The 144179-nt window shown below is 31.7% G+C and overlaps 1 protein-coding gene across 7 annotated transcripts; it reads right to left on the reverse strand.

The window, feature by feature from the left end:
* Positions 1 to 19390: 19390 nt before the first annotated feature.
* Positions 19391 to 83479, reverse strand: LOC134708494 (homeobox protein php-3-like). 7 transcript variants are annotated; one of them, XM_063569080.1, is made up of 3 exons: positions 83241 to 83479; positions 28088 to 28601; positions 19391 to 21477 (listed from the first exon to the last, which is right to left on the reverse strand). In XM_063569080.1, the coding sequence occupies exons 2-3, from the start codon at positions 28584 to 28586 to the stop codon at positions 21215 to 21217; spliced, it is 762 nt and encodes a 253-aa protein (XP_063425150.1). In that variant the 5' UTR covers positions 28587 to 28601; positions 83241 to 83479; the 3' UTR covers positions 19391 to 21214. The 7 variants fall into 7 exon arrangements, with proteins under 7 accessions (XP_063425150.1, XP_063425151.1, XP_063425148.1 ...); XM_063569081.1 differs by lacking the exon at positions 83241 to 83479 and adding an exon at positions 50295 to 50539; XM_063569078.1 differs by lacking the exon at positions 83241 to 83479 and adding an exon at positions 35946 to 36086.
* Positions 83480 to 144179: the final 60700 nt, after the last annotated feature.

Consider the following 144179-nt stretch of genomic DNA (forward strand, 5'->3'; position numbering starts at 1 on the left):
CACAAGATGTAACAAAATGGATCTTAAAATAAATTTAATACTAAACAGAAAAACTTTTTAAACTTGTGGCCGCGATGTTATGCCACAAACATACGGTGTCAATATATTTTAGTACACCATATCCGGATTTCGACAATAAATGTCTCTTCAGTGATGTTAGGGATCGAAACGGTATTTGGAAGGCCATATAAAAAGTACCCTCATTTTTAGATTAACTCTTGAATTTTAAGATTAACTCTTGAATTTTAAGAGTCAATATATAGGATGAACGGATCATATAAACCGGAGGGAAAATATGATACATGCCCAAACAAAAAATATAAACGAGTCTAAATTGAAAACTACGTTCAAACCTATGACTGCGTTGGATAAAAACCGCAATTTTTATACGTGTGCATGTCAAACAAATTTCGTTGTAGAAGGGTCTAAAAACAGCACAAACAACATTTTCCAAAAGACCAAAAGAGTGAAAAAGTATATTTAAACAAAACGCATTTGACTAACAGGTCGAACAACTGATGTTCTTTAACCCTGCTGACTGCCATTGGCGATTGCCAAATAAAATTGATCACAAGATGTAACAAAATGGATCTTAAAATAAATTTAATACTAAACAGAAAAACTTTTTAAACTTGTGGCCGCGATGTTATGCCACAAACATACGGTGTCAATATATTTTAGTACACCATATCCGGATTTCGACAATAAATGTCTCTTCAGTGATGTTAGGGATCGAAACGGTATTTGGAAGGCCATATAAAAAGTACCCTCATTTTTAGAGAAAGTACCCTCATTTTATATATATATATATATATATGTCCAGTTTGTTATTAATTCAACTTAAAACGTACATTATCGTACAGATTACGTTGAACAAATTTAACCTAATAAATGAAGCGGTGATTAATTTTTCTATCCATAACACATAAACATAATAAAAAAGACGTCAACACATTTGAGTAAATCCGATGAAAAATACAAATATAACATAAAACATTTAAACTAAATACATGAATTTGGGATAGACAAGTACCGTAACACGTCTTATAGTAATGCGAATTCAGCAAAACAGTCACAATCGGGAATAAGTCACGTTTGGTAATTAAAAGATTAGACGACATAATGACAAACCACAATCTACCATGTGGTAAAAATGTCCTTAGCTAGTTTGGTTAAAGACACATCGTATGGATCCACCAATTCGTGATGGTGTCCATAAAATTTACGGAGTGTCAATTTTAATCTGTCTTTATATGCCTTATAGTTTGTTTGTAAAATATTTGTTTGATTTTATTCTGATTAAGATTATAACACAATGTTGACTGCTGTACCCCTATTTTTTACTTTTTTATTTATTATGTGAGTTTGTGTTCAATATAATGGAATTTGATGCCACTGTCATACAAGTTAGAGGTGTACCAGCTATCAACCAGGTTCTTTCTTCCATTTTCAACATAAGAAAATGCCTGTACCAAGTCAGGAATATGACAGTTGTTATCCATTCGTTTAACTTGTTTGAGCTTTTGATTTTGCCGTTTGATTGGGGACTTTCCGTTTTGGGTTTTCCTCGAGGTTTGGTGTTTTTTGTGATTTTACTTATACTACTGTTGCTTTTATTTAGAGAGATAAAGGATACAACAGATACAGTTAAGTCTGCGTCATATCTTGACATGCATCTAAAAATCGACAATGAGAGTTTGTTGAAAACAAAACGTAACGACAATAAAGATGATTTCAGCTTTCTATTTTTATGTAGCAACATCCCAGCAGCGCCTGTGTATTGAGTATATATATATCTTCGAATTGATACGATATTCCCGGGCTTTTATTTCCCTTAGTGATTTCCTTGATAGAAGGTTGCTGCTAGGACATTTTTACCTATTGATATCTGTTTCTTTTGTTCACACATCGTTGTCAATATAATGGAATTTGAAGCGACTTTCATACACGTGAGAGGTTTGGCTAGCTTAAAAACCAGATTTAAACCACTATTTTCTACATCAAAAATGTCTGTATCAAGTCAGAAAAATGACAGTTGTTATCTACTGTAATTCAGAAACTAATGCGAATTATGCGACCAGGTGAGCATCGCAATAATAAAAACTCGAATTTTGATAACTATAACATAATTCTGTATGTAGAAGTTTTGGAAATCGTAATAAGTAAACTCGCATTCTTGTCCATTTGTTGAAAAAGTCGCCATTATAAATGCACACAATAATATCTGAATATGCAGTATTCGTTTGATGTGTTTCAGGTTTTGATTTTGCCATTTGATAAGGGACTTTACTTTTTGAATTTCATAGTGTAGTATTTTTGTGATTTAATTCCTCCTATTCAAATGGCAAAATCAATAGCAAAAATACATCGATTTAAAGGATAACAACTGTCACAAAAAGCAAACGGGATGTTATATTAATTTGTTACTGTATCGGTGTTTATAGAGTTCGTAAATTTTAATGCGATACGTGTTAACTCATCAATCACATTTGAATACACCTAATTCTACATTCTATGTATTCCCAAAAAATAATATTGTTTTTCCGTACAGCGCCTTAAAGGTAGCTATTGGAAAGCTAAGTAATGAAATAATGAAAACTGCTCAAAATCCTAAACTCTACGAATTAAACCGTGTAAGTTTAACTATAATATAGATCAAATTAATTATCATTTACATTATTTATGTTATCGCGAAATTTTTTGAAAATATCAATTCAATAAATAAACAGTTATTTTTGCATTTCTGACATCGTATGCATGCAAAAGATTGACAATCAAAACATAAAAATAATATCTATATTTATATCGATCAAGTTGATTAATTAGAACTGATTACCTATCAATTGTGTTTGACATATGTACTAACGAGACATAGGTACAGTGGTCAATCATACAGTCACCTTCAGTGGTCATCTATTATCCTGTTTGACAATTATATACACGATGCTATCAATTTGTTTGTTTCTGCATTTGAACACCTGTACTGTGTAACTACGTTTTTTCTATCTTTAAGACGTTATTACTCAACAGCATATACATTCGGTTATTTAGCACTATGTAGATACAACTGCTGTCGGAATGTATGTATCCGCATGTATCAACGGCTCAAAAGTCAGTTTTTCGATACTGAATTGAATTTTTAATGCAATTTAAAACAAATCTCCATTGATAGATATAATTTTAAGAAAATAAGATTCCAACTCTCTCAGATGAAGTTACATGAAAAAGCAGCTTTTAGTTTTGTTTTCCTTTTGGTATTTGCTCCTTACATTTCTACGTTTTTATACTAGTAGATCCCTCACTTTCGAATGTTAAGTGCTGAGATTTCATGCTGAAGGTAAATCCAGAAACGCGCATTAGAATTTTCTAATATGGTTTGTCTGCATAAAAAGAAATATGATGCGATTTACAAACGTCGATATTTCATTTTAACTTCAATCATAGTTTAGTTTAAACATATTTTTACAATGGATTGGGAAACACGTTATTGCAATTTATATTAATCCATCTCCACTTTTCGGGTGCTGCATTGTAGCAACATAAGCCTACTCTATTTTAAATCTAAATAGTCAGGATTCTACTTCGTCAAAATTATCTCCCCATTACGCAAGTTCATTTTTACAATCGTAGAAATGTGAGCCATTGTAGGGATGACGCGCTCCCAATTTTGCTCCTGAAAACCGATAAAACTTATCCACATAGCACCATTACGATCCTTATATGTCAGTTGTATTTTCAAAGTCAAATGTATCTACTATCTAATGAGCATCAGTTAAGGATCATGTCTGCATTGCTTCAACTTAAAACTATTGTCTGATCAGATGTGAGGTAGAATTTTCGAAAATTCTTAAACGTTTAAAAAATTTCGTGAAAGGGCAGACTAAAAATTTCAGTGGTCGAAGATTATAAACTCTAGTAATCACACACAAATTATTTTTTTTTTTCGAAGATATGCATTTTCATTATCCAACTTAAAAGATTGTCGTCCAGTACTTTTACTAAAAAAAAAAGCTATTCGAACACATCTACTCTGGTTTTTTTTATTCATTAGATAGGTATTTCATTTGACACATATATTTCATCTTTTCGTACTGTCATTTTATTATGTAATAAAGTCAACCAGTAGCTTAGATATATAAGAATGATAGAATCTGAAGCGAGATGATATATCAAATACTCTTGCTTTGTACGTTTTTAAGACAAAAAATACACCTCAAACGTTTCTTCACATAATTTTTACCCATTTTTTTTCTTTTTCTTGAGTCACATAATGGAAGGACAGACACGAATACTGAACAAATAAATTGATATGTTCTCCGTCCGTGTTAATTTTTTTTTGAAATCGGAGGTTATGCATTTTCTTCATCCATTTTGATTGATACCCATGTCGTCGACTTGATATCTAATTGTTCTGCATTAATATGTAATAGATAAATTGAAAATGTATGCAAATGGTGTTTTATAAATAAAACACTTCGTCATTGAGAAGAAAATTGCCGTTTTATTTGTTTCTATGAACTTTAAAAACAAAATCTATAGTAAACATGGCAATAAGCATTTATCGCCTTCTCTATCAAAGAACTTCGATTCGTTTGTTCTATTTCAACTCGGTTTCTGCCTGTAAAAGGGTGTCTTTTACACAGCTATACCGACAGTGCACAAAGATAAAAAGTAAACACACAGTACCTGTTCCATGCGCGACTCTTAAAATCATAGGTTCTTCGTCGGTCTGTTAGGGCGTTTCAAGAAAAATCAATACTTTCTGGCGTATCTCATGTTCAATCCCGTTAAGGCAAAGCAGAAAAAATAAATTTTTACTCAAGTCAAGGGTAATGTCTTGTAATCGGTACTAAATCCTAAATGATAAGCAATTGTTTCGTTTTTATTCCAAATATTTACTGCAATGCAATGATATTAAAACTACCATTTATCCAAAGAAATATTTCCGATAAATGTGTGGTTCACTTTTTTTGATTTTTTTTTTATATTTTTTGCAATTTGTCAAAGTAAATATTTTGTCCATATTTTATAAAAATTAAACGAGCTAAATGAAGTAAACAGTAGTATACCGCTGTTCGATTAAGGTGGAACAAAATAATTTTAGTCAAAATGTTTTGTTCCACCTTAATGTGAGGTTCGTTACGCAGTACTATCTCATCTAATACCGAAAGTGTTATGACGTAATAAAATCACATGCATACAACCTTTACAAGTTTTGTTAAAAAGTTGTCAACAGGTAAGTTTAAAAAGAGAGGTGGAATATACAAAAGTATGATGACCGGTTAAGACCATTCGTGTTGTCGCGATTTCGCCATTCATATTCCAGAAATTGTCGAAAAAGGCGAAAAGGCAGCGTCAAAAAAGCGAAAACGCGAAAGCGAAGTCAAAAACGTAAAATGCAAAATATTTTTTCTTTCCAATTTTGCGTTGTCTACCTCGCATTTTTTAAGTTCTCGACTTTGCCTTTTCGCGTTTTGTATTTAACAAATTCATATCAACATTAGCGTTTTTGCTTTATAGAATCTGAAGGGCGACAATGCGAAAACGCGAAGTGACATGAACTGGCCACCATACAAAAGGGATATACATCCTCAAAAGTAGACGACAGACTGACAAAATCCTGACAAAAATTTAAAATGACTAACAGTACACAAAACGCAACAAAGAAAAACTTATGACTGATCTATCTAAAAAACAAGAGGGATATAGGTGCTCAGGCCTAAGCAGATCCTGCATTAAACAAAAATAAGTATTGGGTATTGTCTTAATTTCTGGGTATAAATAATGTTATCTGATCCTTAAAATTGCAAATAATTTTGTATCTCGCGTTGTCTTGTTCTTGCTTAATTGTGCTCAACTTTAGATAAATATTGACTTTGATTGATTAGTGCTTTGTTTGAAATGCAAATTCAAGAGATAATATGCTAATAAATAATGAGTATATCCTGCTAAGCATTGCATTGACCAACAAGATCAATCAGCATTGCAAGTGCTAGGTCAGACACAGCATTCAACTACAGCTCGACCAGTCTTTGTTCCTATTGAATTTGAGGCGACTGTCATACAAGTGAGAGGTCTAGTTGGCTATACAAACAGGTTTAATCCATCATTTTCTACATTAGAAAATACCTGTACCGAGTCAAGAATATGACAGTTGTCATCCATTCATTTGATGTGTTTGAGCTTTAGATTTTTCATTTAATTAGAAACTTTCCGTTTTGAGTTTTCCTCGAAATTCAGTAAAATATAAATAACTGTCGTTTTTTTAAGTTCTTTTTCTTGGATATCGGAACTGGAAAGTCGACTCCAAACTAGATTTGATGACAAAAGTGATTATTTCACCTTTCCAATTGTCAAAAGTAACACATCCTTTTCATCGTTTTGTGTTGGTTATCTTGATTTGTCTCTCCCTAATTAATTAACTAGATTTGAACATCGATAAAAGATTGTCGCATTACTTTAAAATGTTTTGTTTGGGACAGTCGACGGACAAACCGAACCCAATATCTCTCGTTTCAAGAACATAACATGCAAACTGGTCTGCGAGCTGGTTGCGGTAGGTAACAGAAAATAGTAGAACATATCACAAATAGGAACATCAAAGTATTCATGTCAATATATTATCTTGACTCGCCATTTGGAGCAATATGCGTAATTTATTTTACATAGGCGATAACTTTTTCCAATGCAGCACAGTCCATATGTGACATACGTGATGGCTCATTTTAGAGCTGGGACATTTCACATATATGCTTAAAAAAATCAAATAAGTTCTTTGAAAAAAATTGAATACTTTACATAAATTTAATAACTTCAGTGTTTCTCCACATTTATTGATGAGTCTTGTGTAGACGAAACGCGCGTCTGGCGTACTAAATTATAATCCTGGTACCTTTGATAACTATTTACACCACTGAGTCGATGTCAACGATAGTGGACGTTTCGTCCCCGAGGGTATCACCAGCCCAGTAGTCAACATTTGGGGTCTTGACATGAATATCAATTATGTTGGCATTTTTTAAAATTTCCTGCTTACAAAACTTTGAATTTTACGAAAACTTAGGATTTTCTTATCCCAGGCATAGATTACTTCAGCCGCATTTGGCACATTTTTTTGGAATTTTGGATCCTCAATGCTCTTCAATTTTGTACTTGTTTGGCTAAATAAAAAATTTGATATGACCGTCACTGGTGAGTCTTATGTAGACGAAACGCGCGTTTGGCGTACTAAATTATAATCCTGGTATCTTTGATAATTATTTACACCACTGGGTCGATGCCACTGCTAGTGGACATTTCGTCCTTAAGGGTATCACCAGCCAAGTAGTCAAATTTTCGGTGTTGACATGAATAGCAATAATGTGGTCAATTTTATAAATGTCCTGCTTACAAAACTTTGAATTTTTCGAAAAACTAAGAACTTTCTTATTCCAGGAATAGATTACCTTGGCCGTATTTGGCACATTGTTTTGGAATTTTTGGATTCTCAATGCTCTTCAACGTTGTACTTGTTTGGCTTAATAAATAATTTGATATGAGCGTAAGTGAGTCTTATGTAGACGAAACGCGCGTCTGGCTTACTAAATTATAATCATGGTACCTTTTATAACTATTGTTCTATGTTCCTCTATTTTTCTAATTAACAAAAATGATTGAGCTCAGTCACTTGTGTTCGTTATGTCAATACAAATACAAAGACTCAAATGGAATATCTTTTAAAAGAGAACAGTAAAGGTTCGTTTTGTTTATTCTTCAGTTTTCTATGTTGTGCCATATCGCCCATATGTACTATTGTTTGTCTGTTTGTATTTTTCATGTTTAGCCATGGCGTTGTGTCAGTTTATTTTTGATTATGAGTTTGAATGTCCCTCTGTTATCTCTCGTCCCTCTTTTAAGACCACGGTTTCAGACTCTTGAATAAGATCAGACTTTAAATTAGAAATTAGTTTGTTACAGAAGCCAAGACTGATATTTTGTACGCCAGACACGCATAAAACCGTAGCCGTATTTAGTACAACATTTGGGTCATCAATGTTCTTCAACTTCGTACTTATTTCGCTTTCTAACCATTTTTATCTGGGCGTCACTGATAAGTCGTATGTAGACGTAACGCGCTTCTGGTGTCTTGCGGTACCTTTGATAACTTTTATAATTATCAATGATAATTCATGGCAATACATAACAATCGTAGAAATTAAAAACAGTAAATATAAGCAAAACTAAAACAAACAGACGTAATACATAATTGTGACGACTATTAGAATTCAGCAGCTAAAACTGTTGAAATTAAAATTCGACAAAAACAAAATCGAACAAAACTAACTTATAACAATAAATTTTTAAACTAATGAAGCATGCCACAAAAGAAAACTTTCTGTATAGAAGCAGCACAAAAATGTAAAATCTTTGTTTCCATCTGAGACAATACTGGACTCAAATAAATTTTGAAACAGGCACTATAAAAACATTGCAATAAAGGTATATTAATGCATAACCAGTAAGTATACCTTCATTTGCCAGACTGGGGAACAAGATAGACTCCACTTTTCAAAATATAATACCATTGATTTCTACGATGGCCGAAGTAAGCCGACAAAAGTACTATTTAAACGTTGTATAGTACAGTACAGAAAATTTGTTCATAGCTCTTTCTTGTTGTTTTACTTCCTGGTTAAAAGATAGTACTCTGTACAGAAAGTTGGTACATAGTACTATCTTCTTGTTTTACTTCCGGATTAAAAGATAGTACTCTGTACAGAAAGTTGGTTGGTACATAGTACTATCTTGTTGTTTTACTTCCTGGTTAAAATATAGTACTATTCACAGAAAGTTGGTACATAGTACTATCTTCTACGCTCGGCATAACAATGTTTGGCAATAGTTTTAAAAGCCAAAATTTGAAACCATGATTTATAAATGGTAAATGCAGTTAGGAATTCAGAAGATTAATTTCTGCAGAGGATGATGATACATCTGATTAAATGGTATATAATGACTCGCCTATACATGTATTACTTAATTGTATGTTTTCATATAACATAAATATAGTTTTGAAGATGAATAAGCAGTCCCTTGTTTTAATGATAATGAAAATTTTGCTTCAATTTTCAGAAAATAATTAATCTGCCCTCTTAGTTTTTAATTCTTAGTTTTTAAAGATAAATAACCGATCCAAAACAAATCATCCTGCCAAAGCTCCCCCCCCCCCCCCCCCATTTTATCAAACTGTCGTCCCCTATATCAATACTTGAATGTGGTCAGTACATATCCCTTGGTATATCATTGTGTTTGGTCTTGTAAACTGCCTTTTGACTTTCCTGCCACTGTATAACTGTGTTGCTTTAATACTCTATCCCAGCTTTAATTTTGTCGCTTCGGTAATCTTTTGAACATTTCAGCGAATTGAAATCACCCTTAGTGTTGTTAAAAGTGTGTCATGTACTTTTAAATATGAACACATTGTAACGATGTCATTTTAAGGTAATTGTGAAAGCTCTACGCCTTAACAAACATGAATGGCAAAACACATGCCTTTAACCTAAGCCATTCGGTACAATTTAAAAGTAATTGATGTTAAAGTGATCATTTTCATATTACATTATACTATATGTGTAAAATATGTTATCAAACTGTATATTATACCCATAATGTTTTGAAAATGGCGATTAAGGTCTTTTCGTCTAATAGTTTGAAATTTAAAATCATCATTGATAGATTTTTGTATCTCAATCTGTTACAGCACTGAACAAGGTGTTGTTTTTGTGTAATAACTATAAAAAATGAACTAGTGCAGCTTTGTGAACGGCTATTGGAAGAGGCATCAATATCTCAACGTGTGAATGGGTGTGAGTTGTAATGAAAACGCAATATGACAATTCTTTCATGTTTCATACCATTAGCAATTTGTGATCATTGTCGTATGGACCGAACCATCTGCGTCAGGTCTTAATATACGCAAGTGATAGAAAAATGAATGTGTTTTGGGATACATCGTTTACATTGATAGAGATCATCTCTGATTTTTTTGTGGGGTTTGTTTTGCTTATTCTTTAGTTTTCTATTTTGTGTCTTGTATACTGTTGTTTGTCTTTTCGGGGTTTTTTTCCATTGACAGTATGTTTTCGAACTTTTGAATATCCCTATGGTATTTTTTCAATCTTTTTAGAAACACAGTTGAGGAGTTTTAATTTTCTAAATCGACATTAGATGGATTCGTCTGAGTACATGTACCATAAAGTCGTAATAAATTGCCAGTATATTCTTTATTTTATTTTTGTTTCGTGAAGGTTAATCCAGAAAAGGTCTACTGCATACATTTATATAAACCATTTACTATTTTGAAAATAAGCAGGTATATATAGGACAGTCAAAGGTGGAAAAATCAATGCGAATAGCGCCTTTTTCTACGATAAGTATGCCAATGAATTAAATTATGAATAATCATGGTTTTAAAATTTCGAAATATCAGAAAAAGCAACAATATACTTATTCACGCTTTTCACTTTCTATGATGTTTTGAAAGTGGAATCAAATAAAAAATTGATAATCGAACTTGTCTGTGAAAGTGGTTTTGGGACAACCCAAAAGATAAAAAAAAACATTATTTTGAATCTGAGGTCACAACGTAACATACGAAAATTGAAAATGGATGTGTGAGCTTTTACGAAAGCTTTACTGAGTTGACAGCAAATTGAAAGATGAAATGTTGACAAAAATCAACAAAAACAGTGAAAAGCGAGCTAGAAGAGGTACACTGGTCGTGACCTAACATAATGCAGTTTCATATATTGCTCAAGAGTGTCTACTCTTACGTTTAAGACAAAGGATATACAAATACCACAATCTTAATTGAGATTGAAATTTTATAAAGTGTACACTAAGACAATAGATGACATGAATACCACCATTCAATAAACTTCAATTACGGCATGGATTTTGTAATAATAGTTTTTTGCTAATATAAACAAATTCGCATTTGTCAACGACATAAGCACTAATGTGTTTGTTGTTCGTATTTTGATTTCCCGATAGTTCATAAGTAAATGTGTTCATTAAATAAACTAGAGGCTCTAAAGAGTCTGTGTCGCTCACCTTGGTCTATGTGAATATTAAACAAAGGAAGCAGATGGATTCATGACAAAATTGTGTTTTGGTGATGGTGATGTTTGTTCATCTTACATTACTGAACATTCTTGCTGCTTACAATTATCTTTATCTATAATGAACTTGGCCCAGTAATTTCAGTTGAAAATGATAGTAAAAATTTACAAATTTGATGAAAATTGTTAAAAATTTATAAAGGACAATTACTCCTTAGGGGTTCAATTGATCATGCTGGTCATTTGACTTAATTTTAGGTCTTACTTTGCTGTACATTTTTGCTGTTTGCAGTTTATCTCTATCTATAAAAATATTCAAGATAATAACAAAAACAGCAAAAATTTCCTTAAAATTACCAATGCTGGGCCGTCAACCCAACAACGGATTGTCCGATTCATCTGAAAATTTATGGGCAGATAGATCTGGACCTGATAAACATTTGTACATCATGTCAGATTTGCTCTAAATGCTTTGGTTTTTGAGTAATAAGCCAAAAACTGCATTTTACCTTTATGTTATATTTTTAGCCATGGCGGCCATCTTGGTTAGTTGCCCGGGTCACCGGACACATTTTTTAAACTAGATACCCCTATAGACGGTGCCAAGTTTGGTTTAATTTGGCCCAGTAGTTTCAGAGAAGAGGAGTTTTTTAAAAAGATTTGTAAGACTCACGAAAAGTGACTATAAAGGACAATAACTCCTAAAGGAGTCAACTGATCATTTCGGTCATGTTAACTAGTTTGTAAATCTTACTTTGCTGAACATTATTGCTGTTTACAGTTTATCTCTATCTATAAAAATATTCAAGATAATAACCAAAAACATCACAATTTCATTAAAATGACCAATTCAGGGGCAGCAACCTTACAACGGCTTGTCCGATTCATCTGAAAATTTCAGGGCAGATAGATATTGACCTGATAAACATTTGTATTCATGTCAGATTTGTCTTTAATGCTTTGGTTTTTGAGTTATAAGCCAAAAACTGCATTTTACCCCTTACTTTGCTGAACATTATTGCAGTTTACAGTTTATCTCTATCTATTATAATATTCCAGATATCCAAAAACAGCAAAATTTCCTTAAAATAACCAATTCAGGGGCAGCAACCTAACAACGGGTTGTCCGATTCATCTGAAAATTTCAGGGCAGGTGAGCTAAAAATAAAAAAAAAATGTTGATAGTAATGCATAATTGTTTTTTGTCAACTCTTAAGGCGTAGTTTTTTATATCTTTGTTTTAAGTGTCTCATTTTTAATGACATTTCAATCTTTTCTTATAGATTCAACATGTATATTACTAAGTGTGCAGAAACAGAAAGGATAAACATGGGCGTTTTAATCAATATTAACAGAATCGGAATTACATCAGTAGTATACTTTATACTTTACAACTAGTATATATATTTTTAAGGGGCCAGCTGAAGGACGCCTGCGGGTGCGGGAATTTCCCTTGGCATTGAAGACCTATTGGTGATCTTCTGCGGTTGTCTGTTTTATGGTCGGGTGGTTGTCTCTTTGACACATTCCCCATTTCCATACTCAGAAATAGAATATATGAACATATCGACATTATACTTTGCAGGATCTGCTTACCCTTCCGGTGCATCTGATATCACCCGACTGTTTAGTGGGGTTCGTGTTGCTAATTCTTTAGATTTATATATTGTGTCATGTGTACTATTGTTTGTCTGTTTGTCTTGGTCATGTTTAGCCATGGCGTTGTCAGTTTAATTTCGATTGATGAGTTTGACTGTCCCTCTGGTATCTTTCGTCCCTCTTGAATGTCCAAAATCAGAATTATTGAACACCAGTATTGTTCATTCTATGTACAGAATTTGAATTATTGAACAAACCGGTAATATACTTCTATGTACAAAATCATAACACATTAGTATTGTCCTTCTATGTACATAATCGTAATTATTTTATATCGATATTGTACTTCTATTTACAGAATCAAAATTATTGTACATCGGTGTTATAATTTGTATGTACAGAATCCGGCTTATTTAATATCGGTTTATTTATTTGATTATATATAATCCGAATTATTGAATATCAGTATTGTACTTTGCATCAACAGAATCTGACATGTTGAACATCGGCCTGTACTTGAATGTTCAGAAAACGAGTAAAGGTCGTTGCAAATGCTGGTGGAAGTTTTATCTGTGAGTGTAACACCAGTACAACTTTTGGAATTTTGGGACATCAAAGTTCTTCAAATTTGTACTTGTTTGGCTTACTAACTGTGTTTGTCTGAGCGTCATTGATGAGTCTTGTGTTGACGAAAACGCGTCTGACATATTAAATGATAAGCCTGGTACATTTAATAACTATACTGAACGACTTTAGAAACGCAACACTCATTTTGTTGATTTTTTTTAACAAATCTTGTTTGATTTTCTTACAACTACTTTGCATGCTTATCATACTTCTTTCTCCGTACAAAAAATCAAAATTTGACTTACCTGTGGTTATTGAACATACCGAATTTTTTAAGTCGCACGAATTTCTAAAAGCGAAATTTTGGACCCATGAAAGCTTGTTTCGGTTGTTTTGCTTTGTGAAACAGTTCCTTCAATCCTTTGCCTCACTTGAACCAGTTTTAAAATGTTGCATCTCCATTTTGCCAAGACTGAGAAACAAAAAACTGAAATACCCCTTAAGAATACTGCAAACATTAAAACATAAACGTGCTGTAACCATACTGTATGACTCCAGCAACTCGTCTTACTGTCCTTCCGACAACGATACAAGTAGACAAGTTTTGTTGCTGGCCATCAATGAACAGATAAACGTTTAGTGACAATGAAACGTCAACAAAATTTGATTACGCAACGTCATTTGCCAGACATGTTTACGGCCGCAACGTCAACTGCTAATCAATTTGCCGAGTGACATTGAGTACAGATTTATGCCATAATTGTTTCCAATCAACTGAATTGCCAAAGAATCGACTGAAGGAAAACCTTAAAAACCCTCAAGTTCCAACCGCATAAAAGCCAAAACCAATTAATGGGTTGAACAAATGCAAAACCAGAAGGTGTAAAACAGAACCCAAAACATGTCAGACAGAAATTGTTGACCTTTCTGACAATTATTTTGGCGTTTGTAACATGCAGTCATCGCTTTTGACGGGGACACATTCATTCAAAAATAACACAAAAATATAGACGGAATTTGAACAACAGTTGTCCACTTATTATATACAAAATCAGAATATTTAGACATCGATATCACATGTGTTCATTATCAGAATACTTGTACTTGAAAATCGGTACTGCTTTATATATGTTGATTATAAGAATAATGATCTTCGGTTTTGCACATTATGGATCCATTATTTGTGCGGAAGCAGAAAAAGGAAAAGGTTTTGATAGCTCAAAAATCAGGTTAAGTCAACCATTTTCTATATTAGTAAAATGTCTATATCAAGTCAGGAATATGATAGGGTTTTTTCCATTTGTTCGATGTGTTTGAGCTTTTGTTGTTACCAATCCGTTTTCAAGTTCTAAAGTTTTGTTATTTTACTTTTTTATACTTTATATTTACAAAATCAAAAAATAAATATCGGTATTGTACTTTATATGTGTAGTATCAAACATAAAAGAACGTCAGTATCCGTATATATATGTGCAGAGTTATTGAACATCGGTATCCTACTTTGTACAGTCAGGATAAAAAAATTGAACGTCTGTATTCAACTTCATGTACAGAAACAGAAAAGATAAAACAGAATCAGAATTATTGAACATCGGTAGGCAGTTTTACAGGTAAAGAATCATTTATGTCAAAGATATAACCTGAAAATGTTTAAATTATAATTCGCATTTGTTTTTCAATTAATAAAGCTTATCCCCACAGTTGGGTATGTTGGTAGAAACATTGTGATAATAAAAACAAAGCTTTGTCTGTCAACTTGGGAAGAACTGATAGCCCTTCCCTATGAATTTATTCCAAATTTTTGTCGGTTCGTGTTGTTGCATCTTAAGATAGTAAACATTGTTTTGTGGCGTGTTGTTACTGTTGTCTTTTTCTTTCTAGTCTTGATGTTGTCAGTCTTTCTGTGGATAATGTTCTGCGTTTCTTCTTTTTATTTAATCTCTGGTTACAATCAAGTGACAATAAGTCACAAATATAAAACTACTTTTTTGACGAAAGATGTAAAATATTGTAAATAAAAAAAATCCCACAAAAATGTGGATCTTTAATACTATCTAATGTGTTTCATTCTCAATCGAAATAACTACACAGGAGTATCTGGATTTACTGCCACTGTTTGTAGATTTCTTGTTGTTAAATCCAAGTATTCAGCCTTCTGTGAAGTCTTTTATCGACAGCAGTTTGTCTGTCTGTTGTATGTTCCCCACATTTAGTGGCTAATTTCTGTTTGGTATGGGTTTTTGTGAAAAGACGTATTTATCATGATTTCTTTTATATTCTGAGAAATAATAGTATGCATGTGTTTTAATTTAGTCATGATGTCAGTTACCAATGAAGTTTGAATAGTTTCCCTTTTTGTATAAAGTTGTATATTTTCTCTGTTCTAGACGGTCAATATTCCAGTCCTCTTGAAATGCCACGGCTGCAAATTACAGATACCAGATTTTTTTGGTAAATACCGTTATGCATTATCGCAAAAAGATCAATTGAAATCGTTTTGAATTTAATCCGTTTATTCTAACATCGAGCTGGCAATCGCACTATTACGCATTACACCAATTGCAAGTGATCACAATTGAATCTTACGTTCTCGTGATCAATACAAATCGATGAATTAAGATTATAACCGATTACGACTCTTTGGTGTGCATTAACCACAGCTATAAACATGCACTCAACGCATGAGTAGTCTGAACTGATCACTATCGTTTACACTCTTATAATTCCCGTCGAATTTCCTCTTCATGAGTCGATCACTTTCCTCGGAACTAATGCGTTTCTGGTTAGAACTCGAAATCCCAGTTACAATCGATTGTCGTAGGTCTTTGTTAGGTTATCAAAATCCAGATCGAGATGCGTTCAAGCTTAAGGTTAAGGACACGAAATCCAAAATTGCAATCGATTTTCAATGTTTTTTGTAGGGTATAAAGAATCAAATTCCAGATGCGTTCAAGGTTAAGGACAAGAAATCCCAATTGCAATCGATTTTCTCGTAGATCATTTTTATGTTATTAAGAATCTAAACTTCCAAAATGTATGATTGTCTGTGAGATGTTGAATAAAACATAGAATGTCATCAACACTATTTAGTGTTTACAAATTCATAATACCAGTATACGAAAGATAACAATTGATTTTGGTTACTAGTATTCCGTGTTTCTGATCCGCGGTGCAGAAATCAGTTAAGTGTAGCTTCGGGGTGTCCACTCTGTCACTGATAGATCTTATAGGAGTCTGGTCTAGTTTTTGTTTCCTGTTGATTTATTTGTGAAAAGTTTTTTTTCATTTCAGCTATGATAATTTACGGCATTAAGCTCCCTAGATATGTAAAAGTGTATCATTTTTTTATTACTTTTTTTACAACTTTCACATATCGATAGCTCTGATAATAATGTTGGATTGTGATTTGAAATACGACTTCTCAATGAAGTAACAATGCAACTAGTTGGTTAGACTGCATGTGGACCGCCAACAATCCTGAAGGACAATGTTGGCATCGGTACAACTGTAACAACGGATGCCCAAGCGATGTAGGCTAAAACTTTGGGAAGCATATTTTATCAAGCGTGCATTGTATATGTTCCTTCTTTACTGCAACAGGTCCGAACTCAAAATCGTCATACCATTTCAAGTAGATCAGTAGTCGGTACGGTAAAGACGTGATAATCAACAAATCTTTCTTCAATTGACCGTTTAAAAATTAAGAAATCGTTTAAAAACTTTGGTTTGGAATCCCTTAGGCACAGTTGATCTTAGATTAGTTTAAATATTATTTTATGCCCTTTTTAGTCATATATCTCTTTGTCTGTTTCGGGTCTTACGCATCGTCGTCAATATAATGGAATTTGATGCAACTGTCATACAAGTGAGAGGTTTAGCTAGCTATAAAACCAGGTCCAACCTACCATGTACCAAGTCATGAATATGCTCGCAGTTTCAAACTCAAATACTTAAACTTATTTTGTCATAAACTCTTATATTGATGTTTGTTTAAAAGTAAAATCACAAACAAACTGCACTCCGTGAAAACTTCAAAAGGGACAGTTTATAATCAAATTGCAAAATAAAAAGCTCAAAGACATCAAACAATTAGATAACCTGTTTGTTATTTCATGGTATGTTACACTGTTTGTACTGTTTCTACTGGAAATGGTATATTCTTTTTCATTGTTACTCTTATTGTTTTCAAATACAAGTTTTACATTCAACTATGTATTAGAGTTTAATACCAATAGTAAGTTATACATGAATGGTAATCATAAAATACCTAATAAGTCGCAAATGCACTATGCTTAACTATCCGTTGTAATGTATCGTCGAGATAATGAAACGACGGGGTCACTAGGTGAAGCATCAACTGCTATATCGTCTGTAACACAACTTTTGGTGCAGTATGTATTTAGCTCAATCTTCAAGTTTTCTCTTTAAATTGATTTATTTTCTTTATTTGACTTTCTTTTTTCTTTTCGTTTTGTTTGTTTTATTATTTTGTTATTTCGTCTGTCATTCTTAAGTCTACGATTTTGGTGTAACTTGTTATCTCCTTGGTTTCTTCCACGTGTTTTAACTTTTCAAAATTCACAAGCTTAGAGTTAGAACATTTACACGACCAATGGTTTACGAATATGGGAATATCTAAGGTTTAGATGAGAGTCAATAGCACAATTCTCTAATGTGTGACGCCTAATCACATTATATAATTTGTATCCATACATATATAGGAGTAACACGAATGGTTTCACATGTGGAGCAGAGTCTGCTGTAATACCTACGATTAATCCCGGTGTTTATGTGGTTCGTGCTGCTCATGCAGTCTCTATATTTCTATGTACTGTCGTGATGACGTTTTTGTCTTTTGGTTGTTTTGTGTGTGATTTGTCAATGGCATTGTCATTGTCTCTATGACTTTTGAATGCCCCCTTGGTGTCTTCCGCCTCTGATATGTGTGTGTTTTTCTCCATGGCATTGTCATTGTCTCTATGACTTTTGAATGCCCCCTTGGTGTCTTCCGCCTCTGATATGTGTGTGTTTTGTCCATGGCATTGCCATTGTCTCTATGACTTTTGAATGCCCCCTTGGTGTCTTCCGCCTCTGATATGTGTGTGTTTTTCTCCATGGCATTGTCATTGTCTCTATGACTTTTGAATGCCCCCTTGGTGTCTTCCGCCTCTGATATGTGTGTGTTTTTGTCAATGATATTGTCATTGTCTCTATGAATTTTGAATGCCCTCATGGTGTCTTCCGCCTCTGATTTGTGTGTGTTTTTCTCCATGGCATTGTCATTGTCTCTATGAATTTTGAATGCCCCCTTGGTGTCTTCCGCCTCTGATATGTGTGTGTTTTTGTCAATGATATTGTCATTGTCTCTATGAATTTTGAATGCCCTCATGGTGTCTTCCGCCTCTGATTTGTGTGTGTTTTTCTCCATGGCATTGTCATTGTCTCTTTGACTTTTAAATTCCCCCTTGGTGTCTTCCGCCTATGATTTGTGTGTGTTTCTGTTCATGACATTGCCATTGTCTCTATGAATTTTGAATGCCCTCATGGTGTCTTCCGCCTCTGATTTGTGTGTGTTTTTGTCCATGGCATTGCCATTGTCTCTATGACTTTTAAATGCCCCCTTGGTGTCTTCCGCCTCTGATTTGTGTGTGTTTCTGTTCATGACATTGCCATTGTCTCTATGAATTTTGAATGCCCTCATGGTGTCTTCCGCCTCTGATTTGTGTGTGTTTTTCTCCATGGCATTGTCATTGTCTCTTTGACTTTTAAATTCCCCCTTGGTGTCTTCCGCCTATGATTTGTGTGTGTTTCTGTTCATGACATTGCCATTGTCTCTATGACTTTTAAATGCCCCCTTGGTGTCTTCCGCCTCTGATTTGCGTGTGTTTCTGTTCATGACATTGCCATTGTCTCTATGAATTTTGAATGCCCTCATGGTGTCTTCCGCCTCTGATTTGTGTGTGTTTTTGTCCATGGCATTGCCATTGTCTCTATGACTTTTGAATGCCCCTTGGTGTCTTCCACCTCTGTTTTGCCAAATGGGAATATCATAAAATGGGTAACAGATACATTAATCCAGATTCACCATCATTGCTAAGTATGTAAATAAATCACACAACAACAAATATTTTACCTAATATTTTATTTCCATCGAACATGAAATAAATCTCTGTAAAGGAAGTTTCAGCATCCTTTCAAAGAATACACAAGTTCAATACCTGGGACATTTTAACATAATTTTATATAATATTCTGATATTGCAGAGGAAGATCTGTTCCCCTTATGGTAAACATGTAAATCTTGCAGGAGAATTTTCTTCCCATGATAAAAGTGAAAATATTGCGAGAGAAAGTTCTCCCTGTGATTTGTGTAAATAATGTTAAAAATGTGATTAATGGACTGCTAGAAATGACAATGTTCTATAAAGGCAAAAATAAAAAGTTTATGTGTTTCAGGTTTTCCCTATTGACCATAAGTTTTCATTAAAAAAAATGCAGAAAAGTTTCACAAAACTCCAAATAAAAAAAAATGATGTAGGATAAATGAGACAATGTTCACAACTAAATTAAGGTATATATTGAGTTAAAAAGCTAAACTATATTATTTTCGAATTTCATAAGAAAATATGAAAATGGGAAAAGGGGGAAGTGTTAACGGGAGAGAAAGAAAAAAACAACAAAGACATAGCAAAATATCATTCAAATATTGGGACGTATGAAAAGCTGTGTCCTATTTTTATACAAGAATACCTGAAACACAAATACTTTTTTGTCCTACTTTTATGATATGAAGAAGAAAAAACAGACTTGAGAAAAAAGCTGCTGCCTTAATATTTAGTATTCCCAAGTAGTACAGCAACATTTTCAGAATTACTGGAGTACCCAATTGTTTCAAGAGAATAAAGTCTTTTTCTTCTTTTGGCTCGATATTTCTAATTAAGAACAAAGATTAAATAATTTATATTTTGAGTCTATGAAATACACGTTTTATCAGAATTTTCAGCTTAATTAATTGCTGTTTGCTTCAAAAAGGTTTATCTGTTTTTTTCTATCAAAACCCCACTAATTTTTGTCATTATATTTAAAAAAAAAGATAGTTTTTGAAATTTTATTGAACGATTTGGATTTAGAAATTAAGAATTACTCTACACCCTTTTAGGATCTACTGTATAGAATATTTCGAATTTATTTCCCAATATTTTTTTTCTAATATGTGCTAGTGCTTAACAACATATTGCTCTGTAATACATAACTTAAAATCAGAGTAGAAATGTTCAACATCATAAGAAATTTAAAATATGAATTTATGATTTTTAATCAACTGAAGAGATTTTAGTTGGTTTTTTTTTATCTAAATAGTCAATACTATATTTTATTGTTCCGAAATTCCCGATATAAAGTTTTATTGTATTTTAAAAGAAAAGTGACGAGATCTTATAATGTGGATTTGAGCAAATAATAAATGGTGATAATTGTTTCAGAGTAAATTAGACAGTGAAAAATAATCATAACAACATCTCAAAACATTCATACAAATTAAATACCATCATATAATATATACATATACATTTGGACTCTATATGGCAAGAAACAAAACAAAAATAATCCCTGTCATTCGATCAAATATCTTAAATAAAAAATACACAACTTCTTATTTCAAAACATACATACAAACATATAATTGACATTAATGTCTAGCACTTGTCATAAATCAGCGTCCTCTTAATTGTGGCGCATTAGATTAGCGTTCTTTTCTTGTGCGTGTTCTGTTTGCGATCGGTTGTCGTTCTATTGTGTCTTTCTATTAAAAAGGCTGCAAGACACAGTGCCTCCTGATCACATCTACAAGGAACTTTCCTTGATAACTTTCGCTTCTTTCGCTGGATGAGACATTGCAAAATTTATGTGGTTTATGAATAAAAACGTTCATGAGATTCAATCAAGTCATCATTACGCTTGAATATGTGGTCCTTGCGGTAAAACGTCTTTTATATCGTCATCGCGTATTCTAGCTTTTGCACGTTCATTGAGTTTCTTTCTCTTCATCCGTCTATTTTGAAACCATACTTTAACTTGTCGTTCAGATAGCTGTAGTTTACATGAAATTTCCCACCGTTTTTGTCGGGTTATATAAGAACTGTTCAAAAATTCATTTTCCAATACCATACTTTGATACCGGGTATATGGTTTTCTTTTCTTTCTTCCTTTTGATTCTGAAAACAAACAAAATAAAACATTGAAATAAGTTAACTTTAAATTTCATTTAAATAATTGTATGATATATATTTATACTTTTTATGTATGTCCATGTAGCCACGTGTAAATATGATTAATTTTCTGATGATACATACTTAACAATAATTTTCTTGTCTTATTTTCAAACAACTTCTATGTGAACGGAAAGAGTTTAGTTAATGTATTTGTAAAACAATTTTGACCAGTGATGTCAAAATCAGATGGATCTTTTCCTTGACAAGAATCTGCATTTATCATGTGACAATACATTTAGGCTACACCGGAACGATGATCAAAGCGTCTAAATAACCTTGAATACGTTTTCACGCCATGTGCAAATCTCGGTATGTAACAAACTTGTAACACGTATGCGGACTTCCTTTCAGCAAAGGATTTCAAAAAGTTAACACTATGTTGTACAATAAATAATAGTTTTGCACTTGAAACAAAGAACACTTGTTTGATACGAAATAATGCTGATTTGTATATGTAAAAGAAGAAAATTTCTTCAAAATCTAGGGATGACGATTATAGAAAAAGTGCATTAATCATTTATGCATATTGAACTATTTGAAATCGATCTTATTTAAATCTGTCTTAAATTTGTCTCAATTGTCAGGTTAATATTCTTGAAATAGATTTAACCTGTCAAATGACAATTAAAATCTAAAATTAATTGGTCGTGTAAATCAATTGCAACCTTCTTACATAAATACTTAAAATTCTTATCTAAATGTAATGCAGCTTCGATATAAAGAAAATAAAAATATACATTAATGGCTTACTAGTATTTTGCTTTCTACATTAGTTCCTATATAAAGTCTTTCAAAAATAATTTATTTATACATATCCTATAAGCTGTACTTGCTTTTGGAATAAAAGGAATTATTACCAATGTCATAAACGAAGCACCAAACAGCACAATATTTGTTCGAAACGGTTTTTAAAGGTTTCATTGATAACATGCAGCGATTTTTTTCTCTCGTCATAAACAAATATTGTTCGTTTTGGTTCTTAAACCAAGAATTACAACCCACAGCTATACCGTTTATTATAGATCGTCAATAGCATAAAGACTTATCAAATTCCAAATGGCGTATTATATTCCACCTGTTAAGGATTAAAAGCAACTTTTTCATGTAACTAGTGGTTAAATTTTTTCACATCACTGCTCGATCTTTTCTATAATATCTGTATCAGTTTATTTAGCAGATGTTAATTTCAAAATTTCTTTAAGCTCGATTTCATAAAACGATGTAGAAAAGCGATTTATGTTTACTCAATTACTCTTACAGAAGGTTGGATCAATGGGTTTAGTTTGTGTTTATGTTGTATACAAGGACACAATTACTTTGAAAGGGGGAGTAATGTAATGTATGATCATTTTGCTGAACGATGCGTAAGGATTCGTAAGAATACATTTTCCGTGTTCCATCTTTTCTTTTTACATGCTAAAGTATTGTAGATTTACACTTAACTACCTCTTCAGATACAATTTAAAAAGTCCATTTTCATTTACAACAAGGATATGAAAACACATTTTAATCGAGACAAGATTATGACGGCTTTAATGCTTGACGTTCGTTTTTAAGTTATGGAGATGAGCTTTTCTTTTGACTTAAATTTAGTAAAATGAATGAGTGCAATTTTAACTGCTTTTTGCATGTCGACAAGTACAGTTTCATTTACTAAATAAAAATACAAGAAAAACTTTTTGATTTTCAAATAAATCGTACATAACGTGAAATGAATAGCCAAGACTGTTAAAAGTATCATTTGAAGGCTGTTAATTAAATATTAGAATCCACATTGATCACAGCTGGCCATTGGTGATTACGCTTTGATCTTTTAACAGGTATTTTTCGTGTGAAACATTTATATTTTAAGTTATGAAAGTAGCATACACTAGATACCGCTAATTCAAAGGCGACAATTACATGTAATATTTCCTAAATGTTTATCCAACATTCATTATTTATGCGTTCTTGATTTTCATTCCTTTTGAATTTGTCCCTAATGTGCGTCAAATAACAAAAGACAAACAAAATCATTTATTTGAGATGTAAGAATCGATGATTAACAAGTAAATATGGAAGCCTTAATGAAATTGACAAGTCACGTGCACTGTTGCAAACTCCTGAAACTCTGCTTTTCGCCGTGTTAATTAATCGAATAGTTACTTTTTTCTAGTTTTGTAATTTTTCTAAAGGTTTATTAAACAGGAAAACTAATTCCAGCATTAATGTTTTCTTGAATCGTTGTTGCTTGTCGGTTCATTTTGATCTACCCAAATATTCAAATTTTCAAGTTGATTTTTTTTTTTTACATTTTCACCAAAATGTACCATTTTTGAAGCAGTAACAAAATTATATATATGTTATCAACATACGTGCATTATTCCATTGCATGCATAAGCGATTCAATATGGTTTATCTAATAAAGTTGAAATTAATATTCAGCAATACACAGAGATCAATAGCTCAACATAATGTTTACTAAAGTAAAGCATTCTAACTACTCTTCAGGGTCGTAAGCCCACCTCGACGTCTGACTGATAAACAAACAGAAGCGGCCATATTTCATCATTACCTATCGCGTAAGAAGCATTTTGCTAAATTGAAACATGAGTTAATACTCGTAAATAACTCGACAGCGGCTTTTACAAAGCGCTGAAACTGTCTTGAAAGCGGTATCTCCCTCAATTCTGGCAAAGTGGGTGGCGAACGCGGTTTACATTTTACAAGTAGGCTTAGTGCTTATTAATTGAAACAAAGTTCTTTGTTGTTTCTTTCTACATTAAACAAACAGGCTCTGTATATTACCGTGATATAAGTGAAGTTTGATATATAGATTTACAAGTTTATTAGAAATAGGAGATATTTATTGAGTTGGGAAACTGTACCCCTTATATCAACTCGAATAAAAAAAAGTTGCATTGAGATATCTATTGTCAATGGTATGATATTGTCACAAATTTTTGACAAATTTCATAAGATAAATATTAGTTTCTACCTCCTTGATATAATATTTCAATAATTTTATTTCTAAATTCATCAATGGTAATATTTTCATTCGAAGTTAATTGCACATATATATGTATTGTGTAAAAATTGCTTTAAAAGATATGGTGTTGAAGTGTTCCGAATTGAACAAAACGGAATTGAATGTATATGTCGGGGGACCCGGGTATCTATCAGTGAGATAGAAACCCATCGGTACAAAAGACATCTGGAAATTTTAAGTTCAACATATACGTTGGCAAAAGACTGGATGACAGCAGTATAATTTTTTATGCGCGTGATGGTTTTTTTTACGTTATGTACAAACTTGGTCATTTTCTCCTCAGGACGAGTATAGTATCCGTGTAAATTACAAGTAGTGAACACTTTTGAAAGCTTCTTAAGACTAGAATTTCTTGTAGTGCTTTAATTGATATTTATGACCTATTTCCCCTTTCAATTCGTTATTTTGTTTACAACTTTATCCCAAAAGCTTTATAAACATCTGCACGAACAGTTGCATATAAAATCTGTGTAAGACGTTTTTATTTTTAAGTGCTTTTTCGTGAAAATTTATTGTCGTTATATATTTGCCAAAATGCATAGTGAAAGCTACCATAAGTGACATTCTTACGGTTTAAAATTTGAATTTTATGACTTGTTTTCTATCAGTGTACGATAGCATGTCACTTTCATTGTTTTAATTCAAGAAGTGTGCATTCATTTACTTAGCACTTCATATATGTCATAAATAATTTATCATATTTCTATAAAAATAGTGACAAACAATACAATTTCAATACATCAAAATGCGCATATTTAACAGAAGGTCATATGAATGAATTTTATAAGGTGTAAGATGTCACTTTATTTTAACTATGTGTATCATTTAAAAGAGTCAATAAGAACGAGAAATAGTTGTATTTACTATATGAAATTTACACATCTAAATATGATGGAATACGAACAGCTGTAATGGCGCTTCCGGCTAAACTGGAATATTTCTTGTTTACTCGTAAGCACGTAATTTTGGTTACCAAGAGTCCGGTTCAATTTTAAGAAATTGAGTTAACAATCTGGAAAAAGTTTTTTTTTAAATTAAAATTATCTTTAACGACTGTTCAACAATTCTTCTAATGAAGCAATGATCATAGCTCAGCTTTCCGTGACGTGCACTAGTAGTGCAAACTCGTGTCAAAAACTTATTCAAATGCAGTTTTCACAATTAAACGGAATTAAATAGAAAACAATACTAAGAAATAACGATAATTTAGGTCGATAAAGATGATTTTATCAATTATACGCTGTGTTGTGAAAGCTTATTCGTGTCCGTTGTTGATGTACGAGGTCGTTGTGGTAATTGGTGATGGTCGTAAGTGAGACGGTTCACATCCCAGCATTGATCTCATTTCGTACTTTATCGAATTATACCTCTGAGAATTACACGTAATAAAAGATAAATAGTTTATCGATCTCAGACACTTTCTTAGACTTTCATTTTCTTTCCTTGATGGACAAAATCCCGAAAATACTGAATGTTATGATTTTGAATTGATTCAAGAATAACCACTCATATATTGAAAGTTTGCTAGTCAGAACTAGGAAAGGGTAGATGAAAGTATTATGTCCCAGTCTGGAAGTACAATTTTTACTAACTGACGAACTAATACAAATTTTATATGAAATGTACATGTGTTTAAAACAATATGGTTTGAAACAAAATTCTAGCGTCATAATGTTTTATCAAGAACAAAGTCGTCAACTGTCATTGAGCAATGGAAAAGACTGATCTGTCATAGAAGGACTTACATAATATCAGAGGGACATAACAAAAGAATGATTGATAGTCCTGGTCACGGACGACATAGTAACAGGCTTTGTAAATCTGTCATTGTATACTTATTAATATTGTCCAGTACAGAATTAACAAATTATCTAATTTGCCTGACGGCGACAGTTGTCACCGTACGTGTTAGGATGATACCTGATTTCTACATAACAATTATGAGGACATATTTGCCCGGTGTTATGAATGAGTTCAATACTTCATCGTGGAAGACAAGATGAAATATCGGAAAGGATGAACGTCTCTTGTCCTGTCAGTACTCTGACATTTACTTTTGATCTATTCTTAGTCATCGTGGCGATTTTCCCACAGCTCTACTCTTATATTTTTTTGGTAGCGGAAACTAACTACTGGACACGTATAAATTTAAAATTTTTAGATTTACAAAATGATCTAGTGATCCTCATCTTTCGTCAAATTATAAATCACTTAAATTGTGAAGCTTTTTACCAGATTTTCTATACAACCTGGGAGATTTACCTATGAATTATCCGTCTGGCGTGAATTTTGGTGGAGACCCGTTTCCATTGTTATGCGGAAATGCACAGCAAGAGACGTGTGCATGCTGCACGTACACTGTCTATATTCCTAAATCTTATGAATCATGCACTTTTTCTTCAGTTTTAAGACTTTTATATGCCACATAAACTTCAAATTTAATACCTAAATCCGTTTTCTTTACACAACGCCTTGCGACACCGTCCTCATTAATAGTTTTTTTACACTTCAAATTTACAATGTTGATTTTTTTTAATATATCTATAGATATGAGATGGGTTTTTTTCTCCAACATAAGAAATTGAATATATTATACTTGACAGTTAAAAATAAGATGATTATTTTATTTGTTTATCGATAATTAATGTAATTCCGTCAATTTCAAATTAAATTCTCATTCGATATTTTCATCCGTGCCTTACAGTCATTCTAAAATGTCTTCAATGAAGACAAATGGATGTTTGGGAGGCCAAGACAGGTTAACAAATTAGAATTTGATAAAGTGATTCTAACTTTCGAGTCAATCACAAGTCCATTATAACATCCTTAGCAATACAGTGTCAAAACATTTTATATCAATTTATCAAATGGAAACGATTGCCATGTTTTCAAGCCAATATATTTTCTGTTGAAAACAAATAATTGTTACAAATTGGCTGAACGGTCTGATGACATGGATGATAAATGGAGACTATTGTGAGAAAAATTTGTCAAAATAGCAGATATACAAATAAATGTGTTGTATAATTAGGATAGATAGCTATCAATAGAATTAATAAATAATAACTAATAAAATAAAAGTAAAATATTGTTTAGGAAATGTTTGTAAATTATATATTTATAAATGATTAAAGTATCAATTTCAAAATGGAAAAGTTTTATTAATAGCAATGAAATAGAAAAGCAAAATTATGATTTAACATTTTGATTGAAAAATACACTAAACTCTGCACTTAACTAGTGTAGAAAACATATTTTCTAAGTAAGATATATTTCAGTGTTGCCGTAACAAGACAGGAAATTTGATACATAAAACAAAATAATGTTTAAATGCTTTTGTTGCTCATCTTGAATCTCTTTTTTTGACAAGTGATTACAGAGACGTACATGTAGATAATAATCACTCTAACGGGCGGATGGTAATCCCTCTTTGAAATATATAATTTACATTTTTGGTGTAAAGGATAAAATCCTCATTCCGTCTTTGTTTATTCATTAACTAAGAACATATAGAGAAATAAATACCTTGGTTAGGGGAATCTGACACCGAACTCCGACAATCTAAATCTCTACCCGGCAATGGAGGGATCCCGTGTGTCATATCCGGATAAAATCCACCATTTGTATACCCGGGTGGATGAGCTGCCTGGTACATATCTCCATATAATGAATAGTTTCTCATGGCAGGCATAGCATTCAAATGGTTCATTGGATTCAGAGGATTCATTTGCCTACAGTTCAAATAGTCAGCACTAGCCGATGAAAATGAATTATATGGAGATTTTCCATTCATTGGAAATGAAGCTCCTAGCTGAAGATTTCCGTAGGAAGCCATCGAACAAGAATTGCCTGTTTCACCTGTATAGTTAGATGGCCACCCGTTCTGGGTTGATAAAGCCGTACGGCTTAATGTATCTTGTGTACTCGGACTGGACGATAATAAACTTGATACTGTAGTACTAGAAAGTCCGTTTTGATAAAAAGGTAAACTCGAATGAGCTAATAAGTTACTCCCTGATTCCATAATGTATCATTCCACCTGGAGAGAAAGAAAAGAGAAAAATTACTATTGATTCAATCTAAATTAAGAATACAAAACATTACTGTTTACATTCAGAACCAGCCTAAAATGAAGAATAAATAAAATGTTACATATTCCTAGTGTGTTTTCAATTAGAATAATAATGATAACGGTTTGGATAAATGTTTTTTTTGCGTTTTAAATGTTGTTGTTCTTGGTAATAGAAGTTTCAGATTGCAAATTAATATACAAGAGAGTTGTTTGCTAATAAAGGGGGCAATGATGCTTAAGAAATCAAAAGGGGAATGTCAATTTCAAAGTGTGCAACTGAAAAGTTTAAACAATTTTGAACTACTGTAAGTGTTTAAAAAGGTATTCACATGTACTGTTTTCTTCGTCGGTCTTCTAAACAAGTAAATGAATAATTTTAACAGATTCTTGTTTATTGTATCCGATTCTTAATTTGTATCCCAATCCAAATGATCGAAACCGATTTTAATAAATTGAAACCGATTGTAAATGATCGAAAAGGATTTTTGAAAAATATCTAAGCTTTTTACTGATTTATTAAATTTGCTCAAGATTCTAACTTATATGTATAAAAACATTAAAACAAATGTGTTTTTTCTCTCTCTCTCACTTGATTGAATGCTGCACACCCACAGCATGTTAAATCAAATAAGACTATCATCAAATTAAAAACACCTTGTCAGCCCTGAAAAGGACACAACCCTGGATAAAATATTTTCTTGACTAGATGGGTCAGTAACTTACACGATGTAACTGTGTGTAAACAAACGTTTTACTATGTAATAATTACATGTAATGTCTTTTTAACTCCTCTATAATGTCTAACCCCAGCTTTCAATCACTACAAAAATTTTAATTTTCACGTTCTAATTTTCCTGTCAACTTGTAATGTTTTGAAATTAACATACTATTACATGTAAATATTGTTTTTGAACTTAAACGTTTCAATGTTGTATCAGTGCTTTGTACTTTGGTATTTTTTTTTATGAATTTCTTTTTCTTTGCCGCGTGAAGTTGAGAACGAAAAGGTTTTTTTTTCAATTGAACAGAAAAGCACCCGCGAAACATTCTATATATACGTGAGAGACATGCATTATTTTCCCGGACAAGATTTTTATATTTTCAAATGTGGAATTGTTAGTAGATATAAAACTGTTAGATTATCACATAATTCCACCTTTCAATTTAATAATTTTCCAAATTATGTTTATTTCATCCTTTTCTGACGATCATGGTATTAATCCACTCTACTTTGTATATTGACTGCATTTTTTGTAAATTTGAGTAAAGCATAAAACATGCAAAAGCAAACTTCAGTATCTCCATAAGTTCAGCTTCAATAACTATTTAAGTGAGACTGAGTCTAATTAAATAATTTTATTCTAAATGTCTCGGAAGAAATAAATAAAATGGGATTTTTACATGCAAAGTACGTCGTTTATAGTTCTTTTATGTTGCTGAATTAATTGTAATGAAATAATCTGATTAAACCGAAAAACACAATTGTGTGTAGAATTTTGTAGCACATTCACAATTCAGCTACTTTAAAAAAAAATTGAATATCTAAAAAAATATCCAAAACTAAATTTATTTCATTAACAAAGTATTAAATGATGCTGTTCTAATATGTGTAGATTTTTTTTAAATGATTACAATATGAGTAATTAAATAATAATTATTTACTATCAAAGTATAAACAATGAAAACCGAAACAAACAATAACATTGCAATACCATATAACATGTAATGAAACGTAGAAAATAAAAAGAATATAAAGTTTATCTAATATAGCACATAAAAATCATTTATTACACAAAAATATATAAAATTGAAATGTTCCAATGGGTTTTAATTATTAACTGTAGTTAAACTGTTTAATCATCTCAAAGGAGTATTAAAATTAATTAATTGCCGTGCTAAAACAACGATCTCATAAAATTGTCATAAATATAAAGCCATAACTATATGCAGTTACTTCCAATATTATGCACTTTTTATGCGCCATGAAAGAGAAATAAAAAGAGTTTAAACGTTCAATTTCAGAAATAATAACCATTTTAAAGTCCGGTTAGGGTTACATTTAATTGAGATGATATTTTTATGCAGTTTCCGATACGGCAGTAAAACGGTGCCATATTTAGGTCATAAACTGCCTTTAAGAAAGGCAAAAAGAGATATAAGATAAATTTATATACTATTCCTACCTTTGATATTTATAAAAAGTTCCTTCCATGAGAAAAATATATTCCTTATCGAAGATAAAACCCAGAAAACACAAAATATGTGTGTATGTTATCCATCGATAATAAAATGAAGTTATAAAAGCGGTACCTCTCTTACCAATGTAACCCCTGACCTCAGTAACGTTCTCATAAAATTCTATCTGTCACTAGTAATCACGTGATCTTCATCTTCCAATAGTAGGTGAATGATAGATAAACTCAAGTCCAATGGTGGAATATCTCCGAACAGAGAATTACTTTAAATTCACAAAAATAGCTTTTATATCGTAAAGTTTCATAGATTGCTAATGCATCTGAATATTTCTTTCTTCAATTAATCGAAATCTGGTTATTATGTATGATGTGGGATTATAAAATTGCATTTTATAGCTACTTGCATTCATGGGAACTATTTTTATGAATATTCATTAGTTAATAAATTAGCCAATCGCACATCAGTATTCAGTAGAGCATTGTAATCTTTCATTTTATAGTAATTTCATAGTAAAAGTTGTAATTACAAGATTTCAGTCAAATTGTTTACAACTTTATTACTCTATTCTTTATTCCAACGGTACATGTTTTAAACAATAATAGAAACCGGACTGTTATCTTTTTCATCAAACCGACATAATAATTATTAGCCTGCGTGATAATCCATGGCCGTGCAATATACATATCGCTATCCAATAAATTATATAAAAATAAAGGAAAAATAACATGTAAAAGCCTAAAGGTGTATTATAAAGAAATTCACTATTCAGTGAGAGAATATTTTTATTATACAGAGACAATCACTTACATAAAATTTCCCTCCAATTCCTCGATCTACCGCTTCAATTAAACTATTAAAAGTTTTAAAGTGTGTAATAAAAGTACTGGATCAAAGCTCTCATGAGTAATACAAATTTAATCTTATTAATGTTTAATTTATCTCACTACAGGGTTGAAATTGATATAAATGTAACATTTAAATTAGTTTTAGTGTATTGGAATGTATAAATCAATTACTACAGGACGTTTGTTTACTGATTGATATATGTATATTCTAATTTGTTCTTTTTACATACAACTGACTTTTTTTATACAGTTTTGCTTAAATGAAAAAATATGTTTCCAATGCCTATCACTTGAATGATATTGGAGCAATATTAAGGGAGACATACTTATAAAAGTTCTTCTTGTTTCAGAATTCCTGTATTCTATTGTATACTTGTAATTTGTGCACCTTTGAAAAATAAAATATTGTTTAATTTTATATTGAAAAAAATATATTTGCATATACCGATTATTCCGATATTATTTTATTTTATTACTTATTTAGTCGTTCGTAAACAATATATTTCCAATATTTTAACAATGATATATCAATTATTCTAGATTTTCCGAACATAGTAAAATGATAATAATAATCATATGATCAGTCATAATATTTAGCAACATTTCTTTGATTTTCAAAATGTTGTTATTTTTTGCACCACAGATCAATCAAAACTTACATATTGACAATAAAAAATATCAATTTCAAAAGATGAAAACGTCACAATTTATTAACATACATTGACGTATTATAACCTAATTTTATTTACCTCATATAAAATTGTAATAATAAATTATATATTTAAGTAAATCTTGTCAAATAATTATATTCCATTTTGATGTATAGTCAACAACTTCAAAGAAAACAAGTAGCTGCATTTGGTAGCTGGTCATTTTTCTATTTAAGTGGTCATTTTGACAAAAAAACAAAATATGTAAACAATAATTGAAATCAAAATACTTTAAAAAATCCTACATGTTTTCTATTAGGAGAGACGAGGAATAAAACAAAACAATATCGTCCATAATCACCTTGAACAAGAATTTGTATAGTACGTACTAAACAAATCCTCGCTTATGATTTTCCTAGTTTTTAAATAAAGGCAACAGTAGTATACCGCTGTTCAAAACTCATAAATCCATGGACAAAAAACAAAATCGGGGCAACAAACCAAAACCGAGGGAAACGCATTCGAAATTATTATGTATGATGTGGGAAAAATAACATGTTAAAAATTGTCACTGGACTTTAACAAAACTCTGGGACATGGTTGAAGACACATTTAGTACAAATAATATAATAATTTGTATTATGATGGTCACTGGCATTTGTTTGATGATTTTAGATGTTATTTTTTGTTTTGGGTTGATGTTGATGTTCACATAGTGGTGTGCTTACATTTTGATAATCGAACCTTCTAATTTAAATAAAAAGGGTGAATCACTGAGGTGATATAAATGCATGGTATTTGAAAAACTATCATAAGAACCTTTCCACAATTTACAAGACTGGAGTGGTCATCTGACATTGACACCATGTGTGTACATGTATACATGTGACACATACCTAACTGTCGTTTAAAAAATTAGTATTGCATATGTGTTTTACTGTTATTCAATCTTGACAATAAAATATATACACTATAAGGCATTTTGACAAACTTCAATTTGTATAGAAATGTCTGTCATCCTGCCATGAGAATATTTAACGAACTCTCTCACCCTATATAGTTTTGTGGTTGCACTCCTGTATCAAGAGGAGGCAACTGTTGTAAGTCGAAATGTATTCTTCAGCAAGGTGTCAAATTTTGATCTTCCCACATAAAAGTGGCACAAAATAAAAACAAATAAACTTCTTTCTCTATTTTGTGTAGGAAAGAAATAATACGAAAACACCTTCATATATAAGAGCTAGTTTGGTCAAACGAACTGAAGAACTTAGAATAGATTTTCGGTATAGATAGAGACAACCACCTATCTGTAAAAACCTGCATTTAAAACACGGAGAACTGTATATTTAATTCTGTTAAAATAATTTTCAAATATCTAGAATGAAATTCAAAACAGTGTGGCTGTGGCCATTGATTGACACATTAAATTCATCCATTGACAAGAACAATTTATATACATAAGGCTCTTGGTTCCGAATCTTTTTTTTTTGTGTTACTTGTTAGATTGTTTGTCTATACTTGCCTGTTTTATTATTTGTACATGATGGTTTCACAAATAAAGTTGAAATGTTACACAATCCATCATTCTTCATATAAATTCATTGTCAGTAATACTAACAAGTTTACTCTACTATGACTTAGTTACTATATACCATAATTCAAAAATCTGTAGAAGGTTTGATTAAAAAAAAAATAGATCTAAAAACAATTTAAACAACACTGTATGTTCCTCTAATGTTGTTGTTCGTATCTGATGATTTAACGATACTTTAGACCTTAATCTCAGACCGTACATATTTATAGTGCGGTATTTCTGACTTCTGTAAGTCTAGAGACACTTAAGACTAATGAAGTCAAATCTGATGCGCTGCAAGTAAATTGATTTTGATATGTCCAGTGAACAATTTCGTGATTAGGGAATAACATTTACAAATTAAAAGACAGTAGAAATTAGACTGGTATGACATAGTAGCGTGCTGAGGTCGTAATTTATTCTATTCCGAGACCGATATGGGAACAACAATACGCGAGAGACAGTCTGGAACTTAAGTTCAATTTTCTTCGCCAGTTTCTTAATTTTTATTTCTATTGGAATATAACTGATGTGTTATAAACTTGGTATGCCTGACAATTTCATCTGGTCCGAGCAATACATCATGCTTTTCACACTCCAAGAAGCATTCCTCAGAGCTTCCGAATGAAGATAAGCATTTCATTTACTTTATTTGAATTCTCGTCGTAAATATCGTGGCGTGCGTTATTCACGCTCGATATTTTTTTGTAAGATTATTATTTTTCCACATTATTAGAGTTAATATTTTTAATACAGTACTCAATGAGAATAACGAATTAAGTAGAGAAGTTAAACGTTGGAATAAAACAACTTCCGGAGCTACACGGATATGGATATCCGTAACTCAATGTTAGTACAGAAATTAGTGTTGGATCGTGTTAAAAATACATTACAAAGATTTTTAAATAAAAACATAAACAAAGAAGTTGTGTACAATATCGGAAATAAGTTACCTAATTAATTTTAGACATTAAGGAATATCGTAATCGCCGCTGTTAAAATGCTATGTCATAAAATCGTTGGCGCAAACTTGTGTTTTTCATTAAAACTATTCCGATTACATAATTAAAATCAATTCAAGAAAACAATCAAAATGCACTATTGACGAATGTAATATGTCTTTTTTAAAATTCATAATAAATTTAAGGTTTACATGATGTCCTTAAATACCAACGCTATTCTTAGTGTAGTTGAATGCAAGCAACCAAAAAATCTCTAGTATCAAGAACTTTATATTTGCGCGACTTGTCGTATAACATTTGCGCGTAAAAGTACCTTATCCCTAAATGCTCGCAAATGTATTGCGCCTATATACAGAACACGGAGAATATCGACTGTTACAAAACTGTCAAGTTTTTCAACATTTGCATTTTGAAAATTTTATTTATGAAATTGAGTTAATTCTAATCATTTAAATATAACAGTATATAACGTCTACCAGACAATGATTTGCATTGTTTAAAATTGAAATTATAAAATAAATGAAGTTAGTATAGTTACCTCGCACTGATTAAAATAATTGCGCCAATTTTAAATCGTGAGCAATACACACCATAAGTCCACAACTATGTATGGCGAATATTTTGGTGTATTAGAATGTCATACAAAAATTATCTGTTTTCGAATGACAAAGATATATCTGTCATTTTTTATATTCGACCTGTATTATAACTGTCAGATGCTAACGGACTAGAACTTTGATGTGGTGTAAAGGCGTTTGTATTGTCCTTTTTCCCATGTCTCTCATCAGAAATTTAGCGAACATTTATAACTCTTTTCTGTATAAATTTCCGTGTATTGCGATAGTCTTTCATTTATAATTAATTATGTTTCAATTTCTTCATATTTTTTCTCAAGATGACTAACTATTATTTATTACTATAATACAAAGTTATCAACTGTAAGAAAAGCAATACACATGTGCATATTCATAGAATTTATAAAAATATTAGTGTGATCAAGATAACAAAAGCTTATATAAACCCTCATTGAACTGCTTATTTATTTAATATACATTGTCCATGTTTTACTTGATATAGTTCCTTACCTGACTTTAAGAGAAAGTATATGTCCGTTTTATTGCTAGATTCTATTTTTGAAAGTGGTCAGAGAAAAGTCAAATCTTCTTTAAATTGAAATTTTTGCTTTTGAAGTAAGTTAGTTTTTCGATTACAGGTGATAGGTACTTAAATATGTAGCGGTTTTTCTTTTATTCAAAGTCAATTTATAAATTCAGTGTCCATTAAAAGAGCGTGCACACAATTACAAATTTCACGCGTAATTTTGAAATCCGGTCTTCCCTTTTAAGTCCCAACATGGCGATCAACTGACCAGAGGTTCACAACCTATTATAATAATTTCGTATCACTATAATTGAAACATTAACGAAGATTCCGTTAGTACAAATAACTATATTAGCGTTCACAAAAGAAGTACAAGATTTTGACCAAAGGGCGACATTTAGGTCTAGAAATGAATAATTATATGTTCGAACAAGTAGATTATCAAACGAAACTATTAGTGTGTTTATAACGAGACTTAAGACACATAATGTGTCTAGTATATGTGTTTTACTCTTACGTGCGAAAATAATGTCTAGAAAACGTCCGATTGTTTCGTTGTTACGGATATCTTCTTTAAATTCTAAAAGAAAAATTAAATTGACTTCGCTGTAATTTCCATTTAAAAGAAATGCTATTTAAAGTATATTTTAATAAAGGAACTACAAAACAACACGAAAAAATGAGACATATCGATTTTTTTAATTTGTTTATTTTTACTAGTATTGTCTTTCTCATCATCTTTTTTGTTTGTTCCATACCGAATATGTGCACCCTACGCGGTTCTATTTGTGTTTTTTCATTACTTTCGCAAGTGGTAAAATAAAAATCTTGTGATATTTTTTAGTCCCTGGAGCCAATAACCGAAACTACCGTTTCCAATATAGCACCACAAACCCTATATGTATATGAGTATTTCCCCCTAAAACACTACATTCTGCCTCATACTCCCGTCTTTCTCGTCTTATAGAAACTAATTCTACATTATACTGCCTCCTTTCTTGTCTTTATATGCCTTCGTTTTATTGAATACTAACTACTCTCATTATCTGACCATAAGTTACTAGTAGTTTGCAAGTTTTGGTTATAAAATCCAGCCTTTAAGACCGATTTATGCTTATTAAATAGTCTAAAAGCGATAAAGAAATACGTTAGCTAAATATGCCCGTTACTTTGTCTTATACATCTAACGAGCCTTCTCCACAAAATTGGAAATAAATGCCAAGAATATGGCTAAAATCTAGTGTTCCCTTATAAAACAACACATAAAAAAGACAATTTATTGTTCTTATATGACAAAATTTCTTCATAAAATGTAATATCTCTATAATCATGTGACTGAAGATTGAATCACGTGACCTTTGAGTTTATTATGTGTATCATATAATGGGTGTTTTGTTTAGATAAAGATTGATTGTCTTCTTGTATTGTTGAATCATTGTTTAGTAAATATAGAACGACGAATCGAGTAAATCAGGAGACAGAAAATGTGTAATGATGGTCTCGACTTCCTCTCTTTTATACAATGAACCATGTATGATTGGGTTCAAATTGAGAAGAGGAGGTTGATAGGTTATAGCAGGAACTTGTGTAGTCTAACTATACAATTCTTGGTTATAGTGATAAGGTTATACAGGATCAAACTGAAATACAAATGATACAACCAAATACCAAAAAGGCAGTTTTTAATTGAATGAAGAGAACGCATCAGATATTGCGTTTCATGAAAGAAAAGTTTAATCCTAAAACTAGTAAAAAAGAGGGAATTAAATAAATTATTGCACTGTCGCCATTAACCCTTCAGATAGCAACACAGCAATCCCACCATGGTCGATTCCGAATCTACAAAAACTGGACCCTTCGGGATTGATGCAATTTATTTGTTTCATTCATTTAAATATCTTATTGAAGAATTCTATATTTCCAAATGTATCCGATTATGTAGCTATACATTCGTGTACCGTACCTCACTAAGGCGCTTTCCTAAAATGACATCTAAACTGGAACCATGTAAATAAATTTCACTCCAAAATGGAAAAGGGAGAATAAAATTCGTCAAAATTAAAAATATTACGTAACGGTATTGATTGGCGTCCAGCGGCAAATATATGCCATGAGTATAAAATGTATACTGATAGCTGTAACAAAAATTGAATAGTGTTGAGTTATTCCAGAGATGTATTTTAAGATTTTGTCAAGTTAAAAAAAACCACGAAAACTTTTTATTTTTTTTCACATCTATAAGACCGATACAAATGGGAACGTTTAAAAGCATTAAGATTCTTTATATAGCAATGAAACTTGTATAAGCTCGTATATATGCAAACCCTACGAACCGGTATTGAAAGAAATCTAATTCCATATCTAACCTTTGACCACCCAAACAATGTTTTTTGAATTTATGTCTAAAACTCTTGAAAACTGTCGAATTCTTTGCATCTTATTTGAATTTCATTAAAATAAAATGTGTTCAGAGAAGAAATGGAACTCAGTCGGCTATTTACTGTTTTTCTTTGATGAAAATAAAATCATTTTCCCAATAATAAAACCAACTATCGTAAAGGTTGTAAAAATGTAGAAATTTTAAACTTCAAAGTATAACAATTGGTTATAAAAAGTATTCAAACAGAAGTAAACTGTACTATGCGTTTGATATACGGCCTACAAAATGGCAGGCGTATTATTGTCTCGCGTGCCTCGTAGGAAACCCCTGTTGTCGTCTGCTGATGTATGATGTCATTACAACAATGGCGGCATAGGTTGATTGCAGGTATTGGGATTAGCGGACAAGATTAAAATCATTCAGGTAACCCAGAAGCTATATTAGCGAAATCTAATGTACGGTCATAAAAATTTGTTCGGTCGTCAGTAAAAGAACCGCCCAATAATATGTTCGCGAGCATGTCTTTCAAAATAGCTTCCGGGCTGAAATCGATAGAGATGTATCGTATTTTCATGTTTTATGTAAAGTTTATTACATACAAAAGAAAGATTATTATCAAAATATTTAGGAACAAATAATTTGTCCATGTTGCTAATTTGTGTGATATATGGATTGTTTGAAACATTTTGACAAGAGTAAATCCATCTGAAAACATGCTTTGAGTATAAACAGCAGTGTTTCAAATTAATAAGTTTTGAAAGTCAATACCAATGCCTCTCTCCCCCCCTCCAAAACACATATCAAATAATGAATAAATAAAAATAATACGAAATTTAATGTAACGAACTAAATTTGTACAAAATAATTTCTTACTGATAGAAATTTCTAATAACCACAAAGTTTCTATAGTTGGAAACAAAATAGATCTTCATGAGAAGCTGAGAACAAAACAGTTTGAGACTGGGGAGAATATTTACCAAAGTGACTAAGCCTACTTTATCTAAACCCTGGCAGACACACACAAACAAATAATGACATGTGGATGAGAATATACCAAATATTATAATGTTTAATTTAATCTGAATATATTCTGATCACGGGCTTCAGACTGGTCGTAAATCCGCCACATATTTTCATCTTAATCCCTAGTTATGTACGTTCTCCGATACTTTTTATGGAAATTCATTATTATGGAATTAAAACGGACTGCTAAACGCTGATTTTTATTACCGAATTTCGAGTTTCCTTGTTATCACAAATAGAAACTTTCCCACTACTCATCTGTCTAATATGTACAGTATCCATTTTATGACCGCGGTCGGAGAAAAATCCGTTTTATGACCGTTGCAGAAGTTAGATTACTTTAATCAGCTGGAGCAATATACGGGAACATTTGTGTATCGCCGAATGTCTAGATCCTTGTCCTTAATTTGGATGATGAAAAAAATTGATTGGATTCTAGTTAAAAGCTTATTTATTACGGAAATTTTATTCATCATTCATAATAGCTTGCTTTCCTAGATCAGAAGCTTTTTGTTCAGAATCTCAAACCCATAAAATCATCCGCTATTCATTAAAGCAAAAAGGAGTATATGACTGAATTTAATCAAACGAAAAACTTCTTTTGAAATTCTTCAAAACAGCGTTCAGGTGTCGAAACCAAATACCATTGTCTTTTATGGACATAAAACTTATTATATTCTCTGAGAGGATATTAAATTTATTTAGATTCGGGGTATACCCTGCATTTGTAATTGTCCTACGACTTGTAACATGTTGTCGATATTTATAATCTTTTAATTTTTGAAATCAAATCACAGTAATTATGAGTAACCTCCTTATTAATTCCTACCTTTGCGATTAATTTGAAAACGACACCGACATGAAATTAATTGGATATTGCATAATAAGGGAGATAACTCAAATTCTCATTGTTTAAAACAAATCAAGTTAATATGTAATATTATACCAATTCCAATGATATTAAGTATCAGGATAAAAGAAACGTCAACTATTTTATCATGCGCATCTTCCGATATTTCATGTAAAAAATAACTTTAGCTTAGAGGCAGTCCGCGGATCGATCTATACTTTGGAATCAAAAATAGTAAGATCGCATAGCGAATAGTCAAAGAGTTGAAGACTTTACATTGACATATAGATGGATTTACAACTATATCTATCTCTGTTATTAATAATCATTTTCAGATAAAGACAATGTATCAAAACAAGGAGGACACACACAACTGTCAACACCGCCCTATGTCTTGTTGGTTCTGATATGTGTTCTAATATATTTACTAATAAATATAAACAAATATGTGTTTATAAAAATCACAAGAAATAAAAAGTATATTTTATTGTCTAATGGTTTGTTTTGATCTTTCACCTGTAAAGGTGTGAGGTAAAGATTGTGATATGGTATCGTTGACTTTTATAACATAGAAAATTACACACAAGGTAATAGGATCACACCTGTAGGTACTAAAACCCAACTAAAACTAAAATAAACGAAATATAAAATCAAAATCAATGCCGGTGCGGCCTTGTCGTTCACTTCATAATACTTGTGTTGTTACAAGTAATATATGTCTAAATAATTGGTGATACGTTAATGTAAAAAAAGCATTATTCGCCAAGCGCATAGTCATTTGTTTATTGACAAAAGAGGACCCTTGATAGTACTTAGGTAGTCATTTAACTGAATTGAAAAGAAAACAAATCAAACCAGAATTTTTTTTATAGCAATGCAATAGATATACTATGTATGTAAATTTATATTTGCATTACATGTTATCCTTCAATACGAGTGAATAATCGACTTAGAATAGGCGGAATTATAACTTTCCTTGGCGGATCCAAGGGGGTCTGAGGGTTGGAACACCCCCTTTTTGGACGATCAATGCATTTGAATGAGGACATATAGTTGGAACCCCCCTTTTGTCCTTGGTTGGGAACCCCCATTTTAAAATGGCTGGGTCCGCCCCTGACTTATGATTTGTCTCTGTCTTTTGTCTTTTTTTGAACTTTTGCGTTGTCAGTTTATTTTCGATCTATGAGTTTAAATGTCTTTCTGGTCTACGTATACATCAGACACTTGTATATATATCTGATGTACGTTTAAGAATGAATCGGTTTTATAATCGTGATCATCATTTTATATAAATTCTAAATTTCTGGGAGCTTGCTGTTTCATTACAACATAAATCTGTCAGTATACTGTGCGCATTAACATGAAATCCACTTAATGGTGAATTTGGATCATATATTAACGGAACATGTAAATTATAAATTGCTGCAATACCGCTACACCGGTAAAGCAATCATGGTTCGGAATGCGCTCCGTAATTTGACACCAATATCAACACCTACCCGTATTTCAGTAACAGGCAGGAAATTGAACCAGTTTTGTATCTGGGTGGTCATAAGATATTTAATTCAGAAAAGTGTGAAAATGATGATCTTGTTGAAAATTGCAGCTCTGTAGTTTTTGATATTTTATATCGAAGCCCAAATGAGAAATTCTCTAAACTGGTCTACCTTTTTTTAGTTTTTGCTCATGAGTTGCAAAAAATCTATACACAATAGAACACTTCAAATTTCAAACCTCCAGTTTATATTGATATCTAAACTAAACAATTCAGATTGTGTGCACAGTTTGCTCAAGTAAGATAACGATTTAAGACAAATTAATAAGACCTTAAATGTATGCTGTTCAAATGGGTATCATAAAAATGTTTCCATATTTCCTTACGGAAATCAGAGACATATAATATTATATGTCTCTGCGGAAATGCAAAGGTACTATATTAAGTTGTTTGTAAAATGCATGGACTAATGATCGTTTTTACCACATACGAAAAGTTCGAAACAGCAAAAGAATATTAAAAATGTTCAAATTATGATTTTATTTGTATACAATTTGTTGACAGTGTAAAGTATCCTTTAGTATTGCTAAAGTGAGGACCACATTGATCAATTTTACTTATACGTATGTATGTTTTCTGTTATGTGGTAATTTGTTTTGTATTGCTTATTGTATATACATAAAGAACACGTAAGATCCGTGACAAAATAACAAAGAACAACTAGAGATGGACAACCAGATATGAACAACCAGAGATGAACAACCAGAGATGAACAACCAGAGATGGGCAACCAGAGATGGACAACCAGAGATGGACAACCAGAGATAAATAACCATGCAGAGATGGATAACCAGAGATTGATAACCAGATATGAACAACCAGAGATGGACAACCAGAAATGAACAATTAAAGATGGACAACTAGAGATGGAGCAACAGAGATAGACAACCAGAGATGGACAACCAGAGATGAACAACCAGAGATGAACAACCAGAGATAAACAAACAGAGATGGACAACCAGAGATGGACAACCAGAGATGAACAACCAGAGATGGACAACCAGAGATGGACAACAGAGATGAACAACCAGAGATGGACAACCAGAGATAGACAACCAGAGATAGACAACCAGAGATGGACAACCAGAGATGAACAACCAGAGATGGACAACCAGAGATGAACAACCAGAGATGAACAACCAGAGATAAACAAACAGAGATGGACAACCAGAGATGGACAACCAGAGATGAACAACCAGAGATGGACAACCAGAGATGAACAACAGAGATGAACAACCAGAGATGGACAACCAGAGATAGACAACCAGAGATAGACAACCAGAGATAAACAACCAGAGATGGACAACCAGAGATGAACAACCAGAGATGAACAACCGGAGATGAACAACCAGAGATGGGAAACCAGAGATGGACAACCAGAGATGAACCATGCAGTCATCAACAAAACAACTGGTGTCTATAAACAAGATGTCAGCACCCAAACGTAAACAATAAAATAGACTTAAATATGGCACAATACAACCACAGCACTAAGATAAGACAGAGTACAATACAAACTCTTATACAGACGCCCAACAACTAATGAAATAGGACAGGAAGGATTACAGACCCTTTTTAGGATACAAGTTCTCTCTGTTCAAATCTCGATCAGTTGAAAATCAAGAGGTATATTGAACTCTGTCACTTCAAGCATTTATAGTTATGGAGGTGATATTGCCTAGATGGTCGAGTGGTCTAGCGCACCGGGAATAGTGCAAGATGATGTGCCACGATATCTCAGAAGCATGAGTTCGAATCCCGAACAGGGAAGAACAAAAAAATGCTTCCACAAATTTACAGATCTACCATTGTTGGACTGCTATTTAGAGAGATAATGTTTATATATTCACAAAACAAAAGTTGATACACATAGATATGTGTGAGTTTATGTAATGCTAATGTTTATTGTAAAATTTGGTAGAAATCTTGTAATTTTGCATTTTATGCTAATAAAATATCTTTATCTTCATCTTCATCTTTTACCAAGCAAAAATAAAGAGTCAAATATAAAACAGGATGTTACAGATCTGGCACGTGTTAATACAGATGACAACAACATATCACATGGGAGGGTATCATATCAAATAATCACCATTTAATTAAAATACTGTAGCAACAGATTCATTCAATGACATATGTATGATATAATTCTCTCTTTAATGAAAGATCAGACGGTATCTACAACGAATGCTTGTAAATTGACATTTACTGGGATACACGTCGCCTTCAAACATTGACATTTACTGGGATACACGTCGCCTTCAAACATTGACATTTACTGGGATACACGTCGCCTTCAAACATTTACTGGGATACACGTCGCCTTCAAACATTTACTGGGATACACGTCGCCTTCAAACATTGACATTTACTGGGATACACGTCGCCTTCAACATTTACTGGGATACACGTCGCCTTCAACATTTACTGGGATACACGTCGCCTTCAAACATTGACATTTACTGGGATACACGTCGCCTTCAAACATTTACTGGGATACACGTCGCCTTTAAACAGCAAACAGAAATCCTACTAGGCTCCTAGGATCCTTTTGTCTTAGAAAGAAAGAAAAGCAAGAAAAAGAAGAAAACTAAAATTTTAATATTTATATTATTTACTTTTTTCAAATTTTATATCAAGTACTAGTAATATCATACTGGAGAGATATATCCCGGTAAATCTTGCAATGTGATTGGTCACCTTGCCAGAGAATAAGCGTTCATATACCGGTACCGAACAACCCAGAAGATCACAATAGAAATTAATGTTGAAATAAGTCCTGTTCAATATACAATTGAGATGTAGGCTCATTTTCCCGGTCAATGTTTAATATCCCCTTAGCCCATATCCCCTGCTTCCAAATAACATGTGTTTGTATGTATATATGAATTGAATGCAATTTCATGAGGTGTTAAAGAAAAGGAAATAATTTAGGTGACTTGGCAAATTTTAAATGCATAAGCGTTTCCGCATACATCGCTATAGCTTTCAGTCGTTTTGCATAAAACTTACATATTTTGTATTCATTCTTTAAATCAAAACATATGGTTATTATGTCTTGCTATTATTTAAAACATTGTATTTATCCGAAAGAAAAAAAATCTCGGTGTAATGTTTCAAATTGCTGATCCATGGGCGTGAACGGTACAGAAGCAAGAAGGTCTGCTTCGCAATATTGAGTCCAGCACTCTACAATTATGCAGTAACACCTATCGTCCTTTTAAACCGGATCCAATTACGCGAAATAAAATAGTTCGGACACCCTACTGTTATGATATAATCTAACCCCTGAACCCTCCTCTGTCGGTCTTTCACTATTTCGTGATATACGGGTATATTATATCGTATTTGAATTTTTACAGATTATAAAATCGACAAAACGGTATTGAAAGAAAAGGAGATCGAATAACAGAAAATGTAATCATTCGGAAAAAATATTTTGCTCGAATTGCTAGATATGTTTCGCTCGATTATGATTCACCTTAATTAAATAGTTTACTCATCAATTAGTATTACACGAGTCAACCATATGGTAAACTTATAATTTAACGTAAATATCTGACATTTTTCACGTAACGTAGTGTTTTCTTTTTAAAGGGTTTGAAAACACGATAGCAAGCAAAATAGATAATGGTATAAAATGTATATGTTTAATCTGTAACATCAAAGCTGCACATGCATTTAAAATACCAAAACTCTGCAATTTAATACATACTGTTAAATATCTTGCACTACTTAATGTTCTCGAAAAGTACTTGTTTGTGATATGTAGTAAAAGCTTTCAGCCTCAATATGGGCTTAATATATGCATCTAGAGAACCTCAGTTTCCAAATAAAACTATAAATGTATGATCAGCGTTTCGGTGGTTCGACTAGTGATCCTTAAACAATCTACACCTCCAAGTTCGTTTGATATATAGTCAAAACTTTGTGATTTCAAAAAATGAAACTCAAGAAGCATTCATTCCTTCTCTACGTCGTCCTCAACAAACAAGAATATGTTCAATAAGATTAATTCATCATAGATATCAGGATTAAAATTTTGAAGCCCAGATGTACGTTTCGTTTTCCAAATACTCGTCAATGCCGCTCAAATGAAAACAGTTTAAAAGGCCAAATGAAGTACGAAGTTGATGTCAACTCTGCCTGGACGAATCAATATCTAGTTGTCGTGTGCCTTTACACAATTCACAATCTAAATGCATTATTTTGGCCTTACCCATGATAAAGCCACGATCACCTGGTAGATGGTACCTTAACGGAGACGACAGAAATACCAACTTAGTACCGTATATTGCCGATTTAAGTTTCAAGAAAACTTTGTTCTTGAATAGCCATCGTTAAGTTCGTTCGATCTAATGGTAAATTGTATTCAATGGGTAAGTTTTTTGGAAGGAAAGATTGCGCATAAAAAAAATGTTTGGGAGCGTTTGATTTGTTAGCAGTGGGTTAAATCAAACTTGTCTACCATAGCAGCCAACAAAAAATAATTATCGGACAAATATTCTTCCTGATAGTGCTACCTACACGCTTAGAACACACAGAATTTACTGCGTTTGACACCAATCTCTACCAAAAACATAAACTTTTTATAACAAACATAAAAATAATCTTAAATCTCGCATTACTCCCCAGCATATCAAAATCAACTCTTTTACAGTGACATAATACGAAGCATTAAATAATATATCGTATGATTTAAAAGCCTATCAGATTACGCATTTTATTGGTTGTTCAACTGCATACCTCATCAAACCAACATGCATTTTATGTAACTGGCAAAGATTTGGTGAACTTAAACCTGTTCTTGGTTAACAGATATGCACATAAAAAAACAGTTATTGTTATTTTGTAGTTCAGGACACTAATGTGTTCATTTACTCATTATTTCTTCCGTAATTACCATTATCATTTCTTGTTTCATTTTCTCTATGTGCAAGTTAATTATGCCATCGAGGATTGTTGGTTTATATGTCTATGTAATATTTTGTTAAGGGAGATAACTTATCGATTACCATGTAACGGAAGCATTTCCGGTTTGTGAAGGGAGTTCACCCTCCTATTGCTAAATTCAATTACAGAAAAAAAGACGAATATACACGCAATTTGATTGAATCTTTAAAAAGATATTTTGTCTTACAGAAACGAAAATTTAAAATTCAAAATTAAGGAAAATTAAAGATGACTGTCAAGCAGATATTACTTCATTTATTATGAATGATAGTTCAAAGGTAGCTCACTTTTGGAATGTGTTCTGCTATTTAACTGAAGGTCGCAGATGGAGACATCAATTTAGCCTATGAGCTGGCTGATGGCAATCGAATGAATTATTGATGTGTATCCGGAATGACCAAGATGTCCACTGTCCACATATGGAACAATCAATAATTTCACCATTATACTTAATAGCATACCGGTATCGCTGCTCTGTAGGTTGCCAACATTTTTTTCAATAAAGAAAGATTGAAAAAAAAATCAACAATGAATAAATGAATAGAAGACGTGTTCATTTTCTGGTTTTGGTTTTTGTTAGCTGAACAAAATTTCTTAATAGTTCGGCTTAATCAGAGGCAATATTGTATATAAACACAAACTTAATTCTTAAAAACGTTTTTGTTTAGTTTTGATCATTTTGCAAAATAAATAAAAATAAAAAGATTAAATACTCAAGATAAAATGACATCAGCAAATGTGAGCAGACATTTCTTTACCAGGAAAGCAGATCTAACGTATCTTTAATTAATATACCTTCAAAATGGAAAACTATGTCAGGAACGCGATGGGAAAAGACGTCACAGAAGTTAGAAATAAGCTAAACCGGTTCTCGTCGATGTATAAAAGACTACATTAATAACAAATGCATGTGCTAAATTAGATTTTTAATAATTTACACATTATTAAGTAGATTGTATCATTGATAGTATCTCTTAGTTATAGGGTGTATGTCCTTGGTAAGAACATTATTATATATCCTGTACTCGTTACATATACGTGTGCTGAGAAACTTTATATAATTGGTGCATGTTGGTTCATGTGTATATCACGAAACTTCGTAAATTTTGAATCCCACCTGCATCTTCTGGGGAGTACATTTCAGAATCTATAAAGACTATGCTTAGAATGTCTTCATAGTTTTTTTCTTTAAAGAAAATAACACCATTTTGCCATGGTGATTAAACTGTTTTGCTCTGAATAGCAATGTTCACACTATAAAATTGTATAAAGTTTTTTTTTATTCTTATACAATATCTGATGATTTATGGAAAATGTGCATTTAAACATAATAGTAAATAACCATTTAGGAAGACTAAATAAAATTATCTGCTTTAAATAGTAGTGCAAAGTTTTTAAAACTTTCTTACAATATGCTTTGAACTACACACATTTTCCCCGTCACTTCAATGTTTTGCACAGATTAATGTTATTTTGCTTTTTGGGCTAATTTAAAAATATTTTAATTCGAGTGATAATGCTCTATTTATACATTTAAATGTAAAAATGTGAAGACACTGTTGAACGTCGACGGTGGTTTTTTACGCCACACAGACTCAAGGTCGTAAATCTTATTCCTTCTCCCTCCAGACTTCAAATTTAAAAGATACGTTTGCCATTAATATACCCCTTCAGGCAGCCCAACATTGAAGAAATTACGACCTACAAGAAAATATCAAAAACACTGCATGTAAATTGCCCTAATTATACTTTTGAGTTTATGATTCATATAAATAATATTTCTAACTTTTCTTGGTTATGTAAACTTTTTAAATAAGCAATATTTATATATTTGTTTGTTGTTTCATTTCGGCGTTTGAAGATAATTTTATCCTTGGGAAAAGTTAAAGGACTAAAGGATCTGCTTTTAATGATAATAAACGTGATAATCTAAAATTATATTTCACAATTCTTGTCACAATACAATTCAAACCAATGTATTTAATATTCTATTTTATATTATTTATTTTTCCTATTTTATTCAGAAGTAAACAATATTTTCCTTATATCGACTAGTTAATATATGTTAAGTTTAAAAATTACCATTCTTTTTTCAAATACCCGTCCTTGTTTAGCAATTGATAATGTAAAATTTCATCTCATATTTTTGGTTGAATTTCTTAAAAATTTGACGACGAAAACTTGTGTTGTAGTATAGAAAAAGAGAAATATTGTAATAATCTATATACTATTACGTCAAAGTATTCATCTCTTCCGAGAATATTGTTTAAAATGTTATTTGATATTTAATTTCCATGTGTTGTATTTAAAAACATATAAAAAAAATGAAAAAGTTACTGTTTAAATGTATAATTAATTCTTTCTGTCACATTTCATGCAACAGGATATGCAGGTCACAACATGTGTTTCAAAGGACAATCTTAAACCATGTGATTTTAAAAATAAAAACAAAAATAAACAATAATAATAATACTAACTTTGTGGAATAGAATAATAAATTAAAACCACCTAAAACACAGAAAGCATGTTTAAAAACATCAATAAAAATAATACTAACTTTGTGGCCTAGAATTACAAATTAAAACCACCTAAAACACAGAAAGCATGTTAAAAACATCATCGCATTTTTCATACATTACTGAAGTCTCGTCATAATATCCATTTAAGTCATAAATCAATTTAATACACTTCCATGGTGAGAAGAAATTATCTTTTCGGTAGACCTAGCTTAAGAAAAATTAACGGGCCCACCAATGAGGTCTCATAAATAATCAAAACACATTTGTAGAAACATTAGTATAAAACGTCCATTAAATAGGATGCAACTTCCATATTTTCTGATTGAGATATATATTTTTAATATTAAATGGGGTTTGAAAACATTATAAATACCCGTCTCATTGTATATTCAAATATTATTATTTTTTTCACTTTGTTATTTTTTTTATATTTATGTTTTATTTTACTCTACATTTTTATTCCAATTTTATTTTTTAATCTACATCTCAAAAGAGATATAAGTTGGCAGGATGTAAACAGAATAATTAGAAAATTGCTAAATTCAAAACAGAATTTGACCAAAAAACCGCGAGTGCCCTTACAGAAGCACAGAATGAGAGAATAGGGAATGTCTCGGTTGTTTTTATTTGTAAACATTCCTGTTACTCAACGTCGGACTATAAAGTGGCCATTACACCAAACCATAAACTGAATCCAGCTTCGTATACGCCAAATTGTCTTAAAATCAACTCAAATTACAGTGTAACTACTACATTAAAACATTTTATAACTGCACTTTACTTAAAGCAATAAACTAAATCCCGCCTCCGTTATTACAACCCTTTAGCAATGTTCTGTAAAGAAAAATACATAAAATATTCGTCGTTATAAAATACTATGTTTCTTATCGCTGGGTAGTCCGTGTAAATACAAAACTTGTTCTGGTTTTGAAGGAAAAAAATCGAAACTGCAGGAAAACATTTGTGAAATGAAGTAAATATTCCGACGTGCACCGATAGTCTTTCAAAAGCAAAAACGTCTAGTGTAATGGATAAAGTGGGAAAAAATGTTACCTGGCAGTGTTTGTGCAGTGTCCAGCTTCTCAGGTCTGCCAGATTGCATGTCCAGCAAGATGTACTACTCCGACATATCGAGGATTGATTTATATTTGGCTGTTGCTCGGGATACAAAATCAGTGAAAGTATTTCCGATTATCAACAAACATCACAGTGCGACATTTAAAAAATGGGCAGAACGTATATTATTTCAATATGCATTATTATGTTGACGTGTTACATTTGAATATATCACCACTGATCTATACGTGCATACAGAAATCAAATACACATTTTTTCAATGTAACTAAACTTCCGCTGCAAGAAGTAGGTCCTGATACAAGTGGATCATTACGAGCACCGTACGGCCTTTCTCCTATGGCATGTGTTTATTAAACTCAGCATTCACGCACCTGCTTTTTGATCGTATGATAACTTGTACCTTTTAATTCTTATTTGCCACCATTATGATACAGAAATCGGTATATAATTTTTGAATTTAAATATCAGTTGTGAAGATGGATTCGTTTACAAGGTTGAACTACCGAATTGTCGGCTTATACTCAAAGTAAGGGTCTTGACAAACGGATAAATCGGAACATGTTATTATCAGACTTAATGAAAAAATAAAAGTAAATGTTTCCAATGATAAAACGTGTTATTTTGTATGATTTTACAAAGTAAGTACACTGTTTTTATTCTCTAACTCTGGGAATTGTACAAATTAACGTTTGATCTCTCAACTTAAACATTCTTGAAATTTTTTCCTGATTTTCGTGAATGACTTTATTCTTGTGAAATATCTGCTTATGAATGGAATAAGTTTATTCAAAATTATTGTTAATTTTCAAATATTTAGATAACTTCTCAAATTATAATAAAAACAGTCATTTATTTATTATTATTATATATATTTTTATTATTATTATTATAATTATTATTATTATTGTTATTATTATTATTATTATTATTATTATTATTATTATTATTATTGATTTAGATATGGAAAAATTATTCAATCAATATATTTCAAAGTTTTTCTTATATTAAAGATTTTTTTCTATTTCATTGAATGAACAGGTTTAAATTATCATATCAATATAAAAAGCTTTTCTACCATTGTTGTAATTTTTAAGACAACCTTCACTTATTTTTTTGTAGTGGCAAGTTGTTATACGTTCCTGTAAAGAACTACATAGTAGTAGAAACAAATCAAATGTTTATATTTTTTAAACCACAGGGCAGTTGCTTAATTTTCACAAATAAATTTGATAAAATTTTTATTGGAATTTTTAATTAACAACAAACAACAAGTTCCCCTTCCTTTTTCAAGGTTTTTCTACCTAACCTTATCGCATTTTTAATAAGAAATATTGTATTTTGAATGTCTGCCTTCGAATTCTTAGATGTAAGTTATGTATTTACATCAACTATGTCGGATTACATTGTCCATTTCCATGTGTATTTCATTCAGAAATTGAAATTGCTCCCCTGCTTCTCAGCTTTTTTTCCCTACTAGCAATTTATAGAGCATTAATTTTCGACTCAATAGTATTTTCTCTGAAAAAAAATCGGTTAATCCACTTTTTTTCACGATCGATTCAAGTCCAAAATAAATACAACAAAAAATACGATGTTTGGGGAATGATAAAAAGTTTTAGATTTGTGTTTACATTCTTTATATTAAAAAAACAATGAATAAGATTTGTCCTCTCTTACAAAAAACCGACAAAGCATATATGTACATTTATACGATTTATTTATCTATTTTACAATACCTTCAAATATTACATAGCCATCTAAACAGCTACTTACCATGCATAAAGTATACACAAAAGAGAATGCGTCGGTAATAAACATCATATATATACAAATAGATTTGATTCTTGGGACTGAGTTAAAAAATCATCCATATTCACAATGCAATTAAGTTCAATTTTAATGAAATATAAGGATTCTCAAAATCAATAACGTTGTCAGATTTCCTTGGGATTTCCATTAAATAATCCGAAATAATCTTATTTTTATGATTTTTAAATTCTCAAAACGCTCACAATTTGAAATTAAATAAGGAAAATGCACTCTTTTTTTTAGTTCATGGGAAGTAAATCCTCTTTTTGCAGTAATGGAGTGTCATAATCATTCTTGTTAAAATATTAAAAGTAAACAATAGGAAATAAAAAATAAGCGTACAAAAGAATAGAAACTCAAAACCTTCAGAAACATTTCTTAGTCCTGCTAAAGGTTGGGTACCATTCGGTTGATCAATTTGTTGACATTGTCATTCTATTCTTGATTTTTCGCCGGTTTTAAATGGGTTTCAAAAGAGATTATAAAACTTTTTCTGTATAGATATATAGAGAGTAGAAAAGAATATCTTTATTTACCAAATTAGGGCCTTATAAGGGCATACAGCTGAAAAACTATATATATATTATATGTACACGGTGCACGCGAATAGAGTAGTCACTAGTTGAAAAATCTCCATGACCTTTGTTTCGAAAACAAGTTACATCTATATGATATCCATAATCACAATTTACAGCTTGTTTTTGAGTACAAAGAGAATTAATAACATAGTTTGATTTTTCTAAAGTTTTATTTTTGTCTGTCCCACAGTTCTGAATGAAAACATGGAACACAAATGACGTATGTACCAGAATTGCAACGTCTTGTGCATACATGTGAAGATACGTGCTGATGTCAGTTGACACAGCAGAACAAACAAACACACAACTGTGTCCGAATAAACATTCGAAAAAGCACGACTTCCGAACGATATAACGCACAAGAAAGACAGGGTAAGCATCTGCCTAAAACTTGCACCACTCTACATGATATAATGAACCTAAAGTCATTCCCTGCAGAATGTATAAACGGCAGAGGCATGGCAAAATATATTTACGTCAAATGGACATACTTTGAAATGACGAAGGAAGATTGATTGACTATAACAAGGGGACATTTGAAATGCACAAGTTGGGCGAAACTAAAACGAAGCTTAAATATTTTTGTTGACTTTTGTATCGATATAGGAAGATGTGGTATTAGTGCAAATGCGACAAATCTCCATCTAAGTCACAATTTGTAAAAGTAAACTATTTTAGGTCAAAGCACGCGGTCTGCAACACGTATCCTTGTCTCACACCGAACAGCAAGCTATGAAGGGTCCACAAATGACTACTGTAAAACCATTCAAACTGGAAAACCAAATGTTTAAATTATATATAAAAAAAAAAACGAGAAAGAGAAACGGTTATGAACCACATATCTGTTAACTTACTGAAGCTAGTTTTTAATAAAACATATACCATTGAATCTCTATATAGACGGGAGCTTGTATAACCAATTCTATCGGTATTGAGTGACCCGTATGAACATTTTTTTATCTTTCTGATCAAAAGAAGTTGAGAAAGTGTTATGGCGAAACATACTAAAATTTTAAAATATGAAATGTGCCACAATGGAACTATGGCTCTGCTAAAGATTGATATTCAATTAATCGAAATCAATATTTCATGAAGTAAGTCATGACAGACAAAGAGGTATTGACCAACGTAAACATGCTTGTCCCAGAACATTCATAGAAAACCCATTTCACAAAACAAAAGTTAAAGGAGATTTGATATGCTATAAAATCTCTATGTCACTGCGCCAGATTGTACGTCAATATAATTCAATTGTTGATATTTTTGTGCAAAATTTGAAATTCTATACCATCATTTGAAGTTTTTATTAATTCTTAGATAGTAAAAATATCGTAAAAATACCATAAAGAAAGCGATTTCCAGTTCAAATAAGAGCCTTCACTTCTACAGTGGACATAAAGTTAATATGCATGAAGATACATAAAAATGCGAAACAATGGCATTCGATCTACAAATCGATGCATTCTGGCTAAAATTGGCATCCAAATGTGTTCATTTATATTCGCCGACAAGGACATAAAACGAAATTAGAGGTCATTTGTACTGACCGTAAGGCATATCTAAAAGAACAAATATCACCTGGTAATATGATAGATATTTGAATGGAACTCGCCATTGCTTAGACTTCAAGCAATAATCAAGAAGTTTGAGAACACACAAAACGAGATATTAATATATTTTTGAACGTCATATCAATCTGCAATCTTCTTTCTAAGGTGTATGGTCAAATTAAAGGCATTTTAGCATGACATTCAAATCTTATTTTCAAACAACATAAAAATTGGCTGTTAAAATATTTCGAGAAAGAATCGTCTAAAACACGCCTACAATAATTCATGATTTTATTCCTGCTTTTGAATGATGATATTGTCTTATCAAAACCTCTCGTATAGAGACAACTGTTTGTCTAAATTGAACAACTCATAATTATTTATTACACCACCCCAGTATATTAAAGACAGGTATCAAAAACTTTATGCTAAAAATAAATAAATTTAATATAGTGAAATGATTATACAATTATTTGTGCCTCTCGCACTTTAATGGTTTTTTATATGTGAAAACGAATTACTAAAGTTCCGAATGCAGAGATATAATATTTCACCTTAAACTTTTATGTGTACCATTACTGACATATAAAAATTTAGTTTAACTGCAAAAATTTGATATACAAACCCGATTAATATGTCGGTTTACTCACTGAAAGACGTTTAATTGTTCTATAGTATATAGGCATACTGGGTACCAGTACAACCGTTTTCATCCATGTTAGTGGCAGATCAAGAATTTTTAACAAATGGAGGCCCACTGACTGCCTTCCCTATATTATCAACCAAAACTTTTCCAGAAAGAGGCTCCCCCTTCATAACCCGTCTCTGCATTTGTGAAGAGCACATGTAAATGGTTATTTAAGCAATATGAGATAAAACGTTTGGATCGAACGGACTGACTGCATTGAAATTCAATTTCAATCTGTTCATTTTTTAATCCTAAATCCTGATTTTTTTAAAGACATTCATGGCAGCAAAATCTAAAAATAGTTCATGATTTACCACAAGTTGAATTCTACAGTAATCAGTGCTAACAATATAAGGCTGGACACTTCCATTTAACATCACATTTGTAAAAATGCCCTAGTAGCAATTTCATAATCATAGAATCAACATCATATATTTTAATCAAGATGAAGATATCTTCATTGTAATTGAAATCCAAGGTTACAACTGAAGGGGTCGTTCTATTCTAAACATTTTAATTTTGTTGCATAATATGTATTTAAGTTTTTGAGAAGTACATTTAAACAATTACAAAACATGCACAATGAACGCATTGAACTAAAAGTCGTTTGGAAGTGACAAGTTGCTTTGTAAAGAAAATGCCTCTTACTATGATGTAAGAGGTCATAAAATATGGTTATGTGACATCATCGAAACATTTCAAATTAGTCCAATCAAAATTCACCTTATCTGTTTCCTCATCGTTGTTGGGGCAACAATTTACAGCATCGATCAACATGTAAAACGAGGAGAAAATTGAAAATAAACACAATTGTATGTATTTACACTGATCATTCTGAATTTTTACATCAGACTGCAATTAGGAAATCTAAATTTTGATTATTATTGTTGACACAAATTTTAATTTATTAAACATTACAGATTTTAGCAACCATGTGACGACATTAAATTTTCAAAGCCGTTTCAATTTTAACCTTTTCCATCCTTTTCCATTAGATCTATTCGTTTCCGATGACTTTGATCTCAAATACTGAAAATTCATTTTCATTTAGTTGCCAAACCCTGATAATTTGTATGTTTTATTTGCCGTCTAATTAGAATGATGTATTCAGAAATTAACACACCTTTTTATTTAAGCATTGCATTTGGCTTTTAAATACCACCTAGCGCGCAAGCCTTTGACTAAAGCCCGTATCAATAAAAACGTGCATAAACTATTTCTTTTTCACTGTGTGTAAATGGTGTTTGCTTAGCCCGCGGATTGCTTCCCGCCGCTAGCTTTTTATACAAAAATTACCAGGCCACCCCGAATGGTCGTAAGTCATCTTAAGTTGTCAAAAATTCACTCGAATGAGACTAGAAACAGTCATTTATGATTTGATAACACAAGTTATACATAATATTTGATATGAAATTATGATGGGGTATAATGGAAAACGTAGATCACACAGAAAGACAAGGCTCTTTGAAAATACATATGTAACAATTTACCCTGATTAACAAGTGGGAATGAAAACTGGAAGGCTCGTTTGGGGGATTTTCATTTTGCTGAAGAAGTGATTTTAAAGAAATTTTGTATTTTAAAGCGTGATAAAATTCCCACAATTTCATATCAGTTAAAACCGCTTACACATTGACCGGGTGGGTTTTGTCCCATTGCATATATTGCATGCATATGCAGATGCAAAAGAGTTAGATAGTTTACAAACTAAGTAGTGTTGAAAGTGAATACACTGGGGCATAGTCGGAACATATCGCCTACCATTGAGCATGGTAAGGAGGGTATAAGGACTGTTATCTAGTAAAGAATGTCACACAGAACTTTAGGTCTTCTTTGACGTCTTTAGAGCGTTTCACTTTAACATTCACAGTCGGGCATGTGCTATTTGTGTTTTGATACGGCTTGGGGCCTATATACCAAGCGAGATATAGCAAAATATTAGAAGTCTATGAAGCTGTGAACTTAGAAGACGCTTCTTTTTTTCACGTCTGGTACTCTATAGAAATGCTTGTGTATTGAATACTAGTAATCAGTCTTATAAACAAATAGGACTGTGAAGAAAAAAAAATAATTATAGAAATATACACTTGTGTATTTTGAATGTTTGTGTCGTTTTGTTGCTGTCTATTGAATATTCCACATCTCATTTTTCATATGTAGAAATAAATCCCAAGTTTTTTTTATGCAATGTTACTCCAATTCTTCGAACATTTAAATTAGAATGAGAATTCCGAAAGAACTTATATCCAAAGAAACAATGACACTCTTCAAATCACCTAATCTCCTTTATCTCTTTTGTTGTGCTTATTTAATTACAATTCCCTTTATTATCTGTCTATAAAATAGATATTTTCTAAGCAAAGATATATTCTGTCCTTCAAGAGCCTACGTCTGGTAATAAACAAGATCTTGAGAGAGATGTACAGCTGTTCTAGATGAGGACTTTTTTTTAGATTTAACATTACTTTGATATGGTTTATGACTTCATAAATTAGTAAAGACCACCAGTCTATATCTTTAATTCCAAATAGCCATCTATAATATATAATTTTCATCATAACAATTTTGAAATGAAACGAAAGACTTGTATGAATTAAACAAGCATTTGAACACTGCAATTGTTCTTACACACCAAAAAACAATAATAATATTCTATTAATAAACCGTTCTTACTCAAATTCTTTAAGATTGTTAAATATTTTTGCTTTCATTAGCGAATACCAAAATTCTTGTTCATATTGGTATCATTGGGTAGGGCGCCAACGATTATGTTTATTTCAGACAAACATCGTAAACAATGCTAAAGGTTTTTTTCATATATACTGACGCCTAATTTTCTTTCAAGTTTTCCATGGTTATTGAAAAACAGCAACTGATACACAAGTTACCAATTGGTCAACATGTGCAACGAAAGTTTTGAGTCAAGAAAGCTCGCAATACAAAAATTAATAAAAAACAATTTCTTCTTTTGATCTGAGCTCACATAAATACGTTTAGTATAAAAGATATCCCAATAACTCACACCATGAAACGAAAACTGACAAAAGTAATTTCTCTCCTCGTTTTTGATGTCATGTTGTATAAAGGGAGGAAAAGTTGAAATGGAATAAAGGACTTTCTTGTAAATAGTTAAAAGGAAACTATATCAAATTGACTAATGTAAATTGCAATCTAATAATCGGGGTTGACAAATCAGGGGAATCTTTAATTTTTCTCTCTTAAATCATGTGCTTCTGTCTTCCAGGGCTAGCAAATGGCACTTTCAATCCGCCCACCTAAATATCCTTCCTATAATCTTATCAAGTTCTCCTAAATTTGCGAATAGACCATCAACTTCAAAAAATCAATCAGTTATAATCCACGAAAATGTAGAATTAAAAATATTGAGGACCGAACAGAAAGAAACTGAATGGAAAATCTGCGAGTGTATATATAGAGTGCGCAAATTAAAACAATCGTTCCATACGGAACGGGACGTTTGCGCTTTTTCATAGGACATTTGCGCTTTTTTATTTGGACACTTGCGCTTCAAAACATAGGACATTTGCGCTTTTGCAATATTTATTTTTTATGAATTCTCTCCTCTTTTATGGTCCCGCCAGGTTTGGCAATCTGTCCGTTCAATATAATAAGCAATAAGGTCATTGTTTGAAATTTTGCCGATACAAGAAGTCTGCAGACAAAGTCAAGTTCAGGTTTTTTTTTATGTAAAACATAATACAACAAAAAAAGGCATAGGGAGAAATGTGTTCAGGTATATAATAAAGATGTTGTGAAAGTTTCAGTTCAATTCGTTCTCTGGATAAGGAAAACAAAATGCAACAGCAGACAAATGAACTGAATAAAGAAAGGTCTGACAGACAAACGGACACAACGATTATTACATGTACTACCGCTCCAGTAAGCGAGATATGGACAAATTATCAACACCTGAAAACAGAGTAGTAATAACGAAGAAAACTTGAAATTTAGTTCGGTTTCATTGGCATTACACCACATCTTCAAATTCTTTTTGTAATTATAAACAAAGAATATACAAGAAAATCGGATTTGGAATGTGTTTTAGATAAGTGAAAAGTGCACGGATAAACTTAATTTGCTTAAAATTCAAGAGTGAGTATTGCATAGTGTAAAACATTAAAGTCTCAAAATATCTAACACGACATGTGGCGTATATAGCTAGACCATATTCACGTGTACGCCCGAGCCCCGACCTGAGGTCTAAGTGGCACCAGCGCGTCCAGGACACATGACAACCTAGTTATTAATAAAGAGAGAAACCTCACGGAAGCTCATGCGTTATCGAGAAAGAGATAATAGCTGATACTAAAAACACATCAATAGTTTTTTTATTCGGTTAAGAACAAAACTTTACGACATAAAAGATGATTTCAATTTTCCAAATTGTAAACATTCCATTTCTATTATAGCGACAAACCAGCAGCAACTGCATATGGTGTATATGTCTTTCAGTGGATACATTACAGAGCTAGTAGATCATATCATAATTTCTATAATAGAAAGTTGCTGCTTACAATGATGATATTGAACCAAGATTTTATATTTGGGAAGTGGAAATCTTCTTCCGTCGACTCGTTTGATCGCGGCTGCCATTTCTGGAGCATCTGATTTGTAACGGGGGTCATTTGGTAGGATTGTCAATGAGACAACTTTCCTCCTGAGTTCATAGTTAAAAGATTTAAGTGAGTGCTTGTGTTGCCAAACATATTGCTTCCTGACTTAAATTCATCGTACGCGAAGTGACAATTTCAATTGTCCAAACTAGTCACACAATACATATAAAGCCAATCTACAAAGGTAAAGCAATTACAAACTGAAGTAATTGTATAACCCAGCAGTATCTAAGGTACCAACGTAGTATTAACGGAGTAATCCAAATATAAGAGCTTGTTGTTTAAAAGAAATCCATTCAATTTAATGTCCACCAACCATATTGTTTGGGAAAAACATCACCGATAACCAAAAAGATGACCCACGTGATGGGACAAGATAAGAGAAGTAATATATATTATTATATGTACGTTTTTGTACCATATCTATCTCTGAGTGGAACCAACCATTATGGATCCTCATGGTATACAGAGGCCATGGTAACTTAAGTAATGCAGCTTATCCTTTAGACTATATACTGCTTTGTGGATAAGACGGATAATATTAGATTACATAGCTGTATATAATACACGTGAATATTTTAGACGCTACTTTGAAAACAACCGAATCTAAGTTGGTTATAAAGTGGTATCCCACTGTGAAAGATGTTTGTAGACGTATGAGGTTTTGTTCGTTTTAAAAATATGCAATATATATTGTTGATATTTATCAATATGTTCGCGGTCAGAAAGATCGGTTTTGCCAAATCCTAGACTCAAAATCAAATACATCTGATCTTTTACTGTAAGAGCAGCTGTTTTCCATAGAAACTATACTCAACTGATATGCCTTTCAACGTTACAAACTGCAGAAAATTCGTGTTATCTTTTGAAAACACAGTGTATAACGATACCCGATTCCACGGAAACCCAATCCCTATGCTCCCTGGGGTGGAGCAATATTTCACCCTATTCAGGTATAGAAAAGGTCTGGAGTTTAAGAATTGATTTAAAACAATGTATAAAAATTCTATAGTCAGGAGACACATATAAAGAATAACGAAAACACAGACAAATATTGAAACTATCTAAAGGCATTCAAATTAGTACTTCTAATTATAAAAATAGAAATACAATTGTTCGTTCAAAACGGATAAACAATATCGAAAAAGTCTGAAAACCCCACTTATTTGTTATCTAAAATACAGCTTTCTATTCTTGTCTACTTGAATATTCATCGTATTACTTAATGTAACCCGACCAGGTGGTCAGTGGTTTGCACTCTCACGAGATCCTGGTCTTGCACAAGCAAACGCTTCCGAGTAGTTCTATTTCAAGGGTTGCGCATGTTCTATGCGATGACTTAACCTTGAATAAAAGATTATTTTCAAAGAAAATGCACCTAAATTCGTAACCCGTATTGACCTCGAATCATGCATGTAATTTCAAGAGCTAATTTCCTTGCTCGAAGTCGGTCAAGCTGACTTTCTGCAGCAAATGGATAAAAGCGTTTGCGCATGATCAAACGGAAGCTCTGTAAAAAATGAGAAATGTAGGATGACGTTTGTAATTGTGCTTATCATTTTGTAATTAATCAATGATACGGCATTGTTTTAAAGCTGAAGAAAGTAGCGAATTATTGTAACCTCCTGTCAACAAATCGCTTATGAAACGTAACTGTATACATGTGCGGTGTAAAATATGGCTTTTACGACAATACAATGGTATTTTAATAACTGTTTTAGCATGTTTAGCCATATGCATCGATGAAATATCGCGTTGGTCCCATAAACGCAGATTTTTTAAATCAGGGATATTTGGAAATTTGAAATAATATTTTGTATGCAGAAGAATCGACATATGCATACAACATAAGATATTTGAAAAAAATAAAGACCCGGTCTTCTTAACCATAAGATTATCAATTTCTACATAATCAGTATTGGTACTTATATATTTACTCAAACGTGTAATAACGTCAAATATATTCGGTAATTTAACGGTCCAGGAAACAAAAAGTACAATACTTTAATTTTAATCATCGACTAGAAATCTGAAAATGGAGAGAAACCAGAAAACATATACAATTCTGGCCTAAACAATAGTCGAAGAAGAAAAATCATGGTCGGAACAAGACACCGAAAAAGCGACTAATAGTCGCAGACAAACACTTCACAGAAAACTAAAGAATAAACTAACACAAACACAATAAAAAGTCGGGTTTGACCTAAGATGCAGGATTTGTAGGAACTGGCATGTTAAGCGGAGCGATATGGATATACATAAAAGGTATCATAGGACATACTAGTCCTGAACTTGCATGAAATATTTGTAACTGGTCGTAAAGCAACCAGCGACCAATCAATTACCGGAAATATTAAAAATATCTGACATCATAGCAGACAACACTAACTACCATGCAACAACCTCATATAGTCCTAGAATGTATACGCAATTTCAAAGACAAACGAAAACAAAGAACAAATGGTCAAGATTGATTAGATACAAACAGACAATGTGATAGAGTTAACCCAGCTTTGTTGTTTCTCAAACCTCAACATTTCCCTTCAATACCGAATGCCGTAAAAGTAAAACACACAATAAAACGCAAACATATTAACTGTGAGTGTTTTACTTATGGAACTCTGAAAATTACAGAGAGTATGACACGCCCAATCTGATCAGGAACATTGACATGCAGCTATTGTTATAAATGTGAAGTGTCATTACAATAGAAGTTGTCAGTGGATATATATGAGGCTCCCGCAGGGTCAAAAACGACCTGCGACCTCTGGCTTTATAGAGGCGACTTTCGACCTGAGGGCCTTCTTAAAACGACCTGCGACCTGTAAAATTTGGAAAAAACGACCTCCGACCGACTTCCTTTCTCTGTGTTGGGAAAAACGACCTAGCTGCGACCTGTACATTTCCCTTAAAAACGACCTCTCGGCGAATTTAAAAGCGACCTTGCGACCTGAGGGGGGTACCCTGTGGGAGCATCATATATGATCTACTGAGTAACTTTTTGCGACGCCATATAACCTACCAAAGAGTTTACCGAAGAAACTAATCTTGAAAAATTTGGAAAAAACTTTGTAACAATTGAAATGCTAGTTATATTTTATGTATTTGGGTTCCTGGACATGAAAGTATATGCAATTTCAGTTGGCTTATTCCTTTGAAATAAAGTATATTGTATCTATTTCCTTCTTTGACATTTAAGCTTACGCTTGAAGATATAAGAATTGTTCTATAAGTTTTAAGCTTTTGACGTAAATGAGGCACTTTTAAGTCATCTTTTTAAAAGATTACCTGCGAAATTCTACGAAAAAGTCATATTTACAGACACAAAAATTTAGGGGACTTCTAAAAGTTGTCTTCCTGAACAAGATTGAACTTCTTTTACTAGGATGTCAATTCTAAAAGTTTCTATATATTCTTAAAATCTCACTGGCACTAGTACTCACACCACATCTTCCTAAATCTACGTCTTATTAACTTGAATATTGTGTACAAAGTCTTAAATTGATATCTATAACTACGAATAAAACATTTTTACAGCTGCACAAAATGATCCTATTCAATAATGACACAAGCGGATTGCATATTTTAATACCCTCGAATCAAACAAATAAAATCTTAATCCTCATGAGCATAGTTTATAACATTATGATGGGTTATGATAATAGGCATTATTGGACCATTGTTTATCTATATATAAAAAAAGAGAATAACAATCCGTTTTTTCATATTTAATAAAAAAAAAATATATGGTGATACCAGAGACATATATACACATGTATGTCTATATATATGTCTCTGATAATACAGACTTGTTATATTTAAAAAAAAATATAGAAATTGGATTTGCAATGTTGTTATAACTACATCTCTAGAAATAAAACAAATTAAACACAAATTTCAAAGTTATGTTTGCTGATGTCTAGCGAACATTTCTACTAACATGTGGAGGGTGTAACATGTGACAAATCAACTGACCACAAAGTGGCTTGCCATAACAACTTCGAGGGTAAAACAAAACATTGCAATATTCGCTTTGATGATAAAAAAGATTGTATGCGGCAATTTTGATCTACATATTATTTATACAAATCGTTGTATAAGTATTAGTTTTCACACAATTGTCGCCTTTGGTTTTTCTAATGTTTAGCAATTCCCACCTTTCGTTATTATTTTATCATATTTTTGATAAAGATTATAAACCATGGAGGTCCATTTCTTTGTTTTTATCTGAAACTCAGATATGAAGGTGGAGGTAAGGCCCTAAACTGAAATGAATTCGGACAGTTTTGACGCTTTTATTTCGCTCTAGGCTAATTACATTTCCCATATTTAATCATATCTCCTATGCATCTTGTATATTAATGCCTCGATATCGAAACTTATCGCATTCGATTGAAAACATGCATACCAGGTACCCATTTTATTACTTTTGGGCTTTTCTACTGAGTATATAGTGGCGGTCAAACCGGCATTAAAAAGTCAGCACAACATAACAAAACGAATAAAGAGAAGAACCTTTGATGAAGTATACAAAGAGATGCCAGCACATGTATCCAACATAAAACTAATTACCAGCAATCGTTCTGAGAATTTTTATGACATCAAATGAGCAATAAACGTTATGCAAGACAATGTCGTAAAATGGGACAAATCAAATAAACTGGCCAGAAGACAACTTTGACAAGCAGTCTTCCCAAAGCAAGATGGTGTTCAGATAAATGCTAATCAAAAGAAGAGTTTGTTATTATGCATGAATATCAAACTATTGATTTCCCTACTATACATCTATATAAGTAAGGTAAACTCTCTTGGTCCTTGTACCAATTAAATATATTATTTTGTCATTATCTGCCAATAAAAAAACAAGTATTTCGCATTTTTCTAAGGTTATTTACAATAGAATTCTACGTCTGATTAACATTGTCTTGCACACCGGCTCTGTCTCAATCCAAGCATTGCATTTTCAAGGGATTAAAAGAAGTATAAGGAAACACATCAATGTTTATTTATAATGTCTATATGAAAATGAATTGTTTAAATGGAAAGGTTAACTTAGTTCAGAAAGGCTTTTGCAAGTTTGAATTTTCTCGTAATTCGAAAGAGTGACTCGAATCTGGTTAGATACTTAGGAAGTCGGTGGTCAGTGGGAAAATTTCTGGTGACCCGTTATATTTGCGTCACACAATTTCATTTATTTACATTGGAATAACATAATGAGTTTATTGTCCATCTTAACAGGCACTTTGTTGTGTATATTTGTAAACATCAAACGAAATTAACAGAAGTCAATATTCTTATTATTCTACCTGTCTTTGTCATTTTCATACGGTACAGGGTGATAAAATGAAGAGTTTAATGTGCAGGTCAACAATCAGATTTGAAGATAACATAGCAATTATCACCCGTTTTGTTTGGAGAAGAGTAAAATCTGTAAAATATTCATTTCAATATTAAAGCCATTTGTTGGCTGATGGGGGTAATAAAAAGGGTTTGAAGAAACCGAAAGTCTGTGTAGGGCACTCCACTTTATATCAACTGATAAAAGCTGTGGGAAAATTTTCTCAATTTACTCAAGTATTTCAATATTTGTGTTATTGTAAAATATGTAAGAGTTATTATTATTAATATTAAACTACAAGCGTGTTGTAGTTGTCTCCCGTGATTGATCAGACGATCAATATTTGTTTTGAAACGATGATAATATCAAATAAAATATTTTAACTGAATTTTTGACAAATGAATAATTTACTAATTAATAAGAATAACCACATAATTGCGTAATTTTTTTCTTTTAAAATATAGCTTTGAAAATTTATTTTAGGATTGTTGTTTAAAAATGAAATTTTAGTTTATATTATATACCTGATAATTAAACTAAAACATATCAAAATATATTGATCTTTTGCATTTAAACTTTTTTTTTATAAATATAAATTATTAAAACTATTTATGAATGTTCAATTAGTAAATTAACCAACGAATAAAACGTAAAAAACAGGTTTTAAAAAACAATATAAAATGAAGATATAAGTAGCGTTATATTGTTTTTATTATATTTAATAAATGACTAGCTATTAAATTCAAGTAGTTGTATCACTTTTTCATAATAAAATATTCATTTTGTTACAAGGCTAATAATTGAAGAATTTAACATTATAAAACTGCCCTTACCTGCCGTATATCTGTGACATAGTTAGACGTCATAAATTGTCATACCAGACTTAATAAATACGGATTAGCTGCTTAATATTATAAAAAAAATTTCAAACAACGGACTCCTGAGATATCCCGTAACCAACTTTACAAAAATGTGTTATAGTTCAATTGTTAAAACATCACAAAGATGAGATCATATATCTCCACTTTAGTGTCTTATGTTCTATAGTAACCTAAAAAGATACTAAAATATTTAATGGCTCATTCCGAAATCATCTTAATGTAGAAAATTGAAAATGGTAGCCTCTGATTGGTAAAGTGTTCATTTTCTGTGAACTGAGAGCAGCATTATGCGAGTTTCATCATAGGTTATGTTTGTAATAAAATTGTAGTAATCTGTAGCTGGTATAGAATGATTTTATTACAATTTTATAATCTTTTGCCTGTTTTTATCTCTTAATTCTATACTTCATTACATTTTATAGAATTAGGACCTATGATTGGGAGGAATACGATTTTTCTCACATGTTTATTGCTAAATTACTATTTGTTTACTACATTTTTTGTTTGTGTAGAATTAAACGAAAAAGGAAAAGTTAGATATGCTTCCTTGACACATGTTATGCCATACCCGTAGCATATTTACAGCTTATATATAACACAAACATTTGTCTGTTGTGTCATTTATAAAATGAAATTACCGAAAAATTGTTGAGTATATATAAAAAAAAAAGAAGGTGTGTTATGATTGCAAAGGATCCATCTCTCCACAAGAGACCAAAATGACACAAAAATTAACAACTATAAGTCACCGTACGGCCTTCAACAATGAGCAAAGCCCTTACCTCATAGTCAGCTAGAATTGTTTTACATAAACAGAAATGACAATTGTAAAACAATTCAAACGAGAAAACTAACGGCCTAAGTTATGTACAAAAAATGAACGAAAAACAAATATGTAACACATATAGTTCTTTTCATTGACTCCCACATCCTTTAAATATTTTTTTCTTCAAAGTAAGATGAATATATTTTGGCTTGGTGGAGTTCGTCTGAATGATTAGACTTTTTGTATGTATTATGAGTAACCATTGTCGCCATATAACACGACTATTACCATAAATTAGGATTAGTCTCTATAAGGTGAAGATTTAAGGAGGTTCGAACCCATTTTATGGTAAATAATATTGAGGATTAAAGAAATATCGTGAATTTTCTCACTAAATTTTGGCGATTTCCAGCCGTTTGATGTGAGAACTATCTATCTTTTGATGTGTTACCGCCGTATAAGGTAACATTAATATGCATGTAAAAAAAGTGTTATTTGTGCATCAATTTAAAGGAATTTCATTGTTCGTTATATAAAAAATAAGGAGTTATTTTAAATTTTAAGTTCGAGGGAAAATGTTCCGAGATAAGTGAGTCAACTATATGAATTATTCGCTGTTCTTTATTTTCAGACCATTTTTGAAATTTTTAGCAATTTCACAACTAATGAACAAGGAATTCGACAAGAAATGTAAATCAATTAATTATTTATAAATTATTAACAACGTAAAAATTAATTCACAAGTTCTTGTATAAATCGAAGTTTTAAGTTTCACAAAAATTGAAATTTGACCATTGAAGATCGATCGCAAGATCAATTTTAAACTTTAGTCAGCTTTTAACGCAAAACATGTTAACAGTGTGGTTTTCACTTATTAATAATAAATTTTAATAAATAACGGATGATGTGCGTCTCGATGATAGTTGACAAGCGGGTTACTTTACGCGGGATGAAATATAAAAAATATGCACACACAAAAAAAACCGTCAACGTGTTACATGTATATGATATCTCAACCGTCATTCAATATTTAAACCTTCTTTCACAGTGAACCAAGAATGGGACGTTCTACTTATAACCAATAAAATAATTGTGAATTGAATAAAATTGTGAATGGAAACGAAAAATGTGCCAAAGAGACAACAACCAGACCAAAGAGCAGAAAACAGCTCAAGGCCAGCAATTGGTTTCAAAAAGACAACAACCCGACAAAAGAGCAGAAAACAGCTCAAGGCCAGCATTTGATTTCAAAAAGACAACAACCAGACCAAAGAGCAGAAAACAGCTCAAGGATTTTAATGGGTCTCAAAGCGACAACAACCCGACTAAAGAGCAGAAAACAACCCAAGGCCAGCAATGGGTTTCAAAAAGACAACAACCTGACCAAAGAGCAGAAAACAGCTCAAGGCTATCAATGGGTCTCAAAGCGACAACAACCCGATCAAAGAGCAGAAAACAGTTCAAGGCCAGCAATGGGTTTCAAAAAGACAACAACCCGACCAAAGAGCAGAAAACAGCTCAAGGCTATCAATGGGTTTCAAAGCGACAACAACCCGATCAAAGAGCAGAAAACAGTTCAAGGCCACCAATTGATCTCACAAAGTGACAACAACCCGATCAAAGAGCAGAACATAGCTCAAGGCCAGCATCAAGTTTTAAAGAGACAACAATCCGACCAATGAGCAGACAACAGCTCAAGGATATAAATGGGTCTCAAAGAGACAACAACCCGACCAAAGAGCAGAAAACAGATCAAGGCCACCAATGTCTCTAAAAGAGACAACAATCCGACCAAAGAGCAGACAACAGTTCAAGGCCAGCAATTGATCTTAAAGTGACAACAACCCGATCAAAGAGCAGAAAAAAGCTCAAGACCAGCAATGAGTTTCAAAGAGACAACAACCCGACCAAAGAGCAGACAACAGCTCAAGGCCCATATGGGTATTCACAAAGAGACAACAACCCGACAAAAGAGCAGAAAACAGATTAAGGCCACCAATAGGTCTCAATGAGACAACCTTGCAACCAAACTAAAAAAAAAACCAGACCAGGGCCATCAATGGTCTATAATGTCTATAAGAGACAATAACCCGACCACAGAGCAGAAAACAGCTCAAGGCTATCAATGGGTCTCAAAGAGACAACAACCCGATCAAAGAGCAGAAAACACCTCAAGGCCAGTAATGGGTTTCAAAGAGACAACAATCTGACCAAAGAGCAAAAATCAGCTCAAGGCTACCAATGAGTTTCAAAGAGACAACAACCCGACAAAAGAACAGAAAACAGCTCAAGGCCACCAATGGGTCTCAAAGAGACAACAACCCGACAAAAGAGCAGACAACAGCTCAAGGCCACCAATGGGTCTCAAAGAGACAACAACACGACCACAGAACAGAAAACAGATTAAGGCCACCAATGGGTCTCAAAGAGACAACAACCCGACCACAGAGCAGAAAACAGATTTAGGCCACCAATTGGTCTCAAAGAGACAATAACCCGACCACAGAGCAGAAAACAGATGAAGGTCACCAATGGGTCTCAAAGAAACAATATTTCGACAAAAGAGCAGAAGACAGCAAAAAGCCATGCAACAATGTTCAACTATGGTTTTTGTCCTTCTCCTTGATGGAAATTGGCGTTACGACAGATATTCAGATCTTGTTGAAAATTGAAACCTTTCAGAACTTGATGCAGCTTTGTCTGCTACCTTTACTTATTTTAAAATTGAGAATGGAAATGGGGAATGTGTCAAAGAGACAAAACACACGACCATAGAAAAAACAACAACAGAAGGTCACCAACAGGTCTTCAATGTAGCGAGAAATTCCCGGATCTGGAAGCGTCCTTCAGCTGGCCCTTAAACAAATATATATACTAGTTCAGTGATAATGAACGCCATACTAATTTCTAAATTGTACACAAGAAACTAAAATCCAAAAAATTACAAGACTAACAAAGGACAGAGGCTCCTGACTTGGGACAGGCGCAGGGGTTAAACATGTTTATGAGATCTCAACCCTACCCCTATACCCTCTAGCCAATGTAGAAAAGTAAATGCATAACAATACGCACATTTAAAATTCAATTTAAGAGAAGTCCGAGTCTGATGTCAGAAGATGTAAGCAAAGAAAATAAACAAAATGACATTAATACATAAACAACAACAGACTACTAGCAGTTAACTGACATGCCAGCTCCAGACTTCAATTAAACTGATTTTGTATGTTTTAGGTTTTAATTTGTTACTTTTAACAAACTTTTGATTTCGTTCTGTGCGACTAATGCCTCATTGCTTTCTTCCAATAACTCCTCCTTTTAACTTTATATGTTGAAGTTTGACTTTTTACCTAACACACAAATCTGTAGATTACAAAAAATACCAAGCCAGTATATATATCTATTTATTCATTTTTAACTTTAATCTTGCAGTTCATACATTTGTTATTCATTATTTTGATTTATTTTTAGCAGTCACCCAGACTGTATAGGGGTTGTGAGTTAATTTGATTATACTCTCGATGCAAAGGCATTTCTTAGTTTTTTTAAAAATCCGTTTCGAGAACCATTTAAGAGTAATAAAATTCGCATTTCCTTTTTTATTCCCATACGTATATAGCTGTATATGTTTTAAATTTAGAATAGCAATAAACCCTTGAACTATTGGTATCGTTTTTCGGCTGTCCATTTATCTATACCTTCTTGTTTAGTAGATAAGATCGAAGAAGACAACATCAAATCATCAATGGAAAAAGGAAAGAAAACATTAATTATTGGGAATTACAAGTATTTTGAATATCTGAGTTTAGCTAAAGACAACTATGCAACGAGTTCTACTCTTAAATTAAGCATATTCAATGTTCGTTGGAACCACGATTATCGAATTAATAACGTTAAATGTTATATTGCTTGCATCTATTATAAACAAAAAGTTGAACTGAGAAGATAACATATGGAGAACCAAGTAACAAATATGCACTGTCTTGGAGCAACCCGAAAATGAATGATACTGTGAAAGCTTTAATGGTTATTTCGAATTTACTTGTGTTTTGTAGTAGCCTAATCTTTAGAATCTCAGACACATCAGAGGCGGATTTAGGAGTGGGCCCAGGGGGCCCGGCCCCCCCCCCCCTTTTTTGGGAAAAAAAATTGGTTGCTTATTAGGGAATCACTGAAGCGTGACTGTAGCGGGCCCCCTCTTAGCTCAGTCAGTGGGCCCCCACTTATGAAAAATTCTGGATCCGCCACTGCAAATTGTTTATTTTTAAGAATCATCACGTTTTCGTGTTATTGTTGTATATTGCTATGGGTTAAACCATTCAGAATACTCTGATGAAAACCATTTTAGTTAGCACTGTAACATGCTTATTATTAGCTTATTTGATTGTTTTCTTTTAATTTCTTTCTTTTTGATGGATATGTTTTTGTTCTTATTCTTACTCTTGCTAGTTCTATTTACGTTTTCGAAGTGCGCTTAAATAATATAAATGTGTGTTTTATATCATCAATATCTAGCTTTAAGATTAATACATTAGCAGGATGAAATACAATCGGAGGAAGTACAAAAAATCGCCGAAACTCTTACGTATGAAATAGATGTATACCACATTTTTCAATATAACAGGATTTCGTTTTTTTCGTTTTTTGTTTTTTAAGATTAACCGTGTTACAGATTTTGACTCTTATCAGTGCTGAAAACTCTTTAACAAAAGTCACGATGACTACAACCACAAGACCTTGATGGCGGCTAATTATTCTGTCTATGTAACAACACATGAAGATACATTCTTGTGATGTATCAGCTATAATAGTCATAGGATAAGACGAGTTTGGACAGTAATCGTCACAAAACCAAACTTTTATACGAAAACTCAATTCACTAAATTATTTTCCAAGCCTCGACACACATAAAATGCTCCAATTACATTTGCAATTACATTTTCTCTAAAATGCAATTAGGATCATGGATTACTTTTCTAGCCAACAAAGCAAAAAGGTTGGACATGGTCAAAATAATTTTGTTGGTCAGCCATTTTATGCTAAAGTCTAAAACACCTTTCAGACATAAACACCTCGTTGGTGCCAATTAAAAGGTTATAAACAGAAAATGAACATCGGTTTTATCTTGGAAGGCAAAACTGACCGGCTCATAAAATAAATTGAAAAGGAATCAAATTTGTCACAGGGTCATGAAAACGTCCATATATTATAACTATCCAGGTGGCGTGAACAGTCCGATGATAAAAAAATAATAAAATTTTTATTATCTCCCTTGACCCACACGTGCATTTTCATTTGGCATATTAATGCCGAAAATGCAGTATGTGCCAAGCGAAGAAGCAATCAACATTTATCTGAACAAATTTATGATTTTCTTAGTTGATACGTTATCCATTTTCTTCATTTTGTTCTTCTTTTTTAATATGTATGCATTACCAACTTTTCAGAAATAATCAAAATTCAGATCGTTTTAAGAGATATCCGCTATCGCATCTTTAAACGCTTTCAATTTGCTCTACATTTTGTATAATGACAAGCGTTTTTTTCAACAATAAATCAGCTATTGTTATAATATGAAACTTCCCATGATCAAATGGGGTAAAAACGTTTTGTTTGAGGATACCACAAGTGTCAAATGTTAAATATAGATGATTTTGTAAAACATACATCATGACTTTCTGTATGAAAAACTTTGTTATAAACCATCATATATAACAAAATATTGTAACAATGATACGTCATATTACACTAGCGGTCTGAATTGAAGGACGTAAATCTTCACAGGGAGAAGGTCATGTGATACAATAATTTATGATTCAGTTAAAGACCAGAAACAGTCATTACGATTTATTGGAAAGTATAAGGTGGAAACAAAAGACCGAGTTAGTTTACGGGTATAGCAGACAAGTGACTACACGATACAAATATGCCAAAACGTAGTTCAGACTAACAACCGTTATATATAAGAATGCATTAAGATGAAAATTAATGATTGCTAAAAGATTCGAGAATGTATGATATAATCTTTATTGCAAAAAAAAAACATGAAACCCTGACGGGTTAAAATGCAAACATAGTACATTGTATACACAAGTGACAAGAAACATAACTATACATGATAAATGTTTTTAAAAAGTGAAGTTGATATTAATAACATATATCTATATATAGTTGTATATAATAATTGACCAATGTGGACCTTATTTTCGCAATTCCATAGATTGCTTTATATAGTCTACAACACTAGACAAAATATCTTTATTGGGATCTAGAATAGTTTTAAGTTTAGAGTTTGAGTCAAGCTGGTTAAAATTAGGATAATGGGGTTTAATTGCATTTATAAGGGAATGTCTTACATTACTGTTAATTTGGCAATGAAGGAAAAAGTGTTCCTCATCATCTAAAATTTTACAAACTTTGCACAGTCTGTGTTCTCTTTGAATTTTTTTATAACGTCCTAATTCAATTTCCTAATTATGATCACCAAGAAAAACACATTGCTATAATTACAGCAATAAATACATAGACTAAACGAAAATATGAAAACTAGTATAACACCACCACAAGTCTATGTGCCAGATGCCCCTTTGGCTTAAGAGATCATTTACGCACGACTCACCAGTGGCGCTTGGATGTAAGAGGTTAAATAAATAACGAAGTTGAAACCCATTGAAAACCGAAGATTCAGGAAGCGAGTCAAACTTTTCTAAGACCATATATGCCTGGATATAAAAAAAATATTGCTTAGATTGATTTTAAAGTTTTATGATTTTTTTACAGAAAATATCTCATCGATGGTATTTTCCGGATAACATATATTTGCTGAGACTATGTTAATGATTTCTACTAACAGAGACTTCTTCTATAGTGGTTGGAAAGAAATAAACCAGGCTGACAATTTACACAAGGTACGCGTTTCGTCAATACAAGACTTAGCAGTGGTGCTCGAATAAAAAAAAATTAAAAGGCCCATTTAGTTACCAAGTTGCAGAGAAAACAAACACTCAAATATCAAAACAGATTAGAAACGTGAATTTTCAAATATTCAGAAAAATGATCCAAGCAATCATCGCAGTTAGTTCAACATTCAGTAAAATGATACAAATTTTCAGTAAAGTGATTCAAACATTCTTTAGAATTATTGAAACTAAGTGTTCTAAAAAAATACCAAAAGCGATGCATAAAGCATATATTATATAAACAATGAAAATGTCTATAATATGAGATTGTAAAATTTGTAAAACCAATTTATGCACAAAATTTAATTAAACTTCCTTACAATTGCAGCAAACGCATATATTTGTAATACACAATACAAATATGGACCAAAGTTCACTATAATCAGGAGGTAAATGAAACACATTGCGTTAATAAATTTATATATCGGTAACATAATTGTGCTTAAAGATTTTCTTAATTTTTTTTCTTCGTATTTCTTTCATCATTACAGTAACAGATTGCTAAAAATCTGAAAATAGATATTTTGATTTCTGATAATCACCTTCATTTTATATATGTAGGGAAATATTAACTCAAACTAAAAAGATATCAGATGTTAAGGTAAATGCAATGTTTTCTCGTTAAGGTTGTGGAGCAAGCTTAATTCCCTACACTTGGTGGAATCGTATACCGTTAATTTGATACAAAATTGTAGAAATAATTTAAGGTCTTTTCATTTAAATCAAATGTTATTTCGATTTAATGTAATATGATGAAACTGATTACAACAGCAAATCAATCACATGTGAATAATACAAAAATTAATATGGTCTCCGGGAGACAATACGTACTTTATTATGTCACCTAAATATCTGGAGGTGACTTTTGGGGAACAATCAGGAAATTCAATGAAAATCTGGCATTTTTCAGATGTAACGAGTAATAACTGTTCTTTGAAGTAATTTAAAAAATCAAAGTTGTTTACCATTGTTTTAAGATTATTTTTAGTCTTCCGCTTCCGGTGAATTTTAGTGAACATTTAACCCCGAGCGCAACAATCCCGTTGGTACCCGTTTCTAACGCACACACCATTTTTTAATGGGCATATCAGCATACAAAATTACCATGAAATTCCAATAAATCCCTTATATGACATGCTCCATGCGTTTTTATACGTAAATTTAATATGATAACGGAGACTTGGTCTTTTAAAATGATGAAATATAAGTTGAAAGACATCTGACATGGTACAATGCAAGATATTGATGTATTTATGGTTAAACAAAGGCATGGTTTGTATTGTTTTTATCTGTGGCCATTGTTTGGTCGAAATATACACCTTTAACTAAATACGTAAACAATTGATGCTTCTCAAAATCCATTTCACATTAGGTACGATTTATTCTGGACAAAGATGACACTCGTAAAGTAAAACGATATTTGAAAGCATAACTACATATTTGTTGGGATAACATAGTCAAAATTAAAAATAGTTGTGTCAAATACCTACCCTATTTTATTCATTCTTACGCCTATCTTTTGCATTATATTGGAACATTTGGTGGTGACTCACGACAACGTTGTAGGTCTCCCCTTATAATCATGTTAAAACAATTAGCTAAATGAAACATCTATACAGATCATTATATGCGGTACAACCTTATTGCACAAGATGCGGATTTAGACAATCAATGTCCCATCAGTGGTGCTCGATGCCAGATATTTGAAAACCCAAAGCTTATTAAAATGGCTGAAAAGCTATCAACCAAAAAGGACAAAAACGTAAAGCCAAAGCCGGGCAAGGAATAAGAGTTTTGCATTAGGTTAAATATACATCTAGATATAACAATCAGATGAATTTCACCATACTTAAGGGGATTACCATTAGTTAAAACTATACATTTTGAGAGCTCCACAAGTTAAAAGATATTAAAACAGTCATGAAGTCCTTCTATATAGTTTTGGGTTTAAATTGTCGTCATTGGTGGGTAGTTGGGGAAAGCAAGTCGCATAGTCAAGAGCCCGGGTAATATTGTTAGGAAGGGATATAATGCAACTCACTGCACGTGTTCATATTTGTATTCATGTTGTACTTAATCGTAGAAAACTTAGAATACCAAGGGGACAGTTAAGTTACAAAGTTGAAGAACATACACAAAAAAAAAACAATTTCAAAAGAAACACGATAAAAACTAAAGTCTAAAGAAAAACGGACAAACAGACAAAAACAAGGTCAACAGGAAAACGAAACAAAATACACTATCAAAAGAAAAACGACAAAAATATACAAGTCTATTAAAACGGCACACAAGAAACTTGAACACGATAGAACAACACGCTCCCCAGATACATTCATGCAGCAATGAAGTCATGTACTCAGGAAGGGTAGGTATGTTCCTATCCAACTGTCGTGCTGCACATGGCACATACAAATTCGATGAAACTTGTTTACATTTATCAATGCCACATGCAATCGATAATCCATTGATGTCAAAAAGAGTCCTCGGTGGCCGAGTGGTCTAAGTAGTTACCATATTGTAATCCCTAGCCAGTCAACACTGAGGTTGTGGGTTCGATTCCCGCTCGTGCAGGTGCACTCGACTCCAATCGTAATATAAATATATCATATACAACTAGAGCTTTCTTGTCTTTAAGGTCAAAAAGTGCACACAAAAATGGTTCAAATGCATCAATTGTCTTCATTTTTAAACATATACATGTTAAATGAAACAGTTCCTCAACGCATTCTTAAGTTAATGGCCCATTTTAAATTAAAACATGTAATAATTGTTTTGTTCACTGCGCAAAAAAATATGTTTATATTACTTGATTAGATATTTATTGTTTTAAAATTATTTTTAAAACCGATAATACCATAAAAACAGCAAATTTATTTATTATTTATTGGATAGAAATAATTACTCGTAAGTATTTAAGCATCCAAGTGTTATATGGAAAACTATGGAAAAAACCAATACACTATAAATATATATTCGTTATTTGAATAATTGGTTATTCAGTGCAGATTTTACAATCTGATACTCACAACTCTCACGGATTCTTGAAGATTAGAGCTAAACATAATATAATATTTACAACAGTTGTATTTTGTCGTTGACTGTTTGTTGCCCACTATATGTCTTTAGATATTCCCATAGGTGAACTATACACATACGTATCTATAGTTGGTTATTTTGGTCCCTGTATGGGTTTCTAACGTTAATCAAACAGGGAAAAGCCCAACACATGCTAGCGAGAAGTACTTTCATTTTTCTTTTGCGTGTGTAATTTTTGAATACTAATAGCTCAATTATATATAGGCCACTGACATATTTTTCTGACAAACTTTTCTACCCAAATACTGTACTAAATACTACAGTAAACAACTTCAGTTTTATACAAGTCTAAATATATGCAGCGTGTATACTTAAAACCAATTGTATTATTTAATCTGCATTTTACAATCAATCGTTGGTCCACTTAATACAATGTTTATTAAGATAATAAAACCTGAGACCCCAAAACTCGAGTGTGGTGTACTTCTTACACGTGGGTCAAGTATTGCTCAATTTTGTTGCTGTCGTAATGTTACGTGTGATAAGAATAAACATTTTTACATTTCTGCATTTACGGTTGCTTCCTGGTACTCAACGAGAGCTTTTCAAATACCCATTAGAGTCAACAGTACGTCTTCAATCAAAAATAGTTCATACGCATAGCTGTAACTTTTAAAAAAAAGTAACATACACTATATTTGGTTAATTCTAATATCAAATGTTGAGATCATGGTAAAAGCCTTCTTTAAAGTTCCTTCTCAATGATATAAAACAATGAAATCAAAATAGGAGAGCATGCTTACACTGTTACTCATATCAGGAGTACCCGGTTTTTATACTACTTTATAAACTTCTTGAAAATGCGGAATAATATACAAAGTTAAGTATGCTGAAGTGTTCATCATACGTCAGAATAATGTGTGATTATGACATGAAATGTAAATTAAGAACAAACAGCCTTGAATATTTGAGAATTGCACAATTTAACATAGAAAGCAATATGGCTATGAACCTGATGCACTCTGTGTTAGTTCACTGATCATGAGATGAAATGGGGGAGTTTTGAGTTATAAAAAACGATTTAACCCAACCACATATTCACGAGGAGTCCCAAATTTAAAACGATTAATGTCAGTGGATATCTTTTGTCCTATCTTTTATTTTTAATTGTGGAAATGATATAGGGTTATTTGGGATCTTGGTAAAAAAATCATTAATTGCTATTTTGAACTAGTTTGATGTCGACATCTATTTGTGAAGGCTGTATGTTGGCCTGTAGATTTCTTTCGCGTTTTAATGTTGGTGCGTTTCATTCTCTTCAGATTAGAACAAGTGTCTTATTTGGTACGTACTTTCAGAGATGGACAAGTAAGTGTGGTAGAAAAAGTTGAAGATTTTACAGTATTAAAGCGATTGAAAAATATGTCAATTATTGGATTTTTTTATGCACTATTTGTCAACTTATGATTATTTAATGTAATATAGTATACTTATAATCTAATATTCCTTTGGTAAAAAATAACAAGAAAACTACCGTTTCTGGGTGAACGCTTTATGGACTCTTTACAAAATATGGGTCATTTAAGAACACATTCTGTAAGTGCCGATACCAGCCTGTTGCCTGTTATTGAGAAGTTGTTGTTGGTAACTGTCTGTCATTTCTGTTTTTTCGTTGATTGTTTTTTTTAAACGATGGCTTTGGTTTTCTCTTTTGAATGAAGTCACATGTTTTCGTTGGGACCTTTTAATAGCTGACAATACAGTATGAGTTTGGCTCATTGTTGGTGGTCGTTTGTTGAACTTCAGTTTTTTCTTTGCAATTATTATTATATTTATTTCTTCTTATGTTAAAGAGATACATAACCTAACTACACCAAAATATAAGGAATTTACCTCTTTATCTTCTTATTTCTAGGTATTCAAGCGAATTAAGGATTGCTTACCTGATTTAAAGTTGTGTTTGACTTAAAAATATAGGTGTACATTAACAAAACATTCCATAAAAATAAAACTAACCACATATATAATTTGAATCACAAGTTAAGAAATGAAGGAGTAAAATAATTAGAACGGCATTTAAGAGACGAAAAACAACAATGTCTCTGGTAGGTTTTTGCTCTGTCGATTTAGATCAGTCTCGTTTTGAAATTTGAAAAGAAGGAGAAAGACTCACAATACCATAAGCGGACATGGAAGAACATTATGACCCTCAAAAACTGATCATCCCATTAAACAGTGCAGCTTCAAATTTCGATATATGTTTGAACATAGCGAATTCGGCTCGATTTAGACAAGGATTTGTATAGTTAGAAGGATTGGATAAAATTCAATATTACAACATTTAATGACTTAAATTAAAAGAATTTAAAACCGTTTGTGTAGGTGTAGACTTTTGACCCTATTTGTCAACAACATTTTGGTCAGAGACCACACATTACGTTTCCATTTTATGACCACCTTAAAAACTTTTATTCTTCCGATTTGTAATCTCTTGTTATGATATTTTGTTTCAGGTAATTTGCCTTATCGCCCTAAAAGAGTCTTGGTAAACAAATATCTTGAATTTACTGCTTGCTATTGGTACTCAACGATCTGCTATAAAATGGGCAAATAAATAAATTGTGACCACTGGTGACGTCATCATCGTACACAAAACTTTGCACTTTAACTATCCTGCTTGTTACTATGATGTTAAATATTCCGTTACATTTTAGATTCAACATTCACAATGGTTAGGTGGTTAAACGACAATACTTTTATTGACAGTCCAAGTTTATCAAGTTAGTAGTCTTCTAACTGCTGTTTTGTAAGTGTGCTTTTTATTCAACGAATTTTAAACGAAATACCGTTTAAGGGATCAACACATTTGCTTTTGGTTTTCTATGGATTCTGTATTCGCTCAAAGGTCTTAAAGTTTAAAATTATATACAGAGGAAAATTTAAGCCATACCACGTAACGAATCTTGGATGTTAGGGAAGAATATATTCAATATTGACAAAATTTTAAAGATACACCTACTCAGTATGTACAAGGTTACTAAAAATCTAATTGAGGTTAACATTATAAGCTTAATGACTTTAAAACATTATTGCTTAAAAAATCCATGAGAAACTAATGGGTTATCTCGCTTTAGCTCTGCATTTTGTGCAGCTGCAACACGCTAGCTTAAATCATTTTCTTTTTTTAAGTATTTTATATTTCCCTTTTCTATAACAAATTAAGTGATAAAAAGATAAATCGATAAGCTTCAGGTAACACTATTTAACGTCATTTTTCATAAATACCAATAGTCACGCGAACAATATTATGTGCAATAGTACATAAAATATTAAAAACTTTCCCGGATAGGGTGTCAGTACAAAAAATGGTTAATTATGACCTAAAATGTGTTATGGTTTTCTTCGATTTTAGTAATTACGTTGCTAAGCAACACTAATGAAACGAAAAGGAGAATGCTATTTTTATTGCAAAAGTCGTCATAAAATTTTGTCTTTATCCTGTAGTGTTTCTGAGAATGTTAGAATATAGCTTTGTTTCCCTTTTTTCTATGGGCCACTGGAAGCGTTATAATCACATGACCAATTCGCAAAACGATAAAGTTATTAAAAGCAAAAAACCACACATCATCCACAACGTTTTGAATGCGTTTACAATTAGCGTGATAGACGTGTATTAAAATAAAATAATCAATTGAAACAATACTCTAACATCATTGAAATGTAATAAAAAATGATGATAACTGAAATTTGTCAGGGGAACTGCCACAGTTCAACTTAGATGTTGCTCACACAACTTTAAATTACCACTATATTGTTGAAAATAAAAGCTTGCATAATACATGAACGTCGCTTAGAAAGTGTCTTTGAAAACGAAAGTTAATTGTAGCACGATTTAGAATTACAATTCCCATGAATATTTGTATGAAAATAAATCGTGATTGAGGATTAGAATTCTTAAACTGGGTGAAGTTGTTACGAGAGATAACCGTTGTATGTTTTATTGTTATGATCTAGTGTAGAAGTCATGAAATGTATATGTTAAAATTGAATTCAACACGACTTCTGAAATCCAAAACCTTCAATTGTATTCCTAGATGTCAAAAAATATACTTCATTGATGTTCACTAATTATTATAAAAATTTAGATGACAGAAATAAAAGAAAAGTAACAAAGCGCAGTTAATGTCATTAACACACTTATTTGTATCATATATTTGGATGACGAAAGGCATACGTATGAATGAAAAATAGGAATAAAATGCACATACAAAATAGAGCTACATGTATCCGATTTCAAGAAAATGCATATATGACATAAATTATTTGCAGTCAAGAGAAAGCTCATTGACTTTACTCTCAGCATTTTGTTACTTGAGTCATATTTGTTATTTTGAATTTGTATACTTTTGCCATTACCAGTCACGACAAAAAAAGTAATGCACCAATATTTATACGAACACAACTAATTTAATTTAAAATGTATCGAGTCATATTTGATTCCTCTAACATTTTGAATAATAAGATTTCTTAATAGGGTGACCAAGGAACATTCGGTCAAATATAACCTATAATATGGTTTAATTTTTAAATTGTTATTTGGATGGAGAGTTGTCTCATTGGCACTCACACCACATCTTCCTATATCTAAATAATCTGTTTCCCGTTTTTCTTGAAAAAGTTAAAAAATATCATACTCTTATTCAAAGAGATGGAACATAAATTTGTCTCTTCATTTTAAGGTTTAATGAATGCGTGTTACAGTTACTTAAGCTTTCTTCAATGCGGGCGGTCTACCAAGTTGTAAATTACAAGCTTAAAACGGTGTGTCTTTTTCCTGTCGTTTGACTTTATCTTATTTTCAACAGTTATTACCAATTGTAAATTAACAAGTACTTTTTTATCTGATTTATGAGAGCGGTAGCGTTGTGTGTTCCAAATTTCTAAAGACTTCGTTCCTTTACCAAGGTCTTGATAAAATATTGAAACTGTAGCTCTTTTAAAATGAAATTTTCTTTCGTACAAGATGCTTTATATGTTATATCAAAATCTTGTCTTTGGGAATTCATAATTTTAGTTGTTATAGTAAAATTATGAATTGCTTAAGACAAAATTTGAATATAACATCAACACCGACAACAGAATCAACATTTTCATGTTGGAAGTCAACAAAGGGAAGCATGAAATATATAAAAAAAAAAAAAAAGTAAAATAACAAAATAATACCGAACTCCAATGAAAATCAAAAACTGGAAGTAATGTATCACAAAGACGCAAATGAAGACGTGGAAAATTTAACATTGATAGTTTTGAAATTGACAAATATGCAAAATTCAATCGAGAAATACATGACATGAATCCAACATAACACACTTCATGGTTTTGTATGTTTCTTGGCTAGCATCTATTTTTTCTTAGATAAAGGGTATTTTTTTAGTTAAATTTTTTTTTTGGGAGCATCTGTTTCTAAAAAGGTTGAAATAATGGATAGTTCGAACGCGTAGGCATTTACAACTAAGTGTGGTCATTCAGTTGATATTTGAATACTTTTTCGTCTTGAGAAAAATCATTGACGTTCATCTTAAGTGTAATACTAATGTAACAGAACTGTTCAAGGGGGATTTGGTCGCTATTTCAAATATACTCAACCTTCTGAATGCATATAGCAATTGAAGAAAAAATCCAGTTCAAATGCTGAACTCATTTCTATTGTTAAGAACTTTTGTAGTACGTTTTCATACAACAAAAATGAAACCAAACCAAATTTTGAAGTTGAATTTAAAATTTTAAAAGATACAATATTACAACTCGCAGTGACCATCCAGTCCACTAGCTATTATTATAGAAAATGAATTAAAACCCGTATGATAAATCCAAAAACGACGGGTGATACCGACAAACAGTTAAATTCAAAATATAAAATGTCACTTGCTTAATGTCTATTACAATGAATTTAATACTTAAATATATAAACTTTAAAGTCAACTTTAATTGTATTTTAACAGAATAATGCACGGGTGATTTTGAATTTATATATTCTGGTCTCCCAGTTTTAATTTCGTATCGAATTACACCAGAAATAATTTATTTAACATTGAGTAACACTTAAATAAATAGCTACATTGCAGCAACTTAATACATCGTAAAATTTTAATATGTAATGATTTTTGTGTATCTATTTCAATATGATTTAATGTTAAAAATGCATATATATATAGATATTTATATGTTAAATGTATAAAATAGAAATCTATAAAATCTTCCAATTGTTACATAATATGATGGTATCATTCGACGAAATCTGTGCTCGTAGTACTACGAAGAGGGTAAAAATCATAATAAAACAACTCAAACAGCCTTCAACTAAAATTACTTATTTTATGTCATTTTTATTTTTACATAACTACAATTAATGTTAATTTTCTACAACCATAAAGCAGGTCTTAATGCAGTCGTTTACAACGGGTGATCTAATGTTCATATAGAGACCAATCTTAACCATCAAATTTTGATTGCCATAAAGTTAGTTGGAAATGGCAAGGAAAGGGTGTAAAATAAAAACTACGGGGAAATAAAATCGCCATTAAAGCCTGTATGCCTGTCAAACGTTTATTGCGCATAAGGTTACTATAAGAAATCATTTAAACGAATTTGATGTTTAATGCAGAAAATAAAAAAAGCAATCTTACCTTTCGGGTGCGCTCAGTGTTTTTCTGTTGTTCCTCTGCTTACGATGTGATTATTAACAGCTACTGGTACTGAAAGTTCAGAAGGGAAATGAAAATTATTATTTTTTAAATGTGTCCTTGCAATTTATTGCTGAAGTTTGTCATTCCATTCAACAATGATTTTCGGTACAAAAAAAACTGGAACTTCAAATTTTATAAGTACTAAATTTGAAAACCACAAACCAATTTGAATTATTATAAATGGTGTTGAATTTCAACGCCTGTTATTAAAGTTTATGACTAAAACCTTATGAGAAAAACATATAAAATTCTTAGATATTAATTACAGTTCGCGGAGGTAGAATTTTAAAGATGGAAGAGATAGGCTATTTTTGAACTGTGTGAATTACTGCGCACAAGTAGACCCACCCAATACGCTAGATTTTTAACTCTTCCATTGGCTTGCCATTACACCGTAATTCCGTTCTGCATAGGACAAAAATAAAAAATAAATTAACAAAATTGTTGATTTTTAATCGATGAAAGTTAAGTTTTTCTTAAAATTTACTAAATCATTTTTTATTCCTCTATGATTTAGTTTCGACTTTTTTAAAAGACAAAACATCTTTGTAATATGTTCAACTTCAAACGTGCGCTAAAGTTAAAAAGAGTAGTCTGTAGCTCGAAGTTATCTTTTTTTTTTACCCTCAGACAAACCAAAATAAGTTTTATCTTCTTTTTTCAATTATATTAACTGTTTCAAGTAATCAAATTTTTATGTCCGACTTCTCCAAAAATACACACTTCAACTTTATGCATAATTGTAATGGGAGAGAACATTTATGTTCACATAAACGATTTTATAGCAGTGATTTTAATACAGGCGTGAGAATATTGTGTTTCTATTGCTATTTTTTTTTTACTTTGTGGCTTCAGCAAAGATCGCTTACTATTGTTTTATTATTCTTTTCTTTTCTTAATTTCCATAATAAACGGCTAAAGAAACTTTTATAGTTGTAGAAGATGTAAACTGAACATTACCAGAATGTAAAATAATATCATTACTGTTTGCTGAAGAGCCCACGAGCAATTCCGCGTGCCTTTTTATTTCCACATAGATAATTTAAAAATATTGGGAATTCAATAAAACTTTTTCGAATGAAAACTTGCAAACCATTTTGAAAGCAATATTAATTGGAGTAAAGGGTTATCAAATAAAAGTCGGGATTAGAGAATAAAACAAGGCTGGAACCATTAAACGCATTGAAATCTAGAAGCAAATAGGCAGAAATACGGAGTTATGACTAGAACATAAAAGTATTTATGTTTCTTCTGCTTCTATAAAAGACGAGCTTACTCAAACATTGAGGTCAGAGATTTCAGGAAGTAGCATCTCAAAAGATGTATAGAAATATGTGGTCATTTAATGTTTTGTTTGTGAACTTTTTTTATCATGACTTCAGATTTAGGAAGTAAGATACCAAATGTGCAAGGAAAAGTTGGTATATGTAAACAGTAAGGGGGAGTATGCTTAAAACAACAGTTCTAAAGATACCTTGATGTTATTCTTTGTATCTGTGAACACAATAAGAGAAGTGTTCTTGAAACTTCAATGCTAAAGATACCTTGTTGTTATTCTTGGTATCTGTGAACACAATGAGTGAAGTTCTATTGAAAATGCGTGTTAAAGCTACTTTGTCGGTATTCTTGGTATCTGTGAACAAAATGAGTGGAATGTGTTATTGAAACTGCAGTGCTAAAGATACTTTGTTGTTGTTCTTGGTATCTGTGAACAAAATGAGAGGAGTTTAAATGTAATTGCCTGCAGTTCTTAAGATACTTTGTTGTTATTCTTGGTAGCTGTGAACAAAATGAGAACAGTTTTATTGAAACAATAGTGCTAAATATATCTTGCTGTTAGTTTTGGCATCTGTGAACAAATGAAAGGAGTTCTATTGAAACTGCAGTGCTAAAGATACTTTGTCGTTATTCTTGGTATCTGTGAACAATATGAGAACAGTTTTATTGAAACAATAGTGCTAAATATATCTTGCTGTTAGTTTTGGCATCTGTGAACAAATGAAAGGAGTTTTATTGAAACTGCCTGCAGTTCTTAAGATACTTTGCTGTTGTTCTTGGTATCTGTGAACAAAATGAGAGGAGTTTTATCGTAACTGTCTGCTGTGCTGAAGACAATTTATTGTTATTCTTGGTATCAGTGAACAAAATGACAGAAGGGTTCTTGAAACTGCAGTGCTAAAGATACTGTGTTGTTATACTCGGTATCTGCAAACACAATGAGAGGAGTGTTATTGAAACTGCAGTGTTGAATATACTTTGTCGTTATTCTTGGTATCTGTGAGCAACATGAGAAGTGTGTTAATGAAAGATTAGTGCTAAACATATCTTGCTGTTAGTTTTGGTATCTGTGAACAAAATGAGAGAAGTTGTATTGAAACTGCCTGCAGTTCTTAAGATACTTTGTTGTTGTTCTTGGTATCAGTAAACAAAATGATAGAAGGGTTCTTGAAACTGCAGTGTTAAAGATACTTTGTTGTTATTCTGGGTACGTATCTGCGATCAAATATAGAGGAGTGTTATAAATGGCAGCGATAAACATATTTTGGAATTATTCTTGGCATCTGTGAACAAGAACAAGATTAGTATTCTTAAATCTGTAGTTTTAAAGTTACGTTGATGGTATTCTCAGTATCTGTGAGGAATTTGCTTAAAAGATAGTTTCTTTTTATCATTGATATCTATGAACAGCATAAGAAGAGAGTGCTTTGGTTGAATTCTCAGTATATATGGTCCCTAAGAGATGAATTAAAAAGATGCTGTCATTCTTGAAGAACGAAATGTATAAAAATGAAAAGAGGTTTCTATGCTAAAAGGCATATAATTTATAATTAAGGTCATAATAAATTTTACAGTGTATGAATTGGACGCTGAACATCCGACACTAGCTGGGACATTCTATCTGGTCGACAGTGTCATACCAGTGAAGGTATACGAAACATACTTACATACATGCAGTTGCCAATTGTTTTGTGTGGTCCTCAGGTTGGCAACGGTATTGTTATATAAAACCTTTACACGATAGATGTATGATGAGATCCCTATTGAAATGGCATACTAATAGAATGCATCGTTTTGGCGTATATTTTTAGAATAGGAAAATCCTTACACTAAACAATCTTATACACTATGTTTTTCTCTCTCAAAAATTTCATAAGATATTTAGGGATATGTCTTCTAGTTACTCTAGCTTTTTGACTACCCGAAATGGGACTACAAAATGTATTTATTATGAACAATCAACTTTTTTTTTGGCGTATCAAATCGCCTATTTACAATGGGTTTATTTTCTCATTTCTTAGAAAACTAAAGACAAAAGATATTTTCACAGCTTCCAAAAATCCCGTCCTTTAGAATTGGAAGATGAATTATATATAATTTTTGACTGCCCATATCAGTGAGAGTAAAATATACCTTAGTCATATGTTACAACCTTTGAGGTGTACAAAAAAGGGACTGTTTGTCATGAAGTTGGAGCTTCGTGTTAATTATCACAAATACTATGACGTCACGAAAAAATGTGTTTCAAAGTTTGAAAAACTATTGTTGTCCCTTTTGAGAGTTCTCACGTTCATTCAATAGGGTATGTTGACGTACATAGTAAACTGTGTTATTTCTATTTTTAGAGAGAGAAGTAAGATTTGCATGATAAAAAGCTCTAAGGAATTGCTGTTTTTTTTATTCCCTAGAACATTCTGATCTGAGCAAATCATTTACCAAACTAAGGGTTATTGAATATCAATTCACAAAGAACTGTAATGTAATTAATTGAACAGGCATATAAGAACATTTGAGAAGTTCCTTACCAAAGCACGCAATATGTATCAATCAACTGGCACACAACAATAAACAATACGATAAATAAATGCAGTAGATTGACAGTTCTTTTTTTTCTCTCTCTTTAAGTTTATAGTCTTTATGTATTTTAACATTATACTTATAAATATTCTATTAGTTATCGATTTTAAAGTCGTTGGAGCAGAGGTTGGAATTCTAATTATTTTAAGAAGTTTTTGTCCTGTAATTTTCAAAACGAAATAGTATTGCCTATTTTGATAATGATATAAATGAAATATTATGCCTTTTGACAAAAAAAGTTAGAATGATAGTCATAGTATGTGAATAATAAATAGATAAACTTTATAAGCAAAAATATGTTATCCCCTTTAATTCAACTCGATTTAAAAAAAAAAAGAAGAAATATTTATAAAAAATAAAAGAAGATGAGGTATGATTACCAAAATAAGACAACACTCCTCAAGAGACCAAAACGACACAGAAATTAACAACAATGAGTTCCAATTATTTACATTATTAATATTCATTGTACATTGTATCTTTAAAAAAAAATATGATAAAAATTACAATTTCTCTGTCTAAATCATATACTTATTTAAAAAATGAAAGAAAAATATAAAACAACTTTAAGAAAGAACTAAATTCGTATAAATTTTATATTTTACTAAAAAAATATACGTGCTGTCATTACAAATATCAGCTGTTATGCAGGTTTCTGATAACAAAACTATATATTTTATAACTCTGCGAGATTAAGCTAAATTCTTTTAAAGTTTTGACATTTATGCTGCATTAGAAATGCAAATAAAAGATCATGAAAAGTATTAGTATCATTCTTTCTCTTAAGAATCCACCTAAAATATTTTGTGGTGACTTTAAAGACATTATTTTACAAAAAAATGATGAAACTAAATCCGATTACAGCCCCATTTTACTAAAGCCATATTCTGTTTTTAAAGCTCAATGTTACTGCATGTGCTGTCTCAATTTAAAATTTTCTAAATATATGTGACTTTCATTGCCGCATGAATATAATATTAAATTGTACATCTGTAACATTTGAATCAATAAATATTTGTCTCTCTAGATTTTCGTTTTACTTTTACATCTAAAATACGTTAAATTTTCTACAAAGTTTTAATGGTTGTTTACTATTCATTTTAAAACTTTTCAACATTTCATCTGTCGGTATATTTTCATGATATTGTTTATATATATTTCACTATTTCTAATTTTCAGCTTTTTTCAATTTTTGTTGTGTTCACACTTAAAATTATTGCAAAACAATGATAGCCTAGCAAAAAATTAAGATCATAAAATTATAGAAAAGATATGAAAAATATTTCATGTTTGGAAATTTGGGGTTTTAAAATTGCTGATTCAAACATACGAATTTTCTGTATTTGACAAAGCTTTTCTATTTACACAAAAAAGTGAGTATGCATTTTGAAAGGATTTATCTATAATATTGTAAAAAAATAAACCCCAAATTAGATGTTATTTTGAGAATCGTGTTCTTAAATTTTTCTACCATTAATTTTCATTTTATACGCATTTATAAATGTTTTTCGTAAAAAGACACGCACAAAACTTATACAGAAACATGAACCACGTTTTTTTAAATTTTCAAAATTAAATTAAAATGATAGAAAGAAAGAACTGTAGATAAATAAGAAAATATTTCGGACAAAAATAAACAGGTGGACGCCATGATGTTTCTGTTGGTCATTTAATCAATGTCCACTAATCAAGGTTTTGTTTCCAATTTAGCCCGGAAGACTCCTTGGACATAAAATGCCGCGATGTACTCCTGTACAGACATAAAATAGTACTAAAATTAAAATAAATTCCTCATACATTGCGCAATTAGACATTTTGATGTAGGACAATTTGTTGAAATATGCGGCTACTAATCAAAGATCTATAGATTAGTTTCTGGTACGTAAAGATATGTTAGAAACAGATGGCACATCAGAATCACTTTTAATAAAACAAAGGTGACAAGCGAAGACTTATAGCCATGCTTGAATTAATTTTACGAGATTATTGCTTTGGATATTTTCCATTATTTCCATATATATTTCATAATATTCTGTAATTTAGGAATAATTTCATTTGAGATATGTCGTTTATAAATATTACAATAAATAATTCACGAGTAAATCAGTCACAATAAGGAATATAGCTTTTTAAAGAAACCATTTTTTTACAAATGAAATGATATATAATACACATTCAAAGCATGATTATTGATGTTTTAACTTTTTTTTTTCTCTCTCAAATATTTCACATAGTCTTAACCATTTACAGTTTCGATAAGTTTGATTTTATTATCATTCTTGCGCTTATTCAATAACAAGCACTGGTTCCTGGGAACATAAGTGATGGTTGAAAAATATTCATTTTCATATATAAAAAATAAATAAACACGTCTTAAAACCACCCTTCTTATATTTGCACTCCGCTTGTTGGTTTTTTTTACTTTCTGGAGGTTATTTTTATATATTTATTGGTACTGTACATTTTATTTTTCTCTTTAATCGGTATTTTACTTAAAAATTTATTAAACAAAACCTGGGAAACTTTACAATTTACAGTTTTAAGTCACTCTTCTTTTCTTATGAAAGAGACAGTATAATTTCTTTAAAACATGTTACCATTGATACGTAAATTCACATTATTACAGCTTCAGTGTGTCCTTCTAGGTCGTTCACAACAGACAGAATTTTTGAACATTTTACACAATAATAGTTCCTAAAATGTACTTGATAACTGTAATTTTGATAGATATTGGCAATTTGATTATTTTTTTTAATTTCATGGATATTTACAAAATTTTGGATTTTCAAACATAGCGACTACGACTAATATTATTAAAATGTTTAAGCAAATTTGAAAATAAATATTGTTTAAACTTATATTTTGTGCATCACAGGTTAAAACAAGAGAAACCAATAACCTTACCTTTTAGTTATAGAAATAAAAGGTTCAAAATCCAAGAGAGTTGTTTGATCGACGATTAAAGGAATTTATATAAAATATAAAACTAAACACTCAAAAGTCGAAAACCCAAATAATGGGCACAAAAACAGTTTAATTTCAAACTCATATTTTTATAAAATGGGTAGAGTGAATTTTAAAAAAAGAATCTTATGTTTTAATTCTTGTTGTGTCTGTTTTTTTGGACTAAAAGTGTCTTTGATAAATATTTCGTTGTTATCCTTCCTTTACCAATTTCCTATCATGGAAATTATAGTCTGCCATATCCAACCGACATTATTACATCGTCAAATATCATTTACTGAAATAGAACCGATGCGACTCTATCACAAGAAAACTGAAACAAAATACATCCACGAATTAATTGGACAATGCAAGACAGAGACAGGCAAAAATGGACTTAACAACCAACGTAAAAGATGCGCGCATCTGTTATTATAAGATAATTCCCTAAACTTAAAAGAGGGACGAAAGATATCAGAGGGACAGTCAAACGCATAAATCGAAAATAAACTGACAACGCCTGGCTAAAATAAGCTTAAGTTATTGGACAGTACAACAGACAACACCAACCTACAACATTTATTACAATAGTGATCTGATATAAGATGTACATCAGAATGGAGCAAAATGGTCTACAATTTACATTGAAATAAACCCTCCATACAACTGTAAAAACAGAAGATTACCTGCCCTTTTCATATATTTAAAGCAGAAAAACAGACATATACAGACAAATGAATTTATGATTCGAGTATTTTGTTGAAAGCACTAAATTAATAAAAATAAATGAGAAAAATTTACCAATCGGTTAACATATTTAGGAAATCTAGGAAATACATGTGTTATGCTTCTTTAAATGGTTAGATTGTCACTGTTGTGCTTGTAACAGATCAGGAAATACCAGATTTGAAGAATTGCAACTAAGGGATTAACGTATACAACCCCGGTTTAGATTATTAAAATTAAATGTTGTAGTTAAAAAATTATAACTTTTTGAAACCGTAATACAGAAGTGTTATACTGTTTCAGAAATTGTTAAGATAAATTCTTTAATTCCAATATTTCAATTATCATAGTTCTTTCTTTTTCTGCATTATTTGTACAATTATGGAAAAAAAGTTTAGTTCAATATTTGCTTTTGCAAACTCATTACTACTTTAGTTGTCTAAGGTACCCGGATTATAGTTTAAAACGTCAGACGCGCATTTCTTTTACATAAGACTCATCAGTGACGCTCAGATCCAAATAGTTATAAAGCCAATCAAGTACAAAGTTAAAGAGCACGGAGGACCCAAAATTGCAAAAAATATGCCAAGTACGACTAAGGTAATGTATGCCTGGAATAAAAAAAATCCTTAGTTATTCGAAAAATTCAAAGTTTTGTAAACAGAAAATTTATAAAAATGACCATATAATTGATATTCACGAAGTGTGAAGTACTATCGTATTCTTCATACAATATAAAGACACATTATGAGGGATGAAGCAATCCCGTTACTTAGTTGGAGTCAACGTATTTTTGAGGATGGTCTATTCATATGCACATGTATTCATACAACTTAGTTGACTAAAGGAATATTCATAATAAAAAAAGGCGACGTGGTACGGTTGCCAATGAAACAACTATCCACAAGTGTTCAAATGACGCAAATAAATTGTCCTAGTACATTTATACTAAATAAGAGTTTCTCCTTTGGTATTAAACCGAAAATATCCCAATATAGATGAATTTATTTAAGCAGTTTAATTGGTAATAAATCAGTTTCCCGAAGGTTTGTTTTTCAAAAAAGAAATCTTGGCTACTTCATTTGTTTTTATAAAAGTTCACTAACAAATATAAAGAAAGAAGTTTATCTAACGATGTCAAGAGAAGTATGAAAAGATGAAAATAGAATAACAAAAGATTGACTCGTAGCAAACAAACCAAGTATCAATATGTTACATTTAACCGACTCACACACACGCATTCACATTCATAAAAGAGAAGTTAAATCGTGATAAAAGACATTTAAACTTATTGAAGTTATGATGGAAGAAAATGACAAACTAGCTCACTAAATAAAGTCAAAATTTCCAAAACTGCATGACTCAGAAGGCATAAACACTAGGAATAGTCAAAATGAGCCTTAGCCTGGATAAAAAACTGAAATGTGCAATTTACAATAAACTATCAGTGATATGCTACCGACATGTTTTTACTGAGAATTTCACTGAAAGAAATACATGGTTTATATACCAACTTAGTTGATTTTTGACTGACCGCGAGGACAAAAAAGAAAGTATCACAAGGGCCAAACTAATGCTGATGACTATCGTTTACATTCTACTTTCTTTCCAATCACAGCTAAAGGGATCGAGCGGTTTATTTATAAATATATAGTGTAGAAAATGAGCGATCCATATACTAGTATTCTAAAGTCTAGATAGTCGTTTTCTGACGCTAGGAACAAATAAGAGCTAAAACCGTCGGTATAACTAAAACAATTTGATATTTTAACAAATAAGATAATATTTGTTTGCACAATGACTAATATTCATATAATATTTGAGAAATTCGAGAAATACATGTGGTATGTTCTATACAATGGTTTAATTGTCACCATTTGCCTGTAGCATATCTGGAAAATACTAAAACCAAAGAACAGTAACTAATGGATTAAGTAATACAACACCTATCTCCCATTTCAAAATTAATAAACACAATTTTTGTAGTTCAGAAATAAAGAAATTGTGTTAACAATTTAAAAATAGAAGTATAATTATTGAACATGATTTGTTTAAACTGTTTCAAGAATTTGTTTGAATAATTTCATTAATTCCCATTTTTCATTATCATGATAGTTCGTTCCAGTTTTTCGTGCATTATAAATACAATTACGGAAAACAGTTTAGTTTAAGGATGTACATAGTCTAGGTGAAATTTAAAAATCAAGAATTTAAAATTGACACTATAAGTCAAAAAGAGCATTAGTTAAGGACCAAATAAGCTAAAATATTGATAAGTTATGGAGCTACCTTTCGAGATATTTGAGTTTAAAAAAAAGGCAGAAAAGTCTGACTTGCACTTTGACCTTTTCGTAGCATAAGTATTATCTGGCTCTCAGATCGAAAGAAAAGAAATCGAGAATCTGCCTAAATTTTTGTAAATGACCTTTTATGAGCTTTTAAAGTCTTATATGAAAAGAAAATTTAATTTTTTTTTAAAAACCAGAAGTTGTCCGAATATTTGACACAAATTCCAACACCTCACCTAAGTAAACCCTTAAGATTTGTTACTGGCAAAATCTATGAAGCTCTCGTGTTCTTCTTAAAACATAAAGATACACGACAAGGGATAAAACAATCCAACTGCATAGTTTTAGTGAAGGAATTTTCGAGGATGGTCTATTCATTGGCACATTTATTCATACAAATGAGCTGACCAAAGAAATTTTTATATATAAACATAAGAAGATGTGGTATGATTACCAATGACACAACTGTTCAAATAAGGCAAAAAAAAAATTCCCAGTACATTAGTACTAAAAAAAGAAGTTTCTCCTTTAAAATCAAACCATAGATATGAAATAAGAAATGATTAAAGACAATATCTTAATAAAGATGAACAATTTAATTGATAATAAATCATTTTCCCGAAGGTTTGTTTTTCAAAATAGTAAAAGGCTTTCATACTGCTAATTCAAATTTGATTTGCGAAAAAGCACGCAATTTTAGACAAAAATGACAAAATAATCCTGTATATCTTGGCCTTTTTCATTTTTTTTAAATTAAAAGTTCATTAAGAAATATAAGGAAAGAAGTTAATATAAAGATGTCAAGAGTAGTATAAAAAAGTGAAAAAAAGAAGACAAAAGATTGACACGCAGCAAGCAAACCAAGCATCAAAATGTTACATTAAACAAACTCACGAGCTCGAACACTCATTAAAAAGAATTTAAATCAAGGGAAAGACATATAAACTAAATCAATATATAATAAGAAAACAAAATAACTTGCTAAATGGCAAACATTTTTTTGAAAATCTACTTGACGAAGGAGGTACACACTATAGGAATCAAAATAAACCGTAGCCTAGGAAAAAAAATTATGTTCCTGTCCACACAAACTATCCAGTAGTTTTTACTTGATAATTAATCAACTCCTGTTTGATTGTCTGAAGCAAGATTTTGACAGCCAAATGAAGAGCTTAGTTAAATGTACAAGTTATAGATATATGGTTCAAAACTTTTGTTTACAAAATTATTTATGTAAACCAATACCAGTTATTTATAAGACATGTATTACCATAATAAGACCCAGTAGTCATAATTTAGCTATATAATTTTGTCGCTATTCTGCATTTGCAAGAAGTAATAGGAGAGAGACGAAAGATATCAAAGGGACAGTCAAACTCATAAATCTAAAATAAACTGACAACGCCATGGCTACAAATGAAAAAGACAAACAGACAAACAATAGTACACATGCATGAAACAACATAGAAAACTTAACATTAAACAACACGAACCCCACCAAAAACTAGGGGTGATCTCAGGTGCTCCGGAAGGGTAAGCAGATCCTGCTCCACATGTGGCACCCGTCGTGTTGCTTATGTGATAACAAATCCGGTAAAAAGTCTAAATCGGTAGGTCACATTCATGAAAGGGAAGGGGATTGTAGTTACGACGTAAGGAACATATCCGATATCATTTGTGAAAAGGTTATTCCATAACGGTCAACCAACTGGTGATGACGTCCGTAAAATTTACGAAGGGATGATTTCAACTTCACCATTTGGAACTCTTGTTTTAATAGTTTCCTTGTGAGCAGCAACCCTCTATCAAGAAAATCATGATAGGAAATGCAAGCACGGGAATATCGTATCAATTGGGAGATATATACCCCGTATGCAGGTGCTGCTGGAATGTTGCTACCAAGGACTTAAAATAGATCTATATACGTCCCTGTTGCTACTTAGAAATGGAAATTTCACAATTGGAAAGCTGAAATCATCTCTTTTGTCGTAAAGTTTTGTTTTCAACCGACCCTCATGTGTCCTACTTATTAAGGTCTTAGATTTTATTTTATAAAACCATATTATTGTATAAATATATACAATTAATGAGTTCTAATTATCTTCCAAAATTATGTTATTTGAAAGAAAAAAAAATTTCGTGCACAAAAATTAAGATCTAACATGATGTAATATGTTTCACACATTACCTTCTGCTATCTATGTATACTTTGTGAATTTTATATGTCGTATGGCTATATTTGTTATGACTTTGGTAAATAAAGATATAAACATTGGATAGGCATCCGACGAGTTCTTTCTAGGAATTTAACTGAAAGAAATAGATTGTGTAGTTATACCAACTCAGTTTTAACTTCATAATGCAGTCCTGATTTTGTGTTGTACCATTTGACTTACTCACCACGAAGACAAGGATGCAAAGCAATGGCCTAAGTAACCATGATGGCTATTGTTTAATTTCTAATTTCGACCAAATCACAGATAAATAGGATTTAAGTGTACAAAATGAAAGTTAAAACCATCTCATCGAACTCCAAAATAAAGATACAGCGATGTGCCGACATAATGATCATCTTTATATCTTCCGTAGCACATGAGATCATCCCCAGTTTTGAGTGGGATTCGCGTTGCTTAGTCTTTAGTTTTCTATGTTGTGTCGTGTGTACTTTTATTTCTCTGTTTGTCTTTTTCTTTTTTAGCCATGACCTTGTCAGTTTATTTTCGATTTATGAGTTTTTATGTCCTTCTGGTATCTTTCGTCCCTCTTTTATATGAACCTATTGCATCAAGGGTTCCTAGTGGTTAAATAGAAGTTATAACATCGAAAGTAATGATCGTTAACTTATTTGGGTGACCGTTATGGAATTTCTGTGTTTCAGATAATCATGGACATTATCTAAATGTAGGAGCTATCACCTGGTTCTCTGTTCCGTTCCTCGATTATTTCATCACCGAAATAGACTTATAACATTGTTTGTACTTAATTTATTCATCACAGCACGACGGGTGTCAAATGTTGGAAAAGATCTACCTTCTTCTGAAGACCACATGCAATCACCAACATTTTGCTTAGGTTGGTGTCGTAGACCTTGCTTTACCTTCTTCTAGTTGTCGTCATGGTTTTGTCTGTTCTCTTGATTGGTGGTTTTTAATTTTCCGTCAGTACCCTCACCTCTTGTTTGTGCATGCAGGCTTGGGTCAGGGTCATATAGAGCGGAGACATATTAACTCATATAAGTTTCTTTTCATTTGTTGGGATATAATTTCGTGATCGTAGCATCTCTTCACGTATTGCATATTGTATTTAACATGTTATATATGCATGGTATTCACGAATAACCACCTGTCTCACTCAATGTTTAGTTCCTACGATTTCTGTAGTTGGTAATCCTATCTGGCTTTACATTTACCTGTGATATGAGAATCATATTTGGTAAAATATATATATCAATACTAAATATCACAAATATAACACAAATAATGCAGTTTTGTGGTTCTTTTTCATATCAATTGATAAATAATTGTTATCAAACTTACAACTCATGGGAAATCATCTTAACAATACAAAGAGATCAATTTCAATCCTGAAAATAAGTTGTCGAATAACAAAATACGCTTCGTAATAACAAAATATTTTCTCTCAGAAAGACTTATTCCCCCTAAAATCCCCCAAGACTGTCAGACAATAAGAAAAATCAGGAACATAAGTCATTAGGCATAGAAAATGCAGTAACAACTTACCCATCCAAATCATCCTGCCTGTCCACAAAGAGGTGACCAGGACCAAATGTACATTGTAGCGAGAGGAGTGACAGCGCTGTAAAAATACATGCTTTTGTAATGTTATGTAATGAATTAAGTTAAGTAACAGACTTTACAGCAGTTTCAATGTTCAAAATTCATTTGATGTGTAAATGGAGTTCAACAAAAGAATATATTGTTTAGCAATTTAATATACTATTGTTAATGTATTTGAAGAAACTTATCAGATAAAATACAAGAAAATAATTTGACATTAAAAAGGCTTACAAGTTTTTTTTTAAAAGTTCTAACAAATAGACTCGCCTAGGCGAACACATTTATTCAATAACTGAAGGTTATATAATATTTCATTTTTGACTTATGTATACTTAATAGAATATTGAAATTGTGTGTGAATTTCCTTTGATTGCCAATCATAAACATTTCTTGCATCCGTCCTAAGAATTAAAACATTGATCATTATCAAGTATACATAGAAGGACGGTGTATAGCTTATCACTGCATCATGAAAAGTCTTGCTTAAATACAGATCGTGTTGCAGAAGTATCATCTACATTTAGATACCTTTAAATAGACACACAACTAAATTATCTAGACCAATCAACGACGTTCAACCGAAGTAATGCAATATAGTGACGTGTGGAGCAGGAACTGTTGGCCATTTGTGAGCATTCAAGTTCACACCCGGCAACTAAAATATTCGGTTTTGAGTTTTCAATAACATATACTGAATAATACCAGTACTTACTGTCACTCTATATTCTACAAACTAAAAACACTCTGCCTCTTTTGAACCAAACTATTGCTACAAGCTAGGTCTGCCATACCAGTGATGTCCCATTTACGTTAATACCAAGGTTGTACCTCTGTCTGAATAAATAAATGATTTTTTTTAATAATTATGAGAATTTAAACTTGTAAGAACACACGAATTCATTTTGAATGAAGAAAAAATAAGCATACAAATGACTTGAAAAAATATATATGTCAACCCATCTTTAACCTCCTTTTTATAATAACACTATTTTAAACACAGATTACAACCCAAAAAAAAAAACATTAAATATTTCATCTTTGACTCAATGAAATGGTCAACCGATTGATAGTCATGTTCTGTAAATTTACTGTTTATTAGTTATTAAATTATTCGAAACGTGTTTTTCTACACAAAAAAATAGATTTTTCACTATTCATATTTGGAATAACTTTTTTCGGATTTCTGGCTTTCCAATTTTGTGAAACCTTTCTTTACCAACAATGGATACAAGTAATCATATGTCCCAATAGAACGACTATAGAATATTGTTCATTGTAAAAAAAATATGTATGACTCCGCAAAAACACGCAGTAACCTTGGTTTAACAAGAAAGGTAATCGATACCAAAGGGACATTCAAACTCATTAGTAAGAAATAAACTGTCAATGTGGCAAAAAATACCCACAAAAAACAAACTACAATAAACAAAACACAATACGGAAAACTAAAGAAGAAAACGGAACCAATCATTAACCGGGGGAGATTCTGGATGCTCCGTGTTTTTCATGCAATGACAAATCTAACTTGTAGGTCATATTCAGGGGAAAGAGGGCGTGGTTTTGGTTACTTTCGTCGTCACTGTCGAAACATATATTCCATAACGGTCAGCCAACTCGTGATGCCGCGAGTAAAGTTTACGAATGTATGTGTAGCGGAAGCTGATTTTAACACATAAGATACTTTTATACTTTTTATACTACGATAAATCACCGAACGGCTTTCATCAATGAACAAGACCAACAAAGAAACTTCAGATATAAATGGCATCACAGTAATAAAATAAAAAACAATCCAGAAGGTAAAACATTAGTCTTCTTTATGCTGTTGGAACGAATTGATTTGAATGAACGTTATTTATATACTACTGGTAACTTAAAGTCAAGGATTACATAATCACAATTTACTTAAAACCTTTGCTATATATGTCCATAGATGTAAAGGTTAAAAAAAAAAACACCAAAGAAACCCCCATTTTTGAACCAATGTAGCTATATCCGGATGTATTGTTGGTTGTTGTTGTTTGTCTTTCTTTTTATGAGAGGAGTAGGTTGTTTGCGGTAGGTGTCTTCTGTTGAACTGTGAAGTTTCTTTTTTAAATCTTTGTACCTTTTTAATGTATCATTACATTTATACCGTTTGTTATTTTGAACTGCATGTGCTTTACAAGATGTTGGTGTTGTCATGGTCATTTGTGTTTGGACAAACACTGCAGTCTTTGTTCTTTAGTGTGCTTTGTCACACCGATTATTGATGTTCATTTCTATCACTCGTATTGGTGACGTTCGTTTGAGATATATCCTTTCACTTCATAAATCTGAAATTTAATTTCATATTGTTTAAGATTGGTCATTGGTATATATTTCCTTAGATAGAATTTTCTTATACTTTGCCAAAATGAAGATTTTACTACTCTTTTTTTCAAAAATATAATATAAAGTAAAAACTAAATATTCCCTATCAGAACAGTATATTTTTCTTACTAAAAGAGTTTTCTCCCCTTGTATTGTTTAGTTTAAAAATTTATTCTGAAAGACACAAGTATTTGAATTGTTTTTTTAAACTAATGGATAATGCAAAAAAAAGTTATCTTTATATAATAAAATAGTCTAACCTATTAATTGCAAATCCGTCTTTAAATTTGCAGATTTAGACATAGAATTACACCGATTTTGTACTGGGATTCTGAAATCTACGATGACGGTATACTATGTATAATATTTACCTAAATTACTAGTACGGAAATGTATTAGGAATAGTCATACCATATCGGAGTGGTACACCAAAGAAAAGAAAAAAGAAAACGCACAATCTTAAAAAGTTCGACGATAGGAAAAAGGCCTGGAATGGATCGTCATCTAAACAACAAACGGGACTGAAATACGTTTCTGTACAGCAGTTTACCTTAACATTCGAATGATTGTCAAAATCCATATCTGACAAACATTTCCATCGGAAATGACAAATGTTTATAATTTTTTTTATATATTAATCAAATACTAGTATGCCAAAATAAACAAAAAAAAACTCTATGAGTTACGAAAAAAAATATAGAAATCATGAAGATGTACCGATGTTAACTGTATTGCTATATTTATCCATTGATCAAGACAAGAAAGGGGTTAGGGGACTCATAAAACATGCTTAACCTCACCATATGTTTATTTGAATATTCTAAGCAAAGAATGTCGACAGCAGTGGTTACTACAATTGTTTTATTTCTGTCTATTTAAGATTTCATGTTTGATACGTAGGTTTGTGGTCGTTTCTTTTGAATTTATTCACTTTTCCTTTCTCTGTAGGATAAATATCTTGGCATTCGGTGTTAAAAAAATTTTATATTTGAAAGTTGCTTGTTGACCTCTAGCGGTTCACTTATCAACATCGCATATCCATTACCTCACTAGAAATATCCATTGTCAGCATTAAACGCATGTGTAGTAACAGATTAAACCCGTTTTTCTCATGATACTATCTCGAATTAATGCAGTTTATTTTATCAGTGAAGTTTGAAAATAATAAAAATTAATTATGCATCATATTAAATTGAAATTTGATTTTTTAATTGCTCTTGATTTTCATCGAAAAACGTTTTTATTCATAAGCTAGAAAACAGCTATCTCAGGCGTTATTAAGTTTGTTTCCACTTGATGCCCATATTCATTGGAGATGTTTATTCCTTTCATTTAATAACACAACAACTTGAACATATATGAAATATTAATGAAAAGTTAGGAGAGGAAATGTCCTTTTATTCTTAAATTTATAAGAATTCATTTCAGTCTTGAACTTATGCACTCGGTAATGTATTGAAATTTAATGTAGAAAATGTTGTAAATTTCGAAGACGACTAGAGCTTATAAAACACTTCTGGTGCGCAAGTTTGCCAGTGAAAAATTGTCTTATTTGTATTTCAATTTACCGTTTGGTTGAAATTGATTGCTAATTTAACCAAACATAAACTGGATCTTTAGTTTTTGTTCATTTCATGCATTATATGACAATCATTACACATCACGAGCATCTCATATATACACATTTTATATACACGGGTGCAACATGTGGCGCTGGATCTGCTTACCCTTCTGTAGCACCTGAAACCAACCCTGGATTTTGATGGAGTTTGTGTTTCTTAGTCTTTACTTTTCTATGTTGTGCTTGTGCACTATTATTTGTCTGTTTGCCTTTTTTTAGCCATGGCGTTGTCAGTTTATTTTTTATCTATGAGTTTTGTATCTTTTAACGCTCTTTTATTGGATTGCCTTTTTATATATTATACTTGTAACGCGGGATGTATGGACGGACGAAAAGACGTAAGAACGAACGAACAGACGAACGAACGAACAGACGGACGCACAGACCAGAAAACATAATGCCCATAAATGGGGCATAAAAAGTGGAGGACTTGATATCTATACTTCTCAAGGAAGAGACATATTTCATTCAGCAGCAACTCCTCTGAAACCATACAAAGTTGGAAATATAAGTGATATGACACATAATTGTAGTGTTCGTTCCTACTAAATTTCTCTTTGAAACAATAATTTTTCCTTAGAAAAATTTATAAAATAATATTCCAAATTTGGAAACCGTTATCGATTCGTGTATAACACGCTTTCGTCAATGCCCAGTCGACGTACGTGACATCCAATTTAAAGTAAGAAGAACGAATTGAAAAATTAAACGACATCCACCCTTTTTACTCAGGTGCAGAGCTGTCAAAAAAAGGGAGTTGAACGTGTAAAAGTGACCATTCCCACCTTTTATTTGAAAACACATGCACTCGACGGCCGCACTCTTTGTTTCAACACTTGTCTTATTTTGCCGCGTTTTTTGCCCATCTTCTATTGTTAGCTAGGTTGAACCGTTAGAAAAAAAACATATTAAACCTTCTTTTTGCAATTTGAAAATATGGCCAAGTTCATATTTAAATTCAGCAATATACATAGATCTCTAATTCAACCTGGCGACTACCAACAGATCATCAGAACCATGAAACCATGAGCACTGTGCCAATCAAGTAAGCTCACCAGGCATCTATTGAAACAATTAATGTTTACACACGGTATCTAGCAGTAAGGTTATTGAATCCCTTCAAATCTTAAGGTCAGGTAATATAATGTCAACAAAATTTTGAAACTACAGTTTATGGTGTTACCCCGCCTAATAGTATTCTGATATGGAATCACTTACAAAACCCTAATGTTTTGTTTAACAGATATTGAAATATAAAATGTAAAACAAAATTACGTGCAACATCATATATAATCCAGATTTAACATTTATTAGAGAAGAAACAATTCAAACTTAAATCAAAAGAAAAGTTATATGTTTTGCTAATCTTATATAAAGTGGATTATTTTGATGGAATTAAAATTTTTCATATTTACAACTTCACGCAAAGTGATATAAACAAGAATGTGTCTAAAAGTTCACGCGTACTGGTATTTGCTATTTTTTAGTAGTATGTGAAAGTGGGTTACAAACTCTAATAAGCAATTCACATAAGGAAGATCATATCATAGAGAACATGTGTATTAAAAAGTAAATCACAAAAATACTGAACTCCGGGGAAAATTTAAGACGGAAAGTCCCAAATCAAATGGTAAATTCAAATGGTTAATCACATCAAACGAATGGACAACAACTGTCATATTCCTGACTTGGTATAGGCATTTTCAAACGTAGAAAATGCTGGATTGAACCTGGTTTTATAGCGCTAAACCTCTCACTTGTATGTCAGTCGCATTAAATTCCATTATATTTACCACGAAGCGTTCTTTAGTTTGCGTGTTGTGTCCACTATTATTTAAATTGAGTGCGTTTCTCTGTGATGAATGTTCTTTCGTGTGTTTGTGATGTGTATATGTCACGTTGTGTTGTCGTTTTAGCGATATTTATTTAACATTGTCATAAATCGAGAGGTTAAGCCATTAAAACAGGCTCAACCCACTAGTTGTTCTTAACATTTCCTGTACCAAGTCAGGAATATGGCAGTTGTTGTCAAATAGTTCATTTCTAAGTATGTTAGCGTTTGTGTTTATTGCACTTCAGTGTTCCGTTGTTATTCTTTTATAGTTGAATAATCTTGGTTTATTTTTCTCAAAATCGATTTATGACGTTTGAATACCATTATATTACTGTTGCTTATATTTTATAAGACTGACTGATGAATGAGTACGGCGTTTTCAGTCTTTCAGTCAATTTTCAAACGGATCCAATTTTGGTAAATTCAATACTGTACTGATGATTCAGTGGCAGATAATTCAGATATGTTCATAGATATAGGAAGATGTGGTATGAGTGCCAATGAGACAGCTCTCCATTCAAATAACAATTTATAAAGTAAACCATTATAGTGTAATGTACAGCCTAAACACGGAGCCTCAGTCTATTTTCAGAAACCTTAAATACTACAACCTACTCTATTGTATAAAAGGCTCATAACCAGCAGAAGTCATCAAGTTGACATGCACAGTTTCTTAGTTGATGACAGGATCAAAATAAACATTTATTGACATTTCACTTGGAACCTTAACATATACCATCACGACACTTACCAAAGAGAAAGTCCATGATAATCATAGGTCTGTTCTATGTTCCTTTGTAATTTCAACCAAAGATGAAGAACTGGATCTTCCATCACTGTATTGACTACCTAAACTACATAAGTGGCCTTAAAACAACGGTATATTGCTGGGACTTCCAAGTGCTACACGAAACCTCTTTCTTAGTTATTAACATCTATTTTGTCAGCAATCAAAGACGGGCTTCAACATTATTGTGAAACTGCCTATTCTAGAGGTGGCGTGAATCAGATGTGGATATTTAAAAATTCCAAAGACCTTTTAGAGTACATAGTTACAATCTAACTCTCTTTCATCTTGTAACAGTATTAAAACATTTATTTGTCTGTTCTACTCTTTACACAAGTATTCCACATTTCAAGCTAAAAGACAAATTGAAAAAGTTGGTATTGCTTTGCTTCATAAAAAAGAATGGCCAACGTAGATACAAGTATCTTGTCTTAGGGAGGAATACATCCTACTGATATTATCAACATGCTTGATTTCTTGATTGACAACATATTTATTACGTTCGGAGGACATGTTTTTCTACAGACTGTCGGCATTCCAATGGGAACAAATTGTGCCCTCTACTTGCTGATTTTTTTTTATTATAATGACTTCATGCAGGAACCTCTTAGGAAGACAGATAAGAAGTTAGCGATATCATTTACCTCTACTCTCCGCTATAAAGATGATGTTCTTTCACTAAATAAATCAAAATTTGGCGACTATTTGGAACGCATCTATCCCATCGAATTAGAGATAAAAGATACTACAGATACAGTTAAGTCGGTCTCATATCTTGACTTACATCTAGAAGATGACAATGAGGTTCGGTTAAAACAAAACATAAGAATAAACAACACGAACCCCACCGAAAACTAGGGGTGATCTCAGGTGCTCCGGAAGGGTAAGCAAATCCTGCTTCATATGTGGCACCCGTCGTGTTTCTCATATGATTACAAATCCGGTAAATAGTCTAATTCGGTAGGTCACATTCATGAAAGGGAAGGGGATTGTAGTTATGACGTAAGGAACATATCCGATATCATTTGTGAAACGGTTATTCCATAACGGTCAACCAACTCGTGATGGCGTCCGTAAAATTTACGAAGGGATGATTTCAACTTCACCATTTGGAACTCTTGGTTTAATAGCTTCCTTGTAATCAGCAACTCTCTATCAAGAAAATCATGATAGGAAATGCAAGCACGGGAGTATCGTATCAATTGGGAGATATATACCCCGTATGCAGGTGCTGCTGGAATGTTGCTACTTGGAAATGGAAAGTTCACAATTGGAAAGCTGAAATCATCTCTTTTGTCGTAAAGTTTCGTTTTCAACCGACCCTCATTGTCAATTTGTAGATGTAAGTCAAGATTTGAAGCCGACTTAACACAGCGAACAGAAAGAACGCATACTCTTACGTTAAAGAACATTGCAATTCAGAAGCAAGAAAGATTTAGATCACTTTCTTAGCCCCTCGAAAGTTGAAATGTAGCAAAAATTGTACCAAATAAGATTATTCAGGTTCATCCGACATATTGCCTCAATCGCATATTTGTATGAGGGCTTTAAACCTCTTGAATTTAGTGCAAAACTGCAAACATTTCATTTTAAAATTTTATTTACATTGATTTCTAATTATGAGCAACAACATTTGCCAAAGGTAATACATGAATTATATCAGAAGAAACATTCCGACTATGTTAGAAAAAAAATCCAATGTGGCCATGACGTCATTTTGATTATATTATCTAAATAATTAAGATATGAAAACGCCTAGGCCAGTCATTACGAGAAGCTACTCTTTAATGATATATCATTTTAATTTGTTGATTCTTTTATCATCTAAAGAAATTCACGATTATATGTTGGTAACATTAAACAATTTTGTTGTAATTCCTACGTCCAATTTTATAAAAAATAAAATAAAATCACAAAAATATTGAACTCCGAGGAAAATTAAATTCAAAACGGAAAGTCCCTAATCAAATGGCAAAATCAAAAGCTCAAACGAATGGACAACTGTAATGTTCCTTACTTGGTAAATATCGATGCAAAGGAAATTCACTTTAAGATTTTTCACAATGAAAAAGACGCTACAAGGAGTTTAACAATGTATGCTACACACAAACTCCAAACCTTAAAACTCTATTCTCAAGGAACTATATCAGTCATGAAACAAACAAAAAACCGGACATCTTCGAACACTACCAAAAGTAGGACAGCATCCAAATTGTAGAATAAGGCGTTTAAATCTTAAAACTCCTAGCTCAAGGAACTAAATCAGTCATGAAATAAAGATACGGAACATTTTGGAACACTACCAAAAAGAGAACATCATTCAAATCAAGAAGGCGTTCCAATTATAATTGTTTGTTTTACAAATACATTTCCCTTGTGGTTATATCATTTACTTGGCATCCCACCTGTTGTATATCATAATTAAGTCGACATAACTGCTGAAATTTATACATATGAGTTTGTAAAATTTGCTCATAAATTTCTCTATGATTTTCAATACCAGATGATACAGCACTTTCAATGTTAGAAATATACCTAAGTCTGCTATTTGAGCTTAAACGTCTTGTCAAAACAAGCTATTCGAGACATTTTGCATGCACAAATTTTAATTAAACTGGCAATATTTTTAGTCAGGTAATAGTTATAATTAATTGATGCGCGACTACAGAAAATATAAATTCATCTTTAAACACTATCAATAGAATAAATTGATATTATCAGCTTCGAAAAGTGAAATTTTGTTTTAAAATAATTGATTTTTGTTAATGTTGTTTCGCTCTTATTTTCTAATTGGGATTCAAATACTTACAAATGAATTGAAACTATGTTCAAGTCATTAAAATAGAATCTTCAAGGATCCCATGATTATTATAATTAACAGGTTCAGAAGAGTCTCGGTGGTCAAGTGGTCTAAGTAAATCTACAGCAATCAGAAGATTATCAATACTGAGGTGTTAGGTTCAAACCCCGCTGGTGGCAGGTAAGTTCAATTCTTGATAAGGACTGCAAAATATCCCGACTCCGGTTTGTGGTTCTCTTCATGAAGTCTTGCATAATCCACAAGAAAAAAAAAAGGTCTCCACGGCATAACCGTGACGAAATTAGCTTTAAACGCCAGCAATTATGTAATCTATCATCCGAGCATACATTGCTCTTCTGATATACTTATACATCCCGTTGTTGTGTTATTGTGCTTTGGTAAATTTGTGTATTCTTGTCTTTATCTTTTGTTAAAATGTTTGGTCTATGTTTTACCTATTATGTCTTTTTGTTTTGTTCACACATCGTTGTCAATATAAGGGAATTTGATCATTATGGAATAACCGTTTCACAGATGATATCAAATATGTTTCTTACGTCCTAATTACAATCCCCTTTCCTTTTAATGAAAGTGACCTACCGAATTAGACTATTTATCGAGTTTGTAATAACATGAGCAACACGACGGGTGCTACATATGGAGTATGGTCTGCTTACCATTCAGAAGTACCTGAGATCACTCCCGGATTTTGCTTGGGTTCGCGTTGCCTTAGTTTTTGAATATGTTGTATCATGTGTACTTTTATTTCTGTTTTTCTTTTTCTGATATCATTCTCAAATGACAAGATCATTATCCGATTAAACAAAGCTTATGTGATACTTAAGTAATGTTGTGTTCTAGATTGATTGGTCAGGTTACTTGGCTGGAGTAGATGACACGAAAATCACCTTTCAAAGGAAACTTGAACTTATTTGACTTTGTAGCTTCACATGAGATTGCAAATTGAAATTTAAGATGACCAATTGAATTTGGTACATTTCCTTGCTTTTTCGGCTTCTGTAGTTTGCGCAAGTTTTATTCGTCTTCATGAAGGTAATTTTGGAATCTTTTCAGTTTATCTCTATAGGTGTTTTTTTTAATATTTATTAATCAAATATTCATGTGAATTTATATATCTTGATATCATTAATCGTACTGTTTACTGCATCAGCTGCGCTTTTCGAAAACTATTGCATCTTCATTCTCTAAATGTTTTAGGCCAAAATTATAAGAAAATATAAAAAAAAATCAATACTTAATGCATTTTGCGTATTAACTTATTGGTATGCCGTGGAAAATACCACAAGGATAATTTCTACCAACATTATTTTTTTTTATTCGAGCTTCACTGAAAAGTCTTTTAACAAGTTAGGAATAGGACAGTTGTTATTCGTTAGTTTGATGTGTTTACGCGTTTGGGTTTGTCTTATAAATAAGGACTTTCCGTTTTAACTTTTCCTCGGAGTTCAGTTTTTCTGTGATTTTACTTTTTATATATAAACATAACGCGCTTTTGACATGCAAAACTATAAGCCTCGTATCTTTGATCAGGTTTTATTTATAATGTCAACTTGATGAAATTATTGGCCAATAAAAAAATAATATAAAAAAGGATGAAATTAAAAAGTTACATTTCATATCATTGTGTTAATAATAAATACACTGTATCCCCTGTTATTAAGTAACTTTGCTACATCACTATGACTCTGTAATTCCTTCTACTTATAGGATCGTGACTTAACTAACACCTTTGACTTCTGTAAAGGGACCTACCACAGGAGAAATATATCAACAGGCTGAATCTATAGTCACACACCAGAGAGACATGGGTAATAAAACGTTCATTAAAATATAATGTATTCAATTTAGAATGCTATTCCATTAAATAATTTAAGGGTATGATTTCATTTATAATGAAAGAGGATTATAATATATGTATAAAGTTCGCTATCGTCGTTGTATTGAGATGTTGCCGCCTGATGTATCTAACAGAGTTAAAGGTTTCAGATTACTTTGATCTATTTAATAATTACAGAATCTATTGCAAGTTTAAAGACAACAGTAATGTATATTGATTTTTAGATTGTTCGTAAATACATATGTGCTAGTATATATTATCACTAAAATGTTCGTTATTATAAATTAACTGGGCTTTTTTTTATTATTCAAAATACTTTTCTACCCCAAAGAATCCTAATGTATTGTTTTCTTACAACCTAGTAAATAGAACAACATTCGTTAGCTTGCATATGTAAGTATTTGTATGTTTTGATATAGTAAGTTATCTTTTCACCTTTTCTGTTGTGTAAAATGAGAGCTATTTTTGTAAAAAAAAAAAAATACGACATCCTCTCCCTAACAGCGCATAATAGGCATAAAACCTGTTGCAAAGAAACACTGCTTTTCTTACTTTCCTTTAGCTAAAAGGTTTAACGACAATTACAGATTTGAATTGTTTGATAGATGAATAAATATTTTTTCTGGGTTTACATTCTTTGGTAACTCAAAAAACCTTACATCTAAACGTTCAACATTTGAAAACAAATATTATTTATATATCTCTTCAATTGTTTCGATTGTTATACACGTACATCATAGGCTTTCGAAAAAAGGTAAAATCACAAATATACTGAACTCCGAGGAAATAAAAAAAAAATAGTGCCTCATCAAATGGCAAAATCAAAAGCTCTAACACATCAAACAAATTCCTGTACATGTATTTTCTTATGTAGAAAATGGTGGGTTCATCCTGGTTTTAAAGAGCTAAACTTTTCACCTATATAACAGTTGCATCTAATTCCAGCTTTGATCGTTCCCCTGATGAAGATGGATCCAGAAAACCACTTCAGACACCTGAAATTAATAACTTATTATCGTTTGTACAACACTGGGTCGATACTTCTGCAGGTGGACTATCAGTCCAGATCGTATCATCAGCTGAGTAGTCAGTACGTGATGTTTTCGTTTTTTTTTTGGAAGCGACCATTTTCGCTAGCTAAGGGTTACTATCCACTCGGAGAGGATGGGAGTTGGTCGTAACCCTTGACTAGCGAAGATAGATAGCGATATGCCCAAAATGTACAGTAAAAAAAACCATAACTGACGAAGAATATAGGAGTCTGTACATATAAGTTTCATAGTAGTTTATAAATTTAACAAAATTAATATATGAACACATCATGTTGATGGCAAAGCATTGACTTCTAATCTTAATTACTGAAACCCGACGATCTCTCTCGGAATACATAAAAAGTAGTGTTGTCAACGGTTAACCGGTTAACCGGTTAACCGGTCGAACGACCGAATACCGAATACCAAAAACGCTAACCGGTTAACCGGACTTTTTTTCAATTTTGGTAGATTTGATATAAATTTGCATCGAAATCATTAAATAGTTATGTTTCATTCAAAAATTGTCGTCGTGGTTATTAATTTGACACATCAATTGTCCAGTATATTGATTGCTATTGTTGATCTTAAATACATAAAATTAATTAGAGCTCGGGGCAGACCCTTAAAGAAACATGATTGGTAAACATGATTTTTAACAATAACTTTAAATCAGAAATGCGATTAAATTTTGCTAATTAGTTCATTATTTCGTTTTTGATCTAAACCAACATCTAAATGTGCAACCTCCGTAGTGCAAGGTTTAGTCTTACTTTAAACGAAATGCTACCTCAAAAATTGTGAAATGCAAACCAATGTGAATGCGCTCAAGGTATACGTGATAGTACGGGTAACACGCTTAAAGAAACAAGCAAACAAAGTAAAGAAACAGGTCGTATGGTGACCCTATAGTTATTAATTTCTGTGTCATTTTGGTCTCTTGTGGAAAATTGTTTCATTGGCAATCATACAATATCTTTTTTTTTTTTTTTTATGATTAATCATTTCAAATTGAAACACTCCACATTATTTTCGAAGACAACAAGAGAAAATTAAACAATGATCGGTTTCAGACAAATTCAATTCTACGAGATCAAGACGTTATTTTTTATATATTTTTCAATCTGAATTTGGTACAAATGCTATAGTTGATACATTGTATTTGTTTATTAAAAGTCAAACTTCGCCATGAATCCTCACAGACAAGCCTTATAATGCCAAAGGACAAACTTCAATTCTAATATCGTACTAATATTATGACTTGGATGAAAGGTTGTCAAATAGACACTCATACCACATCTTATAACTATTTGTACATGTAGGGTACTATTCATAAGGCTTTCATACGACAACTTAAACTACCGGTTAACCGGTTAACCGGTCGAACGATTATCCGAGTAACCGGTTAGGCAAAAGTGTACGATTTGACAACACTAATAAAAAGTACAAAATTTTGGAGGCAAATCTAAAAAACAAAACTCACGATGCAAATCAAAACTTTTGCTAGATTTCAAGGTATGATTTTTTTTCTTTTGATTACGGTGATATTAAAAAAAGTACACGACGGTAGCTAAATAGACAGTATTATATCTATACGAAAGTAGACATACACGCAGCATCGATGTAAACATGTTGATAGCAACACACCAAATATCGATGTGCACATATTGCTAGTCACAACCCAATACCGATGTATTCAAGCTGTAAAAGATGGACGAAAGATACCAAAGGGACAGTCAAACTCATAAATCTAAAACAAACTGACAACGCCATGGCTAAAATGAAAAAGACAAAAAGAAAAACAATAGTACACAGGACGCAACATAGAAAACTAAAGAATAAACGACACGAACCCCACCAAAAACGAGGGGTGATCTCAGGTGCTCCGGAAGGGTAAGCATATCCTGCTCCACATTTTGCACCCGTCGTGTTGCTTATGTGATTACAAATCCGGTTAATAGTCTAATTCGGTAGGTCACATTCATGAAAGGGAAGGGGATTGTAGTTACGACGTAAGGAACATATCCGATATCATTTGCGAAACGGTTATTCCATAACGGTCAACCAACTCGTGATGGCGTCCGTAAAATTTACGAAGGGATGATTTCAACTTCACCATTTGGAACTTTTGTTTTAATAGCTTCCTTGTGAGCAGCAACCCTCTATCAAGAAAATCATGATAGGAAATGCAAGCGAGGGAATATCGTATCAATTGGGAGATATATACCCCGTATGCCGGTGTTGCTGGAATGTTGCTACTTAGAAATGGAAAGTTCACAATTGGAAAGCTTAAATCATCTCTTTAGTCGCTTTGTTTTCAACCGACCCTCATTGTCAATTTCTAGATATGAAGCCAACACGTTCATGGTTTTTTTTATGGTTGTTCAGTCTAGTATTTACATTCTGGAATTAGGTTGCTCTTTTGTGTACCCTACTTACGTCAATGTATCTAAACAGTGTGATTTCACACAAAATACAGTATCTACTAAACGTACTTTCCAAAAATCAGGTGTGTCAAAATTTTACATAAAGGTTGAAACGTATTTTTGAAATTTTTGAATTTTTTTATTCACTGCAAAATAAAAGACCAAAACGCCATAGTGACTTTAGGTTTATAAAGATAGCAAAAACAGTAGACGGTCATCATGGCCATCGTACATAATCGAATTAATTTTTTAATAATATATTTCAGATTACTGTGTCTGTCGAATTTAGGGCAGTGCTAGAAAACAGTGAATTTTTTAAAAAGACTTTCAATATCTCACAGGGTCAAGAAAAACTACCGTGCCACCTGGAAGCGTTTACAATAACATTGAATGCGATACTCAACAAAAGTGACTTGTTTTAAACTTAATTCTATTGGCCTGTTTTAAATGAAATTTTAATTTATAGATATTTTGATGCCAATGTGTTGATTCTGAGCGAAATTGATAACGGTTTTTCCAGGACATGTGTCATGCGAATTGAAGTGGAGGTTGGAATCATACGTTCGAACAAATATTTTCTTAGATAACAACCTTAATTCCAGGACCTAACGAGTTCTGCATATATGATGCATCTATTCTTTAACAACTTATATGGACAACCCTTGTCGAAAAAGGTTCAGATTTAATATTAACGTTTACTTATGGAAAATGGGAAAAGAAGCAACAATCATTATTCACAGTCAATAACGACATCAAACATTGATGATTAAATTAAGGGAGCTACCATTTGATTTTTATGGAGGGGCTAGGATGAAATTTGAAAAAAATAGGCAGGACAGGAGTTTTGAGTAAAAAAAAAAAGGCAGGATGAGACACTTGCCAAAAAAAAAAAGTCAGGACGACAATTTATGTAAAAAAAGACAGGATAAACTAAAAAAAAAAGGCAGGACAGAGATTACAGCTAAAAAAAATGCAGGACAAAATTTTTCATCCTAGCCCCCCATAAAAATCAAATGGTAGCTCCCTAAGATAAATTACTCGAGAAAACATTTTCATAATTCTCAAATACATTAAATGGAAACGTTGTGAATAAGTAATAACATGCATATTGTCTTTTCATTTCGATTAGCTAATTACAAGATACTTGAAGTATAATAAATCGGAAGAAATAACCACAAAGAGGTTTCGTTTACAAATATTTCTTATTAACTTTTTGACCTATCTTTATCTTAATACCTGCTCATAAAAATGATAAAATTCAATGTGAATATGTTGCCCATGTGATAACTGATGCTTAACATATCGATCAGTAGCATGTTTGCAAAAGAAAACATTGTATTATAATGTCCAAGATCTTTAGAAAATTCAAGTAATATGAAAAGAAGAACCGGAAATTAAAATAGTAACCCTTTTAAAGTGCTCCTGTATGTTACACTATAGAATCAACATTTACACAAACGAACCATTGCAAATGCACAAAATATCGTGGGAATATAAAGAAAAAGAGATAATGTGGTAATTATTTAAAAATGATTAACATGAGGCAGTTAATAATTGCATTAAAATCTACAACATATAAAGATCTACCTGCAAGTGGAGCATATGCCTGTCAAACATATATTTGATCTAATTGTGTACATGTGGAATTGAGGTATGTGGTTGCTTGTCCAAGACCATTGTTTTCTGCAAGGTTATCAAGATTACTAGTATGTAACCAATACAACTATATACAGCATTATATTTTAAACATCCTGATATAGATAAAACAAAAGCAGGAGTATATATCAATGAGACAGATTATTCAACACAACATATAATTTAGAGCCCCAAACAATACATGGATCACATACAGAATGTTAAGTTCTTAGTTAACAGTTCGAAAAAAGGGTTAATATAAGACGAAAAACAGAGTCAATCAAAACCATCTGTCATTAACACCTTAAACTAAAAAAACATTTATCACCTTTAAGGGCATCAGCAAAAGCGATGTTACAATCAGTTATACTGTTTCGCACTGAAGCAGGAATAAATAAAAAAAAACCAGCAATATTTGTATGATTTGTAGGGTTAAAAAAACGCCCTGCGTTTAGGTAAAGATATCTGCATGTAGTCATTTTGCTCTATATGGGGTTATTATGGTCCAAAGTAAGGAGTTTATATCTTTTCTTTGTATGCACAGTTTGAACTATTGAAGTGAACTTACGATATAACTAAATGTAATGCTCTATGTATATTGAACTAACAGAATGGCCCACGATAAGAAGGTCGGAGGAGGGAGTAAAGTATTTATTAGACCTCTGGTGAAACAGGTAATAAGTTACCTTATACATGTAGTTGAAGAAGCCGCGCTAATGCATGGAAATATGCAATAATCTCAATTAAAGATCAGACATTTATCTCGAACACGAATATCGTTTTGCTTTAATTTTAGATCTTAGATTAAATCCCTGTTTCAAAATGTGTCATTCCATCATATCTCTTCAGTTTCCGATATTTGGAAACTAAATGCGTTCCACAAATGTGCATCTTTTTGTATTTTAAATGATAATAGACTTTCATCGTAGTTTTATGTATCCATTTAGCACTTAAAACATTTCCTTAAAAAGCAAAAAATGTGGGGATTTTGAGATAAAGTTATTACGAAGTTACCGTTTTTAAAAAAACATAATTGAGTAAATGTTCATCAAATGCGTGTCAAGTGATATTTTTGCTTTACTTGAATCATATTTAAGATATTAATATGAACATTATCAGATTAACATGCTTCCCTTAGAAATATAACAGAAATTATTTTATACTAATATTTCAATCTGCAGATTTTACGTAATCACCTTTTCACATGCTTATATCGGCGTCCTGTAATCTTATTGTTTTTTTTGGTATTTTGCTTTAACGTGTAAAAATAACATGCTCGCATAAAAAGACTGATTGAGTTCTTTTTGTTTGATAAGAATCTTTTCATCAAAGGTTATCATGTGTTTTTCAATTAAATTCATAAATATCATTTGTGTAAATTCGGTTTAATTACTAAGTAAATTGAGCTCACGGAAAAAAAACCACAGCTATATTTAAGTTCTTAAATAAGGAAACTAGACATCAAGAGACCCTGTTTTGACCTTTACCTAAGTTTAAACAAAATTACCGAACTCTCAAGGAAATTCAAAAAGGAAGAACACCTTGTAAACTGACAAAATCAAACGGGAGACTATATCAACCAACCATACTAATATCTGTTGGTACTTAAGGGTTGTTAGTTTGTTTTTGTCTAAACTGTTTTGGACATTCATCTTTGTTTCACGACCTCGTTCTGGATATTCAAATATTTTTTGTTTTATATCGGTTTTTTTTTAAACAAGCATTTACTGAAAATGGTCAGAATATGAATGGGAGCCTCAGAAAACCATTACATTTTCGGTGTTAACCATTACATTTTCTACTTTAGGAAATGCTTGTACCAAGTTAGAAATATGACAGTTGTTGTCCATTCGTTTAATGTGTTTGAGCTTTTGATTTTGCCATTTGATTAGGGACTTTCCGTTTAAATTTTCCATGGAATTCAGTATGATGGTGATTTTACTATTGATCATACTTATTTTTGTTTCAAAAACCTAGTTATAGGTAGCTTCAAATGATTTTTGTTTAATATCGACTTTAAATTAAAAAAAACCTGAAAAATGGTCAAAATAAAAAAGGAAGCCTCGGAAAGCCATTACATATGTATAGAATTACAAATCAGTATATACTTTTGATTTTATTTACATACCTCACAAGAGGAAACGAAAATAAATACACTACTTACTTTTAATCATAATTTCTAAAAGCTGATAAGTTTCTATGACGAAATCGACCATCTGCTGTAATGAAAGAACTTATAAACTTATTGCAAATCGATAAAACGAAACATAACTTATCCCCCAATTCATAAAGAGTAAATCTAACTGCAGTAAAATATGTGATCTCGGCAATACCAGTTTTCCGGCGTATTAGAACGCCATTGATGAAAATGAAAGATAAAAGAAAGAACATTTGGAACACTCATACCATCAGTCATCACCACACCATAAAACAATAGTAAAACTTTTATGTTCATCATCGGGAACAACTGCTACTCATTTTATCCCTAAACCATGGATTTTACTGAAGGACAGTTATATAGCTTAACACGTGCTTTGTGTTATTTTCAAGCACACGCCTTGTTTATTTCATTTGTTAAGCTAATTTGTTAAATGACTTAAATCAACTTACAAAGAGTTCTATTGGTAACAAGCAAAAACAACAAACAACCCAAAATGCTGATAAATTTATTGGTCATTATTTTACAGCTTTATTGCTTTTTAGTATATTTCTTCATACAATATAGTTAACATATTAAATTATAGCTACATAGCATTTTCATTCAACTGCAGGCGTTTTGCCTCTTTTTCTGGATTCGTTATATATCTATGATTTTGAATTATAAATTGTATTTATCTGGGTATTTTTGTGGTCGGACTAGTGTTTGGGAATTTTTACAAAACATTTGTCAAGTAAAACATTACGGTTTATCTTGGTATTGCTTGCAATGCTCTTTCACTTCAGAAAACATTTCCTACGTTTGTTTTCTGTAAAAAAAAATATAACGAAGTTCAATAGTTCTTGACCAATTGGTTGAACATATCGCATTTCAAGGCATATAACCTCTAATTGTTGCAAACTGTAGAAATCCTTTAGTAGAGATATTAGATCAGAAAATATCATCTCTTGTAAACTCCTGTCAAATAGATTTTTAAAATCAAAACAAGAATCCAGGGACAACTCCTGGTAAATAGTAATTTGAAGATATCATAACCACAAACTGAGACTTGTTTCATAATTCAGAATGTTAATTTTATTTGGACATCATTACTTGAATCTTGTTTTACCTGCCAAAGGATACAGTACTTTTCCGTACTTGTAGAAATCATAAACAAGCACCAATTACATCAGGGTAACAACAATGCAATCCAAGAAAAACTACTTATATTTAAAGTTTTCTATTATCATTTGGGGTTAATTTTAAGCTGGATAAATCACAGTTTTGATTTCGTTCATTTAAGGACAAAACATATAAGATATATTGTCGTTCTTCTCTTTTTACAGATGGGTGGTATCAGGAGAAAATTCCCAGTAAGTAACCTTAAGATAATGCTGTGTCATTAAAGTAAGAAAGTTTGTCGCTGAATATCTTTGTATCGGTTTATTTAAAAAAAGAAAGAAAATGTGATTTTTTAAAGTTCAGAATTTGAAGTATCATTAACGAAAACCCCATCGCCATTATCTTGATCAGAAATTCGATTACAGAAAGCCATAAAACTGTTTCGACATGTCAGAATAGTTTGGTGTAGTCATCTGATTTCGGCATCTGAGTGGTCTTAAATTACAATATCATTGGCAGCAGTGCGGTGTAAGCTGTTCTTTGACATCCAATTTAGCTATGAAGAAAAGGTTGCACGCTATCGAAAAAGCTGTAGGAAACGAAAATACAATCCGAAGTATTATTTAAATTTAAACATAGCAGCCGTATCAAGCAACGAACATTTTGAACATAAAAACGTAAAGTAAATGAGATTTATGTAAAATAATACTTATTTTTACAATAAATCATACAAAAAGCTAAGGATATCAGTTAATTTTTATGGTTTGATTATTGGTTTTCACATTCAAGAGCGACATTTATGTTTTTGTAGCGCGCGCATTGTCTATTATCCGTGAAAGCCAATCATTTTGGCCGTCACAAATTAAGCGGATTCCATTACAACTTGTACCTTTTGTCGTAGACCCTCGTCTAAGATTCTTTGAGTAGGGCCTATTTGATGTATTTCTGTTCCATTAACGATCATAATAACGTCATTGAAAACAAGATTTATTGCAGAATACACACTCTGCTTTATGTAATTACAAGTAAAGTCAAAGAAATTCGTGTCTTTGTAGTTGATCTTGTTTTACTTTTCCTTTTTCTGACGTGCAGCCCTCGTGTGTTCAAACCGGTTCGTTCTTTTAACTCTTTCAGTGTTATCCGTTAATTAAAACAGTATTGGTGTTTTTTTGTTTGTTTAGGAAAAATGACTAACAAAATGAATAATGTCATTTAATAATTTTGAAAGATATTTCCATTTTCAAAATTCAAATTTAAATTTAAGGTTTAGGAAGATTTTTTTTTATTATATTTAAGCTATACATTAGAAGGGACTCAATGATCTCTTTTAGTTCTTGCAAAAAATGACTTCACAAATTTTTAAAAAGAATGCAACTATATATTTTGTAAGGTTAAGGTATGATTACGGAACGGTAATAATTTGTATGCAACATCCCCAGTTTTTATAATAAATGACGTCGCAACTGACAGGTTTCATACAACAAGTTTTTTTAAGTCATTTTCTAGAAGCCATTGCATTTTTATTTGTGGTGTGACTATCGTAAAAACTCAGTCTTGAATTTAAATATCTATGCACTTTTTTAGCCTGGTTTTTGATAACGAAATTTCATTTAAGCTTAGATTTTAAGAACCTTTAATCTTTGATATCTTTTATTTTCCCAAATATGATCACTGTTGAAGACTTTTTATTCACATCTTGAAATAGCGTTGTTTGTTGCATCAACGCATATTCAGTAGTGTTGTCATACTTTATATATGACGCACCGATTTTACACTGTTCGAAAGAGCAAAAAAATCCATCGCAAAAGTATAGGCTGTTACGTCTGACAATCATATTATAATCGTGTTGCCAATAATTTTGTACTTTTTTAAGAATATAATAATAAAATTTTATAAAACAATTTGTTGGGTTTTAATGGAAGCAGTAATACCTGCTTAGTTTATAGATATACATTTTATATAGCTTAACTGTTTTAATTTTATAGAAAAGCTATTTATCAATGTAAACTGATTGATTTCACGGCATTGACGCATTGACGCCATAACGTGCGCAACATCTGAAAAAAATACCAATCCGTATGTATAACAGGATAGAACATTGTTTGTGGGTTTTGTGAATTATATCACAAATTGTTTGGACCTGGGCGGTTAGATTTAAAATATGATATGGACTTTTATATACCCTCTGTTGTATGCTTCTTGTTATGTCAGTCAATCGGTATATCTTGTCATTCGCTCATTTGAGAGCGACTGGATTATTTTCAGAATTTCAGTTCCGAATGACATTCTGAATTATATTCTATTAATATTTCATTTTTAAGCCGAAATATTTCTGGGTGATATCTGTTCACAATTTATTCTTCTTTATCATGTGCGACTGTATGTTGACCGCTTGGTGTTTCTATTGTTTAAGGGAATCATTGTTTGGTTGTTGTCTCATATATACACACAAGGAAAAAAGTATTAAATAAAAACCAATAACTTAACATTTAGAATCTATATTTAAGTTTTATATTTGAAGAAAATTCGTTCGTTTTAGTAACATCATTGAACATATACGTCATATGTACACGTCAAATAATAACAATGTTTTGGGGTTTTTTATTTTAGGATATGTGTTGTACACAGCCATGTTTCACCATCAATGCTGGTGATCCGATGGATAAATCTGTTGTAGAATTGTCACTGGTTCAGACGTACTTATAAATATAATTATTTCTGTGACTGTTTCTTACATTAATTTGTAGGAGCCTATACTATAGATAATTTAGCTGATCTGTAAAAATAACATCTTCATGCCTTGTATATCATGTACTGTAGTACGACGCTAGATTAAATAACGTGGAAAGGTAAAACCCGGCCACCGAAGGCTTCATTTTTATGAAGCCCAGGTGGTCGTGTGGTCTAACGCGCAGGCTACAGTGCAGGCGATTTGGTATCACGATATCTTAGTAGCATGGATTCAAATCCCGGCGAGGGAAGAACAAAAAGTTTGCTAACACTGTTCGGTTCACCGTTGATATTTAGACGAGTTGTATATATATAGTTGTATAGTTTTATATTTAAATTTAATTGTAAACAGCTGTATGCCGTGACATTTTTAATCTTGTTATTTTGTAATCTTTTTACCTAATGCCTACATAAGTTGGACATCTATGGAATATTTCTAAAAATAAGTCCTTTTTTATTTATAATATTTCTTGAGTCGGCTTAAATGTCTTATTTCAAAAACGGTTAAAGATAATTGACAATTGTGGATAGATTTGCATGTAATTTTATATAATTGGCCAATTAATTACATTGTACCATACTTCTGTTTCAAAATAGATTTCTAAAAATCAATAGACTTTTTTTTTGTTCACTCATAGTTCAGTGCTTTTAATTGTTTCCTAGTTAAAATCTTCATCTGGAGGTTGGTCATAAAAGTCGAAAAGGTAGATCGTCTTAACATCAGCGCATTTGCATGATGCGATTTTGACAGGAAGCTTTAAACTTAAAGAAAATAGGAGGAAATTTGATAATAATTTGAGGGTCGTTAAATTCTTTTGAAATTTACGTGATAGACATATGAATATTATGCTAGCATGTTTTATGTAAATATTTTTGACGTTAGTAGCCAATCAAAACTGTCACGTGATGGTTTATGTGAAACTTTGTTTATAGGTATCCTATTTCATGTGTTTCTTTTATCGTCAGTTTTTACTCTTTTATTTATTTTTTAGGGTTATTTAATGCCGGATATTTTTCAAGTATGACTATTTCGAGAGAATTAAAGCATACCATACGCTTTTATATCTCAATGTTATAACACTTTCTTTTATAGCCACACACCGTTTCAAAACGAGGTTTTAATGGCGGCGTCGTATTGTGGACAATCATGCTGTTGCATCTTAAAAATATTCAATTTACCTAAAAGTGGAAGTCCAATACCTGTTTATGACGTTTTAATGCTAATTGCTATCATTAAATCTTGACATTCAATTGTTGCCGTGATCATACTAACTGTGACTAACATTATTCTCTGGTATTTTTAAGTTTATTTTTTTCTCTAAACCTTGATTAACTTTCATCACTTTTTCTAAATATTGAGACTTATAATGAACGTATCGAATTACTAATTGATATATAACTAAATTAAACCAAATTGATACAGATTGTTTTCAGAACGAAAAAAAAGGAAAATTGAAATTTTGTTTCCCTACTAAGTGAGAAGTTCCTGTGCAACCATAATCATAACTCAATAAAGTTGTTAATATAAATGCTTTACATCATGCGTACACGAATGAGTTTGTCATATCGAATTTGATTCTGATCGTAATTGACAAGAAAAACTAAATAGAAACATGTATTCCAGCAAAAACTAAAAAAAATATGTAAATATAATATTTTTTTTATGATAAAAAATATTCGCACAATCTTTGGTATTTACCTTATACCACCATAAAAGTTTAAAATGCACAATTGCAAGTTTCTCATTTACATGTATCTGAAGATCAAAGAAAAATAATGAAACATATCCTTGAGTTCTAGTTAAAAAAATGTTATAGCTTTCCATTGACAAATATTATATCTGTTGTAAGAAACACATGGTTGGCTAAGCTCGACACAACATCTATGAAAAAATGATGACGTTTTGTTTGTATCTGGCGTTTCAAACTTTGTTCATACTGAATAAAATACTCTTCTTTAAGTTATACATTAAAGCTTATGCACACAAATACCTAAAATTTCGGAACTTTTAACATTACACCCAAAATTCTATATAATAAATATGGATTGTTTATGTTATTTTCAATTTATGTTTCATAAAATTGAACACATATTTAATTTTTGTTTTTGTTTAAACAAGGACCATCGTTTCACCACCAATAAAATGTTTCTTTAAAAGCATTTTTCAAAAAGAGCATACTATCCTTTCTTTCAAAAATTGAATGTTTTATCCATCGAAAATTACTTTGCAAGTTGCTAGGTGGTTCTGCGGTATCGAGCGCGCCTTTATAGTTCCATAGATAACCATAGTAAGACTGTAATATAAAAAATTTTTTTTTAGATAGAAGCATTATCTCACTTTTAACCCTGGTTAAACAGTGACAAGATACTAGGAAGGCAATTAAAAACATAAGTCGCTGAAAAACTGACAATTTTATTGCCAAAAAACTGACAATTATATTGCAAAAAAAAAAAAAAAAAAAAGACAAACAACCTTCCACAAAACACTACATACTCAGCTTTGGATTGAGCAACAAGAACCGGTTAACATCTGATGCTTCGGGAGGATGAGCTGTTCCTGTTACACAAGTGGTACACGTCATCATGCTTATGATAAGGTAAAAATCGTTGACAAGCAGCATTGTTGATGTTACAGTTGAGGAAAAGATTGTCTTTCATTCTGATCCTTGTTAGTTTTCATTCTGATCCTTTTTAGTTTTATCAGCTATTTTACTTTTGAATTAGATTTCGGAATTCTTGTTAATATTTGGGTCTCGAGAATTACTTTGTAGACATGTTAAAAATGTTATAATGGGCATCTGCTGCAGAAAAAATAGTACCATTTATTTTTCTATGAGAGATTTTTTTTAATCGCACTTTTAGGGAAAAATGAGGTACAATGCCCGAATTAATTTACATAATCGTCTTTTTTTTCTATACGATTCTCTTACGAAAAAATCCTAATTAACTCTCTTCACGACATTGTGATTTTTAGCCTAAAACTCATAAAATTAGAGCAGCATCATGCCTTGTTGTCTCTTTATTTCTGAAGAAGACAAAAAACTAGAATTAAACAACCATAAGTATGATTGATACGTATACACTATGGAATTAAAGGAGAAGGCTTAAACATTCTGTTCCATGCTTATTTTGTCAAAATGTACGCGAAAAACTAAAGACTATGGACAAAGTGACTGTATTTGGAGTATTGAGAAAAAGATTTTTAAATGATAAAATGATAAAATCTTGTGGAACGTTACGAGCGTTTTTAATGGTAGCAATAAAACACTGCACGGCGTCCACATATTTTAATGAACACGTATGAAGGATAAAGAAAAGGGTTCAAATGCGATAAATATATAACATTGAGATTCAAATTTATTAATAAAAAACAAATATTGAAATTGTGAAATAAGAATAATCTGATAAACTAATTGACCGACTTATATATAATAATTACCGTAAAATATGGGATAATAAACGTAAAAAGAAACTACTCAGTTTCAAAATGCGATATGTACAGTCGTCTGATTTCAGAGGACTTGAAATATGTCAAATTCGTAATCAGTTGGGTCTTTTCCAAATATCCCACAAGTTCATTCCCTGATAGCTTACTTATTGAACCTGAAATATCTGAAATAATGGATACAACGGATTCAGTTTCGCCCAGTCTGCTTACATTTACTTAGGGAACGACCTTTCAACTTCAATTGTTCATTCCTAAAAGAATGTTCCGATCCCAAATGTATGTCTTCGAAAGTTTAACAGACTTTCCTGACAGTGAAACAATGTCTATTATAGCGATAACTATTTATCGTAGTCATATATTAATCTCATTTAGGTCAACGAACGGCCTTCAACACAGAGCCTTGTCTCACGACGAGCATGCACCAAGCAATAAAGGCCCCGAAAAGTGTTTAACAATAAAAACAGGAAAACCACAGGTCTAGTCTATTTAAAAAAGAGAAACGAGCAACAACAACATACGACAACCACTGAATAACCGGCTCCTGAATATGCCTAATTTTTCAAAAATTAACCCTTGGTACTCGATGGATGCCAGTGGTGAAGAACTGAAGTGATGAGTGTGTTTGTTGTTTTATTTTATCTCTTTTCTTTGTCGTTGGTTCCTATCGTTGTTACGTGGGTTTTTTACTTGTATATTGAATATTTCATTTCGGTATCTTCCTTTTTTATATGATCTGTCTTTATATATTGGGCTAGAATGAGAGAGGAGCGGAGACTAACGTTGACAAATATGCTGTTCCTTTTCTTTAGACTGGTTTTTCTTTCTTTTTTTTTTAACTGACGAATCTTCCCGTCTTGGTATATTACTTTCTTTAATAAATTATAGAAGTGTTGTAACTTGGATGTGAGAGAGAAAGAATAAAAGACAAAAACACCTGTCTAAATTATTGGTTAAAAACTGTGAGAAAGTATAAAAATACATCATAATAATTGATACAGGAAGTAAAATGGTAATTATTTCTTTTTAATCTGTTGTAGCATCCACTTACGTAATATACGAAAACATGCATAAGGGCTGTTTTCCAAACTTCTTCTATTCTTAACAATTACATTTTAATTGAACTAATCAAGTGTTATGGTGAGAATTTTTTAGTTTGAACTTTCCTTAAAGATGTGCGGAATTTTATGTTAATGTTTATTGCAATTTTACACTTAACAACAAATTTTAAAGGTGTAAATTCACATATAACGGCACTATGAAGGGTTAGTTTATAGGTTTGAAGTTCCAAATACCACTTGGGAAACTAAATAATTCAAAATTAACTTTGTGTAATTCTTTTTAAGAACTAAAATTTAATTTTCATTTTATTATCTTCCGACAAACCGGTCTGTTTGTAGTTGTTTTATGACCAGTTTTGCCTTGTCAATTAACTTTCTAACACATCTTCCTAACCAAACGATCTATTAGAATCTTATATAATCATTCACTTATACACGTGTTTACCGTAAAGATAATAAAATAGCAATTATCTTTTGTGGTCATTGGTCACTTTGGTCATTTTCATGTCCGACACCTGGTCATCCAATGAACTTAAACATTTTTGGCAATTTGTCTTTAACTACTTTTTTTTAATATGCTTATTGGTTTTGTATAAAAAAAATGTCAATATTTTAAGAATCATCCTTTGATCGATAATGATTTTATTGATATTTAATATTAATTAATCTACTAGATAATATATTTTATGAATTGGGATGTCAAGTTGTCAAAACATAACTGATTACAATGTAGCTGTATAAATTTACAAATAAGTTGTCTCCCCTGTCACACGCATGTATTGCAAGATGCATTACAATTAGACTGGCCTGCGGATTTATTTAAAAACTCAATTTTTGGCTAAGATAATTACATTCAATTATAAAAATTATTTTTTTACAATAAAATAAAAACTATATTCAAAATGAAATGACGTTTATTTCGGAAATGTTCAGTAGAGACGGTCAGTCTGTTGACCTAAGGCTGGACATCTAAAAATCATGTAAATGATTACTGGTGTGGTCAATCGGTCAATTATTTGTAAGTTATGTAGGATACGAAATACATATTGATTAAACCTTATTTTAAAAAGAAACTGGCTTGCTTCGTTTCTCAATTCAATTCCTGCTTCATCCAAACATCGCGTACCAGTATATCAGAAGTAGCAATGCACTTCCATGGACTTATGCTTAAATTCTAAGGAATGTGACTTCTGATGAGTCTGATGTAGACAAAACATAACTTTGCGCTTCAAATTATAAGCCTGGTATATTTCAAGAGTTGCTTTTTTTACTTTTATTAAGTAAAGAAGAGGGGCGAAAGATACCTGTAACCAGGACGACATTCAAACTCATAGATCGAAAAAAATTCTGACAACGCCATGGCTACAAAAAAAACAAAAAAACTTTTATAGCTGATCAGCATTAATAAAAAAAAAAAGTAAAAAGTAATGCCAAAGAGGGGCGTTCGTTTGGCTATGTTGAATTTAACGCATTCACGTCTGATCGACTTGAAATAAGATATCTCGAATATGCAGAATGCTCTGGTAACCATATCTTTATACCAAAGATATCTTACAAAGACACGTTAGGGGTTGTGAATAGATGGCCCATTGTGAAGCAAAATTTCAGTCTCTATCATATACACCTTGATTATTAATTGGCAGTCAAAATTGGCTCTCATCGCGCTCATTTAAATTATACGTTTCAATTGTTCTAGTCTTTTTTAGGCATGACATATTTGCCACTAGATGTTATGCAAACTATACCAAACGAGAAACAATAATAATGAAAAGTAAATTAAAAATTCAAGTGTAGTACAGTCGTCATTGTGAATAATGTGACATTCAAAGCATTGATATTCCTAGAAGGTCAATAACATTTCTAAACCAACTCATTATCTGATAGCCAAACAAATAAATGAAATTATGTAAATTGTCTTTTTTTCATGTTTTTTTCACCATGGTATGATGATCTGCTTACCCTTTCGGGACACATGAGATCACCCCCAGTTTTTAAATTGGATGGGGCTCGTATTGCTTAGTCTTTAGTTTTCTATATTGATTCATGTGTACTATTATATATATTATTTGTCAGTTTGTCTTTTCTTTTTTTGGCATTTGCGTTGTCAGTTTATTTTCGATATATGAACTTGACTGTCCCTCTGGTATTTTTGGCCCCTCTTTCAAAACATTTTTATAAACTGGCCCGACATCTATAAGTTTGAGGAGGGTGTATATTTCTGTTTATATTTCATCCTTCCTTATTTACCCTCATGGCATGATACTAACGCCATGTACTAACATTGCAGCAATATGAAATTCATACAATTTTGTAAATTTTGACGGATTATCAACTTCTACTCTGAACACATTAAACATGATGGAGTGTAACATGTTCAAACATCTCAATTTGTTCATACATATAAAATTTAAAAGCCTTAGAGAAAAATGTCTTATACGAGGACTAATAAAAATAGTATTAGCTGATATGTGATGTTAATTGTAGCCAATACCACGTGGTTAATGATATTATTTGCTATCGTTCCAAAGCATTTTTATCCTCTTTATAATTGATTGATTGTTGTTTCCTATCGTTATATACCGACATTCAGCAAATATCCAAATAGATATAGGAAGATGTGGTATGAGTGCCAATGAGACAACTCTTCATCCATGTCACAATACATAAAAGTAAACCATTATAGGTCAAGGTACGGTCTTTAAACTCGGAGCCTTGGCTCACACCAACCAGCAAGTTATAACGGGCCCCTAAACATTACTTTAATGAATTAAAGTACTTATTATGATTAAGCAAGGCGTTCGTTTGTGCCAGGTATGTCGTATCAGTCTGTCTTACTGAGGTTTTGTGATTGACAGACTCCTGTGAGGTCCTTGTCATCTCATCACTCAAACTTGTACTATGTGCGACGACTTCCACGAAGAATTCACATTTAATGAATTAATAAAATTTAACTGATCAGTATATTTTCACGACAAGGAAGTTTAGAGGACAGTGTTTGTGATTTAAATATCAAGTTTTGTTAGTAAACTTTAGAGGCGGGAGTCACGAAGAACACTTGTTCAATTTTCAGGAAAAAACAAATTGTTAATAATTACTAACAGTTTGGTGACCCTATATATGTGCTTTAGAAACTATGATTAATGGTATGCATAGATACTAGTAACTGTAATGGCAAGTGTTTGAACTAGTTAGAAATATATTCATCCTTGCAGTCACTTTCTAAGAATATACTTGTATCTTTTTTTGTTGAGAACAGTAATCTTTCGAGAAAACATACCACTATGATAAATGTACGAACGCTTCATAAAAAAACTATTGATTGCAAATCAAGGTTCCCGCCATACGAAGTATACTTAAAATAATGTGGGCCAGAAGGGTAAACTGTTTCTGCTTCGCTAATGACAACCAATTATATTTCATTACAGAAAAAAAATGTAGGTTTGTAAAACGACTCAACACTCTGTATGTACGACAATAAAGAATTGCGGTCTCACGTAGCATTTGAATATCAAATATATGTTTGTTATTATAAATGGTTATTGCTGATCAATGTTGTTAAGACAAAACACAACGGCCGAATTCTAAAATAGAACTACTAGAATGCATTTAGGAAGCCTCCGGATGCGGGAATTTCTCGCTACATTTAAGACCTGTTGGTGACCTTTGACCCATTTCCATTCTCATTTTTACTTGTCAGTCGGTACCGACGATATGCAGGTAATATCAGTATATCACAAGCATCATATCATCACGAGGTTTTCCAATATATATGAAAGCAATTCAACTTGGAAACCTCTTATTATGCGTCGTCATTAAACAAATACTAGTTGTCGACTAAAAGAAAAACTCAACCTTAACATCGACACATTTCAAAGATATATCATTCGTTATTCATAGTTTTAGAGACTATGATGAAAAGCAAGATTACAATCTGAAACAAAAGCATTATGCTTTTACATCATTAAAATGAAAAAAAAAAAAGGAATAGTTAGATCCTTTCAAAATTCTAACTCGAATGATACAAATGTGGCAGCTTGACGTTTTTCGTCTGGCAGTGAGATCTTCGGAATTCGCATCAATTTTCAAAAATCCAGCTACAATTTGATAATTCATATCTCAAAAAAGTTTGCTGCATGATATAATTTTCATTGTGTTGAATGTGTGAGTGGTCTAGAGCCAGTGAACAGAACATTATAATCCAGAACAGGTTGACAATTGCATGCAATTTCTGCCTCGATTCATTGTTATTTTGTTTATTTTAAAACTATTTTTTACAAAAACACCGAGCTTTAAGTAAAAAAGTGAGATACGGTTTCCATTAGCAAAAAATAAAAATAAAATTGAACAAATTAACTTGTAGTTATTTACATTCTTGTACTTTAGCCTATGATGGATAGTTGTCTCATTTGCAATCATACCACATCTTCTTATGTTGATATAAATCAGTTCAGATTAAGGTGCATTAGATAATGTAAGATATATCATGAAAGTCGTATGAAATCTACAAGTACAAAATACCAAAAACAGTTTTGTTGTTTTATTCATCTTTTAACGTTAAAATTAATAAAAACCCGTTGAAACAAAATTCAAATATGGACAAAAACTGCAATCCTTAATCTCTGATTATATATAAATATAAGAAGATATGGTATGAGTGCCAATGAGACAACTTTTCATCTAAGTTACAATTTGTAAAAGCAAACCGTTATAGGTCAAAGTATGGTCTTCAACACGAAGCCTTGGTTGGTGTGCTATTTTTGGGCCTCCACATTATGATAAAATCAGTCACACTAAAATTGGGATATCAAACGAACAACAAAAAACAAAAGATAACACACGAATAACAGCAACTGTTAGCAAATCGAAGCATTTGTTGAATTGCCAATGGTTCTATATAATAATGGTGTTCTTATCCCGGGCATAAAAACAATGCCGTATTTGACAAAATCTTTTCAACTTTTGATCTGCAGTGCTGTACAACTTTGTACTTTTTTCACTTTCGATCTTTTATATCTGGGAGTTATGTATTCGGGTTTAGTTTTCTGTAATTAGTTAATATCTTAGTTTCATTATGTATATCTCTTTCATATTCATTTGATAAAATTTACTATTTGCAATAGCATGAATTGTTCTATATAATAAGAATGTTCTTATCCCGGGCATACAAACAATGCCGTATTTGGCAAAACCTTTTCAACTTTTAATCTTCAGTGCTGTACAACTTTGTACTTTTTTTCACTTTCGATCTTTTATATCTGGGCGTCACTGGTGAGTCTTGTGTGGACAAGGCGCGTTTTTGCGTATTTAATTTTAAACCTGATGCTTTTTGTTATCTATTAATCATGTTTTTCTTTGTCGTTTGTGTTTTCTCTTATTTTTGAGATATTGAGGTTAGACGTGGCACGGTACTTGTCTATCCCAAATTCATGTATTTGGTTTTGATGTTATATTTGTTATTCTCGTGGTGTTTTGTCTGTTGATTGGTCCGTTTCTTTTTGTTTTGCGTTTCGGTGTTGTGTCGTTGTTCTCTTATATTTAATGCGTTTCCATCGGTTTTAGTTTGTAACCCCTATTTTTGTCCATGGATTTATGAGTTTTGAACAGCGGTATACTACTGTTGCCTTTATTCAAGTTAAGTTTGAAATTGCAACCAGACGTTTGTGTTGCTCTGTTTCGACCCCTTGTGTGCTCACACTGAACTTATGTTGGCTTTCCAAAGTTTTAGTCGATTTTTTGGTCAAATATATATCACCCAAGTTTAGATAAGATAATTGGCTGTTTTTTCCTGACTTAAACAATATTTTTTCAATTTTCAATGATTTCCAATCGTTTGTTCTGTGTGTTCTTCTTAATGATTTCGATCGCAACACATGTTCTATGGTATAATTCACATTTGTCACTGCCTGTTTTGTTCAGCTGTGCTGGCTGTCATCTGACGTATCTTAAAGCCTTTTTTAGTTTTAATATGTTCACGTTATATAACACATTATTTCTATCAGCATGACATATCATCCATTGTTCTCAGTATGGTTGGTACGTCCCAATTTTACGTTTTCTTTGTTGTGTTGTGAACATTTGTTTGTCTTTCTCTCTTTTTCTTTAGACATGGAGTTGTCTTTCCTTCTTTTTACCTATGATCTCTTGTTACCTACTTGGTATTCTTTTAATTTATACTGGGTTTCTTTTAAAAATAATTCCTTGTTCATGAAATTCATGCTCACAGTATGTCTTTTTGGTTATTGTTAAAGGCCAAACGGTGACATATTGGATGCTTACTTTTACGTCATTTGGACTCTAGTGAAGAGTTGTCTAAATGGCATTCATACCACATCTGCTTTTTTTGTCAATATGCATGTGTCTAATCTATTTGAGTTTCAGAAACGTAGAGAATATACATTCTATACAAAGACTATCAATGTCACTGATTTCTTGGCAGTGAATTTTAAACAGATAAGTCCATGTCAACTTTAATATATTTATTCATTCATACATGATGCAGATTAAAAGCAAACTTTACTTTAATGATGCAATGTCTTTCAACACTGTGGTAAATCAGAGAAAAGTTAAGCCTTTTTCCGATAAATTTCAGAATATCACCCGCTTTCCAAAGTATTACAGACTTAGATGACAAGCCAGATAACAATGCACAATTCGAAATAAATACTTATGTCATTAGTAAAACCTTGAACATAACTGATTTATAGGCACTATATTTCACATGGTTTTGAAAAATGTGTACTTTACAATTTTCACTAATTGTGTTCTGTGTTTTAACTTCTTTGTAAGTGGCTGTACCAATTTTAATTCAGAATCGTCTGAAGATATTTTTTTTTTCATACTTATTTTATACATAGATTCGCTGATAAAGAATGCATAGAACAAATAAGTCTGCATAGATTTTTACTGAATATGAAATAAATCCGAAAGGTTTGTAAGAATTGTATGTTTTGTTTTAATTTTAGTTCATTTATATGTTTTGAAAGACAGTATATGACATCCATTTGCACTGAACTAGTTTATATTTTTGTTTATGGGACAGTTGAGGCCCACCTCCTTGTGCGGGATTTGCTAGCTGCGTTGACGACCCATTGTTGGTCAACGGCTGTTAATTGCTCTTTGGTCGGGTTGTTGTCTCTTTTACATATTCCCCATTGCCATTCATATTCCACAAGGAAACAGAAAGGATAAAAAAAAAACCCATCCTTACCACTTCCAGCTACATGTACGCGACTCAAAAACACAACATCTTATGTTAGAACAGCAGTATAAAATGCGCTGGTGCATGTACAAAGCATGTTTTAGGGATAACCTTCAAAGAGTTTTATCATTATCTCTTTTAAAAAAAAGCCAGACCGGTGCCTTAACTGTGACGTCATTAAACCATTAATTCTGTGAATTCATGACAAGTTCCGCATCCCTTTTTACTATATACAGCACCTTAGAGCACTCGATCAACTAGCTATCCATATGAACATGAGGATACAGAGAAATATAAACGCAATTCATGTTCGACAACTGACAACTCAGGTCAACATTGAAAAAAAAACAATAGAAAAACAGGAATAGTTGGACACACTGTTCTTTCCACCGTTTATGAACTTTAAGTAAATATACTTATTTGTATTTTATGCAACACAGCTAATAATGTTGTAAAATTTATTGACCGTTCAATAAAATTCTTGAAACTCGCTGTTTTCTAGAATTAAAACGCTGACATACGAACGCTTTCTTAAGAAAAAAATCATAAAAACTATACTACTGTACCAGTTTAACACGACAACAAAGGGCAGATTGACGTAGTCAAATAAAAAATGTAAGTGTTTTACTGCTATATGATATTTTGGAAATCATTCTTAATTAAGAAATCTCCCTCGTGCAAAGTTTACTTTCTTATGAATGTGTTGCCTTATTCCTGGCCCTGTTTTGTTTTTAATACCTGCCTTTTAGCGTTAGTATGGTTGAGGATATACCATTTGTCGAAATGGTGCCATCACATTGGTACCGTAATGACCATTTTGCAAGTGTAAAATAAGATTTGACTAAAGTCTGCATGTCTGGACAAATATGTGATTTAACGTATCGACTATAACATCCAAAGATTGAAAAAGTTCCCTTGCCAAAAATGTTGGCATATAAAAATATTTTGACACTGCATTTTTAAAGATTAGCCATTGTCAACATTGATAATTTATGGGTTTATATATATCTAGATTAAATGCAAAACTTGTTTTAATGATGCATTATCTATCTCCTAGGTGGTAAATCAAAGAAAAGATAGTCCCACTATACCATAAATATCATCACTCATCTTATTAACTTCACTTCTTATTTAGTTGCACCAAGACGTTAGATAGAAGAAGAGGCAAACAATAGTCTGAAAACATTTCAAAGAAAATTGACTTTGCTGGGAAACACTATTCCGACCTTTCAAAATAGAATAACAAAAATACCGAACTGCAAGGAAATTTAAAAAAAGAAACTCCCTAATCAAATTTCAAAATTAAAAGCTCAACCACATCATATGAATGGAGAACAACTGTCATATTTCTGACTTGGTACAGGCTTTTACTTTTGTGGAAAATGTTGAATTGAACCTGGTTTTATAGCAAGCTAAACCTCTCATTTGTATGACAGTCGCATAAAATTCCATGTGAACAAAACAAACAGACAGAAGAGGTAAAATGTCAAAAATAAGGGTACAGTCATCAATATTGTGTTATAAACTATAAAAGTAAAAAGGTATATACATACTAGCACAATAGCACAATGACAGGATGTATAGGACCGAGCCACGCCAAAGTGGTATTACCAAATATAGACTAAAGCTGCAAGTTGTTAATTTCTGTGTCATTTGGTCTCTTGTGGAGAGTTGTCTCATTGGCAATCATACCATATCTTTTTATTTATATATATAAAAGGTATATGTTATCATTACCAAAGACAAATAAAAGAACATTTATAAGACCACAGTACCTTGAATCCATATTTCGAGACCATCATGTTTTATTTGTGAAGTTAATTTGATATGGAATATTGTTCAACAAGGTATTAGTACCTTCGGATGAAACATTTTAGAAAAAAGACGAGACGTTATTTGACATAACCCTGGCATCATCAACTGTTTGCTCAGACACTGGTGACGTTTTATAAAGTCTGAGTAGCAGATGCAAGCTCTTGAATGCCGAATGAGTTGGGGAAACCAGTGGTTATCGTGATGCTATAGACACGTCAAATTCCTACTAGTAGTATATGTCATATATAATTATACATGACCTCATCAGTAAGATCATAAATTTTTAAAGCCATCATACCTTAACGGAATGAAGGATGACGAATATGGGACGGTAAAGTAATGTGATTTGGTTTGATTAAAAATATTCCAGAAAACCATTTGTCCTTATTGATGCTTTTTATTCGAGCGTCTCTGGTGAGTCTTTTATAGACGAAACGCGGTTCTGGTGCAAATTCAAAATTTGTATTCTGATATCTGTGATGAGTTTATTTGATTCTATTGGAATCCCCCGATACTAAGGTTTATATCATAACATAGGAATATTTCTTTTACATTTTGATCGGATTATACATAACAATGCTTGTTTACTTTGAACTTTCTTCTGTAAAAGGTGTATGCTTACTTTATAGCAGTTTTACAGCTTTCCAGAAGAAGAAGCGAGTATAAAGTTGGAAAGTAACATGAAAAAAATCAACCCAACATTACCATACATAGTAGTGTTCGCTCAATAATGCTATGATTTAATGATATTCTGTTTGACTTGAATGCATGAATAACTTTTCTCTTTTTTTCTGTTGGGATGTTGGTATGTGTAGCTTGTTGGAATTCCCCGAAACTTGTGTTCTTTACGTATTGTTTTGGTTGATGTTCAGACTCTTCTTTATGATATTTAATCCCTACAACTCCCCTAGTATTTTGTATAGTCATTTTCCTTTTCATATTCTTGCATTGTTTTTGGATTGACCATTGCGGATACAGATTATTTTAGATACTACACCGACTATAACTTGACTGTTTTGGGTTTAAACAGTTGGGATGGCCTCAATTGTAATGTTAGGTATATCATTGCCACAAATCAATGTTTTGTAATCTATATATGGGTCTTCCGTACCTTGCTTTTGACTCTACGCCTTTGCTTCATACCCATTTACTCAAAACCAATTATAAATCAGACAGAATATTTGAAAATGCTAGTTTGTAGTCAGGACTAGTTAACGAGTTTATTAATTATTTTTTCAATAAGGATTGTATAAAGAGATTTTCCTTGTAGTAATCATAATACCACCTTTGTACTACAAGTCCAGTTTTCATGCGCATGTATTTAATAACTTATAGTGGTCAGAATTTTTTTACTGGATTTCATGTCTTACTGTTTATCTAAAAGTTTTTGTTTAGTTTTCTCGTTCGAATTGTTTAACAATGTCTTATCGGGGCCTTTTATAGCTGACTATGCGGTATGGGATTTGTTCATTGTTGAAGGCCGTACGTTGACCTATATATATATAGTTGTTAATGTTTGTGTCATTTTGGTCTTTTGTGGATAGTTGTGTCATTGGCAATCGTGTCACATCTTCTTTTTTTATATTTGTTGTTGAATCAAACCATCAATCTGAATGTAAAAAAAGTGCTGTACATTTGAAGACATCAAACCGGAAAACGTGGAAGGATATCATGGTGAGGCACTTAAAACTGCAAACAGAACGCGGGTAAAACACTAAAGATTCAAGGTTTATAACCATTTAATCTTCATTTCCATCACTATTTCCCATTTCTATATACATGATATGCACATGAAAATCTTTTTAGGCACCATTCGATTTTTACATTTAAAAAAATCAGTTGTTTGCATATAAGCCTATGGAGCCGTCAATTACTAGGTATACAGTAGCTTGATATTAAGCGCAATCTTTGGTTATATTTTTTGTAATAACGGCATGTTTCATAAGTGTTTCTTAATTCTCATTTTTTTAATAGATTAGAAAGTTGGTTTTCCTGTTTGAATGGTTTTACACGTCATTGTTGGGGCCTTTTATAGATTGCTGTTCGGTGTGAGTCAATGCTCCGTGTTGAAGACTGTGCTTTGACTTATAATGGTTTACTTTAATAAATTGTGACTTTGATGGAAGATTGTAACATTGGCACTCATACCACATCTTCTTATATCTATACAAAAAAGGCTAATCTGGAATAGTAGATGATAAAGGGGAGGTAAACAGTACATACATTATACTGCTGATGCTACTGGAAAAAAGAACAGAACTCCGTCAGATATTATATAAATGTTTTATTGTTTATGTTCCGAACAATCAGACAAGTCCAAGTTAAATGATCAATACTAAAGGAGTATGACCAAAACATCGCTTAATTATAAAATCAACTTTATATGTAAATTGGATTTTATGTGTCATACAGCATTAAAACTATGCTGAGAAAAGAGATCATCGATTCTAAGTTAAAAGAATGTTTGTATATAATCAAACGGCAATAAAGTGTAATGTATGTCTGCTAACATCTAACTAAATTTCTATTGATACGATTCAGTTACAGGCATTCACCCAAAGTCATCTGCATTTATGATGAAGAAGGAACATAAAATATTCAACATTTTTTTCTTGTTGTTTGGACTTCTATCAAACGAGTTTTTCTCTCTTTGATCGGAGTACACATCGAACAAATTAATGAAAACCGCGAAATAAAATAACAATAAATATAAGTAGGACAAACAATGATTTCAAACGTTTTTAAATATTTGGTTCTGGCCAAAAGAACTATGAATTTAACGGAAACGAATGGGTGGTCGCACAAGTGAGTTATTCAAACAAACTCTTCAGTGTGGCCATAAACTTGTGTTGATAGTTTCAGATAAGCAGGTCGTAAATTCGTTTCGTTCCTGTATAGTAATAGACCGCCTGTTCATTTCAATATTCCAACATAATTGTCATTAAAACATAAAAATTTCTCCTTTGAAATCTACCAGATGTGATTCAGAACAGGAAAAATGGGAGAAAAATAGTCTGATCTAGAGAACTTCCACAATTTTGACCTAATGAACCTTCTTTTTTGAAAACCGCATTGTCATCGGAATGATGATTTTATTACAATTATTCTATTAACCAAAGAGATTATTTTAATATTATTTGCATATAGAATATTAATTTTAAAAGAAATTTGGGTGAATTCAAGAAAAAGACATTTTTATTGCCAATTTTTTTTTCACCAGAAGATGACCCGAAATAATGAACAATAAAATATGTCAGACATCCTGGTTTTGAATAAAAAATAAGGTTTATTTCAAAATTATAAAAAAAAGTGTTCATTTACAAACGAAATATCTAAAAATTCATAGTCATCGTAATATTGTGCCAAGGAGGAAAACGTGGTGTTTCATGCTTTGAATAACTGTTCTGAAAACCTAACTAAAGACATAAATAAAATAAATAAATATATATTAAAGATATTCTAACTTCAAACAAGAGCTAAATTCACGTATTTTTCCTTTAATTTTCTTACAGAAATGTAAATTCAATAGTACACATTATTTTCGGAAGTAAAAGATTGCAAATTTCTTACTAGTTTTGAAAAAAATATATAAAAATAAGATCTATTCTAAATGTTTAGATACCAATTTTTTGTAAATATTCACTATATTTTCTGCATTTGTTGTTCCTTGCGGAGGTTTATAAAATAAATAAATACCAATAATGATAATGAAAAAAATATGTGAAATAGCAAAAGCTTTTTGAAAAAGGAATCAAGATCGGTAAATCAAATATACATTTTAATTTTAAGCTGAAAGATGAAGTGTTTTATTGTTTAGAAAGAAATATATAATTGTAAAAATACATCAATTATATTACTCTCCCCCTTCTTGACAGATAACAAAAAAAAGCAAACACAAAAATACAGCAGTATCATTTGAAATGGAATAAAATCAAAATAAATAGGTTAATAAAGAATAAAATTGTGTTTCTTTATTTCAACTGTTAGGCCATATTTTCTAGAGCCTTCAAGTTTTTATATTCATACAAGTTTTGCGAATTTTCCTTTTCTAAATCTTCAAAAAATTCTGTGTATGAGATTTGCGACTTTTAATTCAAAATATATTTTCTTTCAATCCTGATGTAACCTTTCCTTTTGGAATTTGTTTCTGGTTTTCTTGGAATTTTCATCAGCATTTAATTGATTTGTATTTCGCAATTTTTCAAAATTCTAAAAACGCATGCCGAAAGCGAATATTGCAATACAATGAAGATTTTTCAAAAATCGACCATAATAATAAAATAATTGTGAAAAACGAAGACTTCAGCTGTTATTATAGTAAAATATCAAATCGTTCTATTGAATTTTATCATATAAAATTATGCAAACGTACATGAAATAAATATTATATTTCTTGGAAAATGGAACGTTACTGCCCTTATTATTGCATTACGATTGACTTTATTCGAATTTTTACGAATTTTAACATCAATTTTGACATGATCAAGCATAACTATACAATATTAAATAATTATTGATATATATATTTAGTTTTATGTTATAATAAAATAACATATTTAATAATAAAATTCATTATAAAATCTTTGATTGATAGAATAAAATGATTAAAATTGATTCCTATTATTTTTTTTCTCTTATGCAATACTGATACATGTAGGTTATAGACCAAACAGCTTGAACAATTGATTTCCAGTTATTTACCCCTCATTGTTTCAAATTATTTATTTATAAAAAGGAAATAACGTTATGGGTGATATTAAAAGCAGAAAAATCTAGAAAAAAAATAGTTAATACTGAAATATTCCAAGTTCAATTTATAGCAGGTCAAAAACAAAATGTTGGAACGAATCACGAAAAAAGAAATCACAACGCATTGTTAGTTTTCGTCTAGTAGAGTAGATTATTCCTGAAAAAATAAGCAAAGGCAATTTATTACAGAAACATATACGACAAAATGCGGCAATGTACACATTCACTTTAAAACTGATCATAAATCTGTCCTGTTTAACTTGAAGGGTTAATTTTTGTAAATATTATGAACAAACGAGGTAAATTAATCACAAAGAATACAAAGCCTTCAGGGTATATCTGGTTGACTTAAACAAAGATATTTCAATCTTGTTTTTTTTTTTTAAATGAAAATAAAAAAGACATGTATTCTGATTGTAAATGAGACAACTCTCCACCAGAGACTAAATAGCATAGAAGGTAAGCAATTATAGGTCACCCTATGGCCTCCAAAAATGATCAAAGCCCATACCACATAGCAAGCTGAACAAGCTTAAGGTCCCTAAATGACAAATGTAAAGCAAAACAAAAGAGAAAAATAATGTTCTAAACAATAAACGAAAAGCAATATGATAAACAGCAACACACGACAGGTATATGCAAGATGCAACTGATATTTATAAAGACTTACCATTGTAAATTATTTATTAAAACAGTTCTATTAAACCATTTATAGATTATTAACGCGTTTTGTGTAGTTTTGATGTTAATTTGGTTTCATTAAAATTTACCCTTCTATTTTTATGTGCTGCAAATTTCTTGAAAACACAAGAATTGACTTAACTAAAGAAGTCGAAAGGATTAATTTCCGATTGTAAGAATTAAAAATATTTTTAAATCAGGGGCATTAGAATTAGAACCTTAGCGATAATGTTAAAAATTGAGAATGGCAATGGTTAGGTCACTGCAAATAATTTTTTCCGAATTATATTTTGGCTTAAAAAGATTTACTAAAAGCATAAACACAGTATGAATCAATTTTGGCTTGACAATGCCTCTTAGGACCACGCATTCCTTATCTGAAAATATTATGATAATTCACATATATAAAATTCTTGAAGAAATCATAACTATACATTTTACGACACCAAAAATGACCAGTCCCTTGTACAGTCTATATATAGCAAAAATAATTATTTCAAAATTAATTTCCTTTTTTTTAAGCGTTTTATTTATGTGATTGGCTGAAAATCTTCAGAAACAAATGATTACGAATTGCATCATTGAAAATGTATTTTTTTTCTTTCCGCTCAAGTAAAGGTATCAACAGAGCGCGGACCTCCAAGAAAACACATCAATCATTCTGTTGTAAAACAGATCACTTAACTACCTGTACGTTATTATTTATTTGACAGGAAAATTACTGTAACATAAACAATTGAGCCGAAAGACTGCAAGTTATTTTCATTGCATATATTTTTATTTTTCATGCATATTTTAAAATATAATAATAACGAAATAAAAATTTAGAAGATATTTATAATAATTTATTATAATTTCACGGACACTACTAATAATTGAGAAATATCAAAATCTTCTCTCAAATAAAATTAGGTTTACTAGTGTAAAAGAGTGACATTTTTGGAAAAAAATCAGTTTAAAAGCTGTAATTTACCTACATTACAGGTAAAACATACATTTAGTTTTCTATATTTGGAGCAGTTTATCTATTTCCGGAAAGCAATATTTCTCCTTGGTGGTCTATAAAAGACATAGGTGCTACATGTAAATAACTTTATGACTGGTTTACTTACTTTCCTCGAAAACAAAAAGATTATATTTAATGCTAATTCATACACGAATTAATTATACTAATTGAAATTACAGACCATTCCTTTGGCCCCTTTACTAATATGTATTAAAAACAAATGTGAAGAATGTTTCAGACTGATAAAAAAACAGATTAATAAGAATCATTCCAACAGTTCTTTATGATTTCAATAAACACAAATTTATAATAAAGTTACGAATGATGCCACGAGGCTATTCTTCAGATGATTTTGATATTTAAATTTCATAATTATGATAAAGAGAAGCATATATCTAAACTGTATCAATCAAACTAAGTTGTCATTCCATCGCCATATTTAATTTTAGGGTCAAAGTGTAAAGGTTACAATATTTAAGTGAAAGGAGTTTAAAATTATCCCATTCGCCAACTAAGAAACATATACGTAAAAATACTATGACCTACCGCATTAAAGTGTCGACTGTTCTGGACAATAAATATACCCTGTGAAACGAGAAGTAAGAATCAAGTAGACACTTCTCCGATTAACAGGGTAAGGTTACAACCCAGCAAAAAAATCGTCTTTAGCTCACGTGCTTCTTTTCGTCAAGTGTCGTCTGCACTGCAAAAGTTTCAAAAGTTTTTTCAAACTGATTGAAGAAAAATTAGCCTTAACACATGTACTCTCTTACACTGAATGACACGATGTAAACATTTTACTAGGACAGAAATCAGAAATTGTCCCTTCAGGCGGGATTTGGTTATCTTATGATCAGTTATAGCTCGTTTTACTGCCCACATGAGACGCTTGTCTTCAACTAGTAGTATGTACACTAAAACAAATAATTACCTTTCACGCATGCTCAGATTATTAAATCCATGTATTGTATCTCTAATCGTAAAAGAATTAAAATAGATGGAATAGTAGATCAAATTTACCAAATGTAATTTTATGACCATCTTTAACTAGCCATCAAAGTATCCAATGTGTTAACACCTCTTATATAAAAATCCGATGAACATAAACGCAGACATAACCTCGTGTTTGATGTACGACTTGGATAAAATAGTAAATATATTAACTACACGTTGACAATAATTTGGTTCGTTAACCAGACAAAATCCAAGTTAAACACCCAGGTCCTGCGCTTTTCTAAGATTTCTTTCTTTGTTGAATTTTGTTTATGTTCCTAATCAAGCTGACGTATAATGAACTTAAGAAATATTTTATTCTCCCTTCCTGACCATAACTCAAGAGAAAAAGGCATTAAATGTGCAAATCTTACATTTTTATTTCTACTCTGTTTTACATAATATTAAAATATATGACAATAATAAATAACTCGTCTTAGTGTGTTTTTAAATTGGACTTTTATTTCGCAATAACCTTAAAGTTTCAGATTACAAACTAAAAGCTAACTAGGGAGGTCTAACACTCGACATAAAAGAAACACAATAAAGAAGGTCAAAGGCCATACAATGATTTCTTACACATGTAATATTTAATAACCCATGTCTGTAATTATCTCAATAACGTTTTGCTGACTTTGAAATGCACTTCCCCATTTTAATTTTTATGAATATATTTTTTAAATAAAACCATAGGTTTATTAAATAATAATAATTTCAAATATAATTGATATAATTATTCGGCAAGTAAAAAAAAAGAAGAACAATTGCAAAACTTTAGTCCGATTTTTTTTCTCACTCAAAATACCATATCATATTGACAAGTGTTTAGTTGGAATATGAATCCAAAATGAGTTAGGAACAACTTGGAGTTTTGTGTTTCTTGTGTTTACTGAATTTCCCAATATTGTTTTTGGAGTGTTTTGGATTGGGTTGGTTGTCCAATTTTCTAAACTTTCTAAACGTGTCATTTCGGTCTCCAAAATCCTTGTCTAAATTTTAAATCTTTCACAAGCACTGATTTCAAAAAAATTGATTTATTCTCTATCGGCACTTGCAGTTTATCAATCTACCATCAATCTAACAATACAGCATCCACTGTGTTAAGCTATGACATAATCTAATGACGTCACATATTCAATAACGCCAATGATATAGTTATCATTTCACCATTATATTTAATTTTGTGCCAACTAGTATAAATCCTCTCTTTATGAGGTGACAAATTTTACGATAAAAACATAGCAATAATCAATCTAAATTGACATAGACAGATGTTACGTTGCTGATTTCTTAAGAGAAAAGTTTAAACGACCAAAATACCACTGACACCTTTAAACTGAAAAGAACGAGGACTCTAAGAGGACGACCATTTGATATTTTTGCGGGAGCAGATTACGGGAGGATTTTGAAAATAGGTATCCTGGTAAAACGAAAATAAATACGAGGTATTGGCTCTTTATAGCTGGCTATGCGATATGGGCTTTGTTCATTGTTAAAGCCCGAACGATGACCCTTATTTTTTAATTACTTCGCCATTTAGTCTGTTGTGCAGAGTTGTCTCATTGGCAATTATACTACACTTTCTTTTTTTTATAATCCCACTCAAGAGAAGATGAAAACAAATATTCTGAACACAGCATGCAGGAAATTATTATGTAATATAGTCAAAATAAGCATGCGTAGTTACAGATGAAGTTGAATAGTTAATTAGTAAAACATTCTACTGCCCCTACACTCCCTCTCCCTCCACCCGCGAATTCAAGCATTAAATGATCGTTCCCTAAATTGACTAAGTTATTACCTTGTTTTGTTTTATATGTTGCTCCGAGGAACCAAACTAATGCACTATAAAGACGCTGTCATATATAAGAAACCAAGGAACACATATGGACGAGATAAATTAACACCTTTTCTATCTCTATGAGCCAGAAAATTAAGAAAACTATTAAACAGTAGGGTTCAACTTCAATCTTGCATTTACAGCTATCAATCTATGCAGAAATTGACAGTTGAAAACTAAATTTATGACAAAGTTGATGATTTAAGTTTTCAAATATGACAGTTTACTTCAGTCTAGCTGCATACATGTCTACATGTATGAAATTTGCATTGTTTCTCATTTCAAGCATTGTGTCCACTTCACATGTATAACTTTTTGTAACTGAGTTTGATCCAGTTGGTTATACAAGAGCTACTCTTAAAACAAAATATAGTGTCAGCATAGAGGAGGGCTCATTAATGAAAACTATCCATAGCCTCCTTTTTCACGTTTTTACATTATTGTTTCACTTACTATTATAACAATAGACAATGGACTATGTCATGGACTTTGATATATTTTTTTCTATGTAGCTTTAGCTTGTTGAACTTTAATTGAAAATCGAAAACAAATAATTTGATAATTTTAAAACAAATTAAAGACAATTTTTCGTCGTAAAATCGAAATCGTGTGCTTTCTATACAAATTTTCGCCTATTTTGATTTTTTTTTCAATCTGTAATGTTTTAAAAAGTAAAAAGGATGAATGCATATTTGTTTTAATTCAACTAAAATGTAACGAGCCAAAGATGGATGCAAAATTTTTACAAAATCTGACATAGCTCATTTACATTGTACTGTTCCGTGACCTCTAGAGTGTTGGTAATGTACTTTTCTAGAAAATGAATAGATCTTATTATTTAGATCTGATTTGATACATGTCTACGTTGTAGGTACTTTTTTGTATACCATATCCTTCTTTTTTTTTGTCGTACATACAAGACATCCCCCCCCCCCCCAAAAAAAAATATTTACGGAGCGTATTTTTTTGAATGACACAACAAGAGAGTGCAACATTATATAGGATATGGGACATTCTATTTAACCTTAGTTGTGATATGCCTAATATGACTATATAAAAAAAAAGACGGGATATGATTGCCAACGAGCCAACTGTTCAAAAGAGACCAAATAACACAGAAATTAACAATTAACTATAGGTCACCGTACGGCCGTCGACAACGAGCAAACCCCATATCGCATAGTCAGCTATAAAAAGGCCCAGAAATTGCAAATGTGAAACAAGAAAACTAACGGTCTAATTTAATTATAAAATAATGAACAAAAAACAAATATCCAACACAACAACAAACGACGGCTTCTGAATTACTGGCTCCTGACTTGGGACAGACACAAACAGAATGAGGCGGGCTTGACATGTTGGAGGGCGACCCCCTTACCTTGGACAATGGCGTAACAGTACAACGTAAGAACACACTATAAAAATCAGTTGTAAAAGGCTTAACTCATAATATGGACATAAATAGAAATATATCCAACAAAAACAATCGATCGGACCCGGCCAGGTACTTGTACACCCCAACATTAAAAAGATACTAAGTAAAGTTCTGAGAGTACTCGCAGTTACTGACAGCTAGTTCAAAGCCAATAACAACCAATAAAAAATCTTGCAGCAAAGACTAAATTACGAATCAGTACATTTGTTTAGGACGAAATACATGTCAATTGAGACTTTGAGATTTAATATCATTTAATTGTAAACGTCTTTGAAACGCTTCTGTGATTTTTGTATGGCGGTGAATTGATTAATATGTGCTTTATTAATAGTTGCCAGTGCCAATTCTTGGCTTCCGGATGGATTATATCATCCGAGACCACGCATAATTGCATCGACGCGGTGGTAGATCAAAGATTATATTGGTTTTTTTTATACGCATAACTGGAATACTAGTATTCTCCATTAGCAATACTTTGACATTTGAACATAAAGACCTTTTAAAGACAATGATGCCATTAAGATTTTGAAAATCAGTACGACATTCCAACTGTAATTATTTGAGTAATTAATCATTACTCTTGCCATTTTACTGACTTTTGGTCAGCATATTCCATCTACAACCAGGCCATTGACCAAGTATTAGTAAATATAAGAAAAAAAAAGATATTGCTGCGCATTTTAAAATAACATAAAAACATGAAGGCCAAGATTC

This window comes from Mytilus trossulus, chromosome 2 (genome assembly GCF_036588685.1).
Source record: "Mytilus trossulus isolate FHL-02 chromosome 2, PNRI_Mtr1.1.1.hap1, whole genome shotgun sequence".
In the NCBI taxonomy this organism is placed as follows: Eukaryota; Metazoa; Mollusca; class Bivalvia; order Mytilida; family Mytilidae; genus Mytilus; species Mytilus trossulus.

Bases quoted from the DNA above. Each gene is read 5' to 3' on its own strand.
- LOC134708494 (XM_063569080.1), bottom strand. From the start codon at position 28,586: ATGGAATCAGGGAGTAACTTATTAGCTCATTCGAGTTTACCTTTTTAT. The intron at 21,478-28,087 runs GTATTTATTTCT...GTTTGTTTTCAG, and splicing joins GTCAGATTCCCCTAACCAAG to AATCAAAAGGAAGAAAGAAA.